This window comes from Echeneis naucrates, chromosome 4 (assembly GCF_900963305.1).
Source record: "Echeneis naucrates chromosome 4, fEcheNa1.1, whole genome shotgun sequence".
NCBI classification, from domain to species: domain Eukaryota; kingdom Metazoa; phylum Chordata; class Actinopteri; order Carangiformes; family Echeneidae; genus Echeneis; species Echeneis naucrates.
In genome coordinates, this window is record NC_042514.1 from 22,525,244 (window position 1) to 22,628,122 (window position 102,879).

At 40.3% G+C, this 102,879-nt stretch overlaps 5 protein-coding genes across 11 annotated transcripts; 3 read left to right on the forward strand and 2 right to left on the reverse strand.

Annotated features, from left to right (window-relative positions):
- The first annotated feature begins 9,237 nt into the window (after window positions 1-9,237).
- Window positions 9,238-29,509, forward strand: LOC115041953 (solute carrier family 22 member 23). The gene is made up of 10 exons (XM_029499883.1): window positions 9,238-10,304; window positions 11,570-11,673; window positions 15,464-15,618; window positions 24,052-24,238; window positions 24,469-24,596; window positions 25,383-25,485; window positions 25,687-25,913; window positions 26,865-26,897; window positions 27,079-27,202; window positions 27,512-29,509. The coding sequence occupies exons 1-10, from the start codon at window positions 9,867-9,869 to the stop codon at window positions 27,930-27,932; spliced, it is 1,920 nt and encodes a 639-aa protein (XP_029355743.1). The 5' UTR covers window positions 9,238-9,866; the 3' UTR covers window positions 27,933-29,509.
- On the reverse strand, window positions 29,399-31,725 carry psmg4 (proteasome (prosome, macropain) assembly chaperone 4). The gene is made up of 3 exons (XM_029499884.1): window positions 31,488-31,725; window positions 30,360-30,435; window positions 29,399-29,758 (listed from the first exon to the last, which is right to left on the reverse strand). Exons 1-3 carry the CDS (start codon window positions 31,662-31,664, stop codon window positions 29,637-29,639), a joined length of 375 nt encoding a protein of 124 aa, XP_029355744.1. The 5' UTR covers window positions 31,665-31,725; the 3' UTR covers window positions 29,399-29,636.
- A 4,995-nt stretch (window positions 31,726-36,720) lies between these two features.
- Window positions 36,721-44,770, forward strand: LOC115042370 (dual specificity protein phosphatase 22-B). Of its 2 annotated transcripts, none has more exons than XM_029500550.1 (7): window positions 36,721-36,905; window positions 37,025-37,058; window positions 37,305-37,444; window positions 39,676-39,758; window positions 42,577-42,651; window positions 43,304-43,475; window positions 44,147-44,770. In XM_029500550.1, exons 1-7 carry the CDS (start codon window positions 36,885-36,887, stop codon window positions 44,291-44,293), a joined length of 672 nt encoding a protein of 223 aa, XP_029356410.1. In that variant the 5' UTR covers window positions 36,721-36,884; the 3' UTR covers window positions 44,294-44,770. The 2 variants fall into 2 exon arrangements, with proteins under 2 accessions (XP_029356410.1, XP_029356411.1); XM_029500551.1 differs by lacking the exon at window positions 37,305-37,444 and adding an exon at window positions 42,145-42,194.
- Window positions 44,771-46,523: 1,753 nt separating this feature from the next.
- LOC115041807 (interferon regulatory factor 4-like) lies at window positions 46,524-53,479 on the forward strand. Its single transcript, XM_029499597.1, has 9 exons — window positions 46,524-46,605; window positions 46,850-47,046; window positions 47,623-47,809; window positions 47,997-48,070; window positions 49,034-49,172; window positions 49,264-49,365; window positions 50,287-50,661; window positions 51,650-51,762; window positions 52,970-53,479. Exons 2-9 carry the CDS (start codon window positions 46,852-46,854, stop codon window positions 53,129-53,131), a joined length of 1,347 nt encoding a protein of 448 aa, XP_029355457.1. The 5' UTR covers window positions 46,524-46,605; window positions 46,850-46,851; the 3' UTR covers window positions 53,132-53,479.
- A 4,643-nt stretch (window positions 53,480-58,122) lies between these two features.
- On the reverse strand, window positions 58,123-100,775 carry exoc2 (exocyst complex component 2). Of its 6 annotated transcripts, none has more exons than XM_029500310.1 (28): window positions 100,738-100,775; window positions 93,132-93,296; window positions 91,267-91,443; window positions 89,560-89,686; window positions 88,088-88,201; window positions 85,997-86,121; window positions 80,872-80,952; window positions 78,998-79,143; window positions 76,381-76,462; window positions 76,180-76,282; window positions 74,279-74,397; window positions 70,713-70,823; window positions 70,291-70,415; window positions 68,079-68,147; window positions 67,818-67,975; window positions 67,587-67,708; window positions 66,168-66,229; window positions 65,698-65,778; window positions 65,352-65,411; window positions 64,520-64,578; window positions 64,360-64,429; window positions 63,204-63,320; window positions 61,539-61,680; window positions 59,648-59,703; window positions 59,446-59,568; window positions 59,145-59,206; window positions 58,752-58,811; window positions 58,123-58,663 (listed from the first exon to the last, which is right to left on the reverse strand). In XM_029500310.1, the coding sequence occupies exons 2-28, from the start codon at window positions 93,247-93,249 to the stop codon at window positions 58,570-58,572; spliced, it is 2,763 nt and encodes a 920-aa protein (XP_029356170.1). In that variant the 5' UTR covers window positions 93,250-93,296; window positions 100,738-100,775; the 3' UTR covers window positions 58,123-58,569. The 6 variants fall into 6 exon arrangements, with proteins under 6 accessions (XP_029356170.1, XP_029356169.1, XP_029356165.1 ...); XM_029500309.1 differs by having other exon boundaries at window positions 64,360-64,426; window positions 70,713-70,826; XM_029500305.1 differs by having other exon boundaries at window positions 70,713-70,826.
- Window positions 100,776-102,879: the final 2,104 nt, after the last annotated feature.

Genomic DNA, 102,879 nt, shown 5'->3' on the forward strand with positions numbered 1-102,879 from the left:
GTTTTGTTGCCACTTTGAAAAATGAGGACATTTTCGGACAGTCATGATTGATAATATTATCAAGAAGTAGGAGTAATCACATGAAGGGTATTTTGGACAACGTAACATTTTAAAAGGTGAAATGTTTTCGAAAGATTTGAAGTATGATTTGATATACTGGAGACATTTCTAAAATTATGTAAATGTAAAGATGTGTCAAATAACTATTTTAGTGTTTCGACTTGCTTTTAGATTTCAAAGGTACAGAAGTAGAAATCTGTGCTATACTTTGCCAGTATAGAAAATATTTTGATTATTTAAAATATAAATTAGGAATACCTGCACCATATAAAATGCATGTATACATACAGTGTTTATGGAATTTGGGTAGTAAAATATTTCCTCTCAATATATTACATTGAGAGGAAATACCTGTTTAAAATTTTTTATTTTTATTTTAAAAACATGTTTCACAATGCACAAATTTATTACAATTTCCTATTAAATGCTTTCCTACATAATGACTTCACATCTGCAGCATTGAGCAGACTCTGGGCTGACAGCTTGAAGGGCATGTGCTGCAGAAACCCAGTAACGGCGCCAGAAATTCTTCATTTACGGAGGGTGTTGCTTGGCCCGCTACTGCAGCTGCTGAGGAGTGAGGAGAAGATGGTGAAGCTCGCTGGACGCGTTTTAAAGACTTAACGGCGCATCACTGTAAGCAGGATGAACCTCTGGAGATAAAATGAGCTCTCTATGCAAGTATTGTGTGGTGTGCGCTCTCATCCACGGCCGATATGTTCACTACACGGCCACAGCCGCTCGGTGTCTGTTTACAGCATAGAATCCCAACAGACTTTTAAAATGTGCATCCCCTTTTGTTAGACGACTAAATGCACACTAGGCACGTAAAGGTCATGTTTCCCCTGTGTAAAAAAAAACTAAATAAATGTTGCAGCTCACCACATACCACCTCAAGCAGATGTAACAGAGAAGGGGAGTGACTGAGGGTCGTCTGCAGAGTTGATTCTTATGTCAGGGATATAGATATAAATGAGCCCCTTTTGATTTTGAAACAACATTTTGTAATAAAAAACATTGTGAGGTCATATGACTAAGGTTACTTCTTTAATTCTTTTGTTTGCGGTGTGTATATGTGCTTGCTTTGTTTTTCTAGTTAATGCATTTTCAGGCCTTTTTTTTTCGCAGTCTGTAGTGACAGTTATGAATATTTCACCATCCCAACAAAATAAATGAGATATCTCGCCCAAGATCTGTTTTGCTGTTGTTTCATGAAAAGGTCGCAATTTGAGCCACATTTAGCCAAGTTTACTTCCAATTTTAAATGTAATGACCGTTACTATAATAAAAAGAAATAAATATTTTTGATTATATTCATTTTTTGTGGGGGGTGGTTTCAACCAAATCATAAATATAATTTGAGAAGAATTAATAAATTTAGGTCCTTCAAATGACATCAAATTTTTTAAGTTAGTCCAAAGTATAATTTTTTTCAGTGTACTTCAAACCATTTGAATACTAGCCTGCAGCCAGTGGGTGGGACTCACAGGAAAAACAAGTCTGACGGCTGTCTCTGGACCAAAGTAACTATGGTTACATTTTTTAGCACTCTGCAAATAAGTTTTTTGAAGCACAGTTAGAGGACTGTTCACACAGGAGCAATGCAACAAGATAACCCGAACACTGAACCTGATCTGTGAACATTGTTAATTTCTGTTGTCATTTTTCTACATGAGACTTTATGTCTTTTCTTTGCAGCACATTTTCTGTGTGCAAAGTCACCTCTCCTTAACATGTAAATATGTGTTGTAATGTATGAGTTTGGCATACTACAATGTATAGTTGCATTATCACTTTGAGAATGCAATTAGAGCAAAGTGCAGACCAGTTTGAGCGCCCAGCCCCCAGTTCCCTATATGCATGTACATTCACACATTCAGTCTAACTGTGTGTTTTATAATTCCATTATTTGACTAACTGTTGTGGAGTGTTAACATGGGTCATCATTGTTTGATCTACAGTCAGTCTGTTTGCTGTCAGCATGACTTTTTTGCACAGAGTGAAATTTTGTTTGGTGGAAGATCTCAGGTATTTGGGTTTTGAGAAATTTGTTGATTTGTCAAATAAACCCCCCACAGACTACAGAGTCGGACTGGACCACATGTGCAGTATGATGTGGACACCAAATTCACAAGTTTCCACTTATGGACGCAAATTATTTTTGCAGCAGATGCAAGTTTTAGTGCTTTTGCTGATAGAATAATACACTTTAGTAGCATATTTGTTTGTCCACCATGAAATCGCTCAACAACTGTTGGATGCATGATTAACAAAGTTTTGCTAAGACAATCATGCTCCTTTCAAAATTAACCATGGCAACTTTGGTGGTCCTCTGGCATTTCATCAGAGCCAAAACTGTAATTTGTATTTGGTTCATGACCGAATACCTGCAATACTAGTGAAATTGAAATGATTTTCAATGTTAAGTGATTAATTACCAAATGTTAGGATGGGAACATGCTTTACTAAGACAAGGAATTGCAAATTATTATACCTGCTAATCATCTTTATATTAGCATTCTGGCTCAAACAAGCACAAATGCTTTATTTGATCATAAAGAAACAGCAGCGCAATGAATTATTTACCAAAGGAAAGAGAGGATAGAAAAGAAGAAAATCAAAAGAGTCAGAAAACACAAATGGAATTCCAACATCATTTTGGAGTGGTGTTTTTGCCGTTTCTGTTCTTGTCTTGTCACCTTTTGGACAGTTTTTACTCCTGATTTTGACCAAATTCAACCCCCCGTTATAAATAGAATTAATGATACAAAAATTATTAACACTTGCCAAGAGCTTTTGTGCAGACACTGGAGCCAGGTGAGAGACAGTCTCCCTAAACAACCGTGTAACACTATATACTCTCCGGCTATTGAGGAATGTAACATGTGTGTGTTTGTTTTTTGTGTGGCATTGTGAGTCATTTGTGTGAGCATGAGCAAAACTACAAGAGAGAACTTGTAACGGGCTGATTATGGAGCGCTTTCTGTTTAAATTTTATTGCAAACAGTTGTTTTCTATTAAATGAAATGTAATTGCAGACTTAGTGTGGATGAGTGGGAGCAGATTAAGTCATCCATATTTATGCTTCAGGCAATAAATCCAGCAACTCTGCTCACGGAATGTACAGTATTATTGGTGTTGATTTATAGTCATGTAGAGATATAGATTTAGATTTAGATTTAGATATAGAGATTTATATCTCATGTTTGCTTGCCTTTATATGAGTCATTCACTCAATAGACCGTCCTGACATTTTTCTCAGAGTTGTCCCACCTTGCCCTCATGTTGTTACCTGTGGCAATGAAAGTGAAAAACACGCCTTTCACACAACTACACACCTTTTGCCAAAACAGCATTTTTAAAAACCACCCAAAGTAAAGCTGTGAAAGCTCCAATGTCACTTACTGTGATGGAGCACTGAACTTGAAATCTGATTGTGCATGAGCATGTTTTGTGAATCCTCTTAAGATACATTGTTATAGTTAGATGTGTATAACCTGCTGCACAGACAACTTTCAAACTGTAGTATTATAAGTATGGTATTCTTCACATCTACTATGTATGATGCTTTTTTTGTTTGAATGGGTTAAATAATTTCAGGGTGTGTACCCGAGGCGTTGTCCCAGCATTCCCACCCTTTGCCATCTCCTTTCATTCCTGGTTTCTGAAGGCAAGATAAGGCTTGTACACTTTCTAAGGCTGCCTGATGTATTGTACACTAATTCAGTTATGTAGAATCTCTCTGATGTTGTGGGGTGTTAACATTAAAAATCTTGAAGGGGAACTCGATATGGCACTAAAATCCAATTTTACAAAAAGCAAATGAGATAGTTTGAATCCGGATGATTTCAAATGTCACACTGTTCCTCTAAATATCCAATCTGAGAAAGTTATGTATTCCATAATATCTTAATGCCTGAGGTACTTTCTGATGTTTGGCAACACTCAGGAACTAAATGCTGCCGGGTTACATTTAAAGTTCTGCCTCAATATCAGAGCTTTCATTGGGAATTCTTCCTTATTTATGATCAGTTATGATGATTTTAAACCACAGCATAGTGCACTGTGCACTGCCTGCTTGGATGGTGGAGACTAAAGCCAAGTTAAAAGGGTACAGAAAGTTGGACCTGCTTCACTGGGTGGAACACTACTGCAAATTAATACCAATGCTGCCAAGTCAGTAACTTCAAATTAACAAGGCAATTATATGTGGGGGTTTTGCCTCATTATGTATCATTTTTTAATTGCACCATGTCAGTCTGTGGTATCCAAGTTCATAACAAGGTAAATAAAGTGAAATGAACGGAATGAAATTATTTTCACTTATCTAACAATTTCTTAAATATTGGCTTCTATAACTTTTTGGGGCCCTGCCAAAACCTTGATGAAAATTCTATAGTTTAAATGTTTACATTTGCTCAGATATAAAAAGTTGTTTCTTCATTTTAAAAGTTGATAAGCTAAAAATATTTATGAGGTTCTGCTATAAAACACTTTGCTGTGATCAGCTAAGGTCAAATTTTAGACTACTATGCACACTCTAATACAAAAATTAAGCATATTCAATACGTACACTCAAAAAAACCCTCCGAAACTTGCCAGCATAAAGCCGTTAGTACCTTTTGGGGTGGCATTAATATAGTCAACGCCCTATGATCATCCAAACTTGGCTTCAGTCCACAGATTATCTGAAGAAAGCAAAGACAAGCTCCGCACCCATGAACACACCCATGTGAAAGGAGGAGTGCTGGTTAATAATTCCTACTGCAAGTGAAACCCCCTAATGTCACAAATGCAGACACAGTTCGCTCCCATATCTCGTCACGCTGGCAGTGCTGTGCTGACTCAGACCGTCTCATTTACCGACATTTACTGACAGCTCACCACCTGTTCCTCTGAGAGCCTTGTATAAGGAGGAGCACTTAAATAGTTTTCTTTTGTTTTTTTTTACTGTCTGAGGGGTTGTCGTGTCTTGTTAGATACTTAGCAGCTTTACTCTGTATGTTCTCCACGCTGCATGTTTGCGTCACTTAGCAAAAGGACTTGAGGACTGATGAATAACGAAGATAATTACTGGAGTTCAGTTTGTGGCTGCTTGTCTGATATTGTTCTCAACCTTCAAAGATATAAGTGGAAATGGAGAACATGACAAAGACCTGTGTCTGTGGCCGCATTTTATTCATAGCTCAAAACCTGAGATGCACTGAAATATCATTTAATTTATCCCACTATTAAACTAGAGATATTTTATCTACCAATCATAAAATCTGTGCTTTCACAGGAACATGAACTGATCGACATGACAGACATTTAACTGCTCTGGTAAAGAGGACTTGATGATTCAGCTTCAGGACAAATTTACCTGTTGTAGTTCACACACAAAGCAAAAATGTATCATCTGTTTGATGTAAGCAATGAAGGGAGAAGATGCATTTTTGCTGAGGTTGGGCTATGAGGAGTTGTTTCCTCTGCTGTGCACCCTGCAGACTACTGGCATGTAGTTTCATCTTAATGAATCTGAAAACAGTACTGAAATAAAGATTTATTTTATGGGACATCCTTGTGGCTCACCTGGTAGAACACAACACAGACTAAAGTCCGCCTCATGTTGTAGAGGATCAAAGAAGATCAAAGGTTAAAGTCGTAGCCACCTGTTTTGAACATACCTCAAAAAATTTCACAAGAACCCAAACTGCTTTAGCAGTGAAGAAACACATTCATTCTGTCTAGGGTTACCACCACCACACAGAGATCAACAAAAAGATCTACAAGATCGGCCTGGGATACCACACCAAGGACCAAAAGCTGGTGAAGACCAACACATCCACCAAGTACAATTTGTCAAACAAGAGCATCAACCCCTTGGGTGGATTCATGACTTGGAATTCCTCAGGGTATCTCTTTATGCACACCAAGGATGAAGGAGTTGCATTCTGTTGTTTAAAGGTTCAATCTCAGTGTGGCTGCATAAAACACCTTTTGAGCGTAACTGAAAACTTAGCAAAAATGATAAGTTGTTTATAATGTTATGCCCAGCACGTGAGAGAGCATAACAAAGAAAGGGAAGGTCCACACAGTGACAAATAAAGGTAACATACATTTAATAAAGACAACTCATACCAAAATTACTCAGGTGAACAAAGTCAGTAATAAGTAATTAGGTGAAGGGTATATGGATGCATGAACGGTCAAAGTAACAAGGTGAACCAAAGCAACATTATCAACAACCAAACAGCCATGTTGGGTGCCCAGGTGGCACCAGGCATGCAGGAGAGAGCCAGCACCAGCTTGCATTCCAGGGCTCTTATATAGGGTCTGGGCAGGTGTCAGTAACAAGAGGGGCAGTGCAAACAGACCAAAAATGGAGGAATATAAAAAAGGAAAACCGGGACAAAATGGCCTATGGTCACACAACAATTATGACTAACTATTGTAGTTATAATATAATAACTTTAGTCACTTATTCCTCTTTTATATATTTATTTATTTCCTTGTGTTTTATATCTTATTTATCCAATTTTATTTCATTGTCATTCTAATGCTTTTCTTTTGAATGCCCGCTTTACTTGCATTTACCATTTAGAAAAAAGACAATCTGAATATGATATAAATTACCTGATGATACTTAAGAAACCATGGAGGCTCATAACTCTAACCATTAAAAACTTTCAAATAATGATCCTGCAAATGAAAAATGTGCTTCCTATATGACTTTTATTATTTTCTTTTTTCTTTTTGATAAGCTTATTTAACCTTTATTTATCCAGGAAATGTCCCATTTAGATACAGGATCTCTTCTTCAAGGGAGTCCTGGCCATGACAGCACACAAATGTTCCATACATTATGAAACATACATATACGATAAATATATACTGTTGAATTTACCTGCATAGACATGTATTTGTTTTGTGCACACACACACGCACACACAGTATTTGCACATACTCCCTCTGTGGTAGAGAAAAGTGAGACGACAGGTACATAGCAACCAGATACTAGGACACACACACACACACAGTCAAATAATGTGGAGAGGAGGGACTTTTATTCTGGAGACTTTGACAGTTGTGAATTATTAATACAGCTCACAGAATCATTGGTAGTGAGGAGAGAGAAAGAAAAGGCTATGATTCCTGTCATGAATTTGCACCTGTTCAGGTGAGCATGTAAAATGAAATAAGACAAAGATGAGACTCATTTAATGCCTCAGGTGGTTTTACGTCCAGAGTGAAAAAAGAGATGACTGTGTATAGAAACAGTGAGTCCCCATGGAAGACCTGTGCTCAGTTTCAACATGGTTGCCTACATCTGGCATGTTTTTATCTGGGTTTATATGATATAATAATGAATCTGCACAAAGGTGGACGGTACTAGACAAATGCACTAGACCAGCAGGAGCTGTTATGGATATGGGGCCATTGTGTATCTTGTTTTAAGGCAAACAGGGGAATAGGCAGGCTCCAGGCTGGAGGGGCTCACTGATCCGGTAACAGTGGTTCACCTGTGCAGCACGGTGACATGGATCTGTCTCCTGGGGGTTTGGAGACAGAGCCAGTGGTGGAGGTTATGGGAGGGAGGGGCTATTAGAGACCTGTCAAATTACACCTGAACCAATCTGGGTCACTGATCTCATTTGGACAAATGATGCAGCTCCGCCTCCTCCTACACATAGGAATTCTTTCACTTCAGGGCTGAAATGGACTCTCAACTGTAACTTTATTCAGTGGACTAAGAGCACTGTGGTTTTTTGTTGTTTTTTTTTTTTTCATATGTCAGAGGCAATTATTGAAGTGACTTCCACTTCTTTTGCTTCTCTATTTTCCACATTTGTTAATACACACACCTCGACTTGTTGCATTAAAATTTTAGTGGTCTTCTCAGTACTGTGAGATATGGAAACATTTAGCCTAGCTTTTAACAATCAAGCTCCAACCTTTTAGTTACTGAGGCTTGAAGGGGCTTGTAACTGTATTTGTTTAGCTCTATAAATGTTATAAATGTTTCCCATCTTATTAAAAAAGTAATTGCCTTCATTTTAAGACTGCACACGAATGAATCAGCTTGATATCCAGTCTCATGAATGTGAGTAAATTTCCCAAAATACTGAACATCTGTGTGTGTAGAGACTATAAATTAATAAAGCACTATGATGTGTTTTTTTTTTTTTTTTAATTAAGTGATTTATGATAGTGACACTTTATTCCCTTTGCCTGATTTAATTTAGGATATGTTTGTGTGGAGAGAGGGGGGTCACATTCTAGTTAGGGCCCCAAGAATGTCTGAGTCAGTGCTGGTATTTGCCGTAATATGGGTGTGGTTGGCAAGCAGTGACAGTTTGACACTGTGAGAAGTTGTCACTTCTCCACCACACAGTCAGACTCGCCCTGAGTGCCTGCACCATTTCATTCAGAGATAATATGGGTAAGGTGAGTTCAGTCAGGTCGACACACACAGCCCTTCAGCTCCTCTCTCTTTTAGAAACAAACACACACATACACATATCTCAGCTACAGGCTTCCCCAACTAAGAATTTGTCACTCAGATCTCAAGGTCACTGACTCAGAGCAGCTGAAACCGCATCAACACAGACACCTTTTGAAGGATCTGTAAAACTCAGTATCGCTCATAACCATGACGATTTGTTTTCCCTCTCAGTCAAATTCCCTTAGGAAAAAAAAAAACGACGCGGGGACGCGCACCATGAGAGCTTGACGCCCCCTCGCGGTTGATGGGCCGAACAAGATCCACAAATTCCTCATATCCTCCCATTGTCTCCCACAAACCAGAAGCTATCTATTTATATGCCCGTTATGAAAAAATCGCATGACGCAAAATTGGCTTCGTAAAACGTTCAACAACACAAACCACCAACGAAAATCAACAACTGAGGAATGTCTCAAATTAATCCTCACATCAGAAATCATCTGGATAGCAAAATAGATTATTGGGGTTTGTAACAGGCTCTCTACTGAGAGGAGAAGGTGGGAGCTGCACAAAGGGGATTATTGTTGCCTGCTGATGGCCGTCAGTGGTGCAGTCGCCCTTTGAAGACTCTCCAATCGCGGCTCTTTGCGCGAACAAGAGAGGGCGGGGTTTGCCCCCCACCCCCACCCCTTCTCCAATATCTGCTCCAAGACCAGCTTTGGCATCGTGTCCCATTGACTAGACAACGAAGGCTTGAGCAATTATACACCGTGTTCCTGAGCTCAACGCCGTCAAAGTGGACTGGTGATGCCCAGGAGCTCGGGTGCTGTGCGCCTGATGGACTGAGTGACGCGCCCTTTGGGAGGTCATGGGCCGGGCAGAGACCAGTGGTGCTCTTGGGTGAGGGACCAGCGGATGTTTGGCGGATCCCAGTTTGGATGTGGCTCCGTATTCCACTTCCACACAACCAGCAGGTCCGGCCCAGTTCGGTCCCACATGGATGGATCCTTCTGTAAGAGCTGTACTCGTTGAAACCCGTGCGCCTGAGCATGCCTGCCCGTCCGAGTGCACTCCTCTTCGGGAGCTTCTCCAAAGCGCTCTCCCCGCTGACACAGCCTTTCCTCTCGGACGCCCCCCGGTCTCTTCGAGCCAACTCGTCATGAGGACGACTGTTAGGTGATTCGGTGCCTTTCTGCACGCCTGCACGGACCGGAGACCAGCATTTTTGGAACGGGCTTTTTCTGGCTACATATCGGATTATCTGAGCTGCGGACTGTCTTTGTGTTAAAGGGCTCAACGCGGAGTGCGCGAACGGCAACAGAGCAGGGGCTTTGATTCACCGGCTGCTGCGCCCAGCTGCTCAATTCGTGGCCGGGCCGTGATGGCAGCCGGTCGGCCGGAGTCTCGCGACCACCCCCCCGAGAACGGCTTCAACCCGCTGGAGCAAACAACGCCTCGGCTGCTGCAGCACATCGATAGCTCGGTGCTGCCGTCTCTGGGGGGATTCGGAAAACACCAAAAGAAGCTCGTGGTCCTGACCTGGATACCGGCATTGTTCATCGGCTTTAGCCAGTTTTCGGATTATTTCCTCCTGGCGCAACCAAATGGCACGTGCGTACAACCCCTCGCAAACGGCAGTAACTGGACCGTGGCGTCCCCGCCGGTCACCATCACCGCAGGAACCCCGGCGCTGCGGTCCAAAGGCAACAGCACCCAGCAGGGACACGGCGACGGCGGCAGCAGCGGCGGGCTGCTCTGCGCCTGCAAGGAGTGGAGGCTGGAGCTGCAGACGGGACTCAGTCAGAATGTGGTTACCAAGGTAACGAGTGAACACCAGATATAATCTCTGTCTCATCTCTGTCATTAAAAAAAAAAACAGCTTTCATTATTATGACAGTCTCATCTTAAAAAGAAGGGTCCAACACAGCTGCATGGCAAGTTACCAGCTGACCTCAATATGACAGGGTGTGTGTGTGTGTGTGTGTGATAACTAGAGTAACACTGACGCTTACTGTAGCGAGTGTGTGGGCGCGCGCGTGCGTCGGGACTTGCTTGAAATCAACATCAGATATGATCCAGACTACTTTTAAATAGTTATAGCACCCAATAATAAAACATTCGATTCAATGAAACATTTCCCACTGTGGTGCATTAGGCTTCATCACACATCATCCAGCCCAAGGACGCGGGGACACACCGCTTCACTCTCTCCTGATATTGATTCTGAAATCTGAAGCCAACAACAGGATGCTTTTTTAAAACTGAATCTGTAAGATCTGGAATTAAACGTGGTGAATGAAAGTAACTGAAACTCTGAATGCAATAGTGACTATGACAAAGAAACTATCTAGTGAGGCTTAGTGTCAGTGGTTTGACCTGGGGCCACCTAATAGGCCAATGCTGTTGTATGAAACCTTCAATTGCACTGGTATCACTGCAATTCATATTATCAGTCGTAAGTACTGATCATCTCCTTCAGCTCCTTCAGCTCCTTCAGCTGACTCTCTGCTCCTTTGCACTGTCGCAGGTTTAGCTGGGAATTTGTAAATCATTATTAAATACCATCACTTTCACACACAGCTGAGTCCAGCCGCCATGCTTTTGCAGACACTTTCAGGGTTGTGCACAAATTCAGAGTAAACATCGTTGTGTTTCCACACTTGTCCTGGCTGATTTCAGAAGCTGAGAGCTGCAGTGTTGTGTGCACTGACCCATGTCTTTATGGACTAAAGAGTGGAAAACTATTGATTACTGCTTTTATAGATATGCACCCACTTTCACACAGACAAAAAATACAAATACGTTTGGGTTTTTTTCACCCTCTGTCATATACATATATACATTCATGCATACACATATTTTTTTGAGTTATCAAAACTGTGAGTTAGAGAGAGAAAATAATTACACTGGCTTGTGATGAGAGAAGCCCCCATTTCTTTTTTTCTTTTTGAGTGTGTGTGTATCTGTGCAGCTTTCAGATTAAAACAGCTCAGCTGCTAATGTATAATTCCTTTTTATCTTGTAGTGGGTGGTTCTCTCTGAGAAGTTAGCTAATGTTCTCCTGTTTCTTTGTCTCTGTTTCAGTGGAACCTGGTGTGTGACTCTGCCTGGAAGGTTCACATTGCCAAATTCTCTCTGCTGGTGGGCTCCATATTTGGCTATCTAGTGATGGGTGTCATGGCCGACTGGTAGGCTGCCTCCCTCATTTCTGTTTTATGCCTTCTTACAGTATTTGAATTCATCTTAAAGGTCCCACACTTTATGCTTTCCATGTGTTTTATCTGAAGTGTTATCCATAAGAAGACACATGAATGGGTTTAAGCAAAACAGGCCTCTTTTTGGAGCCGTAGTAACAACAGGTAAGTCAGCTAATCACAAGAGAGAACCTGAGCCTCTCTTGCGATTGGCTGACTGTAGATTTCACTTCAACACTTTTACAGTTAAAGAAGTCCAGGCAGCTGGTTTTAAAGCTCAGTTTCTGAAGCCAGGTTGTGTACATTTGCTGTGAATTGAGATACTTTAACAAATTAAAATAGAACGTAGATCTGCCTAAAAAACAAAGAGACAGAGCTCTTTGAAGGATGACTCACAACCGAGAACTTAGTGTAGCAGCATTTACACTCACTTAACTGATAGCTGAAATCTTGTGACATTTAAGTCCAATGTGGCAAGAAGTACAAACAGTTAGAAGGTTGGATAGGTTGAGAACAAACCCACAGGAGAGCCAAATACATCACAATGTCATGTCTTTCTGGTAGTTAGGTGGCTCCTTGAAGTGGTGTAAGAGCTGAATCACTGAGGGTAAGAGGATACTTACTTTTGATTGTGATGTTATTTAATCCCCTGGAATCAATGCAAAGTTTTAGTGTGGAGTGTTGTTGTTGTTTTGGACACAAAAAAGAACCACCAGAGGGAAGAAGGAGGGTTGGATGATCACTGCAGCAGGGAGTCTTGGATGTACTTCTCCATAGACTCATGTTCAGGTATGGAGAGATTGTAGAGGCGACTGGAAGGAAGAGGAGCACCAGGCAGGAAGTAAATAGCGCAATCATAGGGTCAATGGGGGGGGGGGGTGCTTTAGATGTACTGAATAATCTGTTTTAAGTCATGGAAAATCTTGGGGACACAGGAAAGGTCTGGCAGATCAGGAGAGGGGTCCCTCCACCCTAGTGAATGGTAAGCAGATGTTAAACAGTTTTTGAAGCAAAAGGTATGCCAACCCATGACTTAGACCAGTCCATGTTGGGGTTGTGTAGGCTTAACCAGATGAACCCAAGAATGAGTAGCGTACACTGTGCAGAAATTATCTGGAAGCATATAGGCCAGGAGTCTCCCATCAGCTGCTAAAGAAGTCTGAGGCTCCTCCAAAGGCTCGAGAGTGAGACATGCCTGTTCTGACACTCTCTGGTCCAGGGGATTCTTTTTGGCCCCCAAATTCAACCAAAGCCAGCAGGGGTAAAGAGAAAGAGTTAAAACAGAGAGAGACAGGCAGCTGAAAATTGTTAGAATCTTTATTTATTTATTTATTTTTTTTTTGGGGGGGGGGGTGTTGACAGCTTAGCCCCCCTGGACCCCCAACGTTACAGATGAGCCTGGTCTTTTGGCTGTGCCAGGCAGGTTGCAATAAAATGTCCCTTTTTGCCACAATAGGAGCACTAACCAGCTTGGTGCCTCCGCAGCCTCTCTTCAGGTGTTAGACGAATGCGACCCAGCTCTGGGCTCCTCAGGAAGAATAGGAGGTCAGAGCTGCCACAGGAGCTAGGCTGGGAGTTGGGGGTGGCAGAGGGGTCCTACGTTGGGAAGCAAGAGCAGGAGTCCTCTCCCTTTGGTGGGAGCAAAGCTGATTATCAATTCTCTTTGTCAAACAAATCAGGATATCAAACGAGCAGGTTCATCTCTGGAGACCAGCTCATCTCTCACATATTACTGTCCTTTCAAAAAAAATGTTAACAGAGCACCTTCTGTCCAATTTACCTCTGCCTCCAAGGTCCAGAACTCAATTGTGTACTCAGATACAGGCCTTAACCCTGGGATAATGTTGTTAACTTCATCGGCGCATCATACTGATAATCTGGTTGGTCAAATCTCCCTTGAAATTTTCTCAACAATTCCTCATGTCTTATGTTCTGGAATGAGCGACTGAAGAAACAGCCCTGAGCCCAGGCTAAAGCTTTTCCTTTAAGCAAACTGCAAATAAATTGCACCTTGACATCAGAGGCAAAGGACTCAGGTCTTAACTGGAAGACAGGTGAGCACTGAATGAGGAAATCTCTGCACAGATTTGTCTGGCTTGAGTAAGAGTCCGGATCTAGGGCTCTGTAGTCCTTAGGCTCTGGGCTCACTGGAGTGGGCGCAGTAGTAGCTGTGGAGGGGGCAGACTGCCGAACAGAAAGAAAAGCAGAAATCTGAGAGGCAAGTTGGGGAAATTGTTGGCGAAAGCTTTGGTTGTGTTCTAAGTGTTCAAATGCGTTGTTCGTGTTGGACAGACAAGATCTCTTGCTGGGAAACTGCATGGTGGAGCTGAGTCGGTTCTGGGTTAGTGTTGAAGGTGTCCCTTTTATAACCTGATCGTTCTGTTATGTCTTTCTGGTAGTTAGGGCACTGGTGTTTGAACACAAACAAAGAATCTGGGATGTGGTGGAGAGCTAACAGAGGAAACAGGTGAGACCTAATTATGGAGTGCTATGAAGCAGAGAACCAAACAGGCGGGAGATCCAGGGAAAGCGATAGAGTCTGACACACTGGAAGGGAGGCTAGAGAGCTGGGTTCAGGGGGTTTGGAATCCAGACGGCAACAGAGCAGAAGTGTGGAAGAAAACAAGAGCTGAGGATCTGCACACAGGAAACTACAATTAATTGGGGCAAAAATGAAGGTCAATAAGAAAGATGAGTCAAGGCACAATAGCACTGGAGGCACGTAAGCAATCTGGCAACGAGTGGCAGAATTAACCAGGTTTTTCTGGAGCAGGTGAGTAGATGGCAGAAGAGGCTCAGTTGACTGCAGGTGTGTAGGTAGTTGACTCCAGGTCCACCCAGCTCCAGATCAGCCTCTTATCAGGCAAGAACAGGAAAGAGACACACCCACACACACAATACATGGAAGGAGGGGGGAACTGAGGGAGAGGAACATAAACACTAAGAATCCTGACACTGGAAGAGAAAACAACAACAAACCGTTAAATTATTACCCAAACTATCCATCGGAAATGCTCACTCTAAGTCACAGAATGACTGCTTGGATCACTTTTGACCAATAGGGCTTAAGGCATGGCCAAATTTTAAAATGAATATCTGAACCAAATATCAAGGAAACCTGAAACTTGATATATGTGAAATCAGTCTAAATAAAAAGGATAAACCAATTAATCTCACTGATTTTGAGGTAAAATAAATGGGTGCTTTGACCTGCTGGTAAATTTCAGTTGAAAGTCATTAAAATTCATCATATCTGCACCAGATAATCAAAAATATTATCGTCTTTGTGGACTACCGGACCAACCAGAGGTGTAAAAGGAAAAAAAGAAACAAAGTGAATATGCCAGAGCTTATTATTAAAAACAATGAGCTTTTTGTCCCCCAACCTAACCCTAGAAATGGCTAAAAATTCACCAATGACATTGTCCTGCAGAAACAATGTCATCGCGGTCCCATCTGTTAGCTTCAAACCATCTGAATGGCCTCGTGGGAAAAAAAATCCCAACATTGTGTTTGGGATCAGTGACCATGGAAACACTGTAAAGAAAGGTGCAGGGCAGTGAGGTCTCAGCTCTGACCTGACCCAGTGATCTACTGAAACCACCGCGACCACCATCCCCCTCCCTCCCTTAAACCAGGAGGTCCACAGAGTCTGAGTGAAACAATGTGTGGAATGATCTCTTTCACCCAACTGCATGCCAAAAGCGTGTCCTCTCCATTTTGTGACTGTTTCTAAACCTCTGTCGGGTCTGTCTTTTTCTGTCTTTTCCCCCCTGTTTCTAAGGTTTGGTCGACACCCAGTGTTGATTATCTCGGTGCTTTTTATGCTGGTCTTTGGTCTCAGTGTTGCCTTCTCTGTAAACATCACCATGTTCAGCACCTTGCGCTTCTTTGAGGGTTTCTGCTTGGCGGGCCTCGCTCTCTCCCTCTACGTGCTCCGTAAGTACCTTCTGTGACCTCCTCACTCCTCTCTGTGCTATTCTGCTCCCGTACTTCCATTTTCTTGCTCTGTTTCTGTTCATCTCAATTCAATCAGGCCTGGGTGGTACAAAGCCCTGGAAGGGGCATACAGGAAAAACCAGGAATCCCAAAGAAACAACAATTTATCCTGACATCATGATGTTCAATATATTTTTGAGCCACTCACAGTTTCACTGTTATTATTATTACATTTTCTACTTATTAGTTATTGGTTGTCAATCTTACATGTATGTCATCTCAATTAAAGCTGGTGGATTTAAAGAACATCAGTCATTCATTTCAAATTAGCTTTTAGCTGGACAGGAAAATAAATGTATTCTTCATTTTCTCTTTTAAATGAGCAGTAAAACCAATGAACACAGATGTGATAATGATGAAGGCAGGCCCATGGGTTTATGTCTGATAAACAGTCTGATATAGAGTATCCTATATAATGTTAAAAAGTTGTCAGTATTATTCTAGTTAGGTTCTTTTAGTGGTTTACATAACATGTTTTGTAAGAGAACAGAGAGGCAGGTCCCTCCCTCCCCCTCCATGTTCCCTCAGGGCCTCCGTAGACCAGCAACTAGCCAAGGTGATCAAAATGACACCACAGGCTGGTAGTATTTCAATTTCCCTTAAGGAGATTCCTGGATTACTGCTGCACTCCACCCCGTCCCCTGTTTGTCCCCCTCAGTTGGATCTCCGCTCTCTATCAGGCCAGTCACAAAATAAGTTATACATTATGTGTGAAGTGATGGCAGGGTTTGAGCCTTGGTGAAGGGTATGGTTACAGATAAATCTCTGCTGTACTGCTTTTGAAAACAACCAAAATGAAAACTCACAAGAGTTTAAATTAATCTGTTGTGTGCAAAAAGACAAACAGCATACAAATAATGTTGTAGCTTTTGGTGCTTGCCCTTTAGGTCCAAAGGTTCCACTGAATAATGAACCGGAAGAGTGGAAAGGATTTAGGAAGACAACACAACATCAGAAAAGTGGTAGGAGTGTTAGGATTGAGGATAAGATTAATGAATTTTTAGGATAAATACACAGAACAGAATGTGCTGCAGAAAATTAAATGCCAGTGGAAAAATACACAGTGGACACAGTGACAATTTTTATTTGTTGAATACAAAGTTAGGAGATGACCTGGGCTTAATCCTCTGTGGATCGTGAATGTACAGGCTTTCATAACAAGTCACCCGAGAGCAGTTGTTATAAGTAAGTCTGGTGATAAAGTTTTGATCCAACTGACGGACCCTATAGCATCACAGCCAGCTAACATTGCTAAAAATATATACATAAATCATCTAACAAAAAAATTTAAATGATGACGAATAACCAGTGCAACTTGAATAGTGACTAAATAATCAATTTCATTCATTCATTGGTCCATCTTCTACCACTTATTAGTTTCCAGGTCATGAGGTGTGCTGGTTGCACCGGGTGTGGGTGGGGTACAGTTCGCCAGTCCATCACAGCCAACACACAGAGACAGACACAAACAACCACTCACACTCATTTATAGTCACCTCGACAGACTACATGAAGGAAACCCACAGAAGCACAGAGAGAACATGCAAATTCCACACAGAAAGGGAACTGCACCTGCAACCTTCTTGCTGTGAGGCAACAGTGCTAACAACTATGCTGCCGTGCTGCCCCAAATAATCAATTCAATTACCTTTATAAGCACCAGCAATTCACATCTGTGAGCTATTTTGAGCTAATCTCTGTCAGGGCTAAATAATCTGAGCAAACTGTTATGTAGATGCTGAAAACTGAACCCACAATGCAGACTCGGAGGCCGAAGGCAGGTTAAGGATTTTAATAGCAGGAGCAAAAACAAGGGAATGAATGATAATGGAGGCTTGAGACACAGGGCTGGGTGTGGCCAGATAGATTTGGAGGCAATGGCAGGTACTGGAAGGTTAAGCAATGAATTGCGAGGAGTGGTTTGTAGCTGTGCAGACAGTGGAGTTGACTGACTCGAATGAGCTGCAGGTGTGCAAAGGTGGAAGCATGAGCTGAAAGCCTTGCCCAGCCTGAGACCAATGGGGGGAGACAACAAAACAAGCTAAGAGGGGAAAAACAAAAACAGAAACTGCAGTCTTTCCATTTAAATTGTGGGCTTTTCCTTAAGACTTGGTACTCACTGCTACATGAATTGATTTAGATGAAGTAATGCAGTTTTTTAGAAGCCAATCAATCAGAGTCTGTCAAAAAGTGTCTTTTTTCAAATTAATTTCTGCGTTGTTGCTTTAGAAATATATGTCGGTGGATTTCTTGACATGAATCCATAACATTTTAATTAGTACACTCAAAATGATGGTATGTGTGTGGAAACAGCTGCAATATACTTGTGTTGAAATGACACTTTTGGCATAAAAGCAACTCATTGTTTAACCCTCATCTGTGCAGTAACATGAAGGCTTGTACATCAGAAGTCTTTTCATACTAATTATGGAAATTTCAACATGACATTTGAATCTCAGGTCAGGTGAGATTCAACTTCAGTTCCTCCCAATTGGCATAAAACCAAAAGTTTGCCCAGTTCATTCCATGCCCCTCTCATTTCCTCCTCTTACCTCTGTCTCCCTTTCATGTTTTCCCATTCATATCACACACACAGACATAAATTCACAACTTGTCTGCAGTCTACAGCCTGTGTGCCAAATACAAATGTTTGTAACAGGAGGCAATTATCCTATTCTCTGTCTTACTTGTTGGTGCTTTCACTGTCGAATCACTTTGTGTATGCACGCTTGTGTGTAGTTGCTGTTGGTGAGAACAGATTGCAAGCATGCACTTTGAAGTGCAACCAACAAAGGTGTTTGCACAAGGTGTTTGCTGGTTGTGTGAGGTGTGGATGTGTTCAGTAAGGGGAACAGTTGTGTCCCTGTCAGGGAATGTGCTGTTTTAAAGTGATCTCACTCTCTTACAGCAGATAATAGATGCTTCCATTCCGTTAACGTTGAAGCACATGTAGAATAACAGCACACGGCCAGTCATAAAGACATTTGAAACTTCAACTGAACTTCAGCTTCAAAGGCTGGAAGCATACTGTACTGCAACCCATTGAAACCCAACAAGCAAGTCTTCATTATGTCACAAAAGCAAAAGTGATTTGAAAATCCTTATTACCTTCTTATTCTCCTGTACGTTGCTGTGCAAAGTCTCATGTTTTCAATAGTGTAGCAGGAAAACAATGCATTATGAGCATTTAGTGTCATAAAAAGCTGTTAACACAGTCTCTTAGATTTCATGGGCCAGAAGTAATTGGACAAGTAGGATACATTGTAATGTTGCTGGCATTGTAGGCTTGTCCCCAATCCTTTATGTAGTATGTTAATGAATAAGACTCCAGTCAGCAAGGTTACAGAGGCATGTTCAAGATGGATCTGGGAAACATCACAAGAAGAGTGGAGAGAGACACAAGCAGCCTGTAATCAGAAAGGCTGTGAACCTGTAAAGCTTTTGAGCTCAAAGAGATAAACCAATGCCAGTATTTAAATATCACCCAAACTGTCTGTGCTATACATCCACCAGTTTCCAAACTGTCCTACTGGCTTGTCTTTGACTGTACTTAGTTACCTTAGTTAGTGAGAGTAGAGTTTTTCTGAGATACCTAGCTGACAGTTTAGACTTTCCAGTTCTACTCTAAATGGCCTGTTGGCCACAAGTATTGTTTCTGTGTTCTCAGATGAGACACTTTTTTACTTTTAAGGGAATAATGTATGGCGTATCATTTATTCATCTTCTACCACTTATCCATTTCCGGGTCACAGGGGATGCTGGAGCCAGTCCCAGCTCACACTGGGCTTGGGCGTTGTAAACCGGGGACATCACAGGGCCGACACACAGACACAGACAGAGACCAACAACCACTCACACTCACACTCAGACCTACAGACAATTTAGAGTCACCAATTCACCCAAACAGGCATGTCTTTGGACATTGGGGGGAACCGGAGTACCCAGAGGAAACCCACGCAAGCAGAGGGAGAACATGAAAACTCTGCACAGAAAGGCCCCAGGCCAGGAACCGAACCCCCAACTTTCTTATTGTGGTCCAACAGTGCTAAACACTGTGCCCCAACGCTGCCCTATGTTTGTATCTTAACTGAGAAATGATGATAGAGTTACAGTGATGTCCAGTGCATGAAACCTTTGACCAACAGGCACATGTGTGTTTTCCAAGCCTGTATTCAAGCCAGATTCACCTCTTTCACACTGGCCTTAAAGCAGGTGAAACACAATCGTGAAATGGTCCTGTCTCACTCTTTCACTCAAGAGTTGATTCTTTCCTTCGCTATGAATTTTTTATGATAGAGACCAGTACCAGTCTGTGCGTTTTTTGATCCAGGCCACACAGACATAATAAATAACTTACATTATTGATATTTTATTTATCATCTGACCCTAACCCTTCTCTCTGTTACATCCGTCTATGACTCACCCTTGACGTATGTCAAGACGCTTGTCTCGGTCACATGATACCTTACCGCTAAAATTAAACCCACAAGCTATCGAAATGATTAAAAAGGGGCAGTTTCTTTGTGAAGGGGAAAATGCCCAGTGAGGAGACAGAAGAAGAGCCTGCAACTTCCATGAAAAAGAAAGCTGTATTTAGGTTCGGCCTTAGATGGCAGAGAGGATGTTACTCATGTTATGTTGTTGGCGTGATGTTACGAGCACACTGCTAATAAAGTTCCATACGAGCCACAGTGGATTCACGTTTATTATGATATTTAGAAAATAGCACAGTTTTGATGCCAATCGTATCATTTTATTTTGTTGCATTTATCTGCCACACCTTAAAGGCAGTCCGTTGAAATATTGTCTGACATTAAACCGGTCCGTGGTGCAAAAAAGGTTGGGGACCGCTGGTCTAGTGGATATGAGCCTGTGTTCTCTGCATCTCAGATTCATTTGCAAGTGGTTTCTGTAGGCTGCTACCTTCTGAGCCGTCCTTTCATATTCTACAATTGTAAGGGTGTCAGGCCCAAATTGCCCAGCAACACAGAGCTGTTAATGTGCCGAGCAGCATGTAGGCCCAACTGAAAGAGCACAAAATCCTGAGGAATACTTTTAAAACCTGCAGCTACCCAAATTAGACCTTTGTGAAAAGTGCAACAAGTTCAAACTAGCTTAATGTAGTCTGAAAGGCACAAACTCATGAAGCATTTTGGGAGAGAGTCTTCACAGATATTGCTGCACTCGACTCTTGTTGGATTCTAATTTTGCTAAAATAAGAAAATACCAAACAATAAGAGCTGTAAGTCACAGTGTTATTTCAAAGATGTTAGCGCTGGATCTGCGAACCGAGCCAACCACAGCCACAATGATCCCCATCCGTAAAGTTCCAGTAAATTAATTGGACTGCAGTTCCTTTTACATTACCAAGCCAAGGTGAAAATCAATGCTTCAGCCTTGCTTTCTCTGCTCCCCAGAGACTTATAGGTAAGATGTATGTCAGTGTATGTGTGTGTTTGTGTTTGTACTGCATGCTGTTACCAGCTGGGAGGATGACTACTGATGTCTCAGCTGGGGAAAACTACTGTCATGCCATGCTCTTGTCAAACCTTTTATTTCTTTCCCATTATTGACTTTATTGACTTGTGATATGTTTTCATTAAAATTAAACATTACGTTGAATCTTTGCTTTTTTTGTCTGATAATAAGCCCCAATTCCAAAGCTATTTAATGTGCAATGATGGAAAACATGCAACAGCAGAAATGTTTCATATTTCACAGACTGGAGTACTTTGGGCTTATTTATTGACACATGATAGCAGCAAAGCTACGTTTGGTTTTATCACTTTAATCCAAACCAATTTCTCTTATCAGGATCACTGTAATATTATAAACTTTAATCGTTTTTTGAGCTCAAATCTGCCCAACTTTGGTGATACTGTTGATAATTTTCTGTGGGTGAACTAAGATAGACTTTATTAATCCCTTGGGAGGTCTCCGTCATCTGATTATATCAATAATCTTAGTGATACCTGCCATCTCCCTTTATATTTTCATCACACACAGACACACTGTAGCATTCACTCTGGACTCATGTTGTTAAAAAGCCAATTGTCTGTACACTCTGTTCACATGCCCCAAGCAACAGAGAGTGTCTGGGGGTGTGTGGTGCTGTCAGCCATTTGTCATCAGAGTTTTGTTTGCGGCTTTTTGTTGCCTTCTCTTTGTTTTGCTCTCCCTTTATCTCTTTCTAGTTCTTTTTTTCTTTTTTTTTATGTGAAGCGTATGCAACTGTTCACTTTCAGATGTGAAGACAGAAAAGAAGCTGCTTGGTGAAAGGAATAGTAAGGAAGGGATGGAGGGGGTAATGGGCGGGGTGTAAGTAGAGCTGGGGGATGGTGGTGGCTTCACAGAGTGGGAGAGAGAGCCACCTCAACCAAGATAAGCAAGAGGGAAGAGTGGGAAAGAGGGGGGGCAGGGAGGATCAGCCCACATGAGGAGAGGGCTGTGAGATAATCAGCACAAGGACAACCATTCTCCACTCGGCTGGAACAAAAGGTCTCTGCCAGTGTGTGTGTGTGTGTGTGTGAGAGAGAGAGACGATATCCCAATAGCATCAGTGGGATCAGGCACCTCCACAGAGACTTAAGGAGTGATTTTTGTTTTGCAAGGCTGGTTTTCCAAAGTACAGTCGATTACTCAATTTTGTGTGTGCATGTGTGTGTGTGTGTTCGTGTGATCCATTTGTGTGGCTCCATTGCTGTTGACTGCTGTGGGCACGCATGTGCTATGCCGTTTGCCAGAACAGACAGACAGGTACAAGGTAAACAAGAACTGTACTTGTTGTCGTACTTCTCCACTGTCATGATACTTTATATTCACCTTATATTCTTAACTACATTTAATTTATATTTATAATGGATGTTTAACTGTACTACATTGATACAGCATCCTTAAACATGAGTTACTGTGCAAATAAAGCCATAACATACACTTAACATTAAAAGCAACTACCCAGCAGCAGTATATAGAAATGATTGCAACCAGCTCCAACAATAAAAAGCAATAACAAAAGATTTACATACATAAATACACATGGGATCATGTTTGTGTCCACTTGATAAAGCTCACAAATGTTCACTCTCCTTTTAGCTCTGTGTAAGATATCTGCTACTGCTTGAGTCAGTAAACGAGCTGAAAAAAAGTAAGCTGAAGGATGGTAAAACGCTGCATTGACAGTGGAGTTGTAGACTAGGGTGATAAATCTCTAGTTGTTTGTTGCTACAAACATGTTTGTTTTGATGCCTTTTTTGAGTGCAAACGGTGGTCAAAGCAAATTTTCGCCAGAGCATTTTTGCTACTTTTACATGTCACCTTAATTTGCATGAGACTCAATAAAGGCATTGAGATCACAAAGGATTGACAGCAAGCAGTCATCCAAAACTACGGGCAAAATTTTATACATGAATAAAGTGACTGGGAGTGGGAGTGGGAGTGGACTGAAAGGTAGGATTTTAAGTCAATCAGATTTCCTTCATCTGTTTTTGTTCCTATGGGGGAGGCTTTTGATGACATAACCTCTAAAACTCTATAAGTCTGAGGAAGAAAATAAGTGAGTTGAAGGGATTTAGAGAAACACATCCATTAATTTTTTTCTTGGTCTCCCTGCAACTGAATCATTTTCTCATCTTCCTCTTCTTTTTTTATCTTTTGTCTTTCTGATATTTGCTCTTTCAGTCCACCGTTCTTTTGTTTCTCCCTCTCTTTCGTCTTTATTATTCCTGCGGTGATTCCACTGGTGAACGGAGGGACTTTTTCATGTTCTTCGGAGGAGAGGACATTTGTATTCTAGCCCTATTCTTCTTATTTTCTTCTCTCCCCCCCATTCCTCTATTTGCTCCCCCTCTTTTCTCTTCTTCCTCACAATAAGAATTGACAGTACATAAGCCCAGGATAAACCCCCCTGCACTCCACCACCTCCTTCGTCACCCACCAACAATGGTCACCTTCAAAAAGACCTTGCCATATGGGCAAAGCCATCTGGACTGTACCATGTTACAGACAGTAGGAGATGGGAGGGGAGCCAACTCAGGGGGCTGTTGGGGGGGGGTTGCAGTAAAAGACAATTACAGTGAGATGCTTATTGAACAGCTGAACCCCCTCAACAGCCTCAAACTGTATTCCATCCTGAGTTCATACAGAGATCTGGTGTTAAACTAGTGCCCTCCTTAGGGGGGTGGGGTTTCTCTTAATTCACAGGAGAGATATGATATTGACTCCACCATTAAACAAACACACACATCACACTCTTCAAGTCTATTAAACCACACACATGCAGCTTATACATTATTCACTCCTATCTCCTGATGCAACCACAATGCAACAATCTAGATTTTCAGTAAAACTGAATCTTGCTCTGTCTCTTTATTTTAGGGATCGAGCTTTGTTTGCCGGGCTGGCGGTTCTCCATGACCATGGTGGCCAGTTTTCTGATGGTGGGCGGGCAGCTATTGATGCCAGGGGTGGCAGCTCTCTGCCGCAATTGGCCGGACCGGGATGACTGGCAGGTCCTGCAGATTGTCATAATCAGCCCTTTCATTCTGATGCTGCCCTACGTCTGGTGAGTCCCCACCCTCTGAGGAAACCAACAGTGTGTGTGTGTGTGTTGGGGGGGCAGATTCTCCTCACACTGAGCCAGGCAATGGCTTGTACAGTACACACTGCACCACTCAGCACTGAGCATGCTTCACTTCAACTAACAAACAATACTCTCTATCTTCTTTTGTTTTTCTTCTCCTCTCTTTCTTCTTGCTCTTTGCACATTTTTCTCACTCCTCTCTCTCTCTGCAGGATTTTTCCAGAGTCATTGCGCTGGTTGCTGGCCACCCAGCACCACAGGCGGTCCAAAACTATGATGCTGCACATCGCCAGGAAGAATCAGGTTGACATGACAACCGAGCCCATTGGAGTTCTCACAGGTGAGAATGATTTCAGGAGGGACAGAAAAAAGTGGAAATATGTAACATCCTCTATGCAAATTATTTTATTTCATCATCTTGTGCTGTGTTACAGCTGCTTCTTGCTGTGTGATGAAATTAACATGCAACAAACACATAGACAACCCAAACAGACTCAAAGACGCCTCCATTCATGTGTACACATGTTGTCAAGAAGCCATTCTCAGGCTTGGTCAAATGAGGAACTGCATTTGCAATCGCAAACACTTCTTCCTTTAGAAAGTTGTCATTGGAAGGTTAATGAAGGGGGAATGAAAATGAGAAGAGCTACCAAGAACGAGCACTTGAATCCATACAATTCAGGGATTCTTTGCAAAACTAACTGAAAAAATGGACACGAAAGTCACTCAGAGTTCAATGTCAGTGTCATTCAAATGTCTGTGTCAGCTGTTCAAAAGTCAAATGCATTCAATTCAAAATGGTAGAAGAAGATCAAAGTAGCAAATGTTTGGCATTTTTATGGATTGAGTGAGTTATTCTATTATGAAAATGGTTGAGGAGTATTTACCTGGCAATCGTATCGTCCTCAAAGACACATCATTCCTCTCTCTAACGCCAACACTTCTTCCTCCTCTGCCTTGATGTCTGACTCAATGTTTCTGCCTCTTTTGTCGCAAAGCAAACATATAGATGATGAGTGTGGATAGAGGGGATGTCTTGTATCCATCTAAAGCTCTCTTAATGGCCTGGCTCTCTTTACCTTCTGAAAGAAAAGGTCTCAAGATGTGTTTTCACATTTCCTACCAGAGCTGGAGCAGGAGCTGCACAAGAAACCCCAGAGGACCTGCATTGTCAAGATGATGAGCACCAGGAACCTGTGGAAAAACATTGTGGTGCTGTGTGTCAACTCGTAAGTGTGTTGTATTTCTGGCTGGGCACATGCAGTTCCTTTGTTAGTCTGTGTTAAAAGAGCATGATTTACACATGACCTTGTCCTCCAGAGAGAAATTAAGACATGTATGTGAATGTAAACCTCACTTTCCTCGTGGTGGACTGGTGTCATGTAGCACCTCCCCAGCCGCCTCCTTATCATTTGTTTGTTTTTTTGCAGCCTGACAGGCTACGGGATTCACCACTGCTTCGCCCGCAGCATGATGGACCCCGAAGCCCAACCAACCACTTTGTGCCACACAGACTATTACACAATGGCTGGCATCGCCGTGGCAACCTGCCTAGCACTTTGCCCTGCTGTGGGGCTGATGGGACGTCGAGGAGGACTTCTCACATTCATGATCATAACAGCCCTGGCATCCCTTCTACAGCTGGGTTTACTCAACTGTGAGTAATTACACAGAGAAAATACAAATGTTCACTAAATGGTAACCAAACAGTCCACAGCACTGCTGATTCTATGCGTGCTGAATGTTTCTTTTGAGCCTGGCAACTTTGCACAAAAATAAAGAATTGGGTATTTAAAGTTAGTTTTAAATTGTTGTTGATCATTGACAGAAGTCAGGATTCAAATAGCAGCTCCTCATTCCTGGGTGATTTCCAAATGGTTCTGTTGCTGAAACATTTTATCAGCTGTAGCTCACTAAATAATGGTAATTGTGTTCAACATTTTTCCCTAAAATACCACCCTCCAAATACTTTTCTATTGTACATTTAATGGGTGCATAATTAGTCCATGGATTTATTTGCTCCTATTGTTTCTAAGTATTATCTGTCATTGAGATTCCTCTAGGTAGCAGTGCTAAGTCAAGAAAAAAGTGTGACACAAGACAAAGGGTTTTCAGGAAGAGGAGAAGTGAAAGAATTTAGGGGAAAATCTCTAATGGCACCATAGAACTGCTAAAAAAAACTTTATCTCGCTAATGATATGAGCACAAACACACCATTCATTACATCTCACTGGAAAAAACCTTTTCCAAACCAGCTGTTCTTGTCTTTGGCTTCTATTCTTTGAGCTAAAGTACAAATACAGGTAGAAGCCAACATTAGCCATTAACCATAAATCCAATCTTCTTTTTTTGAAGTACTCAAAAGCTTTACAGATCTCCTGTATATTGTTATGGATGCTAAACAGTGATTGGACATTTCCTGTTTAAAACAAGGAACAGGATTCCTTCGTTTATTGACCTACATCTGCAACAGGGAGTCATTACTTCAGGCTTCAGCGGTAAAATTGTTTTGAGTCAGCACTGACTGTGCTGCCCTTTGTGCTGACAAATATGTTTTTCTCTCTCGCTTATTATGGAATCATCTCCTCTTCTCACTGATGGAATCCAGTAATTGGGAAGTACAGCCTTCGCCATGACACAGGTAGAGTGTGGTCAGTTGTGGCATGCAATGATTTGTTTAAACATTAAATTTAATGTAGTCTCACTCCGAGGTCAACCCACCTTATGCTTACTGGTGTTTTAATTAGTGTCTCAGGCTTAATGTCAAGGTGGATGTGTGTTGTAAGACGGCTGCTTGCATTTTGTCGCCCTCTTTTGGACAGTTCTGCGAGACACTCTTAACAGGAAATTCTCGGTGGCCTTCTCAATCATTGGAATGTTCTCCTCACATGCTGTCAGCATACTCAGCATTTTCTTTTGTGCTGAAATCACACCTACTGTCATCAGGTGAGTATGAATGCTGAAAAACATAGATTACAATATGTAAAGGAACCTCTTTGTTTACTTTTAATTGCACACATTCACTGATGAAGCACAGAGGGCCAGCTCTCTGATATCACACTCACCCTACAGTGTTTGCACCTCCAACACTGGACTTGTGGGACTTTTGGGAAGTTGCAAATATTGTACTGTGCAGTCTGGATAGATGTGGGAGTGTTAGACATTGTTCACCATTCCCACGTGCATGAGCCTCAATTGTCAGTTTTAGCCATGAAAGACTTTCTCAGTTCTGCTGTGGTCTCTCTCCCTGTGCAGGGGTGGAGGGTTGGGCCTAGTCCTGGCTAGCGCTGGCTTCGGCATGCTCACTGCTCCTATCATGGAGCTCCACAACCAGAAGGGCTACTTCTTGCATCATGTGATCTTTGCTTGCTGCACCCTGCTGTGCATCATCTGCCTACTGCTGCTGCCTGAGCCACGGGGCCAACCCCTGCCAGAGAGCCTAGCTGATGGAGAGACCTTTACCCGACAGACCCTGCTCCATCCTGGAGAGCAGCACCTCCTTCTTGCCAAGAGTGACAGGGACTATTCACGAGTTCACGACACACCATTACACCTCACAACCACTGGGGGCGCGACAGTGGCAGCTGCCACTGCTCTGGCAGCAGTACCCGCCTCATATGCCCTGGCCACTGGTGGGGAGGTGATTGGAAATCGGGCCATTGCCAATGGGGTGTGAGTGTTATAGCAATAGTCAGTCTACTGTGCTATCAATTGCTCAGCATTAACCTGACTGAATGGTCACTTGGAGAAAAAACACAGATGAACCAGACGGACTCCTGTAATGGTGAAGTTTCAGATGGTGACCATAATAAGTTTTGTGTAGTTTGTAGTGATTATAATTCATTCGAGAGTTGCCAAAAATATTGTCCTGGACTAAGTCTATCTGAGGTCAGTGTGTGTTAAATAATGTAAATGCTTTTGGTTGGTTTCATGTCACTCGGTCACTGCGTTGGGAACCGTGTACTGGAAGAAGAAGCGGGCAAGCAGAAAGAAAAAGCAGAGATATTGTGCACTCTGAGTTTTCTGTTTGTAGTTTTGACTCATTGAAAGAGGATTTCACTGCATCTTGTAATCCTTTATAAGTTATTTTGCACTAAATGTCAGAGGCACAATCGAGTGTTAGTGATTTTCAGCCAACATGATAGAGATCTTGGGATTGGCTAAACCACTAACACTTCTTTTTTGTTTGTTTGTTTTTGCATGAAAGGGCACAAATGGTTTTACACATTTTTTCTTCTTTACTGCTGGTCCCTCTACGAGTCCAATTTGGCACTTTATCCTCAGAGGTCAGTGTAGACACTGATTTTTCTTAAAGAAGCATTACTGCTGTTGCTGTCGGTGATGATGGCTGTCTGATGTTGCCAAACAGCCGGAGACCTTGGCAGACTCCAAGTGTAGCCTATAGACTGTGGGTAATGCTAAACAAATCTGAGCGTTGACCAGTCAGTGAACTACTGTATGTCTTATAATGCATCTCAGCATTGAAATGGCTTTATCGTGATGGCTCTGATCTTTTTAAGCAAAACAGAGAACATAGATTAAAGCAACCAGTATTTATTTTATCGTGCTGCCAAGGGCAATTTTGTTGCTTGAAGTACCTCCTTAAATAGCCAATATTTCCACACTGACTCACTCCTTGTTCTCTGTACTGCTTTACTGTCATAATCCTACTCCTAGAACGTGTAACTCTAGCCAGAAAGCACAATATTTTTCACTTTCTTTTTTTAAATAAACATTTCTGAAGATTAGAATAGAGCAGCGTTGTCAGTGTAGAACTGGCTGAGTTGTGATCAGTGTACATTTATACACTTTACTATGTAAGTATCCTGTAGGACTGGATAAAGATATAAAAGGTATGTATACATGTGCCATTCATCCATAATTTATGGACTGTTTACCTTACTTTTATAGGATATAAGCACATTTAATAGAGAAACCATGCCATCATCCATTTTTGTCCTAATACACCTGAATCCACAGATCAAATAGATCACACTCCGTTTTTAAAATCGTGTTTAGTTCACGTCACGTATTTTGAAATCACTGTACGGTTTCGTAGTTTGTATGTTTTCGACAGTTAACACTGAGAAAAAAAAAAAAAAAAAAAAAAAAAAAAAAGGAATGCAACCACTAATGCTGTTTTCTAAGTGTTATTTTTTTAATATGATGCATTTGTACAAAAAGCCATAGGCCTACATGTTTTGATAATAAACCACTTAATTTATTATGCCAATAAAAGAACACTTGATGTGACCGTTTTGTGGTTATTGTGTTGGAGTGTGAAGACAGTATTTGAAGACTTGTCCTAGCAGCAGTATCCGCCATGTGGTTTCCATCCTAACTGTTCTCAGTTCCTTACAAAACATCCTCAATAAAATGATCAGAAGTGTTCAGGGTGAAGCTCCAGCTCCTTTTTGATCCTGTCCTCCACCAACAGACTGAGGCGGGAGTCTGTCATTGGAAGACTGTAACTCACAAATACTTGTTTTTTAGTCTTCTTTGCTGTGGGAAAAAAAAAAAAAAAAGATAAATAAAAATGTATGTATAAAAACAGAAAAGTATATCCCTTTGACTTTGGATATAAACATACTTGCATACTGGCAAAGTTAATCTACATCTTAAATATTAATCAATCTAAAAGTCATCAGCCTGACGCTCACAGTGTAGCAGCAACAATAATAAAAGTAACAAAATGATAAAATTATTGATGTAATGATTCTTTCTACTTTACAGTTAAATTTAAATGTATTAAATTCTGGTTTCGTTTGTGTCCTTAAATAATGCTTTACAAATACATTTGAAAGAGGCAATCACGTTTTTTGTGCTCTGCTTTTCGCACTATAAATGCAGCTGCTGACTTCATCTAAATCCAGTGTGGTATGACTTCAGTTCATTATAATTTTTGTTTTTGTCAAATTGACATTCAAGCCTACACAGTACACAGACTTTCCAGACGAATCTGCTCTTTAACACTCTGTTAACACTAAAAGGTGAGGAGGAAAAAGTAATGTAAGGAACATTGAGTGCAGTTATTGAATGACATATTGCTGCATTAACAGAAACAGCAAAGCAAATTGAGTCATAAAATGTCACCAATCATTACCTAATCTTTGTGACAAAGAATTTGGAGCAGTGTTCGATGGGTCCCCCATGACTAATGTGGATAATGGCATCGAATCCTGCAGACAAAAATCATGCACAGTAGTTGTTAGTGTCATTCCCCCCATCACTCTCCAAAAAAAAATAAAAATTATTAGCTGTTGTATGCAAAGTAATGTTATATTCTCTGTCTGCATCTTTTTTGTTACACCCGTTAAACCTGAATGTGTTCAACCTGAGGGTGATTGCAGTGGGATTATTTGATTAACTCCAAATGACTCATAATTGATGGCTGTACTCGACTAGACTCTGGTTTACCATGTAATTCAATGCTGTCCATTAAACATTTCTGTTCTTTGACCAGCAGATTTATTAGATTTGGTATTTAAGCACCCATTAAATCCCAGGTCTGGGACCTTTATGTGTGGAGTTTTCATGGGATTCCTCCGGGTACTCCGGTTTCCTCCCACAGTCGAAAAGACTTGCATTTTTAGGCTGATTGGTTGTTTGTCCGTCTGTCTGTCTCTGTGTGTTGGCCCTGTGATGGACTGGCGACCTGTCCAGGATTTACCCCACGCTCGCCCTATGTGATCTGGGATTGGCTCCAGCAGCCCCTGCGACCCGGAAGATGAATTATTCTGAATTATTTTGAGAATGAATTAATGAATGAATGAATACATGAGTAATAGTACCCATTCACCAACCGGTGGTTCTTATCGGGAATAATCCCGATCTTTTGGCCTGTAAGCAGTTTGCTACAAAACAAAGACCTAGGATCTTTTTCAACTCGTCTAGATCACAAATAGAGCTCACTGAGGCATTAGGTTGAGTTAAAAAGTTTTGGGTTTTTTTTTTACATCCCAGGACCGATTTATGAGACTATTATAGATAAACTAATAAGAAGACAAAATATGAAACAACTACAATTAATCGGCTCTGCTCATTGCTTGGACCATAATTTACAACGAGAGTTAAATCGAAGTATAAAACCCGTATTAGAAATATTTTTGATGGTTGATAAATGTTAGTTTGCACCGTGAGTTAATCTATGAACAGTTCAGTATCTCAGTAACAGCTCAGATAAGGGAATCAGAATGTGCTACAAAATAAAAGTCGGGTAGAGTTCACTCACATATCTGCTGCTCACTGAGACCGCCAGATTGGACAGAACCGGACTGGAACCGATCCAGAGGAAAAACCCTCCGCTCAGCTTCATCACATGAAAGTGGACCATCTGCTCCAGGATCTTCTCTGAGAAATTGTGAACCGAAATGGCCTCAACCTGAGCTCTGTCCTGCGGCTCGTTCATTTTGGTTTAACTGGAGATTTGAACTGACAAACTCTTGCTGACTGTAAACACGAACAGCAGCTTCCGGGTTTAAGGAAAAAAACTACGGCAGCCCAGACCAATCAATTATCGTTTTGGACGAGCGCGATTAGAATAAAATAAAATGAAAACGTTAATTTAAATTACATTTATACAAATCATAAATGCAACTTGCGATGTTATTACAGCACCACTTTATGAAATCCAAACATAAATGAAGCTATTACCCCTTCTGTTATCCTTGTAGTCAATTTGACTCCATTCAATTATCATAAAAAAAAAGTAGTTGTCATTTTAAATAAATTTAAAGCATACTCTCATTTTTCTACAAAAAAGTATTGTCCACACATTTTTCGTCAGTCTTTCAAAGCATTTGATAAAGGTGAGAAAATTAGGCATTGATACTACAACAAACAGACAGACAATATATAATATGTGAAGAGTGTTAGCTACAAAGTGACAATAATTTAGTTTTGAGACATTTGTTTTGTGTCTCTGTTAGTCATCTAAACTAACCCTGGGTGGACAAGTTGGATATCAGTTGTCATCCCTCGCTCTTGCTGCTCATTTGCTGTCCTAAAATACACAAAATGTATCCTTCAGTGACTTGAAATAAGTCAACTGAAATCCAAATGGTTGGGAGGCCAGTTACCCGGAAAAACAAAAATGGCATTCTCACGGTGGCACTTGGGTTGAAAAGCAATCTGGACCAACTGGCACATGAACATCCTCGAGGTATGACTGAGAGACGCACCAAACTAACTAAATTATCAGACATAAGGCTTTCTCAATGTACAAGTAATAAGATTTCACAATTCAAAATATTTCTACCATTCATTAGCAGACATACCAGTTCATAAATAAAGAAAACGATGGCCAGTGATAATAATTGTTAGTTCCAGCTGTAAAATAACTGGCTCTGAATAACATTTTTGTTGAAGCATCAATGGATAATTTTCTTGGTGCAACGTACACATTTGAGGGAAAATGAAAATAACCCCAGAAGTAAAAACGTAATCACCAACATCTCACATCTTTCAGTATCAATGCTACACAGCTGCCACCTCTGTGCTGCTTACACCCACAGACACACACTCACAAAGAGAGTAATCGTCTTACAAAGGTGTTTCCTCTTTAAACGCACAAATTGCTTTGTTTTTTTGCGATGAGCTGTTCAGACCTAATTCTCTGAGGCCAGGCAGAGGTCTGTATCACGAAGCTGGATGTCAGCTTATTGAGGTAACTTCCGGCTTAACTCCGCGTGCTCGGTGTCTCGAAGCTGGTTTAGTTGTTATCTTGGTGCGTTGCCATGGTAACTTACGCAGAACATTTAACCTGCTCCGGAGCAGGTCAAATTTAGTTTCGGAGCTCAGCAGGTATATGAGACCGCACCATTGACCAATCAGCTGTCTGGAAAAATGACCTGCCCGTTTTCTACGTGAGCCCGAGAACATTAATGTGGGAGGTAGAACCGGAAGAAGAACGCTGAAGAGAGAGAAGAAATTCAGTGACAGAGTTAACCCGTTTGATTTTCCGGACGAGGTTCGGTAGACTGACAAAAATCCGGCTGCTGGGAACAGCGCTCTGACAGCTGACAGATTCTTTGCCTCAGGTAAGTGAAATAGTTTTCCTTTTTCTTTTTTTTTATTCATTCATTTATTTGGAACCTCCTTATGATGTTTTATAATCCCATATGGAATGATTGACAGGACAAGAATGACAGGAAAATGAAATGTAAATGATTTAATTAATTGATCAGAGAATCTCTTCATTCATAGGTACGTCCATGTATGCTGCTGACAACACTGAGAACCCCAGCAAGCAGCAGGGCTATTCACTATGCAAAAAAAAAAAATTAAATGAATAATAACAATAATAGCAGTGTATGGCAGCTGTACACTGAATGTTATCTTCATTATATTCTGAAACTGAATTATGTGTTACTCATCAAGGCTATTCCTTTTTAACTTTAGGGCCGTTCAGTGGGCTGCTGGGTCACAGGGGATATGCATGCCACCCATATTTGATGACCCCTATCCTGACTATGATGCAAGGCCTCAAACTCGGTTCCAGCGTGGCCCCCTCCAAAACCAGTGTCATCGAGACCCATTTCTCCTGTGGCCCCACACAATATCATTTCAATATCAAACAATATAATTTCTGCATGCATTGTACTACAAAATATAGTGACCATCCAGAAGGAGAGGACCGCTCCTGTACACCTCCCAGCACCTGATGTGGTAGATCCCATCACCCTTGAATACCCCTCAGGGAGACCAGTAAGAGAGGCCATCACTGAACATATTTTTTAGTTAAAACACAACAAGCTAGTTTTTTCTTTTTTTAATTTCACTGTTTCAATTTCTTTTCTCCAGTTCCTGTTAAAAAAAAATCCATTTTATCTTCATTGTTTCAATGCCAGAGACAGTAAATGACTGAAATACCATTTTGTCGTGCTTTAGTTTTTCCACCACTAGTTTTTAGTTTTTCCAAATAAAATTTTTTTGATCTTAAATTTTTTTTAATACTCTACATCAAGTTCCAATTTCTTTCTGTAAAGTGCTCTCACAGTGTAAGCATCCACCTGAAACTAATTAAATACATAATACAGTGGCTTTAGCATAATTAAAAAATACCTGTGTCACACTGACTATCATTGAAATAAGGTTATTTACATCTTGTGACTGTCTTTTTGACAAGCTTCTCTGGAGGAGTGTAATCCTGAGTAGGAGCACCCCCCATCTTTCTCATTCACGTGTTTTCCTGTGGGGTGCAAGCAATATCAAGTCATTATCATTGTGATGATCCTAAAGCAAGAATTAGTGTACAAAAAAGTACATCTTAATACACGTTCGTTATAGCTCAGAACAGGGACACATAGCCTATAAGATATTACAGTAGACCTGCTGACCTGTTTGAACTATGTTCTTATGTTTGTTTTCCATTTGCTCCACCGGGGTTACAACTGAAATTATGAGCTTCAAATAAACGATTAAAAAAAAAAAAATAAATTATGGGGAACATACGTTAATCTCGCAGGTGTGATAAAGAATGAATATTATAATCCCGGTAATTTAGGTATTGAGAGTCACCTATTACTCCCCAGCATTCTTTGCTGATTCTTTCTGCTGCAGCTGTGTTACCGTTAGCTTGAATTATGGATTTATACTCCTCATATTTTTTTTACCCCTCTCCATTGTCAAGTACGCTCCATGGTGACTGATCGGATACAACAAATCCCGCCCCTTTTAAGGGAACGCGCACTGATCTAAATGGAAAACATCAGGTTTCAGTTAGCGAGTGGATAACTGGCTGGATAACTTGTGACACCGATTATCCCGATTACGGATGTCTGTTTAAGTGTAACCAGGTAACGAAAAGAGGTACTGGGCATGTTAATCCAACCCCAGGACAGTTCGACACTGTGCAACAGCCCATACAAATAATAATCAGGATGCCTAATCGGCGAGCACAGTCCACGTACAGAACATGGCAGGAGCCTCCGGAGAGGGAGTCCAGGCAGGTAGCCGGTAGATACAAAGTCCAGAAGGCAGGTCAGGTTACCTGGGCAGAGACGAGGACAGCTGGTCGGGGGAAAAGGCTGGAAAGCATTGCACAGGACGAAAAAAAAATCTGGCAAAGAATGAGTGTGGAGGAACTGTTTATGAGGAGGCTGGGTGATCGGAGTCAGCTGGGAGGAACAGGTGAGTATATTGATGTAGATGAGGAGAGGCAGGCAGGTAGAGCGGGGTGGGTGAGGGGAAAACCAGGAGCGGACTCTGACAACTTTTTGTAAACGCCTCCACTCCCCGCTGCTCGTCAGTGTCTCTGAACTGTGCCAAACATCGAACCACACAGGAAGACAAGACAAAGTGACAAAGCCAGACTAAAAATAGGCTACCTCAATCGCCTCACAGGAACGCAGCTTCAGTGCAGCAGAATTTACTAGAAACGCAATGACAGATGCGGATTCCAGTGGACATCCACTGAGAATCAAAATAAGCGGAAGAATTCTTCGTTACAAGATGATTACAAAGATTACAAAGCAGCACTCATTAAATTGAGTAAATCAATAGAGTAATGTTAAATATGAATATTTGCTGCTCCCCTTATATCACGGTAAATTTCACATTTAAAGCGTCTGTCAGTTTGCGCGTCCACAACATTGACCCATACTGAAAACAATAAAGGCAACTATTTAATGGATATTAAATTTGAAAAAGCATTCAAGGTCCTCAGATGATGAATTTTGGCTCCACCATGACGTAGTTGCTTTTATTCAGTGAAATATCTCCACAGTTGTTGGAATAGTTGCCACAACATTTAGCACAAATATTTCGAGTCACCTGATCAACACTTATATAGGATTATACCAAGAAGAAACATCTGCTCTTAAGACAAAATCTATTTTATATTTAGCATTTATGAAACTGTGGGGATCTGATGCATTTATTTCAAAGGGAATTCTTATGTTCTCGGCTTTCAGAGACCCACAGATTTCACCTTTGGCTCCACCGTGAGGTTCACTTTGTTCTTTTGACAGAAATACCCTGAAAAATGCTTGGATAATTGTGATGACATTTAATAACACATCAATCATCACCAATTAAAACATCTTGATAGCTACAACATGAACTGACACAATATTTGTTTCTGAAGATTACAGTGACTGTCCACTGAAAATCAATTCAAACTTTATTTCAGTGACCTGAATTGGTCCTTTGGTGAATCATGAGGCTGCTCATTACATAGAGATTCATTGCAAGGGGCCTTTATTTAGAGGCTCATTCAGAGGTGCTCCTTGTAGGGCTTAACACTTCGACAAATAGTGATAGCCAGGCCATTGGATCTGTTCTCTGCTACCCTCTGGCCCGGGAACCATCTTTGTCTGGTTGGTATGTGCCTATCCACAGTCCCATGACCCTCTTCTGGTCTAAATATAAATATCCAAGCAGGATGATCCACTGCTAAGGTCACATTACGTCATCCTAAGCAATGCATTCTCAATGAAAGTAGCACAGGGGGGCCAGAAGGGACGAGGGACGCGTTGTAGGCTTTATGATATCCTGATTCACACAAAGAAATCATAAGGGTGGTTTGGACTGGGGGCAGATCTGACAGGAGCTGTTGCAGCACTGGATGATGCAGCTTGAGTGACTTTGTCCTAAACTTGATGGTGGTAGTGTAAGACCTTGAGCAGTCATGGGTAATGGAATAAACAAGGTAGAGTATCAAAAAGAAAAAAACATAAAAATTTTATTTTTTATTTATTACCCATCATACCAGTTTATTCTTTTTCCCCCTTCTACAGGCAAGCTTGAACATGTGTTGGTCTTTTTTAGGTGCTGCCAGATCTCTATCTTGGAAACATCAAGGGTACGTGGATCAGTTTTTGGTTTTTTGTCCTTTCAGTGTAGAATTCATTTATTTTCAGGATAAAATAGTAGAACGTGTTTCAGTTCCTCATATGGGGGGACATGTGGTGAGATGCTACACTGAGCTCAGTTTCTATAGACTGGAGAGGTCAAAGAGTAGTACAGCATGGGTGAAGATGTATATTTTGTATCCTTACTTCTGCTTGTGTGTGTGTGTGTGTGTGTGTGTGTGTCTTGCGGGGGTTAGTGTGTCGCTTTTTTGGCAGCTGCAGGAAACAAATTATTTCTGAAGGCTGCAGTGACTACCTGAGGTTTGTTGTGGGAGGGGATGCCCCAGTGTGGGGGTGTCCCTGGTGCAAACTACGTTCCAAGCATTTCCATAAAGCAGTGAGTACAATCATGAGGTTGCTTTTTTTGATCTGCCTATACACGTAAAAGTGACAAGGCAACAGAGGAAATAATATGTGAAATATTTACTGCGTTTAGTGAGCATGGAACAAAAACACGGCCAGGAATCAGTGACAAACAGGAAATCTGATTCCCCCCGTATTTAATGTGATAATCTTCATACTCACTACAACAGAATAGATGTTCTGTCTGTGTAAAGCAGAAACTGTGAGGTGAACACTGGTAAATTGCATTATAGATAAAAAGGCTATGATGGCATTTTACCTCAAAAATCATTTACATATAATCTATATGACAGTGATAAATACAGAAAATTGTACTGCAATGGGAGAAAATGTATCTGTATTGTTTTCAAATTCAAATTAATTCCATGTCAAAAACAAAACAAAAAAGCATTCCTCTGAAATCAGTAAAAGGCACATCCATACTTTGCCACATACATACTTCCATACTAACATAAGAAAGTTTAAAAAGTATATCAAATATATTATATTACAGTATATGATAAATATGCTGAATAAATAAGTCAAATAAGGTGCATTAACATAAAATATTTGTGTATAGAGGTAGTGAGGTCCATGATTTTAGGACACTGACAGCTGAGTCTGACAGCTTGTGGCAGGAAGCTGTTCAGCAGCCAAGTGGTAGTTTTAGCTCTCTACTTTGCTTAAAGGTCCCATGTCGTACAGAGTGAGACCTCCATGTGGTCTTTGATTATAAGTGAGGTTCTACAATAATATTGTATATGTATCAAATGTCTCAGTCTATCAAGAAATGCTCACAACCTGGATTTAGAAACTAAGCCTTCAGACCAGCCGTCCCCAGCCTCAAACATGTCCCTAAACCCACCTGGACCCACCAACCCACCTTGCAGTATTTGGGTTTCTCTCTGATGTCTGTGTTTACCTTAAACCTATTATATTTTTATTTGATCACGCAGAAAACCAGAAGAGAGGCACAGATCCCTTCTTCTGATGGACTCATTGGCCTGTTTTTTTTTTTTTTTTTCAGAGGTCCAGAGAGAGGCCTGTGAGAGATATAAAACTATTTTTTTTTTAATCCACAGATACATGCTCTTATGGATGTAAACATTTTGAAATAAAGTTTAAATATGGGACCTTTAAGAAAATTAAGTTTGGTTGTTCAGTTTGAATGTGTCTCTGTTCCAACATCAATATAAGTAAGTAATTTACTGAAACATCATTTGAAAAAGCTAACCACACCAAATTGAAACAATTCAAGTAATTTTAGCTTGAGAAGTTTAGAATTTTTCTCTTTTTCTGTGCTAAGTTTTTCTATTTCATATTTATAGTAATAACCTAAATTTAGTTGTTAGTTGTTTTTAAATAATTATAATTGTTTTAATTACTTTATTTATTTTTATTTTATTTTTTTGAGGAATGAAGCTAAAGTGCCAAAATGTCATTTACATACATATTATTGCATGGGAAATATAATTGGTTAAACATCATCACTTTTTATCTGTATTTCTGTTTAAAAAAAAGTTCTTAGTTGTGTTATTGTGGTTATGTATATTGTGAATGGATTCTGACCTTCTGGGACAGAACAACTTGTCTGTCATAATGACTTCAGTGTTCTGGTATCACCCTGAAAGCCCATAAATATATTTATTTCATGAACAATGCACTTAGGGGCATCTGTCATTGTGTGACCTTGAAGTCAGAGGCTTACAAAAGACTTGAGATTGTGTTTCTTCAGCAGGTGTGTTAAGCATTTGTGCTCATGTGAAATGTATTTTTTCTGTTGCTGTTATTAATATAAGATCTTTGTTGAATTTATTTGGCTGGCAGGAGGTCTTGTAGGTAACATCATCAACATCCTGCAAACTTGCAAAGCATGAGAAAAAGTGTCGAAGACACATCTGTCCAAAGTAGAAAACTTTTGGCTTCCTTTTACAGAACAAAATTTGATTAAAAGTATTACTGTTTCTTGCTTTTGGGACAAGCTGTTGGACTGTTTTAGAAACACTGGTTTTCCGGTTTTTCTTTCAGTTCAAAACAAGAGCATCAGCTTTAAACCTTAAGGCCACATTTGCTTTGGAGACATTGAGGGAGGGAGGGGGGAGTCAGCTGGGGAGGGGGCAGTTGTTGGGTAGAAAATGCCTTATTTAGGTAAGAACCTTTATGAAATGAGTTGTGATTGGATGGAGGGAGTGCTGTCAAATTCTCGATTTTCTTTGTGGTCCACAGATGCACGAGACAGGGAACTGCTGGCTCAGCACAACATCACCCACATCCTGTCCATCTACGACGCAGCCACACCTATTCTGGAGGTGAGCTGGCTTCTCCGTGAGTCTGGTGTTGGCTTGTGTGACCCCATGACCCCAACTTTAAGGCCATACAGCATCCTCTGAACTCACTGGTGTTGTTTATTCCCCTTAAAGTCCCAACTGCTTAGCACTCATACTGAAAGTTTGAAATCTTGCAATAAGCTCAGATGTGTTACTGTGTCTTTTCCTGACTTAACACCTTCACATGGTGGCAACTAACATTGGCTATCATTGCCAATTCATGCGCAAGCCAATTTACAGCTTCAAAGGGCCTGTATCTTTCACTTCTTCTGTGATTTATTTGAAGTGTTGATATCCATCTCATCAGAAGGGTGAATATGAGCTTCTCTTCTTATTGGCTTCGGAGTGATCAATTAAACAGGTAGCAGATTTCCAGTAAATGCTCAGAGAAATCAAATCCTGGGAGGTTGAGCTGGTTGGTCCAGGTAGTTTTTTTTTTTTTCGTTTTTTTTTTTTAAATGCTAAATATTCTATAATTAATTCAATTGATCATCAGTTTTCTTCTTCTTGTTCTAGTTAAAAAGGATCAACAGGAAACAAAAGACAAATAACTTTTTGTATGAAAGACAACTTCAATATATGTGAAAGTCACATGCTCTTATTTTCAATTTTCATGCGACCAGGAATTCACCAGGTTTCACCAAAATAGACACCTTTTCTGAATTATTGCGGTGCTGTGGGAGGGATCCTGCTGAATATCTGACAATTTATCTTGGCAGACTTCACCTGCGTTTCAGTGTGTAGACTGGATGTAGCTGTGATGCAGATGCAGGAGGGGTGTTATTTTCTCTTGTGTGTATGAGAGTCAGGAGACAGAAAAATTCTGTGAGAACCTGGTGGACTGAAAGTAGCTAATTGCTTCAATTGATTTACATTTGGTAACAGATGCATGAGTATACTTTCGTCTCAACTGTGATATTTGTTACTATCACTATGCTCATATATTTAAAATCTGTCAATAGTTAACCTGTGTTGTTTTACTGTATCAATTTAGCAGCAATAGATACTGTAGAAAAATCAGTTAAGGCAGCATTACAACATTCTGATTCATAGAAATCAATCAATATTTGTGAATGATTCACTCAAGTAAATTAAATGCGTCTCCTCATGATGTCTTTCCGCCGTATATGTCCAACCTTTTGCTTTTTAGTTGTTCGTTTTCTCCGCTTTCACAACTTTCATCTTTTCTTGCTGAAAGCGATCATGAGAAGGATTCAGAAATTTCTGTGCACTTTCTCCATCCATGCTTTCATTGAACACTGAAGAGAAACAGCAACCTGTATTACAGTATCACTACCCAAACTGGTCAACCACCAAAACTTTTTAAAAGGTTTTGGGCTTGAGATTGTGTCTGTAGGCCAGCGGACACTCTTTGAGCTGCTGTTCAAATCTCAAACTCATGTTCTTTTAATAAATGCAGTTTTTTTTTTTTTTTTTTTTTAGTTTGCGGCAAAATTATGACTCAGGTCTGTTTTACTGGTGTCGCGCAAATGACCAGATGGGATGGTTTATTTGCATACCCAACAGTCAAAGTGCTGACTGATTGATTTCTTGGAAGACAGCTAGATGGTTCCTGAGAGAGGAAGGTAAAACCTGCAACCACCAAATCTCTAAGGTCGGGCGTTTCTTTTGCTGAATAATCTGTGGCCCGATTAACATACTGCAAAATAAGTAGAAGGTCATTTTTATGGCATGCTGGCTTGAGCCACCATGTATTCTTTTCCAAGTAGAGATTATTTCTGCACATATCCAGAACTTGCATGCACCTCGTTACGGATTTCTTTGCATCTGGGTTTGATTTTGCCAAAACACAGCAATAAGGAGCTGTGAAAAGATTGAAGAGCAAGTGTCAAGTGTTGTTTGCATTTCCTGACAGAAATTTAGACTTCACTGATATACATACACATTTCTTCACTACAGAATGTGAATGTGCATTGTGCAGTGTGTGTGTGTGTGTGTGTCAAGGCTGACCTGTCTGGATCACTTCCAGAACTCAGTGTCCCAGAGGGTTCAGGGGTTTTCGCAGTAGTGTGTCATAACGGGACAAGGTGGTTTCTGTCCACTGCATGTACCATCAGCTGCCAGGTGCACAGCACACACACACACACACACACACACACACACACTGTCGCGCACAGACATATAACGTTATGTCACGACTTAACACACGAGGACCAAGCACCACGGTCAGTGGGGTCAAATTTTGGGGGCTGTCCCATTTGCTGAGAAACGGGAAGTGTGTTAGGCCCAGTATTCAAAGAGCTCACCATACTGAAATATTGTATAGTAAAATTCTAATTCAACAGGTATTTAAATTGAACATATTGCACTGTTTTAGCCTAAACTACCCCCCTCCCTCACCCTCTAGGACATGACATACCTCTGCATATGCGCTTCTGACCACTCTAAGCAAAACCTGTGAGTACATAAATATGATGCACATCCACAAATGATCTCAGCTTCTTCAACACTGTCTCTAATGCATCTACATTCTGATAACCTGGAGAAACTGAATAATCCAACAAGGCTCTTTTTATGAGATTAGATTTAAACCTGCAGAATATCTACATACCATGATTTTATACATAGCGCAGTGAGACAACCAAAACAAGTCTTGACAATAGTAATACTGAATAAATCAGAAACTTGATCAAGTTTGGCTGTATTAGAGAAATAGAAAAAGCTGCATATCTCACTAACAATAAAAACTTAAATACTTATACTCAAAGATATGATCAACACATCTTGTCTTTGTAAAAAGCTTTTTAATTTCCTGCATTTGATGTGACAACACCTCTAGGATTCAGTTCTTCAGAGACAGCATCATGTTTATCCACGAGTCCCGATTGAAAGGAGAAGGCTGCCTTGTTCACTGGTGAGTTTAAATCTTTCCTAAAAACGCTATGCCTGAAGTGGTTCTTTGTCTTTTTGTTCATGTTCTTCACTTTAAATGGGCGAGAAAGGCACAATTTTCCTTGAAGGTTTTTGTAGGAAGGTCAAATATTTTTTGCAATATTAAGTGTTAAGTCTTTGCTGCACAGTTCTCCTAATGTTGCTTTTTATTTTTTATTTTTAAAAAATGGAGGCAACCAATAGAAATTAAAGCATATAATAACGAAACTGTGAAACTGGACATTTGCATGTGAGGATGCTGAGAGGAAGAGATACACATATGGAAATGCAGCTGATTTTTGTTAGTAATTAAGAAGGCCTGGAGGATGGAGGTCCCTGTATTTTATTAACCCTGTTTTCATTTTCAACCACATTACGGTTATAAAAAAAGAAACGAGAAAAAAAAAAAACCCTAAACAAAACAAAAAAAACAAACAGGTTGGTTAATGGTTTCAGGGTACATTTCATCATCTTTCATCTTTTCTCATATCAAACGTGCAAAATCAGACATTTAACCACAGGTTTAGGAAAAAAGGGGGTTTCACTTCTTTGTACACTAAAGAGGAGGATTTCAGTGTACTATATAATTGCTACAGCAAAAGAAGCTTTGAAGCTTTGAACCTCTGTGCTCTCAGTGTGGCAGGAGTGTCTCGCAGCGTGACTCTGGTGGTGGCCTACATCATGACAGTATCGGGCTATGGCTGGGTGGAGGCTCTGGCGGCGGTGAGGGCAGTCAGGCCGTGCGCTGGGCCGAACCTTGGCTTCCTGCGGCAGCTGGAGGAGTTTGAAAACAGGGACCTGGCAGAAGTGAGTGACACCTTGCTGGTGTTTGCTGCACTTGTAATCTGTCACGGGAAAATGTCGGATGTGATGTGATGCTGAAGACACATGTTGAATGACATTTGTTTGGCAACGCTGCGTGTGTGTGCATGTATATGTGTGTGTACAGAAACTGGTTTTAAGCTGGTACCCTGTTCAGCCCTATTGCTCATTAACTGCTAACACAAACTGTAACTGGTCTTCCCCCTTTATGGCCCAGAGGGTGTGCGCTCTACCGGAAGTTCAAGATCTGCATTTCATTGGATTTAGTCATGCCCAGAGACACAGAAAGCATCTGTACTGTCCACAGTAGTGTTGCAATGCACTGCTGAATGCATTCATGCAATGCACTGAAACATTTGGATCAGAAGCTGTAGGATTCCTATCAATGTGTCAAAGAAAGGGACAATGTTATCCGTCTCGTGTGCAGAGAGCCAACAGGAAGTGAGATTTCTGTCAGAAAGTGGCTTGAATGCACATCTTGTCAGGCAGCTCAGCTGGGCAGGGATCGTGGTTTGTGTACTCTGCAGGCCCAGACATCTGGTGTCAGGCGTCATTGAAGCAACCAGAGTTGAAATCCATATTTACCTCCCCTCCTGTAAAATGTCTTTCTGATCCTGTCTGACTGTACATTTTGACCCTTGTACCTCCCCCCCCAGTATCGAGCCTGGTGGAGGGACCGTTATGGGAAGAGCTCACTGAAAGATGACAGGGAAATTGAAGCTCTTTTAACTCGGAAATCCAGCTGCAGCAGCAGAGCCACAGAGGACAGCATCACTCTTGCGTTGGCCACGGACGGCACCTGAAAAGACAAACGTCCTCACCTCTGCCAGCTGTACATGATCTGAAGCCACCGAGGACTGTGGGCTCCTGCTCAGACCACTGGAACCACTAAGACAAGACCAGCTTTAAAGATTTCTGCATTACATGATGAATCCTGCCGCAGAAGCAAATCTCTCTCAGAAAATTCTGTATCGATATGTGTTGAACCTCTATTTTTTTGCACTTGTGTGATGTGTGTGTGGGTGGGGAGGCGCAAGGGTATGACATTATCTCAAGCCCCTTTCGTCATGTCATGTCCTTGCCTCTAACTGTCAAAATAACATGCAAGGGCAGTCAAGCATGGCACCAAGGAAATATGTACATTCTGTCCACAGTGTGAACACACATTTAGCAGGCTACAATCCCCCCGTCAGTTATGTTATGCTGTGTCTTGTACTTGAAATATGAGTATTACTTTCCGTAGACTGTGTGAAAGCTGAACGATACCAAATCTTCCAGTAAAACACTACGACAAAATGGAGGCTTTGTGTTTGATTTTGCTTAAAGTACAAAATTACACTTTCTTAATGCAAAATTAACCAGGAACTGGATATGTGGATTTAATATGAGTGTTTTAAGGGAGTAGTTGCCAGCTTGATGGTCTAGATTCACAAAACATAAGTTTAAATCTAAGGAATCACAAATATATGAAATTATTTAAATCCATGAAAGAAATTGCTTTCCTCCTTTCTATTGGTGGATAGTCTGGGGGATTCACACCTTTTGATTATTTGACCAAAAGTGGGAAAAGCCCATTGGTGTTCTGGCTTGAGCAGCTGAAATCTTCAGCTGAGAAAAAGTAACAAAACCGTGAAAGTAAAAAGACTTTTGAGTAAAAGTGTACACATCAGCAACATCTATTTTGAAAATTAAAAGCAATCATGCAAAAGGAGCACTGTTAATGATGATGCTTGACAGCACCCTCCAAAAATTAGAAAACAATTAATTATATGTGGCTGCGTCAGTAATGATGATCCATTGATATGATACATTAATATCTCCTTTCTAATAGTTCTACTCACGGGGTTTCCAAGGGCTTCGGAGGCCCAATTCCCTCAAATACACTACAAGAGAGTGCATATTATTTTGTTTCAGGTACTAAAATGAAATACGGTTAGGGTTAATAATTAATAATTAAAGTGTACAGATTCACTTGGGTGCTTGAACTTTACATGAATGTCTCCATTCTAATACTCAGTTAGTTTTCTTGGACTTTCAAAGCCTGATTCCCTGAAGTACAAAGACCAGACATATGTAGTGTGAGATTGTGATGACAGTGTGTTCAAAGCAAAGTTCAAGTCTATAAAAAAATAGAACAAATAAAAATCACAAACTGCTTGTCATTGTTGTATGGCCAACGTGCTCTTTATACTCAGTCTGTTCAGCTGACAGATACACAAAATAATTAATTTAAAGATTTAATATTAAATTTATATTTTGAATTTTTGATTGTGACCCATCAAAGACATTCAACTCAACCTGGATCATTAAAACATTAAAATAAATATAGACAAAGCTTACATGCTTGCACAATGGAGACAATAACCATTATATAAAATGTGTATTATATTATCACTGACAGAATCAATTACAGAATTATTTTTACAATTACCACTTAGTGCACATTTATTGAAATAACATAAACTGTGTTCACACTTTTAAACCTGTTTCTGGGGCTCCCAGTATTGCCCTCATGTAAATCTCGCATCAAATTAAGATATTTTAGCATAATTAACTATTCCTGCCTGTCTGCAGCTCTTCATCTTGTTTAGTCCTCTAAACAAGGCTCATGTGTTTTTGCATCATTCTTTTCGTAAAGCTTTATCATTTCACAGAATTGTTTTTGTCTCCGTCCCAGCCATTTTCCACATGTGCGGGTGTGTGACACTTCTGACTTACACCAGCAGGGTTTCCCCCACAGGCCGGGGTGTCTTCCTGGAGCCCGATCTCACTGAGCGAGCAAGCTGATAAGCTTCACAGGAGGGGGTGGGGGGGGGGGGGGGGGGGGGGGGAGAAAGGGAGAGAGAGAAACAGATAAACAGAGAATGAGACAATGTGTGAGACAGATAGACTGACAGACAGAAAGAAAGGAGGCAGACAGGCAGAGACACAATCAGGAAGACAGGCAGAGAGAGAAAGAGAGAGAGAGGAGCAGGTGCGTCCTCCTCAGCATCCCCAGCTCTGTCTCCGCCCCTCGGCTCTGTGTAGGCTGGAGGATTTAAGCGCGCCCCTGGTCATGATGAGGACTTTCAGAGACTGATTGAATTCTAAACTTGACGGGTTTCGAGTTTCACAGGTAAGACAGCTTTGATCCGCTTTCAGGGTGCAAAGCACGGTCCACTTTAGCCTGCGTGGGAGACTGTCAGGGGGGCGGGAGGTGTGTGTGTGTGTGTGTGTGTGTGGAGGGGGGGGCTAAGAGAGATTTACTGAACTTCATCATTGTCTGATAAACTTAGAACACGCACACAGACAGGCGCAGAGGGACTTGTCACGCGTTGCAGGATCTGACTGCGGTTTTCTGGGTGCGTGTGTCCGGACAGAGATGAACCCTGAGGCGGATTACGGCTCCGGGAGCAGCGGGAACGGGAAACTGCGCCAGTGGTTGATCGAACAAGTGGATTGTGGGAAATATCCTGGTCTGGTGTGGGAGAACGACGAGAAGAGCATCTTCAGGATCCCGTGGAAACACGCCGGGAAGCAGGACTACAACCGGGACGAGGATGCCGCGCTTTTCAAGGTAAAAGACCCGCCGACTTCATTCACAGAGAACACAACCTTACTTTCAGAATAAAGGTACTCTACAAACTAAAAGAAAATGAAACAGTGCCCAAGTTTTACAAAGATGAGAAAATTTTATTTAGATTTAGTAAACATCATTTACTTCGTATTTTAGTGGAGGATATCGATTTTGTGTACAAAATGTGGACTATAAATTTAGGCCACAACCAACAGAATGAATTTTATTCGATTAATCATTTGGTTTATTAAATGACAGAAAATTATTTGAAATCCCGGAAACGCCCCAAAACGTAAACACGACTTCTTTTAAATTATAGTCAATTGAAATAAATTCAGTTTTCTGTGAAATAAGAGCAGGACAAACAGGAAATATTCACGTGAGAGGGAGCAGTCTGCAAAATGTTGACAGTCCCTATTAAAAATGTGTAAATAACCTTCAAAGGATTAACCGAGCCATCGATTACTATATAATCAGAGAGCAGGTGATATGATACTCCGAGGAAAAAGCTGCAGACTCGGCTTTTGTTTTTTGTTTATTTATTTATTTGATGATTTGCCGTGGACTGTACTGTAGGCTTGGGCGCTCTTCAAGGGCAAGTTTCGGGAGGGCATAGACAAACCAGACCCGCCGACCTGGAAGACCCGGCTCCGCTGCGCCCTCAACAAGAGCAACGACTTTGAGGAGCTGGTGGACAGGAGCCAGTTGGACATCTCAGACCCGTACAAGGTCTACCGGATCATCCCCGAGGGCGCCAAGAAAAGTCAGTCTCCTCATCTCATACTTTCAAAATGCCTCAAAGTTCTGTATGACTCCTGCACGATTGATAGTTTGGTTTTTTCTTAGATGTACTGCTGTAAGGGTGGAAGCGTATGAGTGTGTGTGTGTGAGAGAGAGAGAGAGCAAAATAAGGGTAGTAACTCACTGACTGAGTTGTGTCTCCCATCCAGGACCCCGGCAGGAGGACAGTCCTCTGAGTCCAATGGGCTACCAGGTCCATTCCTATCCTCAACTACAACCTCAGGTTATTTCCATACACATGAAAATTAGAGAAGTTGATATGCAGCAGGGGAGGGGGTTGTGCATACGCGAATGAGGTTGGATTGAATCTAAAAGTTTTACTTCTCGTGCTGAAAGTTGGGAAACATCATTAAGAAAGAGAAAATATCCAACTATGCACTTTTTAAAAAGTATGCAGCATCACACTGTTAATTGCAGATTCTTACAACCTGCAATCACGAGAAAATCTGTTCCACAATTTAATTTATTTATACTTTGGTAAATATTTATTAATTTCATTTATTCATCTTCAATCGCTTCTTCATTTCCGGGCCGTGGGGGTCACTGGAGCCAATCCCATCTTACACTGGGTGAGGGTGGGGTACACCCTGGACAGGTCACCAGTCCATTGCAGTGCCAACACACAGAGACAGACAGAGACCAACAACCACTCACACTCACACTCAGACCTACAGACTTTACAGAATTTAGAGTCACCAATGAACCCAAACACTTCTTTGGACAGTGGGAGGAAACCTGAGAGCGCAGGGAGAACATGTAAACTTAACGGGCTCTTGGCCCGTGAACCGAACTTGCAAGCTTCTTGTTGTGAGGCAACAGTGCTAACCACTGTGCTGCCGTGCTGCCTAAATATTTATATAAAATTAAAATATGCGATGTAAAAGCTGCATTAAAACATTTCCTGCTTTCTCATGGAACAGAAAATAATTCTACTACATCTACTGTTGTCTTTCTGTATCACTTTTCCGGCTCATGGTATTAAATTCTCAGAGATAACACTGAGTTTAGCCACAACTACAATAAAAAAAAAAATGTCATTACATGAACTGATGGGGTCAGATTTAATCGTAATTTATATATCTGTATTTATACATCTATATACATTCATAACACTGGTATTGGACTCTCAGAGATGTTCAATTAATTCATCGTGCCTGTTGAACTGATGATTTGTGTCTGTGTGTAGATGTCACAATACATGGCCCCTGCAGATTGTGGCTGGAGAGATTACTGTCAGGAGCAGGCCTCTCTGACAGATCTGCCCTTCACCCAGTGCCCCTGTCCGCCCCGCAACCTGCCCTGGCAGAGCTCCCCCATGGAGAATGGTACGGCGCTCACTTCATCCAGCACACAAACATTTGCAGCCTTGGAAGTTTAAGAATTCCACACATACATTTTCTCCCCAATCTGTGACAGGGTACCAGCTCAGGGCCTCATTTTACTCATACGGTCCTGCTGACAGCCAGCCCCCACCTTTCACGCTGGACACCAGCTTCAGATCAGCAGAGGCTTTCACAGGTACAAAACAACGGTTTCAATTCACTACTTTTTTGAAGAATTATGAGGAGCAACATTGTGGGGACATTTACCTGAGGGTTACATATGCTATCAATATGGCTTTTGCACAAAGCCACAGATTGACAAAAAGCGGAAAAACGCTGAAACACAGCGTAAAAAAATTGTGAGCAATATGCAAGTTCAAAGTTCAATACAAAGTTGGGAACAATAGTCCTGTTTACAGCCTAATTCGAGACATCGAATTAGGCTGTAGACATCAGCCACTGTGACTCAAGGCATTTCACAATCGCTAAGGAAAACAAATGACTGAGACTATCGCTAAATGTTAAAGTGACACTGTTTGGCCTGAGGGGGGCTCTGTAATGAAAATATTGCTTGAATGCAAATATTACTTTTGATATGCACATCGAGCATTAGCAGTTAACCACTGATCGACTGCACGTTCCTTTCTGTGTAGAGTTTCCATGTTTTCCCCATGCTTGCTTGGGTTTCCTCTTGGTGCTCTGGGTGTATTTGTCCCACAGTCCAAATACAATGCATGTCTAGGTTGATTGGTGACTGTTAGTGGTTGTTTGTCTCTGTCTGTAGTCTGTGTGATGGACTGGCAACCTGTCCAGGGTGTACCCTGCCCTTGCTAGAGGCATTGGCTAGGATTGGCTCCAGCAAATCAAATTCATAACAAAATATTTTGCTCCATAAATCAAGTTTGCCATTTTTATAACTGAAAGAACTTTCAGTTATTTTCAGTAGACACCTTTGATTCAGGAACATATAGCACTTTTATATAGCAAGTTGAACGGTGTTAATGAAACTCCACTGTCAAACGAACATGTTCCACTCCACTGAGAAACATTTGGTGAAAAAATGAAAACATCAAAATGTAGAATGAACCATCTCTATGCTGTCCCCTTCTTCATCAAGATTTCCGCCTGCATGTGTCTGTATATGTCCGGGACAATCTTGTGAAGGAGGTCACCACTTCCAGTCCAGATGGTTGCCACATCACTCCATTCCCTCCAGAGAAGCACTACCTGCAGGCCGGAGGTCCTGATGTGGTCCTCCTGCCTGTGGACTGCCTATCCGGCCAGAGGAGGGCAGAGGAGTGTCCCCCAAGTCCCCCATCCACCCTGGAGAGGGGAGTGTACCTGTGGATGGGTGCAGACGGACTGTACGCCCGTAGGATGTGTCAGTGCAGAGTATACTGGCAGGGTGGATTGTCCCCATATGGAGACAAGCCCAACAAGCTGGAGAGAGAGGTCAACTGTAAACTCCTGCACACCCAGGACTTTATCACAGGTGAGAGGGCAACTAATGGTTCCTTTCAATTAAACTACTACCCATTTAAAAATGATCATCACCATCTCCAAAGTGTCCAGGGTAAAGTTTTCAAATAGTTTGTTTTGTCTGATCAGTGGTCCACGACCAACACTTAGTCATTTGCTCCAAACAGCTCTTCTCCAGGACACACTCACTATGTCAAAAAAAGGATCCAAAGCTTTGTAATGGGTAACACTGTTTATTTAAGCGGCTGGACAACAACATTGTCTACAAACCAGAATCTAAAACCCTCAAATGTAGATTTGAACCAGCCATATAATCGATTGAACAAATATAAAAGCAGATCAGTAAATTCAAAAATTGCAGCCTGTTCCTCTCATATATAAGTCACAAAACTAACAATCAGAGTCTCTGGTAAATAAATCCTTTGGGAAACCCAGTCATTTCTGAAAACCGATGGCCAGTCTAACCATGGCTAACAGTATGTTTTGGCTTTTTTAGTTAAACACACACACATATATATATGTATATATACATATATACATATATACATACATACAAACAAGGGTGATGGTGTAAAGAGTCACAGATTTGTGTTAGTCTCAGAAATTTGTTGGAGAAAAACTCCAGCTCCTTTACTGTAAGCCAGCTTTGACAACTGTCAGCTAAAAACAAAACCACAGAGGCGCAAAGCCCCGAAGTTGAGACCACTTCACAACCATGGCAGAAGAAAAAAGCTTTCTTATCTTGAGGATTGTCATGTGACTTCTACATAGCCACCTCATCTCCGCCCACTTGCACACAAAGACAGCCCCAGCTGTGTGAGTCTGATGACACCTAATTGTATTTGCATACATGGTATGACCTGTACTTTCCACTCAAATCACCCCAAATGTCACACCACTTCATGTGAAATTCTTCTGAAATCATTTGAATCTGCTGCTTTAGTTATGCTTTAGATATCAAAGCTAATAACGGTGTACTGTTTCTATTTCCTGACAATCAGAGATCCAAAGTTGTGGGCTCCACGGCCGACCACCGCCTCGTTTCCAGGTCCAGCTGAACTTTGGAGACGATTGTCTGGACCCACAGAGACAAAGATGCAACCTCACTGTCCAGGTGACGAAATGCTTCTTAAATAGCACTGCAGTTGAGAGTGGCGGGTGTTGTCAAATTGAGATTGCTGCTCATGAAATCTAAAGTAAATGGTTGGAAGTTGAAAAGAGAATAATGATATTTGTAAGCTAAAACCCAACCTTTGAAAGTCTGTGAGAACTTATTCATACTCACACTGTTTAAGCACCAGCCAGTGCCAGACCCTCAAATTGCTGCTTACATCTTTATTTATCTTCCTTTTGTGATGTAGAGTGGAAATGAAGCGTGGAAGTCAGCCTGCATGGTCAGACATATTTATCAGGGATACTATTTCTAACCATGACTCTGGCCCAGTAGCAACAAACCGCAAAATTGGAGTTCATCCAATTGTGCTCCAGAGTTACTCTCTAATGACCCAGTTTGTCTGACAGCTGGTTTCTGTTTGGGGTTTTTTAAATAAGCAGTCAGTAAGGTGCTCACACATTCGTCACCTTCACTGTTTTCAGTCAACACCAAGCAGCAGTAACACTTTATTTAGGCATTTGTTTTACTCTCTGTTCAAGGATTAGGATTAAAAAATAAATCAGATTAATCTGCAGTGAAAACAGAAACATTTCCCTTCCTAAAATGTTTTTGTTGCTTTGTCGATCTCATATAGTCGGAGGCCTTAGTCCTGTCTCAGGCTCTTATATTTTGGATTTCATTAGACCACATGATGTCACTTCTCATTCCAGGTCTATTGGCTTGAAAAAGCTTAAAAAAGTAGTTTTGGTGTTGAATCTTGGAAGTTCCCTTGACTTCATTTAATAATAAAAATGACCTTCTGCAATTGAAACAAGATTTTACCAAAACTTTTTTAACTTAAGGTAAATTTACTATCTTATCTCCCTTCAAGCACGTCTGTTATTGTGCATCAACTGAGCTAATTCCATCTAGGACATCTATGAGTTATAGTTGATAGGACTTGAAAAATGGAGTAAATAGACCTTTCAATTAAGATTTATTTGTTAAACCTGAATTCATAGTGACAAATAGTTGCTCTTAAAGACTTTCATTTGTTACCTTTGCCCTTTCAAATCCTATTTTTCACTTCACTCAACCCACACTTCGATCTTTAATCACTCTGAAATGATACTTTTGTCTCTTCAAGACGATTTGAGCTCATAAAAAACTAGAATCCACGGTACTGGTTTGACAGCTCTCTCTGACCTCTGACACCGCTATGTTGCAGGTGGAGCCACTGTTTGCCAGGCAGCTCATGTATTATGCACAGCAGGCGGGCAGCCACTATTATCGCAGCTACGAGCACCCGGGAGTCACGGATCACATAAACCCCCTGGAGGACTACCAAAGAGCCGTCACACACCACCACAGCAGCAGCCTGCAGGAGTGAATGCTGCAAATTCAAGAGACTGTTAAGAAAGACCAAACAATGAGCGTCCACGGGACTCTGAGACGAGAGGACATGAAATGTGGACAGTGATAATTAAGTATGGACATTGAATGACATCTGTTGTTTGCCCATTTGGGCTCTTAGTATGCTTGTTAGCGTGCATGTGTGTGTGTGTGTGTGTGTGTGTGTGTGTGCTTGTTCACAGCTAAAGACAGAGCTGCAAATTTTTCTCCAGCACTCATTTTTTTAATAATTTTTAGATTTACAATTGTATCAAAACTGACAGCTGATTGTACTATTAAAAAACTGTAATTAATTTTTTTGTGTTTTAAATAAACACACAGAAGAAGCCAATCAGCTCTGAGTCGACCCAGTTGCGTTCACCAGTAATCTTTTTCTTACTTTTATTCAACCAACAAGTATTTGACATATGACATAAACTTCTCCAAAAAGATAATAAGACAGTTTTCAAGAGGCATCGTTGTGGAAAAAAATTATTTAAGTCAAAATTTACAAGGCGTCTGATTAATTTCAGGCTTAAATGTAAATTCAGAGTTGGATGAAAAGATTGAATCTGCAGCCGCAACCAGCAGATGTTCAGTTTATCTTAGCTTAGCATAGATTGGAAAGAGGTAGTGTCTGAGAATAGTTTTTACACTTTGTTTAATCCAAACAGGACGTAATTTGTCAATCACCAAACTTTTAAAGAACTGGAAATAAGAGCTGTTTTCTGTCTGTATGCTAAGCTAACCTAACAGGTTGTAGACTACACCTTCATACTGAAACATGAGTGGGAGCAAATTAAGTGTGCCAAGCATGTTTTCTAACATGCAACACTGTTCCTTTAAGAAGAGAGGATTTACCACACTTTCAGTCATTTTTTTGCATTTTATTTGTCAATATTTTAGATTTTATCTGTTGCTAAGAGACACAATCACCAGCATTTTAGTAAATTATGAATGAAGTTTTTCTTTTAATGGGAGGAAATTTCAGGGAGATTACATTAGATACGCTTTTTCCGTGCATCAGTCCCATGATGCATTGCTGAATATAAGAAACATAATTCAAATCTCAGACAGAGGTGAAATGAATGTTTTTAGCTTTAAAAATGCATATTTAATCTCTGAAAAACAATACATGGGTGAAGGGTAAAAAAAACTCTCCAAAACAAACAAACTGACAACCACTGTTCATGAAGCATCAGTCCTATGTGTGCGTCTGAAGAGGAAGTGTGGTTCCCATGCAGGATGAAGTTGGTTGATCAATCACCTCATTATCACAAACAATGTGATGACATCATGAGGGGAGGAGAGAGCGAGAGAGAGAGAGGAAGAGGTTGGCCACGCTTTCCGTGCAGCTATGAGCAGAAAACCTTCCTGGCTTCTGCTCAGAGATTAGAGTCTCATTTCCACTTCCATGGAAAAAAACAATCACGAGAAACCCACAAATGTGTTTGTCAGTTTTACAAGAAGAGCAGAGAACATGTCATCGCGAGATAAGTGAGCTTGTGACAAACATACAACTTTGACTTCCAATGCCTGACATCAGCAGGTTTCAGAGTTCAGCATGCACAAATAACATGTAGTAAACATCAGAGCAGAAATTAGAGCTGCACTTTAATATATTCATTATTTTCAAATGTTGAGCATTCCACTGTACAATGGAAAGTCATGTAAGGGACCAAACCTTTTTTTTTTTTCTTTTTTTTTTTAGATTATGTAATTTTGACCAGTGGTTATTAAAAAAACTGGTGCCATTGATAAAACTTGATAAAACAAATGGCTTATTACTGTATAGTATAATATAATCTGTCCAAAATTTGATGCCATTATTCCAAAGGGGAATTCTCCCACTGCTGATAGTCCCCAACAAATGCACAATTTTTTGTTTGACTAACAGAAAAAAACTGTCACTACTTGTTTTAAGAAATTACATGTAATTAGGAACCTAGAAAGATTTACAACTTTAGTGAATTGAAGGTTAAGCCATGGGTTCCTTTAACTTGTCTTGGTTGTAGAATTTGTTAATTATTTCAAAATTATTGTTACATATTTTGGCACAATATTATCAAAACTCATAGTTTTGTTATATTTCAAAAAAGGAGAGATTGGAGTCCCATGAGCCTTTTCTTTGCAAAGAAAGGTAGAATACTTTCTGCTGTTATGAGGGCCCTCAACAAATGGGGGACTTATAACACTGAGATCTATAAATTAACAATTGGTAAGCGAAATTCAATTTTCAGGTGAGGTGTAGAAATGTCTGCATCTGTGAAGGGTGTGATGGACTGGCGTACCCCGGCCTCGCCTGGAATGCTGGCAGGGATTGGCTCCAGTAACCCCCGCAACTCAGAAATGGAAAAGCGGTAGAAGATGGATGGATGGATGGCCGGATGGGTGAATGACTTAACAATTGATAGCAAAATTGATGATTTTCACAAATCTTCAGTTTGCATAATTGATAAACAAATATCTTATTTCTATTTTCTTTATTATTCTTGATGTGAACAGATGCTGGAAAGAGAACATTTGATTCAGTCTCCCACTTTGTCTTTGACAGAAACACAATAACACTGTTGAATTTGTTGTCAGTTTCAGAGTACAAGGTCCAGAAATCAGTAAAACCAGTAGTGTTCGATGTGCAAGCGTGAGATGTGCGATTGCAGGTGTCCTATGGTTAGACCCCAAAGAGTCCCAAACCCCAAGAGTGGTCATCACACCACTATTACACATCAGTGGAAGCTGTGGTATTAAAAGATAATGAAAGTGTGGTAAACTTCAGTTTTACTGCTAATAAATCTGTACAGCACAAGCAATTGCTGCCAAAATAAATGTGTAAATGTGCCTGTATGTACTAAATAATGGCGGTTAAAGTCTTTGTCACTCAACCAAAGATTAGACAAGCAGCCCAGTGAAATACCAAAAGTTTCCTATGTAATTTTTTTTTTATGCGTTTCTGACTAATCGTGCTGTAATTTTTTAAATCCAGCTGCACATCGACATCCGTCAGAAACACAGCCAAGCTTACACGGTCAAATTTTCTCTGATGCTTAAAAGTTCTCCACCCTTTGAGTAACCACCCAGTTGTGGTGAAGAAAAATGAGATCAGTTATTGTTTGTTCCATTAAGGAGACAAGAGGACTAAACTTACATAGAATACTGATGAATTAAGGGTTAGCAGCAGCAAAAAAAAAAAAAAAAAACAACAAACCAAACCAAAAAAAAAATCTCCCCATTTCACCACTGTTACTGTAAACACAGAGGTGGCAGAAAACGGATAAGGTTTTTGGCTTTGAACTTATTTGTGAATGAACACGTGGGAGGACAGAGTGCTAAGTTTAGAACACAGATAATCAAAACAAGTCCTACCAGCTATGCATGACTTTCCCCTACATGTAGATGGGAAACCAAGACAGAAAAAAAAAATGTGCTCGCATGTGGACAAGAACAGATGGTTGTAGCCAAAAGACAACTGTTAGGGGACGTTGAGATTGAGCTTCTGTTACAAGACAACAGTACATCCATGCTGTCCTCAGATAACCCTTCGAACTTTCTCATGTGAGCTGTGGGCGTGCCATTGTCTGTCTCTTCTCCCTGATTGACGACATCTACAACAACCGTTTACTGTGTCAAATCCTACACCCACAACCATAATAACCATAATAACACTTCTTTTTTGGGTCACCGTCTTCATCTTGGATTCAAGTTTCTGTTAGCAGCCCTGAGTAACGGCTTGCAGTGTCCCCACCCTTCATACCCCCAGTCCTCACAAGGAGCTAGACGCTGACACGCCAAACAGCACGAGTGAAGCTGTGAGCTAGAGCTCCAGAGATGAATTGGTGAAGTCGCGGGTTTGAACAAAGGTTGGGGGGGGGGCATGGATTTGCAGACAAGCTCAGAGACTGGATGAGAAGATCTACAGATATTTTATGAAGTAGGACACATGAACTGAGTATACACTCAAACAGCTCTACAGAACTGAATATGTTCTATGCATTTATACCACCTCTGCAGAGTTCACACTGTCCCCTCAGGGACCTGACCTTTGTCCATATTTTTGCCACGTGGAGTTTTGCTCAAATGCAAATAATAAATAAGGGATAACAAGACATTTGAATAACATGTATTAATACAAAATTAAAAACTGCAGTTATTTTAGAGATGCTAATTCAAAGGTAAAATTGTTGACTTTTAGACAGAGCAATAAAACAATGAGTATAGTCCATGACACAGTGATCATTTGTTTTTAAATCTTTTTTTTTTTTATCTTTCATAATATAGACTAGTAAACAAAAAAGTCTGGAACAAAAGCACCAGTTTAACTGTCACTTGAAAGAGACAGAAGAGCCAAAATTAGTATGGTTACTTCAGAAAAGGACACATTTTGTTTTTGTTTTTTGGAAGATGAATGAAAAATGTGACTTCAGTTAAATATGGTGGGAATTATCTGCCGTGATGACTTCATAGTACCATCAGACCAATCAATCCATTCTGTTTTGTGTAGAGCCAAATTATAAATTGCTAATTATAGATAGAAACTCAGCAGTTCCCACAATAAGCAGCTTTTGGTGACAGTTGGGAGGAAAAACTCCCTTTTTTCCCCCAGATACCTCCTACCAGAACTAGACTCAGGGTGGGCAGTGCTTTATCTTGTGGGATTTTAAACCACCAGTGTAATACCCAAAAGTGCAATGATACTAAGGATAATAAAATCATAGCATGACAAACATACAGATACTGAGGAATGTGCATGGAGGAAAACTGCCATTCGTACATTAAAACGTCTAAGGTAATGAAATGAATTAAAGCAGCAGTTTAAAGTAACTTCACACATCCATGAGCCAAATAAAAAATAAAATAATGAAAAGTTTAAACCCCTATGTTTCCATGATGACTAAATGACAATGGACTGAAGTGACAACTAGTCTGTTGATGACTATGTAATGTGGCCAAAAGCTCAGAAAGAAGAAGCCAAAACAGCTTATAAAGTAGGTTGCAAAATTTTATTTGGACACTGAAATGGCATAGTACCAAGCATCAAACAAAATTTTCAGCACATTGTCAGGATATTAGTCAGGACAATTCAGTCTGAGCACAGACATTGGAGACTTCACACCCCACTGTTAACACACACTGCCACAATGAACAAGTTAGCCACTTACAAAGTGCCTGTTAGACTCACAAATGACCGCACTTCATTAGCATAACCAACGTGACAGGGACTGTCCTGCACAGTAACAATGAAATCAAGTCATTTAGTGTCTTCAGGATTAGGTGAAAACGCATTTATCATCTTATCTAGTGAAGCAGAAATTGAAAGTGACACCAAAAAGTGATGAGCAAACAAAGAGATAACAGAAACAATACCGCTAAAGTTCATTAGATGTTTCCACATACATGTGAAGTAAAGAGGGTGCAGTGCAGTGGTAGAGTGGACTGAGTTCATCTCTTAACTGGCCGGATGGAGGAGGGCTGGAAGCAGGCGAGCTGCAACTGCATGCTGCTCTTAAATTTGTTCAGCAGTTCTTCCAGTAATCTGGCAGAAAAGTTCAAATCATACATGAATCCTGATGGCAAACACCAAAGAGCTTTTTATTACCAACAAGTACTACTGTAAGACTTACTTTTTATCTGCTCCACTGTGTAGCTGAGGCAGGGCTTCCAAAGCCAGTTTGAAGCTGGTGCTGTAGAACAGATGCTCAGTTACAACTTTACTTGGAAAGGAAATTTTATTGGCATTAAAAATCAGAAATAAAGTTTAGAAAGTGAATCCAGACATGCATACTGACCATACACACACACACACACATACATGTAGGCTCAGTGGTGCATGCACACAGCAGAACCAGATTACTTTCACTTCCTTTCCATAACCCGGCAAGAACCATAAATAGGGATTGTAGTGAGGGATGTGTGATTGCCAAGATTTATGTCTATGACATTTGCAACCATAAATCACTGGACACACATGCACAAGTTCCTGTCGGTGCCACTGTGCATGTCTGTGCTGTACTTACTTGCTTTCAGAATTCAGGTGTGTGCATATGGCGTCTCTCAGAGCACAGAGTTCAAGACGAGCCTGTGAATGATGCAGGGTGACGAGGGGGATGGGGGGATTGAGGTTAAACAGAAAAAAAAAAGAAGAAAAAAGTCAACATCAAATGAGGCCCTGTGAACTGTCAACACACTTATGGCATTATAAGATATCTATGGTAAATCCCCAACAAGTCTGGGAGGGGTTCAACTTATGAGTCAAGGGGTCTTACTATGAGTGGCAAAATGCTCAAAAATCATGTGTGGGAACATGCCAGCATGTACCTGCAGGGCTCCATTTCTGTTGAAGGAGGAGACGCATTGCATGAGACGACACATCTCGTCTGCAACTATCTCAACAATCTTGGATAAAACTCGAACTACCAGGTCCTTTGAGACTGTGAAGACCTGAGGCAGAAACAGTTGATGATGAAGAGATTTGGCATTAAACGAGTGTTGTGTGGAGAAAGTGGTGGGCTGTGCATACCTCAGCGTGCACTGTGATGATGCTAACCAAAGCTTCCTTTAGGTAGTTCCTCACACCTGAGGGAGGAAAAAAACAAGTGAGATGGTTGATGCACTGGAAACACCAAGCAATTACACCTGAGCCTCAGAATATGGAGTTATGCATTTGAAGGGAAACATTATGCGAGAACTCAGAACACACAGTGTGTTATATGAACATATATACTGTGGGGTGAATAAAATGTGAAATGGGGCAGGTGAGCTGAAATGGTAAACAACAGGCATAGTGGTTTTAAAACTGCTGGTTCTTCTTTGAATCTACGGATAAATTTGGTTTGGGGTGCAAAGATTCATCACATTTGACATCCAGAAAACACCACGTCTAAAGAGATATAAATGAATACATGCATAAATAAATAAGTAAAGCAGTGCTACTCTGCAGTACTGCTTCAGCTGATTGTTCTGTTCTTTATAACATTTGGTTTTGCACTTTGGGACAACGAGCGTTGGTCCAGGCAGCGCGGCGGCATAGTGGTTAGTGTTGTTGCCCCACAATAAGAAGGTCCCAGCTTTGGTTCATGCGTGTTCTCCCCGTGCCTGTGTGGGTTTCTTCTGGTCTCCTCCTTCCATCCAAACACATCATGTTTGGGTTAATAGGTGACTCTAAATTGTCCGTAGGTCTGCGTGTGAGTGGTTGTTGGTCTCTGTCTGTCTCTGTGTGTTGGCCCCATGATGGATTGATGACGAATCCAGAGTATATCCTGCCCTCACCCAGAGTGAGCTGGAATTGGCTCCAGCACCCCCCATGACCCAGAAATGGATAGGCGGCTGAAGATGAATGAATGAATGAATGAATGAACGAATATTGGTCCAAGTGGAAGAAGATGAACTTGATTTGGAGAATTTCTCTTCTTTTGAAGACAGATTTCCAAACTAAGATGGCAGAATTAAGGATACTAATTAAATCTATGATTAATAGTGTTGTGATTGTAGTGTGACTTCAGACGCATTTCATATTGGATATTGTAGACATTTTACATCCATAAAACAGATATATTAAAGAAAATATGATTTAGTAACTGTCATTAAACATGGTTGTAATTAGCAGCAGAAGCTACTTTAAGGGTAATGACAGAGAGGAAGCAAGGCAGGCAGGTTCAGATGTGTGCTGTGAGTAGGAAAAGAGACTATGTACCAGTTAATATTCTGCCTTTGAGTTTAAAATCTAACATTCAAGAAACTCTCGACAGTGAAACAACAGACTGAAACTGTATTTCTAATTCTTCACAGCACCCACGCATTAACATGAGTCCAAAACCAAAACTGCAGCAGGTATCATATCCTAGAACTGTGGTTTAGTGTCCAAAATGTTCCTCTTTCACACCAAGATTCAAGCACGGCCCAACTTTCGATCAATACGGCCCATTGTGGCAGCTGCCCATCGGAGCACTCGTGCACACTCTTGACATGTTGCTTCACATCCTGTGCTAAGGTAAACCACATATACGCATTTAAGTTTCACCTGGGTTTGGAGTGCATCTGGTGAACGAGTCAAACACAACTTTTTGTGCATACACGCTGCTTCTGCACACCTACAGCAACACACAAAGGCCATGAGACGTCTACCGAGACCAAAATAATGATCTCAGCAGTGTTTACAGTAAGCCATCAGAGAGACGTACTTTACATATGACAAATGTCAAAAACAAAACCGGATCACATGTGGTGATCTCATCCTACAGGAATGTGGGGGATCATTTGTGATATTATCAGGGTCAATTTGTGGCTGTTGTGTGTGATTCAACTGGATGGTGTTGTCTCAGCTTGACTTGATAGGTTTCTCATCATCATCACAGAAGGGAACTGACGGACCTTTTCACACACAAACTTGTCACAGAGGCATGTGCAGTTACCTGTGGGTGTTTGACAGTCTCTCCAGTCAAAGTATCCAGCATAGATGCCAGGTTCCAGAGAGCCAGCGATAGGATCGGCTCTTTTCTCAATGTAGGCTTCAAACAGTTTTTTGTCCAGCTCCCGCACAGTGTCCACGCTCACCTGGCAGGTCAAAGGCAAACCACATCAGTAGTATTTCATCTCTTCCCATTCTACATCTAAGCAATAAATTCATTCACCAACAGAGACGCATAATCTGTGTATATACACAAAATATATACTAGACTTATGTAGCAGTTTTTTTATGCAACACAGTTTTGTTTGTGTTTTTGCATCTCGCTGTATATACTTTTATACACCTTCCCTACCTTTTGATGGCAAAGCACCTACAGGTTTCTTCTCTTTGTTTCGTTGTTTGTTTGTCGTTATATATTTGTATCGTAAAACCTGACAACTGAGATCAGAGTCAACTCCTTATTAGTTTGACTAGCTCAATCACAGTATCATGTCAGAAATAAGAATAATTTCCCACTCGAACTCAGGTCGTTGTCAGCATATCAGGGTGAATTCACTTTGATTCAGACTGAAATATCAATCAGTTTACATTTCGTTTACATTTCGTGCTGATAAACACAGTACCCAAAGGATAATTAGCAAATGCTAGCACCCCGAACTGAAGTCCGATTAGAAGCCTTATTTCTCTGAGCATGTCAGCGTGCTAGCATTAGCTTTTACTTCATGGCCTCAAAGGACTACTGACAGACCACACTCCCCAGCTTCCTGTTCGTAATTTCTTTCAAAATTTTCCAGTGTGATATTCTCAAGATGCTTGGGTTGAGGGAAAAAATTAAAAAAACGAACTTGTGGTTGTCTGCTGCTGATAATCGGTCCAGTTCGCTCCCGAGTTGTGGCCACAAATGAGTTTTGTGGAGTCCAAGTGAATATTTGGTCTGAATTTGATTAAATTCTCTGCAGTTGTGACTGAAATGATGGAATGGATGGTTTAACAGACATGATGACTGACTTTTTTCTTAGTGAGGACATTAAAGGGTTAATAGCAAGATGATATATATATATATATATATATATATATACTTCTATATTCAGCTTTAATCTTTAATTGGACAGCTGTTATTGGCAAGCAATTATTACTTTTTAGTTCAGTACTTTAAAATGCACTCTGGTACCGTTGTATGGTAGGTACAGTGTAGGGGAATTTTTCATTTTCATGTTTGCTGCTGCATTAATATTATGTGGAGTCAATTCTTTGCAAACTACTGCCTGCAACTCTCTTGCTAAATATCAAATACATCTCATGATTTCTCATTGGTGGTTTTCACATATTTTTACTGGGAATCCAATTGAACCAAACTTTTTCTCTTTGTGATTCAGCCATTAGTCATTGTGTGCAGTGAGTGTGTGTCAATACGTGTAAAGAAGAGAGCTGACATGTACTGGCTTTTCAAGACAATGACCTTTACTTTTCTTTAAGACAACAGTCATATCTCTGCTCTGAAGAGAATGGGGGACATTCAGCAACTCTGAATAGCTTTGCTGTTAATGACAGTGAATTTCTCAACAGCAGTATGAGACAGAGCTGAGACCTGTTTCCTTAAACTGAACAGCTCACAGTTGTTTAATAGCACAGCTGTGAAGAAAAAGCTAAAAAGCTGTGCGTCACTGACCCGTGTGATCTTCTCTGTCCCTGTGAAGCCGTGTTTTTCAAAGTGATCGGCGAGGTTCAGGAAAGTGCATCTCTCCAGGTACTGGCAGTTACTGAGGATGATCAGCAGACGCTGCTCCTACACACAGACAAGTTTAAACTTTAATACTTTATAGCTTTGCAGCATTTTCTGACCATGAAACTTTTTTACTTAGTTACTTTTTAAATGTCATTACTTTTTAAATAAAACTACCCAAGTATCCAAATGTGTCTTTACTTTCACAGACACACTGACCACAGACAGCTCCTCTCACTGTGCTGCAGGTTGGAGTGGTTAAGGGGATCTTTCATGTCCACAACAATAAGACCGTTTAACAAATGAATCAGTCACTCATGATCACACATCACCTCTGTCAAAACAAGGCTTTACTATGAAATGGGAAATTTTAACTGAAATTTTAATTGTATTTATGCAGTTTTTGATTTTACATTAATATTTTAATACAACTTTATTATATCTGTGGAAGTGTGGTGGCTGTTTTTATGAGCTGCTGGATAGTTGAACTTCCCTTTGAGGATGGATCAAGTTTCTATCAATCTATCTGTCTGTCTGTCTTATGTTACAACTGGCAGCAATTTTCATATAAATATCATCACTACAGCTTTACATGTTTTTATATCACTGGTAGTCAGTACAATCTTCTTTTCGTACTGTTTTAGCTTCTATGTGGTGGTCCACAGGTTTTTACATCACAATGTAAAAAATGTTCTATCATGAGTGAGACCACTCAGGTCACCTGTATTGAGTTGAGTTTGTTTGCTTCAGCCCTGCATCTTATATTTGGGCCTGGGGAAACCCCATCTGCACCTTGCTCCATTTTCCTTTACCAGAAGCACTGCACGCCCTTCTCTTCCTCCTCCTCCCCGTCCTCCTCCTCCCCTTCGCTCCGCTTAACCCCCTTCACTAACATCTAAAACATGTTACAGGAAATGAGGACGTATCTGCTTCTTGTCCACAACCAGGAAACAGCCTGATAACATTTCGTGGTTTGAATGAGTGAGACATGTTTTTGTAGTTGTGTAAAAGACAGAGCCCACGCATTGGTGACGTTGGCAATCGCCAGATGCATATTTTCAGGTGTATTAACAGTTTAAAGGAAACAATAAATCATGCTTACAGATGTGGGACTCAAGCCCTCTTGAGCACTGGTAAACCGATCCAAGGACGACAAGTCCACTGCAATGCTGCTGTACACACAGGAGAGATTTCAATGTGACTTGAACATAAACACAAACACACTTCAATTGAAAAATGAAAAATGTCAAACTAAAACTTACTGAGACTTGTCAGTGTCATCTGTCTTCGTGCTCAGCTGCTCCAAGCAGTTGATGAAGACCTGAGGTGAACACATAATGTCCCGCATGTTGTGAAAACACAAGAGAAGCAGTCATATCTCAATGTTCATGATGAGCTAGTTCAGATCTTAGACAAACTGTTGCCACACATGTCCATGTTGCTAATGGCAGAAACTGTCATGCTGGGCTATTGGCAAGTTCATATCATGTAACTGTTTGTAGAAATAAAATAACTAATGTAAAATCCTGTGCCAGGCTGAAGGGTAAAAAGACTAAAATAATAGACCTGTAAACCTATAGACATGAGAGGAGGAGAGTGTAAAGCTGCTGCAATGGGACAACAGAGAGATATAAACTCTGAGACAACCCGCCCATAGTTCACCTGGTAGAAACCATTAAGAAGACCATGAGGGCTCAGTCTGAAAAATTGAAGCTTGAGTCCAATCAGCAACCCTTTGCTGAATGTAATTTTCTCTCTATCTACAAGACTTTGCAGTCACTCTCTCTTGAAATATAAATATTTGAGTAAAGGCAACAAATGTTAAAAAAAATAACATCCTGATTGTGTAAATATAATTACAGCAGGTGCTTGACTATGAATTCTATATCAGTCTTTGGGCTTCAGTGCTCCAAACCAGTCATTGGTGGACTATTACTATTTAGATTTTAATGGTAATGTGACAATCTGTAATGTCACATATGGGACACAGGAGGGTGAAAATTAGTCGGTTGGACGGTGACTGGACTACAAGACTTCAGTTTTAAAATTGAGCTGAGGCAAGTTGTCAGTTGAGCATTGTCTCAGAGATCTCACCTTCATGATGCTCACACTGAGCTCTGCAGCCTGATCCTGGACCTGGTCTAACTGCAACACCTGAAGAGATCATAGGAGGACACAATGTCGTGTAAAACAAAATGACTGTCCAAATAATTTATGTGCTCAACTTAAGTTTGAGCTTTGTGTTTTTATTGTTATGACGTGTCAATGCTATGTTACTTTAGTTGAAAGTGACTAGTATCATGATTGCTGGTAAATGAGCAGCTACAGTGCAGTAATTGTAGATATATTTTAAACACAATGGGAAAAGGACAAGCATGCAATCTATAATTTATGAAACACTTATGTATATAGATACTGTGTTTGCAGGCAACTCTCTTACATTTATTTCCCCGGCTTTAATTTCCAGAGGTTCTTTGAGAGACTGCAACATCTGGACGATGCACTGTTCAAATTGTGAGGGCTGCAAAAGAGACCAACTTAAGGCACACATGCATATATAGACATACAAATTACATTAGCACAGATAACAAACATGACTAGCAGGCCATACAACCTATGTGTCTCACCTCACAGTGACAGCATCCTGAATACAAATATAAAGGATTAAAAGAAACAGTGCTGTGTTCCCTGTTCTGCATAAAACATAAGTATCCAGCAAATGTTAATGACAGTCGGTTTTAATTCTGTTCTTGATAAAGAGACAAGAAAAGGAAAAATGCTTACACGTCTACGCTAACAGCTGAAGGGTCATAAATTATGACCAAGACTGATTTAGGGAAAACAAAAATAAGATGCTTCTTTGCAATTTTTAATGATGAATCTGATTCCTGCTTAATGCCACATCCTTACCAGGCTGGTGATCCCCTCGTTATCTACGACCCAATCCTCCTTCTCAGCAAGCCTCTTAACATCTGTGTGTCAAAAAAAAACAAAAAAAAAAACAAAACAAACCCTCAAATATTATATACCATTGAAAATGTGATTACTTGAGAAGTCAAAAACAAACAAACAAACAAAAAAAACAAACCTATCCCTATATGCTGCGTGATTACTTTCATGTAGGGTGACCACAAAAGAACATTGAAAAACCACAACTTAAAATAATATCAGACTCTTTCTAGACCACATTTGTATGAGAGTTGTAAGGAAAAAGTTCTGAGAAAAACCAGTCACTTTTCTCCAAATGACCAGTCCTAACCACAAATGAAACCCAGCCCGCCTAGTTTTAGTCTCGTTACTCTTTCTGTCTATATAACTACCTTGGGAGTTATATGAGGTTAAGGTGGCAATTAATGACAACTACCATCAAATTCTTAATGTAAAAACAGATATGTTAATTGTCCCCTTGATTTTGTACAAGGTAATGACAAAGGCCATTTTTATACTCAAGATATTTCTCAATAAATACCTTAATCTCTTAGTATCACTAATCGCAGCAAGAGGAAAAATTATACTGAGTCCTGAAATAAATTAAAAAGATTAAAAAGATTTAAAAATTACTTCTAGTAAAAGAAAACTAAACTAAAACTTGAATCACTTATTTCCACTCTATATGATGAGTGTAAAATGCAGTATGTACTTTTGCAGTTGTCATAAAAAAAATTCTGCACTTTGCGATTCTTAACTTACAGGAAATGATACACCTCATGCACCAACGGACACCAATCAAACTGTGTTCACAGTATGACAGTACTTGATACCTGTGCTATTGTTCTACAAGACATTCCTATTGCTTTTTCAGTTCCATCCACAATTAGGTTCTTTGCAGCTTTGTTCAGATAAAAACTGGCTGCAATGCTCAACATTGTCACAAACAACGCTTTCTTTATGTGCATATCAAATATTTTTTTAGCCTAAATAAGTACGAACACCTGTGCATTTTAACATATTAGCCTGAACACATTTACTGGTCCCAACGCGTATTTACATATTAACTGGTATGTATTACAATCCTTGAGAACAGCTCTCAATTTTTAATTTTACAAATTAAAAAAACTGGTGCTAATACATAGTGAAAATGTACATCCATGTGGATACTATCTCTTTACTGTCTTCACTGACAGCTTTGAAAGAATGAAAGATTATTATCATATATATGTATTTCGAGAACTTGGTGTATAGTCGTCACATTATGTGCATTTTTCCCTTTAATCAAACACAACAAAGAAAATCTTTGGACATAATATCTCTGTTTAAGATGATATTTAAAAAATGTTGAACTAATTATACTTTTTTAAAGTTATTTCAACAATTGAAAAGCAAAAATACCTTCTGTAGTGTACAGCAGAGTCACCATGAGACAGTGAACTCTCAACTCCAGCAGCAGATCCTGGATCACCTGCAGCAAATCGTTGGGAATCTCCATGGCAGACAGAGCCTCATGACAACCCCTGGGGTGGGAAACAACAACAACAGCTCATGATGCTGTGTAGCAATCACAAAGAATCATGAGCACAATCACTAAGACACAAAAACATATTAAAGAGTCCAAGCGAGAACCTGACGGTGTGTATGATTTGTGTCAGCCAAGCTCCAGTTAGCTCGGTCTTGTTCTCCCAGCCTCCGTAAAGATTTAGCTCTCCCTGTGGCAGGGTGGCGGGGAGGACAGCTCCACGAATAAGCTTCACCAGCTGGTTGGTGAGCTCTTCAATCATTTTCTATAAAGACAAGCACGCATAAAACCACATAGCATTTAACAACAGCAGTGAATCCAAATCTCTAAGTGGCATTTTTTTATTGCAAAGAAGTAAAGCCTCATACTTTAAAGTCATTCTGTCTCTGTCTGGCATTCTTCTTGGATTTTTCCACCTGGCCTGATTTCTCTCCTGTCTGTTGAGGGGAAAAAGAAACACTGTTTGAGCTCATGTGCAACCCAGAGATCAGTTAGAGTGCAAAATCTCCAAGATCATAATTAGATCTGAGATTTTTTCTTTATATTGGGACTGTGTGGAGTTTCATCATTTCAACTTTGATATATAAACCTACAGACATTAAACACTCCATAAATAACCAGTATTTATTATCATAGTTTTGACTTCTTTGTGTGTCTGTGTCGGACTGTCATACAAAAAAAAAAAAAAAAAAAAAATCAGCTTTACTGTGTATTCTTATTTTGATGTTTAGTTTGCATGCCTCCAATACATCAGTCGAATTCCCAGAAGATGATTTGATTAGGATTATTTGGAGTAATCGAGCTATATTACTGTATCGCCCCCAAAAAAAATTTTAAATAAAAAATTATCGCATGGTTCTGTGATGCAGAGCGTCAAGAGTCAAAAGGGTCCCCAATTACTGTGAAAGCTTTTTTTGGCCTCTCACCTGTTATCATTGACTGTTATAATTTTTCTTAATTGTTTTTTACAGGGACTAGTTTTTCAGTGAAAACCAATCTCAGTCTGTTCGATATACAGTGGGTACAGAGTATTCAGATCCCTTTAAATTTTTCACTCTTTGTTACATTGCAACCATTTGCTAAAATCATTGAAATCGATTTTTTCCTTATTAATGTAACACCCCATTTTGACAGAAAAACACAGAAATGTAGAAATTTGCTGTGACACTTGTATATTTATCTCAGGTGCTGTCCATTCCTTCTGATCGTCCTTGAGATGGTTCTTCACCTCCATTAGAGTCCAGCTGTGGTTAATTAAATTGATTGGACTTGATTAGGAAAGAAGTTCAGAAACAGAACTGTGGAAAGGCACAGATCTGGCCAAGGTTACAAAAGACTTTATGCTGCACTTCAGGTTCCTAAGGCTCAGTTTGTCTGGCCAAACTGAGCGATTGGGGGAGAAGAGCTTTGATGAGAGAGGTAAAGAACAACCCAAAGATCATTGTAGCTGAGCTCCACAGATGCAATGGGGAGATGGGAGAAAGTTCTAGAACGTTAAAGATCACTGCAGCCCTCCACCAGATGGGGCTTTATGGCAGAGTGGCTCGATGGAAGCCTCACCTCAGTGCAAGACACATGAAAGCACACATAGTTTGGCAAAAAACACATGACCTTTTTGGCCTTAATCCTAAATGGTATATGTGGAGAAAACCAGGCACTGCTCATCACCTGCCCAAAACAATCCCAACAGTGAAGCATGGCAGTGACAGCATCATACTGTGGGGGTGTTTTTCAGCTGCAGGGAAAGGACAACTGGTTGCAACTGAAGGAAAGATGAATGTGGCCAAGTCCACATATATCCTGGACCAAAACCTTTTCCAGAGTGCTCAGGACCTCAGACTGGGCCAAAGGTTCACCTTCCAATAAGACAATGACCCTAAGCATACAGCTAAAATAATGAATGAGTGGCTTCAGAACAATGACCTGAAAATGGCTGTCAACCAACGTTCACCATCCCAGCTGACAGAACTGGAGAGGATCTGCAAGGTGGAGTGTCATGGGGTCCCCAAGTCCAGGTGTGGAAAAACTTAATGCATCCTTCCAAAGAAGACTCATGGCTGTATTATCTCAAAAGGGTGCTTCTACTCAATACAGAGTAAAGAGTCTGAAAACTTGTGGCAATGTGATATTTCATTTTATTTTGTTCTTTAGTAAGTTTGCAAAAATGTCTATATTTCTGTATTTTTCTGTCAAAACGGGGTGCTGTGTGTATATTAATGAGGAGGGGGGGGGAAGAAAAAGGGTTAGAAAATGGCTGCAACGTAATAAAGATTTAAGGGGTTGAGAATACCACTGTACAAAGCAGTTCTTCTCAAATAGTGGGGCGCACCCCCCTGGGGGGAAATATTTTCTTCTTCCTACAGGGGGGCGTAACAGAAAATAATTGAGAAGCACTGGTATAAAGTAATGGACATTGTTTCTAGAAGGATATGTTGCCAATCTTATCAAGAACTTTTGAACATTCTGGGAACCACAATTGAAAGTGTTTACTTCCACTGTGGAAAGTGAGAAAACTCATATATGTGAAAGATGTTTTTCTTCCCCCCCCCCCCCCCCCCCTTGGACACCCAGATTATTTACCTCACTAAAAAGACTTCCGTTAACATAAGAGATCCAAAGCTTCCAGAAGTTTGGCAGCTGACCGATCACCACATCGGACAACTTCTCCACAAACTGCACCTGCTGTGGGGTTTCAAAGCGCCAGGCTGGAACAAAGACAAATACAATTACACAATATCCACGCTGTGTTACACATTGCTAAACTGTATAAGACATTGGGTTTCCTGGCACAGCGGCTTCCAATTATTTGTTTTCTGTTCATGTGGTTACTGCCTGATGTCAGGACAGTGACTGCAATTTCCCTACACTGTTATTTCGTAGTTCCCCTAAACACCGTACATACACAAATAAATAAATGTACACTTAAGAGCCTCACTCAGACAGGGAAGCCCCTCCTGAGCCCTAAATGAGTGGGTGATTTTGTGAAGTCATGTGGTGCTCACTGCTGGGTCGCGGTGTTCGTAGGCTGCCCCCTCTCTTCAAAGATGCAGTGTGGCCGAGCCTGCCGAGGGCCAAGGGACGGGTATCCCCCTCCAGGTCAAGCGCCCCAACACCTACTGTCAGACATAATGAAATGGAGAAGGGAGGAGAGCAAAAATTAAGAAATTAGCTTGGTGCATACCATATCAAAAAATTAAATAAGCTTATTCCACATTCCTCAATAAGCTTAGCAAGCTTCCACAACAAACATTCTTCCCTGGACCCTCTTGGCCTTTCTTTGTTTGTGTTCTGATTCATCTCTGCACTGGCTGACAGCTGAGAGAAAGTCTTGTTGTTTCCAGGTTGAGGAAACAGAGCTGTGGGCTTTGCTCCTGTCGGGGTGAAGTGGGTTTACATCAGTCACACTGGGATCAGTTACATCTGCTCCCCTAGATGGCAACAGGGAGCCATGCTGATAAAGAGAAAGCACTCCTGCAACCACACACTTCTATCTCGGCTAGAGAGATAACTTCAGTGCAATGAATCTGTGAGATGACTTAAAGAGACCAGAAAAATGGGAGTGAACGCTAACAAACCAGAGTGAAAGTGAAACGCAGAAGTGCTGAGAGATTCTAACTTACTACAATGAAAATGAAACAGGTTTGTGTAACACTGCACTTACACCCACTTTCAATGTATTTTAATGGAGGAAGACTGATCGCCACATTTCCAAAACACTTGTCAGACAGACACAGATAAAAGTCTACTGGTGAGTCACAGACTGAATGTTGTGTTTAAGCAAGTACTGAGAAATCCCCAGCAGAGACGGCATGGCACATGCTGAAGCCATCCAGTCCAACAAATGTAAGGAAATTCTGACTTGAGTCAGATTATCCGTTAACAGCCAAAGCTTTTTTACATTGTACAGGCACACACAGCCCATATGGAGCTGAGCGGTCTATGTCTGTGATGTTGCTAACCCTTCTTCTTTTTCTGTTTAAACAAGAATGAGGACTGCTGTTGATCCAGGTGTCGGCTGAACCCCTGGAGTCCTAAGAGTGCACAAATCCATCTGTGTGTCATGGTGGAAGTGTAAATGAGCATGTATATGGGGTGTCTTGTGTGTTCAGCCTATTCATTAGGTGACTATGATGTTTTCTTCGTGAAGGTTTTTAGTTTAAAATGTGGGAACCTTTGTGCTTATTGAGGACACTGAGACAATGTGTGCCATCTCTACTCACTTCCTCATCAGGCCTGAAGGAGGTTGGATGAGTTCCTGTTCCCTAAGAGGTCATTGGCCTCGACGACACCAGCCTGCTTTCTGTCTAAATGCACAACCATGCATGCACAAATATGTATTAATGTGTGTTTGCAATATTTGTGGACTGTCACTGCAAAGCTTAACTTTTTCCACTTAATTTGTAATGTCTTCAACATCCAAAAACGTTTTTGACTGAAAATTGTAGCCACCATATCTTATGAAAAATTAAACTCTTGAGGTACTGGCTGGTGAAAGAATGGAAAAATTTTAATTCTGGGAGAAAAACAAAAAACAAAAAAAAAAACAAAACAAAATGCCAGCTTACACAGCTGACTTAATTCTCAAAATTTCAGTTTTTTTTTATTATTTAGATCTTAATGTTTTACTTTAGCTGATTCAAAATTCAACTTGTGATGATCCAATGATCTAATGACACCAAGTATATATGTCAAGCTACCTGATTACCATTCTAATAGAAGTGTAACAGTAAACATGTTTCTACTAGGATGATACTGACTCGTCTGAAATCACAATATTTCTCAGTTCAATGTGAGAAAGATTCATTCCCTCCCAAATTATTCACTGAAACCTGTTTTCCTAAGATTGAAATTCCCTGCTAATTATATTGACTTTGGCAGAAGAAGCGATGTTGAGGAAATAAGACTGCAGTTTACAATTGAATTTGGCAGAGTCAGATTGCGCGGCAGGGCACATTGAGTATGTTCAGACATACGGAAGCAAGTTGTAGTGCTACACTTCCTTACTTTTGTTCCAACAAAGGTAGATGGGTCTATTTCGTTTTTGAGGCAAATTTTAGCGTAATTAATGAATGAATGACCTTTGGCTTCATATTCCTGACTGGGAACAAGAGACAGGAGAAAATGACATTAATTACCATAGACAAAGTTGATCCATCACAGTGGAATAATCCCTTAAATATGTGTTGCTGACAATAGCATAAAAGATGGCGGCTGAACACACTGAACTGGTACATGTGATAGACGGAGGATGAGGAGGTACAAGTAAGGGCATTCTGGCTTTAAGAGAGAAAGAGAGAGGTGTGGGAGGCCGGCAATAGGAAGCGTGGGGCTGGGTAAATGAAATGGATGTGGTTTTATGATTGCTATATGATAGTCATGCTTTTTTACGGATATCTGGTTTGTTCGTATTGAGTGCTCAACTCGGAACCAACATGAACTTGTACATTTAGCTACTGTGACATACATATATACCAGTCTTGTAAAAAGTGTCAGCCATTGTTGCTTTCACAAGACAACATCTTTAAATACTCAGACTGGATAATTCTTCAGGAGGCTACACTGACTCACTATCAGAAAGCAACAAGACAGTGTGACCAGGCCAGAAGTGACAGAAGAAGAAGCAAAACAAGGAGGTTGCTTTCCACCACTGGAGACAGCTCTTAAGATAGTAAAAGAATGAAGTCTGATGCTGAACTTTCCAAGTTTATTCAAGGCGGGTGAGTAAACAGCTGTTCATGCTAAAACTGGCTATGTAGCCAGAAACTGAAGCCTTTCAAACCAACGCTTTCTGAGAAGCTGGGCTGCATGCGATTTGCATGGGATTTCTGACACCCTCCCTGCCACATGTTCTCTGTTGAGGAATGTAACTATGGAGGGAAAAGGGGCCATCCCTGACATGATAATCAACTTGATATTTAACTGTGGAGAAGCAGAGAGCAAACCAACCTCCAGATCCATCATGCTCGAGCCCCGGAAACCACTGTTACCCTTAGCATTAGACATGTTTATGTTCCAGCTGCACTATGTGAAGCAGCCACCCACAAGCAATGTATTTGTGTGGGTGCCTTTGTGTAAGTATGAGTGTAGAAGTGTGCATTAGTGTGTATATGTGTGTCATAGTGTGGTTAGTGAATTGCTGTTCTTCCTGAGCGGACGGTTTCACATCCACATTTTTGTGCTGGCTGATTTAACAGAGGAACAGCTTAATTGGGGTTAATTGTTCCAATCCATCTGTGAAGCTGTGTGAGTTTGTGTGTGCAGTTACATGTCAAGCACTGAAACCCAAATCCAAAGCCAGCGCTCCCTCACTTTCATCTTATTCATATATTCATGAAAAAATAAACAAGTGGGCCTCAAGCTGAACAGGCTGGGGGTTGGTTAATGGTGATGACAGAGGGGGGCATCCAGAGAGCTGGTACGGTGGAGAGGCTGCTGGCTCTCTCCTTTCTCAGATACCTTTAGACTCATGTGACATTCTCCTTCTCCCCCTGATTAGAAATACTAAATAGGGATTTTTTACTTTGTTTATAAAGTGAGTCAGATCTGTGTGTGTGTGCATTTTTGTTACCTCTCTGACCACTGACAAACTCATCTCTGCAGTTTTGCATCAGCTGCAGGATCCACTTGTGTTGAGCATAGATGCACAGCCACGCTGGGTCACCTGAAGCATGCAGATCAGACAGGTACCTGCATGTGCACAAAACGCACGTCTGAGAAATGCTTTTTTTTTTTTTTTTTTTTTTTAAGCAAGCTCCACATTTTTGTGAAGAGCTGGCTTGCAAGAGGGGCAGCAACACACTCTCAACTCTTTCTTCAGCTTTCAGGGTAGAAGCAACAATCTGTTTGGGATAGAGATAAATATGATGAAAAAAAGAAAGGAGTGCAGTATTAAACTAGGTTACGATTGGGTGATAAATAATTAATATGTTTATACTATTATGTTTCTCTGTGTTTCTCACCTTGATTTTAATAAAGACAGTGAACAGGAAAATGTGTGTTTCAAATCAGTGTGCTCAGAAATAAAGGGAATGGATAGATAAACCTCCATATGGCCAAGACAATAAAAGACATTCTTGGGGAGAAAAAAAAAAAAAAAAAAAAAAAAAAAAAAAAATATATATATATATATATATATATATATATATGGGACAGCAAGATGCTCATTGTCAAATTAAACAAGAAGATGACAAAATGAGTATTTAACATTATTGAGCAGATTACTTATAAATTTCATGTCTATATTTGGCACCCTCCAGTGGAAGCAGCATAAAGAGTGCTGCTGAGTCCAAAGTACTGAATGTGCCTACTTTTTCAATAACTCCATCTCAGAAATCCTTGTTAAAAATATCCAAGCCTGAATATGGTTTAAGTTAAAAGAAAAATACTGGCCACCATATCATTATACAATGTTCTGACATCATATTCAAGTATTCACTGAGATTAATTGGAAACTATTTAAAGAAACAAATCTGCATATACAGGCTTTGAATAAATGTTTACATGTAATTGTTCAACATGGACAAACACTGTGCAAAACACAGAATAAAGGCAGGCTTTCTGGGTAAAATAGCCACTTATTTTCAAGTGAGTGGATGCTGATGTATTCAAACGAAAAATGAAAGTACGAAATGAAGGAATTGTTGATGCTTTAAACACTTCTCCATCATAACCACCCTCAGTTCACCCATTATAAAGCCTCTCGCACACATTTATGTCATGGACATCACTCAGTGACCTTTGGGTTTTCAGATTAGTCACTCTGGGGTATGGCTTGACTCCCTCCACTTTCAATCTGTGAACCAGCCACTCGTTTATTTCTCATTAGGTGGCATCTTTCAAAAGTCTGAGCAAGACACACATGGACACACACATGCGGCTCCAACCATCCATGGCAAGAGTAAACAGGAGCTGAGTGGGTGTTCAAAGCTGAGCCTAATGCAGCGGGATGAAAGATATTGCCGTGTGGTTGAGAACTGGTCTCTGTGATCCTGACAGGTCGGTCTTAACAATAATAAATTGGGAGAGGCCACAAGTATGAATGGACAGATGAATGAATGGGGGATGGAAAGAAAGGCAAGGGAGGGACAAAAATAGAAACAGAAATAAGACAGTGGGACAACAGAGAGCTGAGAGGGTTAATGAGTGTTTGGAGAAAAGTGAGAGGCAGACAGATGAGAGCAGATGGACGATAAAGTTCTGTTAAATGATGACAGACAAATATCAAAGAAACCAAAAGGAATGTAGTGATGGAGTTGGAGATATGTTACAACTTTCTCTTTGTTGTTCACAGATTGTATGCAACATGGAAACTGTAATGTGTAAAGACAAACTATTACAAAATGTGCAGAAATTAACTTATTACTGCTGTGTAAAAACAAATCAAAGTGTATAAGAGGTAAAAACACTTCAACATAACACAGAAAGATGATTTGAAGGAACTGTCACAAGATTACAAAAATATGAAGAGACCTGATGTATCGTTTCTGGTCATGCAGCGTTGACGGTGTCTGCAGCAGTTTCTCCAACAAGAGACTCCTTAGGGCTCCAATTCGCGTCTCCACCTCAGCATATACTATACAGAGTGGAGTAACATCAAAGTAAACAAATAAAACAAGTTTTAACAAAGCTGCAAAGCTGATTTTATTAATTTGTTGAAGAGAACCTGCTTACCTTTTTTGAAAACAGGGACCTCAGTGCTGCCAAAAAGAGACTTGGCTTTCTCATAGTCATTGATCACCACATCATAGTCTCCCTGGAAAGACAAGTCAGTTGAGTTCACAAAAATCAATAATACACATACTGCGTAACCAAGCTTCTCTGGCTTTAGCATTTGCATCACAGCCAGAACAAATACAAGGTATGAACTAACAAAATAGGGATGAAAAAGCACTCGAAGCTTGACTTATCACTGCATACAAAGCATGTTTTTTTTTGTTTTTTTTTTTGGGGGGGGGGTCTGCATTTGTCCTCATTGTTTAGCAATACAAGGTGTCAAATGTTTATGAGATTGATGCACTTACAGTCTTGAAGCTAAATATTTAATTTGTTTAATGCATGTGTGTGACCATCACCAGCCCTCCATAGATTGTTGATCTTTATTGAGTGAAATGGCCTTTGTGTGGCAGGGAGGGCAGTTCTACACCTCAGTGAATACAGGGGGGAACAAAGTACAGAGAAGATGCAGGATGGATAGGGGAGCAGGTGGTGCTGGTAGGAACTGGTGAAGTGAAGGATGCGGTGATTTTCCTGTCACCTCACTCAGGATTATGAGAGTCCAGAGAGTTTATGTGTAGGTCTCTGGAGAGACAGGAGTCCAGGTAGGTGAAGGTGTAACAAAAGAGGAGCCGTGCCAAAGATAGGGCACATAGTGATGGAATGAAAGAACCGCTCAGCCCATTTTGGCTGGCAAGTGAAAGCACACATGCATGTGGGCAATCCCTAAATATGCGTGAGACGATCACCAGGGCCCAGGCTTCCCAGATTCGTCACCCTGTGTGTGAGAGTACAAGAGATACCAAACCCAGAGAACTGCGGCAACTCTCACTGTGTTCCGGGTGGGTAACACTCAGCACCACTGAACTGCCCAAGCAAGCGCACGTAGGAACAGGACAGGAGCCCCCAAATGCCCACCCATCCACCACCTGGCCATCCACACCCGCCAACACACACCACACCAACACCCACCGGACGAGCCGTAGGCACCCCACCAGCCGGAGAGACCCACCTGGGGGCCAAAGGACATTTAAAATGCACTTTATCTTGTAAGACCATAAACATCGATGTGGTCTTTGGTTATAAATCACATAGGTAGGTAGGTAGCTAGGTAGGTTCTATTTTAATACAGAGAGAATTAAAGGTCTCAGTCCATAGATAAATGCTCACAACCTGTATTTAGAAATTGAGCCTGAAGACCAGCTGTTAGGACATCTGTGACTTTGTGATGCCACAACAAAGAAGCCACCTTGAAGGATTTGGTTTCATGGACTGTTTACCTGAAATATGCTTTATTTTTATTTGATCCCACTGAAAACAGTCAGCGACCACCCATCTGTTGCTACTAAAGCTCCAGACAGAGGCTTCAGAAAGTGGATGTAAAACTATATTCAGAAGGTTTTTGGTTCTTAAAACAAATGAAATATTCAGTGTGCCTGTATTAAATGTTTTGAGTGCATTCTTGAAAATCATTACAATACCTGTCAATGAGGGAAAAACTGGTCAGGAAAATATTTCTGAGCTGAAGTTTAATTACATGAACAGATATGAACTGTGCAAAATCTATGGCTCCAACTATCACCACAGCATTTTATCAATACCTCTGCTTTAACAAAAACATTGAGTGGATTCAAAAGCTAATTACCACTATTCCGTATCACTGCTTTTTGAAGCCTGTATAACAAGCATCATATAAAGAAATTACTTACCTCACAGGATCACGTTTCTACATTTGTTAAGCAGCAGTGGCTAGATTTTTCCTGTATTTGCTTTTGATGGTTTTGGTTATATTTACATGTATATAATTATATACTTCTGTATTTGTTCTGCTGGTTTCTACTGGTTGATAAAAGACCACTTTCCCACAAAATGACAATAAAATTAAGCTGAGTGGAGTGAGGTGAGGTTGCATTGGAAACTTCTCATGGGAGCCATTAGGTTTTATTTTTGCTTGTTTTTATGATTACCAAACAATATTGAGCCACATGAGCTGGTGGTCGCTACAATTAAAGTATTTTTTTGTTTTACCAAATATTTGGCACCCATGTTTTGCAATGACAGCCACATGAATAAAAAAGTAGTTTTATTAACATCAGTATGAAAACAATAGAAAGGCAAATAGGCCAATCTAAAAACTGCACAGCTCGGGATCAAATTGCAACCTCTGGGAAAACTGAGGCCAACACAGACAATACCTGTAGTTCAAACATTGAACCACTGAATGTTCAGGCTTGGTATTAAAATGTCCAACTTTACAGCAGAAATAAATATGACAATTTCCTTCTTCATGGCAACTGTACAGGGGGAAAAATGTATACAACTCACTTATCTGCAATTTATAATTAAGGCTGTGATGCTTTGAGTGACAGGAGTGACAGGTGGGTGGTGCATGCTTACTGCAAACTCCTGTGGCATGGCTCCAAGCATGCCCCACCTAACGACATCCTATCTTTATTTACAGTTGTTACTCTAATTGAAAATGGTATTTGATATTTACATATTATATCACCTCCATTTTCCCCTGTTGTTTCATACGCTACACATGTGCACATATGTCCCTGTGTTCATTATGTACCTTTTGGATATTGCGTTCAATGTTGAGTGGCAAGTTGAAGAGAAACTTGAAACGCTGCAGCACGTTGAGAGCATTGCGTGTGGAATCAGCTTTGTCTTTCCGCCCCAAGACCTCCTGGAACAGAGTGTCTGCAGTATCACTCGCTCCTATGAGAGAGAAGAGAGAGGAAGAGTGAGTGACAGTGAAAGAGCTGGGAGAAAATGAGAAACCGGGATAGTATAAAAATAAATGCAGACACCATATTTCCCTCTTATTGTCAACCTCTGTTTTTTTTTCCTGCTTAGTGTATTATCTGAAAATGAGAGGAGCAGGAGTAGTCTAAGGCATAAAGGAGAAAGTGACAGCTATCTCTTCATCATACAGCTCAGTGGAACCTTTGCACAACGAACCAACTTCGTGGGTGGCCTGGATGTGCTGTCACATTGAAAATCCCAAGTTCTTCTAATCAAAACAAAATCCCACCCCCAACAACAAAATCCCCAAAGGGGAAACAGCGGAGATTGAACAGAGGAATATTTCACATTCTTTGCTCACCAATCTCAGTTGTTGTTAAGCTGCTCCAGGTTTTTCATTTGGTGACTGGTGATGTGTGTTTGACCCATTGGGTTTTCGGGTTTGAAGAGTGGCCCTGGCCCAATGGGCTGCGGGACCTCAAGTCTGAGGTTATGGGGATGAAAGCTATGACCGGCTTGGAGGCTTGTTCACTCTAGACTCCAGGAAAGAGGCCTGCTTGTTGACCCTCCATTAAAACAGTCATATTATCAAGCACACGATGAGAGGGTGGGAACAAGGGATCTGGCCACTTCAGAGAGGAACACCAATAAAGGTGACGTGTTTATCCTGTACGGATAGCATCAGTGGGTGATAAGGGTTGAATATTGAAATTATTGTCTTCCTCTCATTATTTTCGTTAAACATATTTGCTCCTTGAATTTTACCTCTATCTTAACCTGGTTCAAATCAAACACTTGATTTATACAAGAAATTTATACAAGAAAGAAATGTAGAGCAAAGTACAGAGAGTGACAGAGCCCAAAAAGGGCTGGTTCATAAAAGACACTATCAGTCAAAAGTTTGGATACAAATTCTCATTTAAGTGAACAGGAAACAGTGTCCGAACTTTTGACTGATAGTGTGTACCTAAATAATATAAATAGCGTCCACAATGTAAAAGACAAATCGGACTATTTTTAGTGAAAATATGTAAATAATAATAATTTAAGAAAAAAGGTTATTGAAAAATTTTGCTTTTCCAGGAAAATAATTAGATAATGAAGATGAGATTAAATAAAAGGATCAGAACTGACGCAATACATACAAAATATAAAAACCGTTAAGTAGACGAAGTTTCTGAAATGAAGGAGCTAAAATGGTGAAACGATTTAATTGATTGATTGTGAAAACAACTTCATACTGTTCTTTGTTTTCATAAAGATATGCAAGAATGAATAGACAGTATGCAAAAATGACTTGTTTATAAGACCATAAGATATATTTATCTTTTTGCTGGCATAATAAATGTTTCTTTTCTGTATTGAAATTGCTGAGACTTTGTAAGTGCCTTGAGATAGCATCTGTTATGATTTGGCATAATTTGAATAAAAATGTATTTATCTTGACTTTGCTTCTGTATTTTAAGATGACTAGAAAGATGTTGGACAACTACAAAAACCAAATGCATTGATTTCTCAACCACTTTCGGACAGAGCACACAGATTACTTCCATTGGCTACCAGTGCATGACATGTGAAAAGTTGTCTTTTGTGCTAAAGGGAAATGTTTTGGGGAAATATTTCAGAAAACTAAAGCTGAACACTAACATTGGAAGTTTTCAGTTTCTCTTGAGGTTAAACTCTAAAAGAAAAGAAGCTTACTGTTGAGGATGTTTTCTAGTCTCTGCGTCATTGATCCTTCCACTCTCTCTGTGCCATCAGACTCCAGTTTCTGGTGGATGGCTGCAGAAAAAGTCACAAATTAATCCAACAATTCATTGTATTTCAATGTCATTGTGGGACACCATGTATTCATTGCCTCACAGGAAGTGTCTTGGGTTCAGTTCACGGACCTGGGGCCTTTCTATGTGAAGTTTGCTTGTTTTCCCTGTGACTGTGTGGGTTTCCTCCGGGTACTCCGGTTTCCTCCCACCATCCAAAGACATGCATGTTTAGGTTTTTTGGTGACTCTAAATTCTGAGTGTGAGTGGTTGTTCGTCTCTGTCTATATGTGTTGGTCCTTTGGGGACTCGCAACCTGTCCAGGGTATACCTCGCCCTCGCCCTGGATTAGCTCCAGCACCCCTCACGACCCGGAGACCGATAAGTGGTAAAAGATGAATGAATGACTGAAAATGCTTGTTTGAATGCAGACCTGGTAAGAAATGTCAGGGGGGGATTCTAAAACCAATTTAAGATTCTCTATCGACTAACAAACGTGCAAACCCCAGAGACAAGAACATTTTCGGTTTCTGGAACTGAAGATAAAACAATAAACGGGCCCTAACCCAGTAATAGATGGAAGATAACCTTGTCGGTTGTACGCCCACAGATGCTGCTATTGAAACCACTCTCCCTTGTGCCTGTTCCCACACAATAAATCAATTACTAGATCAATTCACCTAACCAAAGCAATTAATGACACAGCTTTGTGGTCTTGGGACATTTAGAACCCTCCTATGACCTGGAGGTAATGTGAATCTAAAATATTTCAACTTTCTGAAAAATAACATTTTGAGAGAGCAGAGTGGGAGATCTGGATGCCAAAAACTACTCCTGCAGAGGTGGGGGACTGGGGAGGGGGTATAGACCCACCAATGGCTTGTATCCATCAAATCGCACAAAGAGAGGGAATTTTGAAAAGAAGGAATGATGGGGAAGAAAACAGAGAGAAAAAGTGGGGGTGGTGTGGCTACTCTAGTGGATAAATAAATGGTATGTAGCAGTAGGCAGCTGGGTGCTGAGAGCTGCAGTGTGGGTTTATTGACAAAATGAAAGCGAGGTGGAGAAGGTTTAGACACCCATCTCATACATACTTTTGGAATGCAAGTTAAGAGACAGAAATATGAGGGGAAGAATAAAGATCCTTCTCTTCTCTCCCTCACAATTGTTCCACTCCAAATACTGTCTGTTATCTCAGAGTGGGAGACAGCAGAGAAAGCAGGAGGCAAAGTGGAGGAGGAGAATGCTGTAAATAAATATGCTGGTCAATTTTGAGAGACAGAAGCCTCAAGGCAGAGAGCAAGAGATTCCTAAAGCACGCTGTTCAAACATGGCATTGCCTAATCAGTGCAGACATCGTTGGCCCTTTTGTGGACCTCTTGGCCAGCAGAAAATGCGGCCAGACGCAAGTAAAAAAAAAAAAAAAAAAAAAAGATCGTAGACGTGGGAGTGTCTGCGAGAGTGTACACATACTGCAGGTCTGCTTCACATCTTCGTACTCCCCCCTTACCCTATTGCCAGCTGTGTGTCTTCTGCGCCTGTCATATACTGAAGGGCTGATGACGTCACAGCTAACCTAAACATCAGGTCAGGATCCGGATAACACACTTAGCCAAGACCTGAGGAAGAGCTGCAGCTCCTGCTTCATTTCCTGGAACCATTGAGGGGAAAAAACTGAATAAGAATAAAAATACAGTGTCCCTGGCTTCTATAGATGGAGATGTTTTGACTCCTGCTGAGGCTGGGGGCTCAGGGAATAGCTCCCTGGGAATTTGGCATTTTTGGAACACGGTAGCCGTTCTGTTTCCTGCGTCACTGGGAGACTTCCTTTTGACATAACAATGAAAAAACCTAAAAATGTCAACATTTTAATAGCAACAGCCCTGGACTCTCTGACAGACTGTTAGTCAGTCAATCTGCTGGAGTGTCTCTGTCTTAGAGGCATGGCTCCATTTGTCACACAGGATCCACAACCTAACGGTCACAATGGCCAAAAAAAAAAACAAAAAAAAAAACCCATTCCATTTCTTTCAGCAGTCTGAGTTGGTTCACATGGAGTGTTTACAGAATAGAAAAAAAACCCTTTTTAAACAAGTAAAATCTTAAATCAAACAAAATCTCAACAGATTGCTGACCAGATTGATGAAATTTCTTGTTAATGGTATAAAAATTTTAAAAAGTTATTAAAAACATTGAAGCTATTAAGGTGTTGAAATGTAATGATTAAACTTTTAGTTTCACATCATAAATCAAATCCTTCAATCCCAGTAACTAGGCCAGCTGACAAATGACAAATGACAAATGAATGAACAAAAACAGTCAAGTCAAAGTCAAAAAGTTTCCATCCACAGAAATTGACCCTGAATGCTGACAAACTTCTATGGGTTAAAGTTGTTGTTTATGTCACAGGTTGTCCTGTCATCTTTCTTTATACTTGAAGATATACGTCAGATTAGCTCAATACTTGAAGTGCAATTCTCTCAAAAACAAGCTGGAGCTACCAGTCTTATTCCTCCATTTGCTAAAAGCCAACATTAGTTCACTATGTGAACAGCAGTGCAATTAAAAAGACCTGGGATTTGTAGATGCACAAGTCAAAATTGTGTAATTAAGCAGAGTTCATATTTAATTAAAAAGAGGCAAAGGATTTTCTTTTTCTTTTTCTGTTAAAGATGGTTCACTATGTTGGAGAGCAATTAAGTGGAGATTAGAAGAAACAAGAAAGGGAGATTGGAGGATAGAAATCCTGCAGATATTTAAGTCAGAATCCTGCAGTTGGCTCTAAATATTTTCTACAGACCTAATTTTTCTTTACAGTTTTGGCTTCAGCTTGTTGGTTCCACCTTGCCAGCAGCAGTACATTCACATTTAAAAAATAACTACAGGCATCGATAAAACTCTCACATGCAAGCAGAACTTCAAAAAAATCAGGGGGGCAAAAAATGTCTTGATGGTTGCTGAGAGGGCTGTAAGCACTACAGCAATCTCAAATACAACAGACTGTGAGAAAGGAACACATGCCAGAGCCCTGTTTTCCTTTCTTTTTTTCCCACATAATTTCCTTTTAAAATTTTCATAGCTCCATCTCAGGTGAGATTAATTTGGACTGAATCAGAACAACATTAATTGTCAAACGCTGCAGAGACACAAAGAAGGGATTCACAGTTGCTCAAACAGCTGTACTAACCAGTCTTGGCAAGTGCGCTATTACAGAGCTGTCTTGAACTGGCAGGCTGTTAGCAGTCTGCTAGCTGGTATGTCGGTTTGGCTGACCAGACCTAGTGTTACCTCCAATTGAGCTGTCCACTCTGGGCTACCACTTTATTTTATGACCAAGAGCGATAAATTGGCCAAGAAAGGATGTTGTAGTCCTGTAATGAGTCCTGGTGACAAGATGAGACTCAGCTATGAGAACTTGCTGTACCTCAGCTTGGACACTTGAGTCAGTACACACACGTGCAGTACACTCAAATCACACACCACCATTGTGCACTCCCCAGAAATGACAAGTGCAAAATTACAGTATCACACACCTGTCAGCAGTTTTGTTCACTTGACTTTAAAATGTATTTGTGTTGTATGGCTGTATACCACTTTTCATGATGCACTGTGGGACACTATGAGTGAGTATTTGTTTTGAAAGTTTCGTGTGAACTAACCCCCTACTAGTTGCTGACCATCTCAATGTAAACACACTACACAAAGGACGTTTTTTTTTTTTTTGTGGAGGCGTACAATATTGAAGGAGTAGACATTTATGGACTCTCAACTTTGGATTAGTACATCCTGTAGCTTTCTTCATTTGTGAAATGCGCAAGAACAGTATGGAAATTAATTCACAAAAACAAGAAATACAACTTATATAAAAAAAAATCTGACTCTGAAAAAACACACTTACAGCGTAAATCGGTTTGGTGTTGCTATCACATTATTTTATAGTCACTTGGTCAAAGTTGCACAATCTAATTAGCATTAATTTAGAGTCATGGCTGAGGCATCTTTACTAAAAATTGCTAAATATCAGAGCATTGGGAAATGATTCATTGGAATCAAATCAACCACTTCACTGCTTACTATGTTGTTTTAATTAAAATGACTTTCTGCTACATCTACCTATCATGTTTAATTAAAAAAGTATTCATTCATGCAAAAGGTGTTATGAGTGTCTTACAATCAGGTCAATATAATGAATCCCATCCTGTCACAAAACATCACTATAACATCTATGTTCACAGGTCACTTGAGTCCATCCATGGTTTCTGTTTCCTCCATGAGTGGAGACATTACACTTCCCATTGGTGCAGTGGGCACAGTAGGGACACTCAGTCTTAACGTGAGAATGGCTGTGCATTGTTCCTGTTGGTCATATTGGATCTCTTATCAGCACTATCAGTCCTAATACTCTGGCCTGCATTGTGTTGGGCTGCTCCGTTTATTTAGATTCAGCCACTAACAATGAAAACATTGCCTCAGTCCCAACCAGGGCACAAACATACGGAAAGCAATAATAATAATGATGGAGGCAGAAAAGTGGATGTATAAATAGTAAGTGGAAGTAACTGAGTGGCTATGGCGGGAGCAGCGAGTAAACAGACAAAAGTATGAATGATGAAGCGAACAATTGATTTGAGGTACCTGGCAGAGCGACAGCAGTCAGTCTCAGCTACCTAATAATCTTTCTGGCACTGTAAGGTCAACCAGTGTGTACGTGTATATGCACGTGTGCCCACTTCCTGACTCTAGGGAGACTCAAGTAAAACTGTGTGTGACAGGTGAGAGCTGATCTCATTTCGATGAAGGTGAATTAGCTGTGTTGTGGTTGGCTGGTGCTAATGCAGTACAAAGTGGAGGGTGTTCGCACAGCATCCAAATGAGGCTCTTTAATCAACCACTGCTAAGCCACAAGTGGGGAAAAGAAAAATCCCAACACGCAGGCACACACTTTCCAAAAATATTTAAACGCTTTCTGAACAGAGACTCAGAGTGATGATTTGGAAGTTTTTGTATTTATTGCAGACCATTTGGTGCGCTTCCCCAGCAGTAAAAAATATGTTAATCCTTCTTACCTGCTAGAGCGTCCTGGGCCTCAAAGAACGTACTAAGACCTCCCTTCACATAGGCCAGACTCCCCTCATTCTTCTTAGTAGCCTGCTTTTTCAGGTTACTAGCTGCAAACTTCAACTGTTCAAAACTGAGGAAATAATAAAAGCAAGATTTCCGAGTCAATAAAGGCTGGAATTAATGATTAGTTTCCTTAAATTTTTTTATCAGCGCACACTACATTTTCCCAGAGTTCAGAGGGAGCTAGGATACTTTAATTTACCCACAGTCCAAAACCAAAACACTCTGACTTTAAAAAGATTAGAGAAAACAAGAACTGCAAATCTCAGCACTATAATATCCTCATATTATTCAGCAATTTGTTGGATAATATGATATGATGATTGACTACACAACTCCTAAGGAGGACATATTCAGATCTATGTATGTCTGCACAGAGAAATTTTTAAACACACATCTGTGGCCCGTGTGAGTCTGTGTGTCAGAGTCTTGAGTGAGGTTTCCTCTGCAGGAAGAAACAGTCACCCAATGAGGTCCAAACAGAGGCCCCTCATCACGCTGGATCCCGGGGTCTGGGTTACTGAGAGGCTAAGGAGGGGGAGAGAAAGCCAGGAGAGTCCAAAATAACTCTCCTTTGCCCTGACATGACAGTCAACTGAGACCAGGGCTTTTGGGTCAGTGGAGTGCCTCATCTACATACCTCACCTCACTGTTCTTTAAATCAGCGGTCCCCAACCTTTTTTGTGCCACGGACCGGTTTAATGTCACACAATATTTACATGGACGGCCTTTAAGGTGTGGCGGATAAACGCAACAAAATAAAATGATCCGATCGGCATAAAAATGGTGCTATTCATGTATCAATTAATGTAAGTTATTTATTCTTTCTGTGTGGCCTGGTTCAAAAGACCCACGGACCGGTACCCGTCCATGGCCTGGGGGTTGGGGACCGCTGCTGTAAATGACAAGCTGACCAGCATGTAGATAAATGAAAGGAACAAAAACTAAAATAAATTTCAAACAACAACAACAAAAACAGGTTAATTCTATCTTCTTCATGTTTGCCTTCTTTTGTATTTTCAATTCAGTAATTTGTAACTCCCATTTTGCACCAAAGGATGTCAAACAACTAATTCAATTAAATTTATAATTAATAACAATTATTTCATTGATTAATTGATCAATAAATGGGCAGCACAGGAGCATAGTGGTTAGTGCCATTGCCCCACAACAAGGAGGTTGTTGGTTTGGTTCCTGGGCCCTTTCTTTGTGGAGTTTGAAAGTTCTCCCCATGTGTGCGTGGGTTTCCTCCCACCGTCCAAAGACATCATGTTTAGGTTAATTGATGTTCCAAATTGTCCTCAGGTGTGATAGGTTCGGGGTTAGGGTTTGTTTGTCTTTGTCTGTCTCTATGTGTTGGCCCTGTGATGGACTGACAACCTGTCGATGGTGTACCCTCCCCCCTTGCTCAATGTGAGCTGGGATTGGTTCCAGCATCCCCTGCTATCCATAAATGGAAGAGCAGTAGAGGATGAATGAATAAATGAATGATCATTAAATTAGTCCCTTGGTCTTTAATACATCAGCCAGTTATATTGATGTTGTGTTTCATTTTATCATCACCAGGACTAAATATTTATTTATGGTATCATTAAATAAAATTATATTCAAGTTTGAAATTAAACTATGACATATATTCATAAAAACATTTTCGAACTGATTGATCAATGAATTTAATTAATTACTTTGTAATTCTACTGAATGACAATATTGAATTGGTGTGAGCGTGCAAGACAAAATTTCTTTCACATAGATTCATCTGACAGTGATGACACCTCCCCACAAGGAGAGTTTACTGGAAAACCTAGAAACCAGCAGTTGTTGGCAGCTCAGTCCCTGGCTCATGTTTTTCTGGAGGGCCTAGTACCTCCACATCCCCCTGTAGCCTCCTGTATCTTGCCTACTATATTCAGAGGGCAAGATAAAGGAAAACTAGTGACACTAGCAAAAGTATCTGGTCGGTTAAGGAGAAAATATTTTCTCCTCTTATTTATTAATAGTTATTGAAAGATTTTGGTTGAAGATGAAGGATTTACCTGGAACTTGAATGGTTTTCTATGAGGTACCAGGTGGCTGAGAAGTTCTCACTGGTGAAGTCGCCACTCATTCCTGGAAATGTTTGCTCCATGTCACTTTGTGAGATTTTGCCTCTGGGAGAGGATAAATAAACAAAGATGAAAAGATGTTGAATAAATTGATAAGGGGGCAAAAAAAAAAAAAAAAAAGCACAAACAGAAGTGACACTAAGACAAAAAATATGCATCATAACTGTAGTAAATATATTAATACAAACTGTGAATGAGTAAGCCCAAAGAATTGTATAAACTGTTGAGAAGAATTTAGAATTTCATCTTGGCTTCCAGCAGGGGGCAGTGTGCAGCCAAAAACTAGCCAGGCTGAGGGAGATTGGCGTGGGAAGCGCAGTGTGTGCGATGCCTAGGTGCCCCTGGAGGACCCCAGTACTCATAAGGGAGTCTTGATCTCTATTAATGACCCGTGGTTTACACAAACTAAGCCCTAACCACCACCATTACCACCCAGTAAGCAGTTACACACAAGTACAGAAACCAACACAGTGCTACAGTAGGCCAAACTAAAAATCCACGCACTTTGTGCTGCACACGTGCACACATTGATGCACACAGGGCACATTATGCATGTGTGTATGTATACTTCATTCAAACTTCATTCCATACATACGTATATACTACTTTATTCTGATCCACTCCATTTCATTTAGCAATGGATCAGTCCCCACTTGTTACATGCTTTTATAACTGGGCCAAGTATGACGTTACTAAAAGCTGTTGTAAATTGCTACAGCTAAATCAACATCCAGTGACATCACTACATAAAGATGTACACAAACGTGTAGAAAGAGCGGACTACGGGGTGGTGCTTTTAAGCAAACAAGATACCACCTGCTTTTGAATGTCATCATGTAACAGATCAACTCCTGGTTCTCAGACTGCATGTTCTTGCATTAGCGTCAAAGAGAATTGTGTGGATTCTGTGCTGGATATTTAACGCGACCCTTGGAGGGGAGTGAATGGTATGCCCTGTTTATGGCGATCTTTGGTCATGTGCAGTCACTTGCCCCCAGCCCCTCTAAACCAAACAAACACTAACCTAGAATGCCAGAATCTGACAACACAAACTATATATTACAACTTCTCCACTCCCTGCCAGGCGCGTGGGAGGCTCCATGCTGCCTCAGAGAAGGTTTGCATACGTGCTTATGGGTCACTGCTTTAGATCTTTCCAAATCCCTTTCTATCGTCGTCGTTTTTTACACAATCATTCTGTTTCCAATCCCTCTTCTGTGCAGTGGTTAGAGGCTGTTCAGCCATTGCTGCGTTGGCATAATATTTCAAACGCTTACATATGGGGAGAGTTTGTTTCTGTTAGGGATGTAAACCATGACTCAATGACTCGAGCGCATGTGTTTATGGTAGTGTGATTGTGCTGAGCATTTTTCTCTGTGTATTTGTAAGTTCTTGCTCTGTACTTGTCTATGTCGATGCCTAGTGGATTGCTGGGTCGCAGTGAGAGGGGGGAGATGCCTTTGTTGCGGTCAGTCCTCATGTCGTAGTAGTTCATCTCGTCCACCCACACAGCAGACTGGTCCAGGATACCTGCAGGACAGGGCAGGACAGACGAGACACACGTCACTGAGTTCAACAACACATCCCAGATGTACTTAAACACAGCACAGTCTCTCTGTTGACTGCACACGTGTAAACATGCACATTCAATCTGACTAATATTACGTTGGAAACACTTGAGTCTTGACACTCTTAAACTTGTTAAACTTAATATCTATTTATTCTTCTTCTTTTTGTACCTTATACTGTATTTTACTTTTTAACTACTTGACAATGTAATTGTTTGTAAATCCTAGAAGAGCTGTAAACAGAGCTCAAGGTAACCGGTGAAAACATACAGGAAAAAAGAAAATTAAGAAACCTCATCATTATTTTGACAGTGCATTTACCTAAAATTATGAAAATAAACACTTTCACCAATTTGACCAAATATATGCAACTGTATATAGTAATAATATTTTCCTCATAAACATGCTGGGATAATTACTAGGGGACTGAAAAAATGTGTTGATGTTTACACACTTGATTTTATAAAAGTAAAAAAAAATAAGTTAAAAAAAAAAAAAAAAAAAAACACGGGCTGATTTTCTAATATCACTGATGTATGGTCAACTTATCATTTTAGTCAACACGTTTCTCAATGTTTTGTTGATTTATTTTTTTGCACTTTTCCAAAATCCATCAAAATATATATCTTTTTTTTATTTTCGCATACATTTTGTTAAAATGTAGACACAGCGTGGTGCTGTCACCCACCCACCGTGATGATCTGAGGACTCTTTTATTCATTTTGGTAAAACATGTATTTTATTTTATTTATTTTTTTTTTTTTTGGGGGGGGGGGGGTATAAAAAAAAAAAAAATTATATATGTATATATATATATATATATGTTAGAAAATGAAAACAAAATAAAAAATAAATAAAACAACAAAACTTGATTTGGAACAAAAAACATCCTGTAAAAGCTGACTGGGCGAGAGTGTAAAAAAGATTTGTTGGTCATTCCACAGAATACAACACAATACATGCCCATTCAGGCTGAACACTGTGCAAAAAAAGCACCATATTATGATCATTTTTGCTAATATTGTGAGACATGAGTGTCGATTTCAGTTATTTCCGATAATTATTTTTCATTTTCACTGGAGTAAATACAAGAATTATCATGTATCCAACAAGCATGATTCATAGGCCAGGGCATCTCTTTGGCACCACAATGCCTCATTTATGTTCTGTTAGGACACATGGTGCCTTTATCAAACATATCGCAGGTGCAATGATTTTGGTACTGTAATTTTTACAATATTATTGTTTTTTTTATCTCTTTTTTTATTATTGCTGATAAATGGTTTTTGGAAAGAAAATACATTTAAATTTGAGGATTTTTTGATTTTCTTTGTTTTATATTACTGTTACTTCCACGTATGCTAATATAAAACACCATTTTGTGATATCCCTGTGAGTTCTGAGGAATTTTATCAGGCTGCTTTATGACATTCGAGACTATAATAAATTGATTATTTAAAAAAGGAACCAATAGATGAACTGCTACTGTAAATAGTTACAACTGAAGCTGATACTACTTATTCTGCATCATTTTAGTCTTACTGATCCTCTCCGGTCTGAGCAGCTTGAAGGAGACTGTGGAGGTGCCGAGGCCTCCTGACTTGGTTGTGACAATGATTTCTCCCTTGTCGTCTTTAGCAGGACCAACTCGGCACACGATCTTGCTGGCTGACATCCACTCAGCTGTCAGCAGGCAGTTATGGCCGCAGATCAACAGACCTGAGACGGAAGAGAGAGAGGGAGAATGCGTTAAAGGTGAAAGATACAGACACATGGTGACAGCAAAAATAAACAAACTGTAGCACTAACACACACACACACACAGACACAGACACCAGTAACAAGAGGTAAGGCACTCAGATAGAATTGGTGTCTATCAGCACGTTTAGTCAAAACTGTCACAAGGGGTCAAAGTTGAAGCTGGGGTCATGATGGGCGTGGGTGGCTACGACCTTCCTTCCTCTCACTCAGCTCCCTTAAGCTAACATGTGTCACTTCAGTGCTAAGTGGCTCATTACTGGCACAATGTGCACTTGGCCCATACATTTGTCGTCATCTTTCTAAACCCTCTTAAAAACTATTTGGACACAAAGGGATTACACTGATGTTTCCAGCTGAGGGGATTCAGAAAGCTTCACATGTGTATAATCAAACCTTACAAATGCTTGCAAGAGCTGATCAACAAATAGCCCATAAAACTGTGAATAAAATGTTCATTAGAGTCCAATTTCCTGCCTCTGTTCTTCACTGGTCACTTTGTTTGAACACATTACTACTCACACACAGTTGTGCATATATAATTATCTAATCCCAGGCCCCAGGGACATTCATTGTCAGAAATAGACCAGTATCATTGGCCAAGGCACGGTTTGCCAAGCAGTATGTGTGAGTACTCTGTCCCACCGCCACTAAAACCTAAGAGAAGCAGCTTTAGCTGAGAAACTGGCAAACACGAGGGAAAATATCACTATAGAAAAAGTGTGACGAACACATAACCAGAACAAGATGGAGGGAGTTAATCAGTGCAGCAAATGGAAAAAACAAGCAAACATATTTTTACATTAATGCATGTTGATAAGGGCTTATGTTTCTCATACTAGGCATAGAGTAATCTAAATATTACCTAAAAAAAAAAAAATTTTGGGAAGCAGAAAAAGTTGCAGGAAAACTACTTTACTATCACTTTGATGTGTGACTGCACACAAGGATTCTACAAAGGATGTATCTCCATTTATAATTGTGAATTGTGGCTCAACAATTGTCTTCATTCATGTATGCAATACGTTTAAATTAAATTATTAGTTAATTTTTGCATATGTCTGAAAAAAAAAAAAAAAAAAAAAGCAAACAGTTGAGAACAAACTGTCTACATAGAAATGCATCATTGAAACTTAACTTGCTTTTAATGCAGGTCATTAAGACTTATTACCTTATTAAATTGCCCTGAAAGCAAAAGCTAAATAGTGTAAAAGAGATTAAATCCTTCAAAGAATAAGGCGTCCTGCTCTCTTATGGATCATAAATCAACTGATAAAAATAACTGTCAACCATCCTTCAAATAAACCAAATCCCACAGATAAATAAACAATAAAAATTCTCCCCTGGATTTATTATTAGCAGTAAAACAAATAAATGTTGATTACATAATGTCTTCACATCTTTAAAACACATTAAAATAGAAAAATACTACAAAGCACTTTTATATAACTTTAGACATATTTTAGCACGAAAGATAAATATGAAAGGAGAACAGTTCCTGGACTAACCTTTATTCACCACGAAAAAAAAAAAAAAAAAACATTTCTGAAAAAAGTTTTGAAAAAAGAAAAAACAAACAAACAAATAAAAGAGAAGACAGAAGCTCCAATGCTGACCACAATGGTGATGTGTGGTAATAAATGTATTACCTATGAGGTCAGCTGGGCCTGTGCCCAAGTTTTCGCCACGGATGGTGACTTTGGTCCAGGCGGCACCCTCTTTAGGCGAGATCCCCGTGACAAGCGGGGGCTGACGGGCAGGAGACATGGTTGCTTGAGGACAGACAGGAATGGCAAATTGATCAGCGCCTGGACCTGGATAATAACAGAATGAGCAAGATCAAAGTTACAAGAGCATGGTGAGTAAAACAAATCTCAACAAACTATGCACTGACAGTTAAATTAACACAAATTGGAGTTCTCAGGAAATGAGAAAATTAGTGCAAATCCATCAGCGAATCAATAACTCTCTTGGGAGAAAATGAATCAAGAGTTTTGCATGTTCACAGAACTTGCAATAAAAGCATAATTTTAATTATTTTTACATATGTTGATCATAAAGAAAGGCAATTTAAAGAAATTAGTCTGAGCTTTCTATATTCATTGTAAAATAATCATTAGTTACAGCTCTGGAAGATGACAGTTTACTAAAATATAACAGAAAATTGGGATAGTAAAAACAAACAAAACATTTTTCAAAAGGTTATATAGAGCAGTACTTCTATCCCTATTGAAATTCCTCCTTAAGGAGTACACAATAAATAGTATCATCCCTGTTTCTGTGAACCGTGAAACCTATACAAATAATAATAAATAGATTCAATTGTTTTTGAAAATTCGCATACAGTTATTTTTTAATTATCACGCTGCCACATACTTAGTTTCTTGAAACTGAATGGGGATAGCAAAAGTATGAGTAGAATTTGGCTGGCAGCTCGTGTTAATATCCCACCTTGGAGGTCTCCAATGTATGCCTTGCAGCAGTTATCTCTCAGATAATAGGAAAAATAGAGAAGGGAGCCAAGAATGAAGGAGCAGAGAGAGAGCAGGGAGGAAAGGAAGAATGTAAACCTCACAGCGAAGGATAAATAAACCTGGCCTCCCCAATCATTCCACATAAGCCCAAACAATACAGCACAGAGTATGGTACCAGAAAAGGAGGACCCATGAAAATCAGTTCATGTTCTGACTTTGCAAAAGAAGAAGGGTGCAAAAGAAAAATTTGAAGGATGTATTTCAGCAGCACAGATGTTTAAGAAATTACTGCCAGGTCTTAAGAAGGCCAAAAGATCCAGGCTCTCTGAAACGGATTGAACAAGGCTTCCGCCCTTTTGCTCCGCAGCCAAAACATGGTCTTGACTAACAATGCAGAAGTTTACACGGAGCGGACCTGTGGCAAGCTCATGATGGTAACGCCTTTACACAGCTTTTATGGTCACTAATTAGTTATAGGTTTACGACTGGGGTGTAATAAGACTTGCGTGAGCCAACAGGGGCTCCAAAATCGAAGGAAATCTAAACTGACAGAGCACGACATTGATTAGTCTACTTGTTTAACAGACTTTCCTGACAAGAAAGTCTAGAAATTCAACAAAGCACCCAACAACATGTGCAGGCTGAAATTACTTCAACAGTTGATCTAGGAATATTTTTTACTAATCAATGTATTGTTTAGTCTAAAATATTGTGAAATTCACAAAGGGCCAACAGTGAGCTTAGCCAACAACGTAGTCAAATAAAACATGTAAAGATAAGGTCTTTCAAGATATTGCTCAAAAATAAATAAATAAATAAAATATCACACTAAAGGAAGTCTGGTTTTTTTTTGTTTGTTTGTTTTTTTTGGGGGGGTGGGGAGTCATATGTGCATTACAAAACATGGCAATATATTGCCTGGCCCTAAACATTATAAATCTCTCAGCTTCATAGGAGATGGATGATTAGATAAATGATCTCCATAGAAATAAACAAGGAACTATTGTACTTTAGACGAACAATCCATTTGAATACACACACACACGCACACACACACACCTCTTTAGTTCTTTAGTCATTTAACACTAAACACTCAGCAAAAGCATCTTTTCATCATCAAAAACAGAACTAAGCACATAAAACTTCCTTATTCTACGATTTACCAGCTGCTGAATATTTGGCTCGTTATAAATACATATCACAGGATCTCCCATTTTCATTCCAGTATTCATCAACAGGTTTGAAATTGTGGGAATTCATATATGAAGCCATTACACACACAACAAAACAACACAGAAGCATTTGAATCGGCTACCAAAATGCAGCAAATGTATTGACCTAAAAAGCTCCAGTTGCAAATAAACTTTATGGGAAAGATTTCTCTACCTCCCCCTTCTGTCACCCTAACATCCTAGAGTTAACGAGAAAACTCCAACAGGATTTACCTCATGTTGTTGCTGCAGCCCTGCGCTTGTCAGAGGAAATGGAGGGGCTACGAATTTGACATGAAGAAGATAAGAGGTTAACAGGCCTAAAACAAGAGCTTGGTGTATCCTTCATCAATCCCACATGTTTAGAGAGGAAGTGGTGAGGGGCAGAGCACTTGGCTCTTTATTTGGTATAATTCTGATTCTGCTTCCAGGAGTGTTTCTATCCTATCCCCTCATCATTTTGGAAATACATGTGCACAAACACACAGATAACCTGCCCACACAGACACACACACACACACACAGACACCATGGTCAGAATGACAGTTCAGCTACATTGCGTGCGAGGGGCCCAAGCTGGTGTTGTGTGGTCTGCGTGTATGCGAGTCTATGGAAGGATCTGCAGAGAAGTCTGGACAGTGTGTGTGTGTGTGTGTGTGTGTGTGCGCATGTGTGGTCTGGGTGTGTGGTCTCTGGCACAGGCCTGGGGAGAGCCTGCTGACGGCTGGGATGAGAAAAGAGCCGCTGTGTTTACTTTACTCTGGGGGCTGTGCATGGACACGGGAACACTGCCCAGACCCCTCTCTATAACACCAGCGTGGACACACACTTGCACAAACACACACAAGCACACGGAAAACTCCCAGAAAGTCACACAGAAACTAAGGACACACAAGTCTCATGTCACATATAATCACAAATAGCCTGCAAACTAGGTAATAGAAACTATAACTTTATACAGACTAGGCCTTAACTGAATGTATTTTTCGTAAAAGTAGCATGTGGAAGAGAAAAAAATAAAGAAGGAAAAAAAAAAAAAGGTTTCAGCTGGAAACTTTTGAGGTAGGCAGCATTTTCCACAAGGGGCTAAAGTAATTAACCTCTAGGGGGCATTAGAGGATTCCCATAAGACTGTACCCAACTTTCTTCCATCATGGTTTAAACCATGTTGACTTGTGCAGGTTAAATTGAATCAATGACAACACAGAAACAGATTTAGCCCCTTTTCACTTACTCAGTTCTCTTCCAACCATGATGCTACTACACCCCTCAACACCAACGTTTTCCTCTCCTCTTGCTGGTAATATTGCTAAAAGCAGGTTTGTTTTCCTTGGAGGCTGACTAACAAACAGCAGGGCTGGCTCAAATCAGTGTGGTAGCTGTGGAGGTTTGAGGCTTGGGATCTTCTTGCAGCACTGCAAAAATGGGACAACCCTTTCTCCACACCATGTTGGAGTAATCCCATACAAAGCAAAAAACTTTGATTAAAGCTCTCAACGAACAAAATAAACCCACTTCACTGTAACATGCCACTGGGCTTAATAGTCGGCACAGTGGTATTTGAAGGGGGCTGAATCTAAAGTTCTCCTCTGCCATAGTCCAACTGGCCATTAGGGGCTTCAGGAGAAATCCAGGTGCATAGAGCATTTTTTTCTACCCTCTCTGTGGCTTTACCAGCCCCTTTTGGGTTGTTTGGTGACTAACGTGATGCAATGGAGCTGTACATCACCATGTGCAAAAATAAACCTTGAATAATGACATTTATATTGATTGCAATTAATTCTATGTCACTATTGTCCATTAACAAAATAAATCTCCTCACACAAGAAAAACAATCCAAAACTCAGGTTTAATTACAATTTGCTTGGGATAAAACCAGCAAGATATAATTGCACTAAAGGTCTGCTAATACTAATGAAATTTATCTAGGTTTTAAACATATTTTTTTGATGAAATCTAATACTATTGTTTGTTAAAATAATTTATGAAAAGGCAAAAATGCCAAACATTATCTGACTCCAGTTTCTCCACTTATCTGGGTTGTGTGTAATTTTGTTGCTGGTCAAACAAAATAAGAAATCCGTGACCATAACTTTGGGCTTGGAACTGTCACCAAGCATAAGACAATAATTAAATGACAGCCAAAAAAAAAACAAAAAAAAAACAACTCAACAACTTCACATCACAATAAAGACAGTTATTTATTTCCCTGACCCACTATATCAAGACATACACTGCAATGGCCATCTCATGAATAAGTCATTCATACTGTGGATCAGACGCTACCTAGAGCTCAAAGGTGATTCACATATGGCAGTGATTGGCAAGTGTGTGTGTGTGTGTGTGTAAAAGAGATGATGGGTATATGGGGCACAATGGGACCCATTTAGACAGTTCATCACCCACAACCCCCTCCATCGCCCATTACAGGAGCTAACGCACTACGCTGGCTGCTCAACTCCGACCCCTCCTCCCATTACCGCTAACACCATTTCACTCGGTGCTCCCCAACATTACACAAACACCAAATTCCATCAAAGATCTCCTCTGACTCCTCTGAATGCACAGAGCGGGCCAAACATGACCCAGCCTGAGAAGACTGGCCTGATCACACAAGTTGGGTGGAGCTTGTAACAATTCTGCCCAGTGTTCGTTCACATCCTGGCCACCACATGCCTCTGAGATGTGGAGAGGGTAATGTAGCAGATGGACTAAAAAAAATGACCATAATATGTGTCAGTTGTATCACATTTCACATAAATGGATCGGATCAGAATGAACTGTGCAGGTTGTGTTTGAAAACAGATTCTGTGTACACTGGCCAGTTAATGAGTTCTTCCACAATGAGTCAGCATCTTCTTTGCAAGTGGTGAGTCCCAAGGCTCATGGAGAGTCTTTGGTGACAGAGAAAACGGACAGAGTGATCAGATGTGTGCCTCCGGCTCCCTATCCTACCATCATGATGTCTGCCCAGAGGGTTTGTTATCTTTAGAGCTGTCTGTTTGTTTGTTTGTCAGTCTCAAGTGTTTTTCAGAGTTAGGCCAAACAAAGTGAAGTCCCCAATTCCCCATATAAAAGTCCTGCAACAATAAACAGAAATATTAAGTAATGGCCTGCCATTGTGGGATGGCGTTTTCAGAGGATTTAGAGACTGGAGGCAGGCAGTTCTGCCCAATGACATGGTGAAATGGATAGATTTGAACCTCCACGAGTAAAGCTTGTTTTATGTGTTTAAAAAAAAAAAAAAAAAACCTTCCCTACTTACGTCCAATTTTAAATTACAACATGCTTACAGCATATTCATTAAGGAATTAATTCTTTTCAGTTATCACTCAATTAATTTTTATAAAATGTCAAAAAAAATTTACTTTTATATGATGCATAAGCAATGACAATAAATGTTGCGTTATGGAAAATAGTTACTCAATCTGTTAATCACTCATTCATGCATTCATCTTCTACTGCTTTTCTGTTTCCAGGTTGCTGGAGCCAATTCTAGCTCATCTTGGGCAACAACAGGGTACGCCCTAGACAGGTCGCCAGTCCATCAAAGGGCCAACACACAGAGACAGACAGAGACCAACAACCACTCACACTCAAGCTGACGGACAATTTAGAATCACCAATTAACCCAAACATGATGTCTTTGGATTGTAGGAGGAAACCCGGAAGGAAACCCACACACAGACACAGAAAGGCCCCAGGCCCAGGAATCGAAACCACAACCTTCTTGCTGTGGAACCTCTGTCACAACATCCCTTTTCCCTGTTTACAATTATAACAAAAAGCAGCAAATCAATTGTCTATTAACCGTTTCAATATACCTGAATCTTGCTGGGACTTTTATTCAAAGGGCTGACTCAATCAGTATTGTGTCTGTCTATTTGAGCTGTCTGGTTGATTGATTCCCAACTCGAACATTGTGTCCAGGTCTGACTGGTTCACAGAAACCATACTGTGAAAACCATTAGCCTTGCGAGCCTGTCAGCGAGGGGGAGGGGGAACTACCAGGTGGGGCTGACTGTGAAGAGCAGACATGAGATAGAAGCACCACTTCATAAAAAAGTCTCACCCTGAACCCGGATGCTTGATTCATCCCAAGGTCTATGGAGCGGCAGTAGTGAAGAAAAGCCTAAAAAAAAAAAAAATACCCACGACATTCAACCAAAACAAACAAGCAAGGCCACCCAAATTTTTCAATTAGAGCCCTGGGAGGGGAGCAGGAAATGGATCAGCGTAGTTTTCCCCCACCTTCCCCCAATGAGCAATGCTGACTTTTGGGAAGAGAAAGAACTTAAACATACAGCTCTGTCGACTTTCACTGCAAGGCTGAGGACTTCAAGTCAAATGATGGAGGAGCTCAATGACAACTTATCCCTGTGACATGGCACCTGCCTGCTATCAACCTGTCAGTCTGTTGCCTTCGTTAACTCTCTCACACAATCCATCAGTTCAAAGAACACTGATAGTAAGGTACAGCTCTATTAAAAGAAATTGTGTTTTAAAGAGTCTTTACATTTATAAAGTGAGAAACATATGAACATGTAAATCTAGATCTAAAGGCTCCAACTGAAACCGAGCTTCCCTCATCTCAAATTAACAATGGGAACATTTTAAAAGTGAAAGATACTTCACAAAGATTTACATTTAGTTTTAACATAAAAATATTTTAAGGACAAAACAACAAATTGAAATGAGATCAGTTCATGGCCTTGCGTCAATACACATGACTGCATGTAATATTTTCAACCACTCAAATTATGGTTCATGTTGAAACTGAATGAAAACACAATATGTTCTCTTATCATATTTTTGCAAACTGAGCGCAATGACAGCCAGTCTATAATATTATACCCCTCACTTGAGCTAATAAGACTGCTTAGGTTTTACAGATTCTTAGTATTTCTTATAATGATGTCAGTGGAATGTTTTTTAAGCTAAATGCATTGTAGCGTTTACAGGTGAGCAAATATTTATTTATTCTTTGAGCCCCACAACTAATGTTTATAGCAATACTTTTCTCTATGTGACTCACGGCGGATAAAAGAGTAAAAACAGATATATCTACACGAGACAATGTGGTGTGGTTATCATATCATGCAAATAATTTCAATATATTAACAACGGACCGATTTTATCAGAGTGCATAGACCGTTTGTGTAAAGTCTTAAAATATGTTCCGCTAAACAAAATTCATCAAGTGTTAAATTGAAAGATATTTCAATGGAGTTTGGTTGAGCAACTGGTACTGCCGAGAAGACAGTGAAAATGACAACAGAAGCAATAATATTTTACAGACCCAAAACACAGATATAACACACCGAACCCATCATCTTCCAGAGAAGGATTTCCATTTTATTGACGAATCTGACAGCCAACGCTAACTGCTGAGGCTAACCTCCGTTAGCTAGCAAACTAATTCGGTCTTCTGGAAGGTTCAGCAGAAGCTGCTATTTGTGTCCGTTGTTGCCCTATGAAGAGCTTGAACATCCACCCGACATGTCACAGATACATTGATTCTGCAGTGCACGTCTTAAAAGGAAGATATCGTGAACAAGAGAGCGACTTACAGCTTACAGCGGCTTGCTTGTAGCGACCGTTTCCTGTTTCCTTCGAGCACTTCCGGCTTTGAGTTCTCAGCAATAGCCTTCAGAATAAAACTAAATGTTCGATATTGTCACGCAATAAAACAAATATCACAGATTAAAATCCCAAACAGTTTGACTGATTAATTCCATGGGTATATTTCATGGCTTTGGTTTACCAGCGTGTCACTTTGCAATTAGATTGACACTGCACTGTTACTCAATGTTGCTGACCAGCAATTTTTGTATCTTCTGTATCTTCAAAAATAACAATGCATAACTTTACTATTTGTTCAGTTGCTGTCCTTGAGTGCAGTTTAAAAATACAGTTTATTTGAACATGTATACATTGTTATAGCACTTTATAACTGTATTTCTAGGCATATTGATCTTTTTAATAAGGTTACATTTTATAAAATATAAGGTATAGCTGTAGATTGAAATACTTATACAGTGTACAAAACACAGGAAAGTAAAACACAACCCACAAGTAAATGCACCAATAACAATAAATTAATCATTTTTACATTGTTGCTCTTCTATTTTTGCTTCTGTATACAGGAAGGTTTTATTATTGCTACTGCAGCAAAACAAGCTTTCTACCATTATAAAACATGATTAATGTGAACACATTAGTCCACAAGCTGGCCAAATTTATCTGGTTTCACTTCTGACTTTAAAATTGCAGAAAACATTAAAATCGTTGCATCTGCACAGCTCACTTGATGATCCTTTTTGAGAAGAAAGGCATCTAATAAACAATTTGTTCTGTGGGGCCTTGATATGTAATGATACTTAGGTCTCAGAAAATACCATTATCAGCCTGAATGCATGTCCCTCTGAAGTTTTAGATGCCCTTGTGTGAGAATTCTGAAGCCCAGTGGGAGCTCTGCTTCTTTCCTCGTTTCTCTTTTCACGGTGCATCACTGAGGTATTTCCACTTGTTCTGGGAACGGCGCAGCATCATTAGAAATGCAACAGGGACCACCCAGGCACACACTAGAATGCTGATACCATTACATTTATCTCACCAAATTGTGCAGGGCAGAAAGAATTTCTCTGATAAGGCAAGGCCCAATCCCCAGGGAAACCATATTGTCCAATTAGACGGGATAATCTGATAAGTGAGGGATCAAACTGTGACTTGGGAGTTTGCACAGATGCTGATGCAACACAGGGGCTGTTTGTCTATGTAAACATCAACTTAAAGCAGTGACGCTGGAAGATTTTGATCTTGGCCTTTTTGGAACAGCCTTTGCCAATGAATGCATTAGTGGCATATCACACCAACTAGGGAATTTACAAATTAGTAGGCACTTGGGGGCACTACATGTCTTGTCTTGAGATTTGATGTAACATTTGGGAATAAAATCTGATGTTTTCATTCATACAAGCTATTACTATTTATCCAATATGCTGAGCTTTTTCTTAAAAGAGGATCTTAACAGTTTACAGATACCTTTTTGCCTTCTTACCAAGTTGCTAAGACTAATATTATGCTCATATTTGTCCATTGCATGTGAAATGGTGATCACAAATTAATACACTTCTCTTGATTAACTGATAATTGTAATAAACTGGTTGAAGGTGGTAGCATTTACTGTGCAGATATGAAAGTAAAAAGGACCTCCTTAATTTATTCTCATAAAGAAAGCAACACACCAATCTCCCAGACTACTGAACACCCCCTTTAAGATGACATATTATATGCAGACAGTATTTTGACTTAGCAAACAGTATATGACTGCCAGTTGTGCTTTGAAATAGAACAGGCTGTTTGAGCAGGTATCCCAGGTGTGAGCCTGAGGAGAACCGCTGGTGCCTTGATCCTTGCTGTGACCCCCAGTCTTCTTTAATACACATCCTGTAATGGCACAAGCTGCGCTGGCACCATTGCTCATCCCTGAACCCTATTGTTCATTGTTTGTCTTCTCCAGTTTTTTCCCATGGGCCCCTGGCCAGTGAGAGGAAAAGGTCACTGTAAATATTGCACTGAAATCCTCCCTCCCTCCCATCGAGCTCCTGAAGATGGAACAGGCACCAGTGGGTTAGCACTTCCTTCCTGTGCAGGGCATTTTAACTGTAAGACATCAAACAAGCATGAATCCCTCAATGTCAAAGATCACT

Coding starts and splice junctions, on each gene's coding strand:
- LOC115042370 (XM_029500550.1), top strand. CDS start 36,885: ATGGGTAATGGAATAAACAAG. Junction 37,059..37,304: donor CTATCTTGGAAACATCAAGG/GTACGTGGATCA, acceptor TGCGGGGGTTAG/TGTGTCGCTTTTTTGGCAGC. Junction 43,476..44,146: donor AAAACAGGGACCTGGCAGAA/GTGAGTGACACC, acceptor CTCCCCCCCCAG/TATCGAGCCTGGTGGAGGGA.
- LOC115041807 (XM_029499597.1), top strand. CDS start 46,852: ATGAACCCTGAGGCGGATTACGGCTCCGGGAGCAGCGGGAACGGGAAA. Junction 49,173..49,263: donor GAGCTCCCCCATGGAGAATG/GTACGGCGCTCA, acceptor AATCTGTGACAG/GGTACCAGCTCAGGGCCTCA. Junction 51,763..52,969: donor GATGCAACCTCACTGTCCAG/GTGACGAAATGC, acceptor GCTATGTTGCAG/GTGGAGCCACTGTTTGCCAG.
- psmg4 (XM_029499884.1), bottom strand. CDS start 31,664: ATGAACGAGCCGCAGGACAGAGCTCAGGTTGAGGCCATTTCGGTTCAC. Junction 30,436..31,487: donor TCTCAGTGAGCAGCAGATAT/GTGAGTGAACTC, acceptor TTTTGTCTGCAG/GATTCGATGCCATTATCCAC. Junction 29,759..30,359: donor TTCTTTGTCACAAAGATTAG/GTAATGATTGGT, acceptor TTTTTCCCACAG/CAAAGAAGACTAAAAAACAA.
- exoc2 (XM_029500305.1), bottom strand. CDS start 93,249: ATGTCTCCTGCCCGTCAGCCCCCGCTTGTCACGGGGATCTCGCCTAAA. Junction 76,283..76,380: donor GGTCCCTGTTTTCAAAAAAG/GTAAGCAGGTTC, acceptor CACTCTGTATAG/TATATGCTGAGGTGGAGACG. Junction 67,709..67,817: donor CAAATCATACACACCGTCAG/GTTCTCGCTTGG, acceptor TTCCCACCCCAG/GGGTTGTCATGAGGCTCTGT.
- LOC115041953 (XM_029499883.1), top strand. CDS start 9,867: ATGGCAGCCGGTCGGCCGGAGTCTCGCGACCACCCCCCCGAGAACGGC. Junction 26,898..27,078: donor CAGCCTTCGCCATGACACAG/GTAGAGTGTGGT, acceptor TCTTTTGGACAG/TTCTGCGAGACACTCTTAAC. Junction 27,203..27,511: donor ATCACACCTACTGTCATCAG/GTGAGTATGAAT, acceptor CTCCCTGTGCAG/GGGTGGAGGGTTGGGCCTAG.